The sequence below is a fragment of the Bombina bombina genome, chromosome 7 (assembly GCF_027579735.1).
Source record: "Bombina bombina isolate aBomBom1 chromosome 7, aBomBom1.pri, whole genome shotgun sequence".
Lineage (NCBI taxonomy): Eukaryota > Metazoa > Chordata > Amphibia > Anura > Bombinatoridae > Bombina > Bombina bombina.
The window spans coordinates 500,666,511-500,810,689 of NC_069505.1; the positions used below are offsets into that span (position 1 = coordinate 500,666,511).

At 38.5% G+C, this 144,179-nt stretch overlaps 1 protein-coding gene across 3 annotated transcripts; it reads left to right on the plus strand.

Moving 5' to 3' along the window:
• Window positions 1-19,314: 19,314 nt before the first annotated feature.
• Window positions 19,315-100,155, plus strand: LOC128666880 (cytochrome P450 2G1). Of its 3 annotated transcripts, none has more exons than XM_053721684.1 (10): window positions 19,315-19,514; window positions 29,748-29,971; window positions 45,831-45,993; window positions 75,365-75,514; window positions 81,881-82,041; window positions 87,077-87,253; window positions 88,083-88,224; window positions 91,269-91,456; window positions 95,935-96,076; window positions 96,189-100,155. In XM_053721684.1, exons 2-10 carry the CDS (start codon window positions 29,795-29,797, stop codon window positions 96,368-96,370), a joined length of 1,482 nt encoding a protein of 493 aa, XP_053577659.1. In that variant the 5' UTR covers window positions 19,315-19,514; window positions 29,748-29,794; the 3' UTR covers window positions 96,371-100,155. The 3 variants fall into 3 exon arrangements, with proteins under 3 accessions (XP_053577659.1, XP_053577661.1, XP_053577660.1); XM_053721685.1 differs by lacking the exon at window positions 19,315-19,514 and adding an exon at window positions 20,644-20,668; XM_053721686.1 differs by lacking the exon at window positions 29,748-29,971 and having other exon boundaries at window positions 19,316-19,514.
• Window positions 100,156-144,179: the final 44,024 nt, after the last annotated feature.

A 144,179-nucleotide genomic window follows, 5' to 3' on the forward strand; every position in this document is an offset into this window, starting at 1 on the left:
ATGGAACACTGTGTTAACAGATTGCTCAATTAGATTAATGAATATGCTCATTGTATATAAGAAAGATCAGTTAGAGCACATACGCAGTGAAATCACCATACTACAAGAAGACATGAACCAGTTTTTGACACACAAGGATTATAACAATTTCGATGATATCCTAAAAGGGACTGTAACTTCTGTTAAAGAGGACATTGATGCTTTAAAGTATAAGAAATTTGATAGAGACTTGTTAGATTATAAAAACAATATGGTGTACCTCTGGTCTAATTTTAAAAGAAAACCCAGGAGATACAATAAGAAAAATCAAAAATCACGTACTAAACAAGTCTCTTTTTCAGATACGGATGCCTCTTCAACAGAGGAGGAGAGCGCTAAATCTACCATACTCCAGGAGACCCGAGAGGAGGTACAAGACAGGTATGACAGCCATAATAGTCATAATTTGGGTATTGAAAATATGACGATCAATGAGGTTCCACAATCACACACTGTAGGTAACGCAAGTAATCATAGTCAAGAATCTAACCGTACCATCACACCCACATTTGAGATAGTACTTGATGATAGGGAGGCAATAGTTAATGAACAGGGCTCTGATAATGCGAATCAAGCAGGTATTGTACAGGTTTTTCCCAAGGAACAAAGAACAAAAGGCATAGGTTTAGGAAGAGGAAAAGAAGGGGCAAGAGGTTCACTTCAAACAGAAAAGAGATATGGCCTGAGAGTGAATCGGCAGAAAAACAGATACAAAGTCACACAGTAATTAATGTCTCTTCACATGATCTGACACATGGACAAGAGCAATTACTACAACTGGGACTAGGTTTTGTACCAGCTGAAGACTTTAATGTTTTTGACACTATTATTGATGTCAATAAGTTTGTACGTAAATTGACATTAAAAAAGTTTTTCACACAGCAAAATATGTCTCAGCCTGTTGTCTCAGATAGTAATTGTGATCCATGCACCTTAGAAGTTACACCTATTGATCTAACATTTGACGAAGTACGTGACTATATGTCTCTTTTGGAATTAGAAGTTGAATCCAATAAGACAAACTTAGGGGTCAAAAGCACACATGTAGGCTTTAGACCACCGTCTATTTTTTACCCCACAAGAAGTAGGGGTAATGTATTGGAATTTTTCCATAAACAAGTAGAGATGGACTTGCAGAGTCTACATGACAGTTGGAGTACTACTATCAAGGTCCAAAACTTATCTCTATCACAGAAAGTTGCCCTTAAATCCCTGCAAGAGAATTATAATATCATAATCAAGCAGGCGGATAAGGGGGGTAATGTAGTGGTACTCAATAGAGGGGACTACATTGAAGAAGCTAATCGTCAACTTAATGATACCCAGGTTTATGCAAAGTTGGGAAAAAATCCAACACTTGACTACCAGAGACTTGTGTATGATCTATTGGATGATGGGAGAGAAGCTGGATTTTTTGATAGTGATACTTTTGACTTTCTTTATGTCAAGGATCCCATCATTCCTATCTTTCACCATCTTCCAAAGATCCACAAGTCTCTGGAGTCTATCAAGGGAAGGCCCATTGTTTCGGGCATTGGTTCCCTTTTGGAGAGATTATCAGCTTGGATCGACAGTATCCTCCAACCATTAGTATTACTTGTCCCCAGCTTCTTAAGAGACACTAAGCATCTTCTGAATCTTTTGGATAATGAGACCTGGTCCTCGAATCAAGTTTGGCTTACTGTGGATGTTGTTGGTCTGTATTCGGCCATACCGCATGATTTAGGCCTACGGGCCGTTAAATTTTTCTTGGACCGATATAGTAATTATTCAACGGATTTCAGAAATTATGTTATTGATATAATAGAGTTCTTGCTCAACCATAATTATTTTCTTTTTGAAAATGAGTTTTTCCTCCAGAAACGTGGAACAGCTATGGGGGCAAAATTTGCCCCCTCCTATGCCAACCTATACATGGGTTGGTGGGAGCTGTTCCACGTTTATGGACAGGAAAACTCTTTTCAACATTGTATCAAATTCTATAGACGTTATATCGATGATTTGCTCTTTATATGGGGGGGGGTACAGTGCAAGAGGCTGATGAATTTGTTGCAAACCTCAACAATAATAGATATGGATTAAATTTCACATATACCTGTGACTCCATTAAGGTTCCATATTTGGACTTAACACTTATAGGTGATGTTTGCAATGGAGTCGTCATCTCTGAGCTGTACTCTAAGCCAATCAAGTCCAACTCTCTGTTGCATGCAAAGAGTTTGCATCCTAGGTGCACAGGCTTTGGTATGATAAAAGGCGAATACATAAGATTAAAACGCAACTGTTCTAGCGAACAGACCTTCGCATCAGAGGGTGTTGCATTAAGACAAAAATTCATTGAACGAGGATATGAAGTCTCTGTAATAGAGAAAGCAGCAGCTCAAGTGGAAGCTATGGACAGGTCATCTCTCCTAAAGGATAAACCTAGGTATAGGTCAGAAAAAATTATTGCACAAGATGATAAAATTATTTTTAGCACAAGATACAGTAGACAATATGATGCCATCATTAAAATTGTAAAGAAGAATTTACCCATATTAATGGGTGATGCATCTTTGAACCCTATTGTCAAAAAAGGTTTTCGTTTCGTCTCAAGACGAAATCAAACCTTAGGCAACCACTTGTCTCCCAGTATGATTCGTGGTCATGCTAAAAAAGACAGTTGGTTAACCACTAAAGGTCACTTCAAGTGCGGCAAATCAAGCTGCAAAGCATGTGGCCAAGCGATAGTTACAAAGCAATTTCAATCGTGCGTTACTCAACGGATATATAATGTGGATCATTTCTCCAATTGTAGAAATAAGTATGTTGTCTACATGATCAAGTGCACATATTGTAACCTACAGTATGTAGGTATGACCACCAGGGAAGTCCGAGAAAGGATTAGGGAACATCTCAATGATATCTCCAATGTCAATCCATGTTCAGCATTGGCAGAGCATTTCATTGTCGCACATGATTGTAAGGTGGACTCATTCAGATGGCTGGTGATTGAGTTAATTAGCCGTCCTGTAAGAGGGGGCAATGTGGATGAGATCCTTTCCAAAAGAGAAGCCTTTTGGATTTTCACCCTGAGAACAAGGGTACCTTTGGGTTTTAATATTGATTCAGACATAATTAATGTCTGGAAATAGATAACTCATTCAATATTAATTGATTTAGAAACAACATACAGTTAGGCTTGATGAAACATATGGGCAATCTCTTATTTACATCCCTTGGGGTTATTAGAAATTAGGTTTATTCTACAGCACAATGGTAATAACAGCAAGAGGGAATATTCACTACAAACTCAGGTTTATTTATGTGACTTCTCTCTGATAAATTACTAACTTAGATAATTTCATCCCCCCTCCTTTCTGGGCTCTATGTGAAGCTCTTATATGTTTCATCAAGTTTTATTAGATTGTCCCATATTATTTGTAGAATAGACACATTTTTTCTCATATGATTTCATTATTAGGTGGGCAAATTTGTGTTCGGCTATTCTCAGTGATAGAGCAAATATTTTTGTTATAATTTTATGGGTGGATGTTTTGCCAGTGTTGTAGCTTCGACCTATACCATATGTTAACCTGTCAGGCTTAAATATTATACCAATATCTGGTATGGATGGAAGCTGCGATAAAAATGGCATATATATAATTCATCAGTAATTGATAAGGGCCTCCCCCAGACTTCTATTTGCACTCTCACTCAGTGAAGTTGAATATAAATAAACATAAAATGTAAAACCTTATATGGGGAAAAAGATGTGTGACACTCATATGCATGGGGGCATTCTTTCATATTTTGAACAATGTGTGTTTTTATTATTTCTTTTTATTATTTCTTTTTATTAAGTCTTTTGAGTGAAGGGTTAAAACATTTACAGGGGCGGTCACTATGATCTCCTCAATCAATTACTCATTATGTAAATTGTCCAATCAGCTTTCCACTGAGGGTATTTATATGTCCAGCATTGTATAATTCACAGGTCACGGATGAAGGCATGAGCCGAAACGCGTCTGGCCATTCCCTGCTACATGTAGCTTGTTTTTATGTACTGTAATCTCTCCTAAGTGATACCAGCAATAAATGTGCTTTGTTTCGCAAACTACTTCTATGCCTGAGACCCGCTTTTTTTGTTACTGAAATCATTGGGAGGGAGACATATTTTTCTAGGGACCTCTTGTCCAACCATAACTTGTATTCCTTTAGCAACACTTTTGCCATGGATATTAAAACATCTGATATGTCCAGTGTGCTTAATGATTTCACAAATGTATTTTCTATGCTTGGCCTGCCACCCTCTAGGTTGGCGACAATTTGTAAAGAATAAAAGTGCTGTGCCATTTTAACTATACAGTTCCATTTGTCTATGTTGTCATTGAGATATACATATATGCATGTATAACACAATTACACACCAACCAGTATTTCCATAAAGAATAATGAAAGGAGAATGTTAGAGGTGATAACTAGTGACCGGGAGTCAATCCTGAGTCATTAAGCAGTAATACAGTCAGAACGCATGTGGATATCTCCACCGGTACTACCAATGTTTACCAGCTATACAAGCCATGCACAGTCCATCTAGGTGAACCATCTGAGTATGCATGTATAACCCCAGGTGAGTGTACTGTGTAAAAGTCTCAATCAAATGCCTTGTTAGCCAGGCATTTGATTGAGACTTTTCACTCTCTGCTACTCCTTATGGTTCACCTTGAAATCCCTTTGTTAGCTGCTCTCAGCCAATCTCACGCTCTGCTATCTTTTGTGTATATCCAATAAACAAAGGTGTCCACAGCATAAGCTTCCAAATCTTTTCTTTTTTTAGGGAAGGATTCAAAGGTACAAAAATAACAGTAACGTTTCAAGTTATACCCCCTTAGTCATACAATTTAATACTATTCACAAACTCTCTGTTTTGTAGCCACACAGGTTACTTAATTAGAATACACCTGTAGGTGTTTAATCAATTATAATACATGTTCAGGCCAGGTAACCACTCACCTACCCCATTTACTGGTAAATCCTGAGTACTACAAGTTCAATGTATCAAAATAGAAAATATACAAAAAAAACAGTTTAAAAATATTAAGAAAAATACCTTGTACACTGTACTGAATTGAATAAACTACATAAATACTGATACATCGTAATCTTTATTCATTTCAAAAGACCTCATTGAGTTAAGTGCAGATATCCAAAACAATTCTTTTCTTTTTAATAATAATTCCCTATTGCCCCCTCTTCTAGGCAGTTTAATGTGGTCAATGATCTGCCATCTTAATTGGCTGATAGAGTGCCCTGCTTCCAGGAAATGAGATGAAACAGGCGCATCTTTATTATTGCACCTAATTTTTGATTTATGTTCAGTGATACGATCACGTATCCTTCTTGTGGTCTCTCCTAAATAAATCCTGGAACACGGGCACTTTATCAGATAAAAAAGGGGGGGTTCCCAGGCGCCAACCAACTGAGGCAGGTATTAAATATACTGAGAAGATGAATCTTGAAACATTCAAGGAATAAATATGAATCAATGTATTACATTCAAAACATATAAAACATTGAAAACAATATAAACCAATATTTCATGGATCCATGATGGTTTTCACAATGGAATAAAACATCAAAACATATAAAAATATTAAAATATTAAAACAATGTGGACGTTGTATATAAACAATAGCTGTGATGAGTCCTCTGCGTGAGATGCAATAAAAGTGTAGGTAGAGACTATACCAAAAAAAAAAATATATAAAAAATATATATATATATATGACCTTATTTACTGATTGCTGGATTATATTGGTGTTGTTGAATACCGGATTCTAAAGGTTTATGGTCCGGTAGTGTTCCTAAATAGTGAATAGTGTGTGTGCGTGAATGTAAAAATATATAAAAAATCTGTCGTGCTTCCAATCAAAAAAAGGAAGAGGTGATGTGATTGTGTTAGACCATCATAACTAAATGATGATAAACATATAAAAAATGAAAAGAATGAAAAAATTGTCAATCCAAAAAACCCAAAATATGTGTCAAATGTGGCTTGAAAATCACTTGAAAAATAAAAAAAACAGAAAAAGCACAATGCAATCCAAGTGTGAGTGTCTGTGTCCAAACAAATAAGAAAAACAGGCTAAACAAACACAGTTTACGTTATTACATTGAATCGGTTGATATATGTACGTTATTACATTGAAAGATATATCGATTCACTCGCAGCTTGACAAACATAATATCATTTCAATATAACGGAACGATCCAACACCCTTGCCCCACTCAACTACAGAGATTATTCCTCTATTTTATACTTAGAAGAAAGACACCATCCAGGGCATATAAAATCAGCAATTAAGATTTATGCCGAAACTACCCGATATTTATTTACGTTGTAAACCTTACCCCTACTCCAATGAATATATGGGATACTGACAACACCCCCAAATTGGCCAATGAGCTTAGTTTAGACCAATGTGTTTAGCCCAACCAAGGCGCTCTAACCCGTGACGTCACGACCAATCAGAGTTAACCTGATACGGAACACAAGGGAGTAAAAAATATCACCCCCCGAAAACATTTTTTATTCTTAAGAGTCATAAAGATTCTAAATATTTACTATTTAGAAATGAAACTTTTAAAAACATTTACAAAACATTTACAAATCGTCTTTGATCGCTAATATTAAGCGCTTAACGAAACTCTCACCAGAAGTGACGTCACAAAAAAACCGGAGAGATGATCCATAAACTCAGATTTGATAACCTTAGGAATATCGTGTTTTAGAAAAATATATGTAAACATAATTCGATGTAAGTGGTTTTATTAAGAACTACTAAATGAGCAAAATAAGATATTTTTAACAAATGGTCATACCGGAAGATTACAAACCGGAAGTGATACACAATTTAATTAAAGGTCAAAACACCCTATATAAGGCACTTATCCATAAACCAAAAACCAGTCTTGAGAAAGGCCTAGTACAGGCCGAAACGTATAGACACTGGTAAGCCTTATTCTAGCTGTTTTCTATTGTTATACAATCTGCACCATATACCTTTTCTGTTCTTTTAGGAAGGGATCGTATTTGTATTCAAGTCCTCCTTGTTAGACACACTTCTTCACAATTCCTGTGATATTCACTACAATCAAAACTATCTTGGTGATACTCACATCTATCAAGCATTATATACTTTTAACAAGGACATGGCGGCCAACACTGTTTTTTGTTGATCACATCACACATTTTGGTTTGGACAATTCCACACTGTGTTTGTTTAGCCTGTTTTTCTTATTTGTTTGGACACAGACACTCACACTTGGATTGCATTGTACTTTTTCTGTTTTTTTAATTTTTCAAGTGATTTTCAAGCGACATTTGACACATATTTTGGTTTTTTTTGGATTGACAATTTTTTCATTCTTTTCATTTTTTTTAATGTTTATCATCATTTAGTTATGATGGTCTAACACAATCACATCACCTCTTCCTTTTTTTGATTGGAAGCACGACGGATTTTTTATATATTTTTACATTCACGCACACACTATTCACTATTTAGGAACACTACCGGACCATAAACCTTTAGAATCCGGTATTCAACAACACCTATATAATCCAGCAATCAGTAAATAAGGTCATATATATATTTTTTATATATATTTTTTTTGGTATAGTCTCTACCTACACTTTTATTGCATCTCACGCAGAGAACTCATCACAGCTATTGTTTATATACAACGTCCACATTGTTTTAATATTGTAATATTTTTATATGTTTTGATGTTTTATTCCATTGTGAAAACCATCATGGATCCATGAAATATTGGTTTATATTGTTTTCAATGTTTTATATGTTTTGAAAGTAATAAATTGATTCATATTTATTCCTTGAATGTTTCAAGATTCATCTTCTCAGTATATTTAATACCTGCCTCCGTTGGTTGGCGCCTGGGAACCCCCCTTTTTTTTCAATTGTACATTTGGGTGCATGCTAGGCACACCTTTCCTAGGCTATAGGTACATAGTAGGCGCATATATCATTAGTTAATTACGTATTCACTTTATCAGATAAATCACATAACTTGAGATACAAGTAAAGAAATCTCTAATATTATACAATTTACCAGTTCTCGGGTGTGCAAATTTATCTCCTTTAATTAAAGAATTACAATTAGAGCATCCCAAACAGGGGTAGCAACCGAAATGTTTCTTGGTTATGTAGCCTGTTTCCATTTTGGACTGGCTACCTATATCAGCTTTTGTAAGAATATCTTTAATATTATAATTTCTTTTATATGCCATCATAGGAGGGTCTTTAAAGCAGGGTAAGTCTTTGTTTCAGTCTCTAAGTATGTGCCAATGTTTCTGTATAATTTTACTCAGTTTCTTACTATGGCTACCATACTTAGAGACAAACACAAAACGATCATCTTTTTCTTGAATTTTTGTCAGAGAAAGCAGCTCAGATCTTTTAATTTGATTTACCTTAGTAAATGATTGATTTATTAATTCCCCAGGGTATCCTCTGTCTAGAATTTTTTACCCATATCATGCAGTCTGTCTGTAGTACTACCCTCCATATTAACAATCCTTTTTACCCTAATTAACTGACTCCTGGGTAAGGATTTCAAAAGATTAGGAGGGTGAAAATAGCTGAAGTGTAAAAGATTATTTTTGTCAGTAGATTTAATATGTATATCACATTCTAAACAGTTATTGGCAGTATTCTTAACTACATTAGTGTCTAGAAAGACTACAGAAACATCATGCCAGTTTAAATTAAACTTTATACCATTTACTGCCTGATTTAGATCTGTCACAAACTGCAACAGGGTATCCAGGTTACCCCCCACCCCCATATGCTAAACACATAATCTATGAAGCACCACCATGTGGCTCCATATTGTAAGAACAATTCATGTTCATAGACAAACTTCTCTTCAAAGTTTCCCATAAATATGTTGGTGTATGAGGGGGCAACATTCGATCCCATGGCAGTACCCTGGGTTTGGAGATACCAAGTATCTCCAAACAAGAAATAGTTACAAACTAAGACCAATCTCAATAGCTCTTCTAAGAATAATATCTGTTCAATACTGTAGATATTTGTGTTTAACGGGACTTTTTTAACACACCCAATTCCACTCTCATGTTTGATATGTTTGATAGAGGTGTAGAGACTTTGAACATCTAATGTGTAGAGTATGTACTTATCTGTGCCCAGCTCAAGATTGTTCAGTTTTTTGATAAAGTCTCCAGTATCTTTAATATAGGAAGATACACTTTCCACATGAGGTTGGAGAATCTTATCAAGAAATGTTGCTATATTTGATAATATAGAGTCTGTACTTGCTATTATAGGATGCCCTGGGGGGTATTGGTATTTTTATGGATTTTGGGTAATGTATAGAATACAGGGGTAATGGGGTAATCAATCGTTAAATATTCTCTTAGTTCGGAATCAATCCCAATTTAACTGCATTAGTTAATACATTTTTTATTTATTTTTGTATATTGTGCTTAGGATCACAATTTAAGATTGAATAAACCTGTGAATCTCCTAATTGTCTCATACATTCTTTCATGTAATTCCCCTTACTTTGTACAACCGTAGCCCCGCCCTTATCGGCAGCTTTCAAGATTACTGGTTTTTCTTTTAACGTGTTTAATGCTTTAAATTCATCTTTACTCAAATTCTGTGCTACAATGGGCTTACACTTAAGTTGTGTTTTAAGTACCCCAAAATCCTTTTGGAATGAATAAAGATTATGATATATCAGTATTTATGTAGTTTATTCAATTCAGTACAGTGTACAAAGGTATTTTTCTTAATGTTTTTAAACTGTTTTTTTTTTATATTTTCTATTTTGATACATTGAACTTATAGTACTCAGGATTTACCAGTAGATGGGGTAGGTGAGTGGTTACCTAGCCTGAACATGTATTTTAATTGATTAAACACCTACAGGTGTATGCTAATTAAGTAACCTGAGTGACTACAAAACAGAGAGTTTGTGAATAGTATTACATTGTATGAATAAGGGTGAATAACCTGAAACGTTACTGCTATTTTTGTACCTTTGAATCCTTCTCTAAATAAAGAAAATATTTGGAAGCTTGTGCTGTGGACACCTTTGTTTATTGGTTGTACTTTGGAGCTAGCAGTGAGCTCCTGTCTGCGTTTGCATTTGCATTGCTTGAAGATATTGCTGGTTCCCTACATTGGATTGATCCTCTGTGTATAGGCACTACCGTGCCGTTCCGAATCAGGGCAACTACTGATGACGTCACTCACCCGGCAAGCAGCAATAGTCTCCCTGTTAGTTGGTGGAAACTCGAATCAAGCCTGTGCAAAAAGCAATCTCCATCGCCTAATCAAATAAAAAATCCAAAACAAAGTAGACAGGCTCAAAATCTAAGAGGTTTAATGTGTAAAATGACAACATAAAAACAATTCAAAAAAGGCACTTAAGCACTAAAAATGTGCTAAGACTGCAGGTGGGTTGTCTGTCTTATGCATCTTAATCATAGACCTTGTTAGCCCTTGATCAAAAATCACTTTAAATTTACTGTCTTGTCATTTGATTGGTTCCTGCAGTCATTCTAGTATGTATGGAGAGAATGGTGTGTACTCAGTGGACACACCACGCCCTTAGGGGGTGCTTCCTCAGGTCCAATATAATAGGTGATATGGTAGTGCTTGTAATGTCTCGACAGAAAAAAACAGGCCTAAATCTAGAAATATGATATATATAAAAGAATATATATATATATATATATATATATATATATATATATATATATATATATATATATATATATATATAAAAAGAATATATATATATATATATATATATATATATATATATATATATATATATTGCTAGAATATAAACATAGATTGGAAAAAAATATTAAAACCAATTCAAAACCAAATAATGGTAATGTGAAAGTCTATGAGTCCAGGGTAATGACAGTTCCCAGATGTTTGAGGCTGCACTCTGTCAAAGGATGGCTATCCTGTAGTATGGAATCTAAAAAAGAATAAAAAACAGAGGCGCACCATGGCCTAATATCGCCAGTACAGGTAAAATGAGCAGAAATATGAGAATGTGAATACTCACAAACATAAAGCACCCCACTGGTGCTAGTAGAGCAGACTGACACTTCTCAGTGGTTCAGCACACTGTATCCAAAGCGCAGAGACAGTCAGGAATCCTCTGACACTCCAATGTATATGTGCCTATGGATAAAGGAAAAAGCAACATGACATGGCCCAATATCATCAAGACAAGGGGAAAATAATACCAATTGCTTGCACTTACAAGATGGTGGGCACCTGCAGGGGCAATCTCAGCAAACTGGAGCCAAAACGTCGCCCAGTAGACTTAAAACAGCAATCCTCAACAGGAACCAGGATCAACGATATAATTTATCACAGGAGGTCAAACTTGTCAGCCAATACTAATAGAGCAATGGCAAGCAATAGCCTTATCTAAGTAAACATACTATTTACAAGTTGTATACAATAAAGATACAATAAAGATACAAATCTAACTCTCTAGTAATGGTAACTTATCAGTGAAAATAATGATCGTACTGTAATCATGAAATGTTCATGATCAAAGTTATTTTGGTCAACATTTGTAAAATTTTTAACAATTTTAACCTTTTAACCAGGTTATGCTTATCATGTTGGGGTTACGATATGATTATATTAATGATATTCCCTACAATGCACATTATATGCACATTATATATATAATTTAGAAAACGGAGAGCACTCTCACTTCAAGCCAGCTTGCCAGGGTGCAAACAGGAAACAAATAACAATAAACGATGGCTTGCACTCACTGGTCTTTTGCAAAAAATGTGCCTTTAATGTGACGTTTCGGGGACCATATCCCCTTCCTCAGACAATGAAACACAGTGAATCACAAACATTTATAGAACACATATCCAATGAACACAAACCCCACCCCTAATTAGAACAAAAAAGTGGTAGCCCTAGCAACAACAGTAAACACAAACATGTCATCAGATCCTCATGTCATGAAAGAGCAAAATAAGTGAACAAAAGTATCATCAAATCCTCATAATAGAATAGAGGAAAAAGTGTACATATAAATGTTGCAGCAACATAGAATTGACATTTAAAAAGTGATAAGCATAAAAGTGACATTAGAAAGTGATAATTAAAAACAGGCCAAATAACGCATTCGCACATAGACAATGACAGTGTAACTCATTGTCTATGTGCGAATGCGTTCTTTGGCTGTATCCCCTTCCTGTGTTTCATCGTCACAATAAAGGCACATTTTTTGCAAAAAGACCAGTGAGTGTAAGCCATTGTTTATATATATATATATATATATATATATATATATATATATATATATATATATATATATATATATATATATATATATAGAGAGAGAGAGAGAGAGAGAGAGAGAGAGAGAGAAAGAGAGAGAGAGAGAGAGAGAGAGAGAGAGAGAGAAAATAACTAATTGTGTAGTTCATTAACAAATCTAGACATGCCAGAAGGCTTGTTTTTCCCACAGACAACCTCTGAATTACGTTGTTTTCAATGCAGCAAATGATTCTTGGTAGGATATGCAAATAAATTAAGTACACTATGACACACCTTTTTACTTCAAGTCTGCTTTTATGCAGACTCCCTTTACTCCAAAGCATCGCTGTTCACACAGCTTTTAAGCTTAGCTAGGGTTAGTGCAGTGATTTAGAACCATCCCAGGACAGACTGTTTCGTGGTGTTTGCCAGTCATCAGCTGGGAGAAGGTTTGAATCACTGCTGGGAAAAGTTGATTTCTGGGCAAAATACAACAACATTTAAAATCAGTGGGAGGCAAAAAGTGAGTTTAAAATCCTTCACTACGCACAAAATATAGAGAAAATAACTCATTGTGTAGTTCATTAACAAATCTAGACAGGCCAGGAGGGAAAAACAAGCCTTCCGGCCTGTCTAGATTTGTTAATGAACTACCCAAGTTATTTTCTCCCTATTTTTGTGCGTAGTGGAGGATTTTAAACTTACTTTTTGCCTCCCCCTAATTTTTTATGTTTTATATATATCTATATTTATATATATATTCTTGCTGATAATAGGTATATAAAAATATTCATGGAAATACACCCTATCTATAAATAATATGTTATATATTGTAGTATACAAAAGATGAACAGTTATAACTGCAGTAAAAATACTGTATTATCTTATACTAACTCTTAGTTGGTTAATAAACCTAAAAATAGAGAAAGAAAAGAAAGGAAATACAACAAGAATAGAAAATATTTTGTCCAACTTGAACACTAAATGTATAATAATATGTACTATTTAGTCTTAATGGACAAGGGCATGGACAAAACAACGTATTATGTCCAAGGTGCCATTCAGCGTAAATATATGAGATTTCTTACTGACTATATACATGTGGTGCAAATAGTGCTCAAACAATATGCCCCCCCCCCTATTGTTTGAGCACTATTTGTACCACATGTATATAGTCAGTATATATAACATTAGTTTGTAAGTTTACTGCCCCTTTAAGTGTCTTTTTTTAATTGTTTTAATGCTGTCATTTTACACATTAAACCTCTTGGATTTTGAGCCTGTCTACTTCATTTTGGATTATATATATATATATATATATATATATACATGTGTACATATATTTTCTGTGTTCTATATACTTCTCTATACATAATAAAATATTTTAAAGTATATGAAACCCTTTCAATTATCAATCCTTAAATTAATGAGTAAGATACTTCTTAAGTGCTGAAGTGTACTGCTTCCATTGACAAAAAACAGTTACAACATGTGACATCACATGATGGACCTTGCAACACATGATCATCGAATTACCCAATTGGATGCAAGGACTGGATATTTAAGAAGGGCTGAGGGTACAGCTGATTATCCTTAAAAAAGTTGGAGAACATCTGGCGAAACGGTCGTTGGATATTTCATTAAGGACTGAAAGACTGATTCACTGAAAGTAATACAGGGCAAGATTACAGCCTAGTAACCCCCTTGATAGCCTGCTAAGTATAGATAGTAAGATTGGGACAATCTTGTTAGCAGTGTATATTGTCTTTATGTCCTATATATTTTAATAATCCTTTTGAAACATACATCTTAAAGCAGTTTTCCTGTAATTACTGGAGCAGCCTATGGGCTTTAAAACCTATCTGTCTAGCAACTTAGTGCTGAGTTATAACCTCTGTAAAGTGTGAGTAAGGCTGCATGTATAAGTTTGTTTTCCTGACAGTACTCAGTATTGTGTGTGTCTTTTCCTTTTGAGATACATCGCTGGAGGAATTACCCCCATTGGCCTTAAAGGGACAGACAACTCTTTTATGAGAATAATCCACATATCCTTTTTGGAAAATCACAATATATATTCACTTATATTGTTTCACACAGTTGTTGTTTATACCCAGCATCGCATAATACTAGCATACGTACATATGCTCAGATGATTCATACAGGGATGGAACAGACTATCCAGGACCATAAATACAGTACCTTTAACAATTTGAATAAGGAAGAAAGGACTGCCTTAAAACAGCTGAGGATACAAGGGTGGTACTTTGGTCCTATTAAATTATAGGGACTATAGGAATTAAATCCTGGGCCAACTCAATGATACAAAGACTTACTCTAGATTACCTGATGATCCTACTACAAAATTTAGGACCTAAATGATACTTTTCTGCATAAACAATTCGACTTGGGGATATTCAATAAGAGTACTCTGGATTTTCTGATGGTTGATCTTCCATAAATCCCTATTCTCTATACCCTGCCGAAAATTTATAAGAGCCTGTCCAATCCACCTGGCAGGTCGACTGTATCTGCTGTTGGCTCGCTATTACAGACAATAGCTACATTTGTGGACTTCTTTTTGCAGCCTATATTAAGACAGATGGACAGTTACTTGAGAGACTCTACTATGCTGCTGGAACAAATTTCTAGGTTCAAATGTGGAGAAAATGACCTGCTGGTGACCCTTGATGACACCAGCTTGTACACTGTGATACTGCATAATGAGGGAATTTTGGCAACACGTCAACATCTTCTACATTATCCTTATGTGGAGTTTTGTCTTCAAAGGAATTACTTTAAATTTGAAAAACAGTTTTTTTCTTCAATTATAGGGGACTGCGATGGGGTCGAATGTGGCCCCTTCATACCTGTATATGGCCTATTTTGAAACCCATGGTATGGATCTGTTCAAAGGCCATCAAATTAAATTCTGCAAACGGTATATCAATATTTTGCTACTAATCTGGAGTAGCACTAAACAGGAACTTGACCAGTGGTATAAACATTTGAATGATTGTAGTTCGGCTTTGAAATTTAAAATACAGTCCTCTATGAGTCGGATAGAGTTTTTGGATGTATGTTTGTATAAAGAAGCTGATACTTTACATTCCACTCTATTCAGGAAGGAGACTGATAGAAATGATCTTTTGGAATACACCTCTTGCCATCCTCCAGCACTAAAAAGTGCTTTACCCAAATCCCAGCTACAAAGGGTGATTCAAATCAACTCAGAAGAGGGCAATAAAGCCAAACAACTATTGGAAATGGAGAACAGATTTATTCAAAGGGGATATCCGTCTAAGCTACTAAGGAACCAGAGAGATACCTTGTTACATGGTCCGACAGATGTGTCTAGGGATCCCCCGGATGAGCGAATGACTTTCGTGACCACTTACACTGGGGACAATAAGCTAATCAATAGACATCTACATGAGAATTGGCACATCTTGTCTACTGATAATACCCTTCTATTTCAATGCATGGCCCCCACAAGGATTGGATTCAGACAATCAAGGTCCTTTAGGTACATTTTGGTAAAAATGGAAACTTTGCATAAAGCTACAATAGAAGCACTTGCCTGAAGATTGAAAAGAAAGGTGTTTTTCGTTGTATTGGTTGTACCACATGCAATGGGCTTATTACTGGGCAATACTTCACACATCCTCACAGGCGACAGAAATATTTCCACAAATACAGGATGAAGTGTACAACTACCCATATTGTATATCTGTTGCATTGCATCTGTGGCCTATTTTATGTGGGTAAGACTATGGATGATCTTTGTACCTGTATGGCCAATCATCGCTCAGCAATAAGAACAGACCTCAATAGGGGTATCTCTGACTAGCCAGTGGCTTGTCACTTCATTGAAATGAAACACAGTGAAGGATCTAAAATACACCATTATAGATCATGTACCACCACTCCCCAGCACATATGTGGATGCTGGACATATGTGCTAGATATCCTTACCCCCAAGGGATTGAATACTCATTTAGATTGGCAGTGTTGCCTTTAACAACTTAATGAGTACCAACTTTCCATTGGATAAGATATACATCAAACCTTTATGTACTAGTTTGTATTGACATGGTGCAAGTTCGACTTTATATTCTGTTTCTAGAGTATTAAATGATTGAATTTGGTCAATAATATTTGAGTAGTTTCTTGGATATGCACATTACATAGTGGGTTTGGATCGTTTGATATAATCTATATTTTTATTTGTATACCAGCTATTGTGCATATCTTTAGGATAGACCTTCTATATTAGTCCCCATCCAGCAGTATATCCTTATTAACATTATAGGCTACCAGTTAGACTGTTGTGCCGCCCCTTATTGTTGTGTATATGGCTTTTTCAAATGGGGATTCTGATCCGTTTGATGTTATTGACTGCTCTGGAATATAATAACTATGTAGGTCTCTCCCTCTTTTGGGTGCATTGCTCTATTTTAGTGGCCGGATGTTACATTTGGATATGACAGCCGCTTGCATGTTAAATTATGCATGTTTACACAAAATAGCACATTGTTATATGTTATATTTATAATTTTTGGTATGCTTCATTCACAGGACCAAAATCCCGCGTTGCCTGAGATGGTGATGTCATCAGGGGGGTGGTGCCCTACTTGGGAGAGCATGTGTTATGGCGGTAGTGTGTATAAAGGGTGTTTGATATGTAGGGGTAAGTTTTGTTTTTTGCTGTATGTCTGAGGAAGGGGTTAAACTCCCCGAAAACGTTAACATCTAATGAATAAATAGATGAAAAGTAAAAAAAAAAAAAAACATCTAATGAATAAATAGATGAAAAGTCCTGGTGAGTGCACTCTTCTTTATTGTTGTTCAAATTGTCTGTTGCACACCAGGTAAATTTAACATTGTATTCTGGAGTGCTTTTCTGTTCTGACATATATATATATATATATATATATATATATATATATATATATATACAGGGGTGAAACTACAGGGGGTGCAGGGTCGCAATTGCGACTGGGGGCCCAGCTTAATTTTTTTTATTTTTTTTATCAATAAAAAATGCTGACCTGCCACTGCCTGCAATGATATCATGTGATTGTGACATGATGCTTCACTAGTGTCTCTGACTACAGGGGTTAGTGTTTCTGTTTTACCCATTGGCATTTATGTGTGTGTGTGTATGTATGTATGTGACTGTGTGTGTATTTATGCATGTAAGTGTGTGTGTGTTTGTGTATATGTATGTGACTGTGTGTGCATGTTTGTGGAACCAGCAAATTACAGACCTTGTTACTACAGCATGGGGGGGTGGGGGTAAACAGTGTCAGTCTATACAGTACCACTATATACAGTACGGGGGGGGGCTGGACAATGTCACAGACTACTGTGGTCACTTTATAAAGTACTGGGGAGGGGAGGGTCAGGCCAGCCATCTCACCGGCAGATTACAGACTGGCCCCAATTTATCAAAGTCTGGCGGACCTGATCCGACAGTGCGGATCAGGTCCGCCAGACCTCGATGAATACGGAGAGCAATACGCCAATTGGCTGCCAGCAGGGGGTGTCAATCAACCTGATCGTACTCGCGGACAGGTTATGGAACAGCGGTCTTTAGACCGCTGCTCATAACTTGTGTTTCTGGCAAGTCTGAAGACTCGCCAGAAATATGGGCCCACAAGCTCCGTACAGAGCTTGATTAATAGGCCCCACTGTTTCACTGACTGACTATATACAGTACTGGTGGGTTAAACAGTGTCACTATATACGGTAATAGGGGGTCATACCATCTCACAGACTGTGGGCACAGGGTACCTTCTTTTTGCAGACGTAATCTGATTCACATTTTTTTCTGTGTTAAATGTAAAATTTTTTTTTTTATCAAATTCACTTTTTTTTTGGGGGGGGGGGGGGGCCCTTCTTAGATTCTTGCACCTGGGCCCTGTGGTTTCTAGTTACGCCTTTGTATATATATATATATATATATATATATATATATATATATATATATATATATACATACAGGTAGCCCTCAGTTTATGCCGGGGTTAGGTTCCAGAAGGAATGGTTGTAAATCGAAACCGTTGTAAATTGAAACCCAGTTTATAATGTAAGTCAAGGGGAAGTGAGGGAGATTCCAGGCCCCTCTCAAAATTGTCATAAGTAACACCTAATACATTATTTTTAAAGCTTTGAAATGAAGACTTTAAATGCTAGACAGCATTATAAACATAATAAAATAATCACAAAATATATAATTAAACTAAGTTAAATGAACAAAAACTTTTGCTAAACAGCATTATAAACCTAATAAAATAATCACACAACACAGACTTCACTTGCATTTTTCTGTAAACAGTTCTTTCTATGCATTCCAATCTGGACTGAGTTATAGACAGGAAGATCTTGTTCCTTTGAAATCTGCTCGATAGCTCAGGTGTGGTTAAACTGATTATTTACAGCTTGCTTGGCTTTGCCGCAACACAAGCGGACAGCCATACCTACTGGCTATTTTAATAAATGCACTGCTTCTCAATGCTTTTCAATAGCGGTCACATGACTGGAAAAAAAGGTTGTTATTCTGAAACAGTGTAAATCAAACCGTTGTAAAACGAGGGCCACCTGTATATATATATAAAACAGATCACATACAAATCAATATAAAAATATAAATCAAAGAAGAAAGAGTCCATTCACAAATCCCATATTCATGGCTTTATGTAGAATAGGCTAAAGTCCTGACACAATGAAGGTCTCTACTACTTATATTAGCTTTTCTATGACAAGCAACTTTGTTTTGTTTTTTTTAAATAAAGCTAATATAATCCTGCTGCACTCAATAAATAAAATCAAAGTTCACTGCTCCAAGCTCTTCCCCCCCCCTCACCCCTCCCATTTCTGTAGCTCATATTGTTCTGAGAGATTTACTTCCTTTTTAGGGAGCAGCATTATTTTATTACTTTTTGGTGTGCATTAAAAAAACTTCATATAAGCTAATACTTTTTTAGCTTACAGTCATTACCATATAGTCTTACTCTGTATGCCCTCTTCTGAGGTTCAGCTGGAAGTTACTGCTGATTGGACCCTGGGTTTCCGTGTGGACACTTTGGCAGTTTGAATGTGAGACAAAAGGGATTGTTTTCTGGAAAAAAGGTAATGATTTATTATATTTACACTTGATAATATACAAATTCACAGGCATTTACTCTGTGAGTAATATAAAACAGGAAATTCCAATTATAATAAACATAGAAATATTTTATTTTTATTTCTAGCATTAAAATCACGCAATGTTATTGTCGTCAGGCTGATATTTGGAAAGTTTTGCAGAATTAAACAGATGATGCAAGGTCTTTAACTAGTTATATGTCGAGAGAAGTGAGTTTTTCATACAAATAAACCTGGATCCTTCTAAAACTAACATTGTTATGTAAAGACCTTGAGGTTGCCACCCAGCCGGTATTTTACCGGCACAGCTGGTAATCAGCAATTAAGAAGCCGGTGCCGGCATTGGTAAAATACAGGCAATGCAATTAGCCATTTTTTTATATTATAAGAGTGTATGTAGTCTGTAACTTTGTCATGTTGTTTGAGCTCCTACTCACAACGCATAAAACACAAATTCTGGATCCCCAAGAGCTTGGCTACAAGCAATCTATTTATTGTGCACGATACGTTTAAAGGGACACTGAACCCAGATTTTTTCTATTGTGATTCAGATAGAGAATGCAATTTTAAGCAACTTTATAATTTACTCCTATTATCAAATGATTTTCATTCTCTTGGTATCTTTATTTGAAATGCAAGAATTTAAGTTTAGATGCCCAGCCATTTTTGGTGAACACACTGTATTGTTGTTGCTGATTGGTGGGTAAATTTCCATGGTACTGAACCAAAAAAAAATTGCTTTGTTGCCTTCTTTTTCAAATAAGGAAAGCAAGAGAACAAAGAAAAATTGATAATAGGAGTAAATTAGAAAGTTGTTTAAAATTGCATGCTCTATCTGAATCATGAAAGAAAAAAATTTGGGTTCAGTGTCCCTTTAAACAAGCCCTGCAGCAGCTCTTCTATGCTGCCCTCCTCTCCATCCCCTCTCTAAGAACGCCAACACTGTAGTAGTTATCGTGAATTACACTTGCATTCTGTGACAACTCTTCTCTCATTGGCTATCCCTGCTGTCAAATCTGATTGGCTGATGAAAGGCTCTTGTTTATTGGATGCACTGTTTAGCCTCCGGTTGCATTAGTCAAACATTGTGAGTCATTTACTCTTAGTTGCTGATCTGACTGGAGCCTGGAATTGGTGATGTATGTCAGAAATTAAAATACAATAGTTTAAAAAAAGACTAATGCATATATAAAAGTTGCCATTAATATGTATTTACTAGTTTGCAGTATTTAAAAAAAAAGTTTAGTTTTTGCAGCCCTGATATCATGTTCTCTAGTCTGTAATTTATACTCCTCACCCAGCTAGCTATACAGCAGCGGACATCACATTACAGAAGAATGTGTAGAGATATAAACAATAAAGGAGTATCAGCTGGTCCCCTGCCCCCTTAGCTGCTAGCACCGCAGCCATTATTAGAACTTGCTGCAGCTTTCCCTAAGTAATAAATTTGGAGCTGCAGAGACAGGGCAGCTGACATTTACACACACAGCTCTGAGAACTTAACCCTATAATGTTTATTAATCTGTGTGCACAGCTTATAGGGTTAAGTTCCTAGAGAAGTGAGGGTGTAAAGTGTAGTGTGAAGGTGAATATTCTGGTGCTAGAGAAGCAAATGTGCCAGATTTTAAAATAAAAGTTGTTTGCCCTTTATTTGCCTGTACACACAGATCACCTAACTCAGCAATAAGCAAACACCCATATTCGTTTGGGTATTTTTCAGGGTGGCACTGAAGTAGCCTGATGTGCTACTTTATTTTTATTTATTTATTTTCACAATTTACAAGTTAAAGAAACAGAGTAAGGATGGGGCATGCAACATTGAGTCAATCTGCCTCTTTCGTGGCCCCGCCCTTTTGTGGCCCCGCCCTCACCCATGGCCGGTATTTTTTTGAGGAAAAGGTCTTACCTCCTGATCCTTCTGGATTTATGTCTAATTTAAACCTAAACACCCATACAAGTTGTTGTTATACCAAAACACATCAGAATCCTGCTGGATCATTTTACATAAGCACACCTGATCTATTCATGCAACTACAACTAACACTGCCAGTCAGATACTTACCAGATCTAATAGAAAAACACCTTGAACTATGTATAATTCAGACACCCACAAATTCAAGTCTTTTTCCAAAAAAAAATGTTTTTGTACTGAATATCACTGGATCCAGCAGTGTCTACAAATGTGTTTATGTGGAGAACACTTGGATCCATGTGTGTGTAGAAATTAAACAAGAATCCAGCACGATCTGACTGTAGGTTTGGATCCAGCAGGCAAATGTATGAGAGGAGGCAGCAAATATATCTGAGGCTTCCCTATAATATTTTTAGAGGGCAGTATATTTTTGTTTTCGTTAGCTTAGACTGGGGCCTTTTTGGAGATGCTTACTGTAGTGTGGTGAGGACGGAAATGTCTGAGGCTAGTTTTCAGAGGGCTGCATCAGAGATGAAGTTCTCAGCTAATAAGGCAATTAAAGGGACAGTAAATGTAAAATTAATCATTCATGATTCTGATAGAGTGTAGAGTTTTAAACAACTTTCCAATTTACTTTTATTATCAAAATTGCTTTGTTCTCTTGGCATCCTTTTGTTGCAGAGTAAACCTAGGAAGACTGATATATAACACTACAATAAACAATATTGCAAACACGAACACCAAGGAAGAATGGTATAAAGGATACCAGACTTCCCAAAGTATGCACTTACAGCACTCTGGGTCTAAACTAAGGGTTGGGATTCCTCAACAGGATATTAAAATGTAACTTTTATTGGTATTAGAATTAAAAAACCAAAATTGTTTGGTTAATACATACACAATTAAAATTTGCTCCAGTGCCCAAATCAGTGTAATAAGTTCCACGTTAGATCACAATTTATGATAATTCGGCCTGAATAAATTCACCAGTAATAGTGATCTAAATAATTCAGTAAATCAACTAGGTAATGGTTACCACTATAGTATTAATCTAGATAATAGAGCTAATGTAGAGGTTCTGATCCAGGTAGTGTAATCTCAGCTTAATAGACTTATGCTATCATCATTCAGTATAATGGGTGATATCAAAGTAATGAGTATTGTATATTAATAATAACTATCAACGAATAGGGGTAATAGTGAATTAAATATTCACAAAAAAGGGTTTGATCAGTTATAACCTGGGCTATAGTTTTAGCCTGTATACTTGTATAAATAGCAATGTGTGCGTGCTTGGTGCTACTATAGTTTTCTATGTTTCATTAGGCACATATTCCTAGAAATTGGAATACGGTTATTGTCACGATAAACATAGTTCTGTGTCGCCCAGACCTCAGATCTAGCCACTTATGTTCAATTAGAGTTATTAAATAATTTGACCCTGATTAGTCTATACAGCAATTGCTGCAAAAATACTATGGCTCATATTAATCGGTCTTCCTAAATTTTGGGCATATACTTCATAGAAAACTTAATCTGCAATTATTCTGGCGCCTCCCAGATTCTATTGATTGACAAATGTCCCAAGGTTCATTCACAGTACCATAGGTTATTCTGGGCCAATGTGCAGCAAAATTGCCAATGTGTGGGAGTTCAAATTATGTGCCCTGTGGCACAGCCAATGTTATGATTCACAAGTATTACAATTCTCAGTCATTGGTCTGTAAAATTATTTTGGTACATGTTCATTCATATACTGGGTTTATAGCTCTAGTTAAATTTGGCACAACCCACTTTCAATAAATGCTTTCTATGATTCCGTTTGTGTTCGATATCAGCGGTACAACATCTAGTAATATCGAAAGCTCTGAAAGCTATGTTTGAAGTTAAAGCTAGGTCTGGCACAACCCAGATTATATGATTAAAGTTAATTGTCCATTAGTTTCTAATACGAATCACCATTGTAACACACATTCATTCCCAGAATTCGATTTGACAATAAAAGTAAATCTAATCTGGCACAACCCAGGTTATATAAGTAATGAATATCTTACAGTTTATGGTTAATTCGCAACTGTGTTGCAAGTTAATATATAAGTTTCAGTTCGAGCGCCGTGTGGCACAGCAAACGCTGTGACTATCAGGCAGTATCAATCACACTCATAAGTCTGTGAGGTCTTACAATGCACGCTCATTCATACAACGGTTTGGTAGTTTAAGTTAAAACTGGCACAACCCAGTTACTATAACAGTATCTACGGCGTAGCGTATAATTATTGAAAGACTTAGTTAGCAAGTCTCAGGGGAGAGTGTTGAACTCGTTCACGCTCTATTTTTCTATGTATTTTAAACAAGCCCAGTACCGCTAAATCATGTGGAGTGTAGGGTTACCGCAACTATAAAGCTAATCATAGATATTTGACCTATCTGGGTCAGGGTACCGAATAGGGACTTTTACATGGTGCTTATAGTTAAAATACCTTTCTTACTTTATACATAATAACAAGTTATACTCATACAGCCTGGGTTGTGCCAGACTTTATTTCATTAGTTGCTAACTAAGTCTTTCAATAATTATACGCTACGCCGTAGATACTGTTATAGTAACTGGGTTGTGCCAGTTTAACTTAAACTACCAAACCGTTGTATGAATGAGCGTGCATTGTAAGACCTCACAGACTTATGAGTGTGATTGATACTGCCTGATAGTCACAGCGTTTGCTGTGCCACACGGCGCTCAAACTGAAACTTATATATTAACTTGCAACACAGTTGCGAATTAACCATAAACTGTAAGATATTCATTACTTATATAACCTGGGTTGTGCCAGATTAGATTTACTTTTATTGTCAAATCGAATTTTGGGAATGAATGTGTGTTACAATGGTGATTCGTATTAGAAACTAATGGACAATTAACTTTAATCATATAATCTGGGTTGTGCCAGACCTAGCTTTAACTTCAAACATAGCTTTCAGAGCTTTCGATATTACTAGATGTTGTACCGCTGATATCGAACACAAACGGAATCATAGAAAGCATTTATTGAAAGTGGGTTGTGCCAAATTTAACTAGAGCTATAAACCCAGTATATGAATGAACATGTACCAAAATAATTTTACAGACCAATGACTGAGAATTGTAATACTTGTGAATCATAACATTGGCTGTGCCACAGGGCACATAATTTGAACTCCCACACATTGGCAATTTTGCTGCACATTGGCCCAGAATAACCTATGGTACTGTGAATGAACCTTGGGACATTTTTCAATCAATAGAATCTGGGAGGCGCCAGAATAATTGCAGATTAAGTTTTCTATGAAGTATATGCCCAAAATTTAGGAAGACCGATTAATATGAGCCATAGTATTTTTGCAGCAATTGCTGTATGGACTAATCAGGGTCAAATTATTTAATAACTCTAATTGAACAAAAGTGGATAGATCTGAGGTCTGGGCGACACAGAACTATGTTTATCGTGACAATAACCGTATTCCAATTTCTAGGAATATGTGCCTAATGAAACATAGAAAACTATAGTAGCACCAAGCACGCACACATTGCTATTTATACAAGTATACAGGCTAAAACTATAGCCCAGGTTATAACTGATCAAACCCTTTTTTGTGAATATTTAATTCACTATTACCCCTATTCGTTGATAGTTATTATTAATATACAATACTCATTACTTTGATATCACCCATTATACTGAATGATGATAGCATAAGTCTATTAAGCTGAGATTACACTACCTGGATCAGAACCTCTACATTAGCTCTATTATCTAGATTAATACTATAGTGGTAACCATTACCTAGTTGATTTACTAAATTATTTAGATCACTATTACTGGTGAATTTATTCAGGCCGAATTATCATAAATTGTGATCTAACGTGGAACTTATTACACTGATTTGGGCACTGGAGCAAATTTTAATTGTGTATGTATTAACCAAACAATTTTGGTTTTTTAATTCTAATACCAATAAAAGTTATATTTTAATATCCTGTTGAGGAATCCCAACCCTTAGTTTAGACCCAGAGTGCTGTAAGTGCATACTTTGGGAAGTCTGGTATCCTTTATACCATTCTTCCTTGGCGTTCATATTTATATCTGTGCACAAGCACCATTTCCTCTAATACATAGTAGAATTAACTAAACTCTTACCTCCGGATTGGATTTATTATTAGAGGAAAAGTCCAAGTAGTGACACTGTTCATCCTTGTTTGTTTAATTTAATATTGCAAACACAACTGCCATAGATTGCTAAAGACACAATCACGCTCCTAAGCTCACCTAGGATTACTCTTTAACAAAGGATACAAAGAGAAGTAAGCAAAATTGATAAAATAGCTAAACTGGAAAGTTGTTTAAAATGTTATACTCTATCCAGTCAATATAAATGTAATTATTTATACAATCTCACGCATAACAAATCTAATATAGACAAAACTAAAGAACTTGACACATTCCTAGAAAATAGTTCCTTGCCATCCATAACTGAACAAGATAGGGATGCCCTGAATAGTCCGATCACCCACGAGGAAGTAAAATTAGCCATAAAAACTCTTAAAAGTTCTAAGGCACCAGGGCCAGATGGATACTCGGGAATTTTCTATAAATTGCTGCAACCTATTCTAATACCACAACTAACGAATGTATTCAACTCTATTCTACAAAATAAAGTAATACCCCCTGAGATGTTAACAGCCAGAATCACAGTAATCCCGAAGCCAGGCAAAAATAAGCAGCACTGCCAAAACTACAGGCCTATATCACTGATAAACCAAGACATAAAGCTATTCACCAAAATATTGGCAAATCGACTGAACCCTCTACTTACCAAGGTTATACACTTAGATCAAGTGGGGTTTGTCTCCGGTAGAGAGGCTCCAGACAACACCCGTAAAGTGATAGACTTGATTAATCTCGCCACAGTCAGAGGGACGCCTTCTCTGTTTCTAGCCCTGGATGCAGAGAAGGCGTTCGACAGAGTTAATTGGCAATATATGTTTGCGGTCCTCAAGAAAACAGGTATTAGGGGTGAATTTCTTGACGCGATCACCAATCTTTACTCATCCCCTACGGCATTCATTAGGCTATCTGGCTACCAGTCCCAAGCAATACAGATTAAGAACGGCACCCGCCAAGGCTGTCCACTATCCCCCCTATTATTTGCCCTCTGTATTGAGCCTTTGGCAATTAAAATAAGAGATGATCAGAATATAGCAGGTATTAACGATGGAGTAACAGACCACAAATTATCCCTATTCGCGGATGATATCATCCTGTCACTGACTAAACCACTGTTATCTCTTCCCCCCCTATATCATATAATGCAACAATTTAGTAACCTTTCAGGCTACAAAATAAATGAAGACAAGTGCGAGGCCTTAAGCATCAAACTTCCACAGCATACAAAAAAACTACTGGAACTCAATTTTGCATTTAAATGGGCCAAGAAGACTATTAAGTACTTAGGGATAAATCTTCCAACTAACATACATAGTCTCTATCAATCTAATTATACACCCATGTTCAAGCATATTAGAGATTTAATCAGTAAATGGATTAAACTTAAAATCTCTCTGTACGGCAGAATTATTACCACTAAAATGACACTATTACCCAAAATATTATACTTGTTTAGAGCCCTCCCCATCTCTGTCCCACTCTCAGAATTACACAAACTACAAAGAGATTTACTAAAATTCATTTGGCAAGGGAAAAAAGCCAGGATCAACAGAAAAGTAATGTGTACAACTAGAAACGAAGGAGGGGTAGGAGTGCCTAATTTAATCTCATACTACCATGCCGCAAGAATGTCACAGACCATACAATGGTTTAAAGATAATAGTAAGAAGAGTTGGACCCACATTGAGTCGAACATTCTAGAGACAAACTTCCTTTCCCGAGCGCTCTGGGCCCCACATCTCTCAAAGCACAAACATAACAGTAAATTTATTGCGATTGAACACACTATCCACATTTGGAAATACCTAAATTCGAAATACACTCTTATCAGAGATAGATCCACACTAACCCCTCTAGTAACGCTTGACACCTCAATAGACATAGAGGTTCAGCAGAAATGGTCCAATAAAGGGCTTTATAGAATAGCAGACGTGATTACAGCAGATAAAGTATTATCTTTTGAACAATATCATAACCTAGATGTTAGTGACAAGAACATATGGTATCATTACTTGCAACTGAGGTCGAGGGCGATTGAGATACTAGGTATAGCGAAACCCCCCCCAAACACAAAACTAGAAACACTATGCCTTACAGCCATTCAGATATCGGGAGTGATATCAACCTTATACTCAATCTTTAATTCCACAGAAAACAAAGAAAAAACACAAACCATCAGTAGATGGGAACGAGACATAGGTAAAGTCTGGCCACTTGAAACATGGTATACAAACCTTAAAAATGGTGCTTCCTTTACGCAGAACGCTCAACTTAGAGAAAATTTCATAAAAATTGCATTCAGATGGTACCTCCATCCCACAAGGACACACGAAACAGGGGGCTCACTATCACAGCTTTGTTATAGAGGGTGCGGGGAAAGAGGCACATATATCCACATGTGGTGGGAATGTGAGCAAATTAAGAAAACCTGGGACTACACTTCACGACTATTAAGTGCAATCTTCCAAAAACAAATAACATTAACGATAGAGCAAGCTCTGCTTCATTTCCCAATCCCAGGAATTCCAAAGACCTACCTTAAACTAGTCATGATGGTATGCACGGTAGTTAAAATCAGCATAGCCCAATTCTGGAAATCCACTCCACCTGACGTAACCTTTATCTATAACAAATTAGAGTATCATTACAATATGGCAAGTGCAGCAGCTGAAACCCTTAACGATACTGAAAGATTCCTCACAAGATGGGAACCTTTTGTAATGTACCATGAGTCAAAAAGAAAAACCACCCAGAATAATACTCATGCTCCAGACCCTACAATTTAAAACAAGAGCCGGGGCCCTCAATGAGGACAAACGTAAGGATGGTATAGAGCACATAAATACCCTGTTTTCACTGATCTGTAAACTATGGATAGATTTTATCTCTGCTGAGGTTATATACTGTAAAATATGAACATTACGAAGAAAAACGATTGACACATGTATTTTATTTTATTTTATTTTATTTTATATTATTTGATTTTATTTGTTTTGTTATATGTAAAACTTCAATAAAAACAATTCAACATAAATGTAATTATTTAATGTTCCTTTAAGGTAAAGGGAATTGTTTTTGCTATTTCGAGGGAACAGTAACTTTTTAACCCCTAGACGCTGTTAGGACATTCCATGTCATCCTAAAACCGCAGGGCTTAAACACATTTAGGAAGGCTTGGGACATCCTAACTTTTGCTTTGTTCTGCTCCCTTCTGTGTACAAATGTTTGTTGATCCAACTGGAGGACAGTCCCCCAGGAGCCAACCAGTGACATCTTTTAAGCACATGATCGCAATGACGATCATGATTGGAGGTCAGTAACATCAGCCGGGTATTGCACTTACTATGGCTAGATTAGGGCCCCAATTTATCAAAGGTCTTGCGGACCTGATCCGACACTGCGGATCAGGTCCGCAAGACCTCGGTAAATGCGGAGAGCAATACGTTCTCCGCATTTAACATTGCACCAGCAGCTCACAAGAGCTGCTGGTGCAACGCCGCCCCCTGCTGACTCGCGGCCAATCGGCCACCAGCAGGGAGGTGTCAATCAACCCGATCGTATTCGATTGGGTTGATTTCCGGCGATTGCTGTCCGCCTGCTCAGAGCAGACGGACAGGGTTATGGAGCAGCGGTCTTTGTGACCGCTGCTTCATAAGTTGTGTTTCTGGTGAGTTTGAAGACTCGCCAGAAACACAGCCCTTCAAGCTCCGTACGGAGCTTGATAAATGGGCCTGTATGAGTGAAGCAATATTTATCACTCCCGCTAGCATATAGGTATCGATATATAAAGATATATATAGGAAAAATTATTTATTAATATATTTAACATATTCCCCTATGTGTAGAACATTTGAATGTATAATTTTTACAGTAAATACACAGTTAAACACTTTATTAAATATGAATATTGCATAATTAGGATTTTACATGTTTTCAGCTACTTGACTGTAAAGGTCTACAGAGCACTTATATATATGTCTGTATATGTGTAAATATGTATTTATATATCTCTATGTCTATATATATATATATAAATCTTTACATACATATATAAATACCTAAATAAGTGTACACACACACCCACACACTTTTTATTTGTTAAAGTTTATCATTTCACAGAGGCAAAAGAAAACATCTTTTGGGTGTCTCTCATGGATACTATTGGGGTAGGAACGTTGCTCCTTCTGGTCATAACCAGCATTTTCTTGTACCTGACTTGGAACCAAATGTACAGGAAACATAACCTTCCTCCAGGTCCAACGCCTCTCCCGCTGATCGGAAACTTGCTGCATATAAAGCTGGGTGACATGCCAGAATCACTAATGAAGGTTGGTCATTACAAGGGAATCAGCTTTATTGAATAGAAGAGCTGTTATAAATTATGTGACAACCAGGGACAATATGACCTAAAGACTCAGGCTTATTTTATAAATCAGGGTTGTCCAAAGTTTATCCTCAAGGGCTGAAGACAGACAATATTTGTAGAATTAATCTGTGCCTAGAGAGTTAAACTATGGTCTGTTTTTGCAGGACCTAATTAAAAAGGGTGTGATAAAGGTTAAGCAACACGAAGGTGCAAAGCAACTTAATCGCTTTGTTTAATGGAGTTAAAGGGACAGTTTACTCAAAAACTTTCTCCCCTTTAATTTCTTCCCAATTATCCCCTTTACATGCTGTAGTGTATTTAATTGTTTACAGGTATTTCCTTTACCCTTATATTGGCATTTGAAATAGTTGATATAGACTGTGGTATTCCCACCTATCCTAAAAGTTTCTGGCCTTAGGTCCAAGAAGGATAAGCTGTGAAAACACAGCCAGCAGAAGAAATTACACTCCAGGTGGGGTATAGAAGAGATAAGGTAATAAAATGTTAATTTTCCATTGTTTTCTCCAAGTATTGGTCTTTGGTTTACAGATATATATAAGATAAAGAAGCATGTATAGGTACACAATGTGATAAAGTAATGAGATCTGATTATACCTACAAGCTCAACCCATTTTATTAGGTTGTGGCTTCAAAACACTAAGGCCTAGATTTAGAGTTCGGCGGTAAAAGGGCTGTTAACGCTCCGCGGGTTTTTTTCTGGCCGCACCATAAATTTAACTCTGGTATCGAGAGTTCAAACAAATGCTGCGTTAGGCTCCAAAAAAGGAGCGTAGAGCATTTATACCGCAAATGCAACTCTCGATACCAGAGTTGCTTACGGACGCGGCCGGCATCAAAAACGTGCTCGTGCACGATTCTCCCATAGGAAACAATGGGGCTGTTTGAGCTGAAAAAAAACCTAACACCTGCAAAAAAGCAGCGTTCAGCTCCTAACGCAGCCCCATTGTTTCCTATGGGGAAACACCTCCTAAGTCTGCACCTAACACCCTAACATGTACCCCGAGTCTAAACACCCCTAACCTTACACTTATTAACTCCTAATCTGCCGCCCCCGCTATCGCTGACCCCTGCATTACACTTTTAACCCCTAATCTGCCGCTCCGTAAACCGCCGCCACCTACGTTATCCCTATGTACCCCTAATCTGCTGCCCTAACATCGCCGACCCCTATGTTATATTTATTAACCCCTAATCTGCCCCCCACATCGTCGCCGACACCTGCCTACACTTATTAACCCCTAATCTGCCGAGCGGACCGCACCGCTACTATAATAAAGTTATTAACCCCTAATCCGCCTCACTAACCCTATCATAAATAGTATTAACCCCTAATCTGCCCTCCCTAACATCGCCGACACCTACCTTCAATTATTAACCCCTAATCTGCCGACCGGAGCTCACCGCTATTCTAATAAATGGATTAACCCCTAAAGCTAAGTCTAACCCTAACACTAACACCCCCCTAAGTTAAATATAATTTTTATCTAACAAAATAAATTAACTCTTATTAAATAAATGATTCCTATTTAAAGCTAAATACTTACCTGTAAAATAAATCCTAATATAGCTACAATATAAATTATAATTATATTATAGCTATTTTAGGATTAATATTTATTTTACAGGCAACTTTGTAATTATTTTAACCAGGTACAATAGCTATTAAATAGTTAAGAACTATTTAATAGTTACCTAGTTAAAATAATAACAAATTTACCTGTAAAATAAATCATAACCTAAGATATAATTAAACCTAACACTACCCTATCAATAAAATAATTAAATAAACTACCTACAATTACCTACAATTAACCTAACACTACACTATCAATAAATTAATTAAACACAATTGCTACAAATAAATAAAATTAAATAAACTATCTAAAGTACAAAAAATAAAAAAGAACTAAGTTACAGAAAATAATAAAATATTTACAAACATAATAAAAATATTACAACAATTTTAAACTAATTACACCTACTCTAAGCCCCCTAATAAAATAACAAAGCCCCCCAAAATAAAAAATTCCCTACCCTATTCTAAAATACAAATATTACAAGCTCTTTTACCTTACCAGCCCTGAACAGGGCCCTTTGCGGGGCATGCCCCAAGAATTTCAGCTCTTTTGCCTGTAAAAAAAAACATACAATACCCCCCCCCAACATTACAACCCACCACCCACATACCCCTAATCTAACCCAAACCCCCCTTAAATAAACCTAACACTACCCCCCTGATGATCTTCCTACCTTGTCTTCACCATGCCAGGTTCACCGATCCGTCCTGGCTCCAAGATCTTCATCCAACCCAAGCGTGGGCTAGACATCCACTGAAGAAGTCCAGAAGAGGGTCCAAAGTCTTCCTCCTATCCGGCAAGAAGAGGACATCCGGACCGGCAAACATCTTCTCCAAGCGGCATCTTCTATCTTCTTCCATCCGATGACGACCGGCTCCATCTTGAAGACCTCCAGCGCGGATCCATCCTCTTCTTCCGACGACTAGACGACGAATGACGGTTCCTTTAAGGGACGTCATCCAAGATGGCGTCCCTCGAATTCCGATTGGCTGATAGGATTCTATCAGCCAATCGGAATTAAGGTAGGAATTTTCTGATTGGCTGATGGAATCAGCCAATCAGAATATAGTTCAATCCGATTGGCTGATCCAATCAGCCAATCAGATTGAGCTCGCATTCTATTGGCTGATCGGAACAGCCAATAGAATGCGAGCTCAATCTGATTGGCTGATTGGATCAGCCAATCGGATTGAACTATATTCTGATTGGCTGATTCCATCAGCCAATCAGAAAATTCCTACCTTAATTCCGATTGGCTGATAGAATCCTATCAGCCAATCGGAATTCGAGGGACGCCATCTTGGATGACGTCCCTTAAAGGAACCGTCATTCGTCGTCTAGTCGTCGGAAGAAGAGGATGGATCCGCGCTGGAGGTCTTCAAGATGGAGCCGGTCGTCATCGGATGGAAGAAGATAGAAGATGCCGCTTGGAGAAGATGTTTGCCGGTCCGGATGTCCTCTTCTTGCCGGATAGGAGGAAGACTTTGGACCCTCTTCTGGACTTCTTCAGTGGATGTCTAGCCCACGCTTGGGTTGGATGAAGATCTTGGAGCCAGGACGGATCGGTGAACCTGGCATGGTGAAGACAAGGTAGGAAGATCATCAGGGGGGTAGTGTTAGGTTTATTTAAGGGGGGTTTGGGTTAGATTAGGGGTATGTGGGTGGTGGGTTGTAATGTTGGGGGGGGGTATTGTATGTTTTTTTTTACAGGCAAAAGAGCTGAAATTCTTGGGGCATGCCCCGCAAAGGGCCCTGTTCAGGGCTGGTAAGGTAAAAGAGCTTGTAATATTTGTATTTTAGAATAGGGTAGGGAATTTTTTATTTTGGGGGGCTTTGTTATTTTATTAGGGGGCTTAGAGTAGGTGTAATTAGTTTAAAATTGTTGTAATATTTTTATTATGTTTGTAAATATTTTATTATTTTCTGTAACTTAGTTCTTTTTTATTTTTTGTACTTTAGATAGTTTATTTAATTTTATTTATTTGTAGCAATTGTGTTTAATTAATTTATTGATAGTGTAGTGTTAGGTTAATTGTAGGTAATTGTAGGTAGTTTATTTAATTATTTTATTGATAGGGTAGTGTTAGGTTTAATTATATCTTAGGTTATGATTTATTTTACAGGTAAATTTGTTATTATTTTAACTAGGTAACTATTAAATAGTTCTTAACTATTTAATAGCTATTGTACCTGGTTAAAATAATTACAAAGTTGCCTGTAAAATAAATATTAATCCTAAAATAGCTATAATATAATTATAATTTATATTGTAGCTATATTAGGATTTATTTTACAGGTAAGTATTTAGCTTTAAATAGGAATCATTTATTTAATAAGAGTTAATTTATTTCGTTAGATAAAAATTATATTTAACTTAGGGGGGTGTTAGTGTTAGGGTTAGACTTAGCTTTAGGGGTTAATCCATTTATTAGAATAGCGGTGAGCTCCGGTCGGCAGATTAGGGGTTAATAAGTGTAGGTAGGTGTCGGCGACGTTGTGGGGGGCAGATTAGGGGTTAATAAATATAACATAGGGGTCGGCGATGTTAGGGGTAGCAGATTAGGGGTACATAGGGATAACGTAGGTGGCGGCGATTTGCGGTCGGAAGATTAGGGGTTAATTATTTTAAGTAGCTTGCGGCGACGTTGTGGGGGGCAAGTTAGGGGTTAATAGATATAATACAGGGGTCGGCGGTGTTAGGGGCAGCAGATTAGGGGTACATAAGTATAACGTAGGTGGCGGTCGGCAGATTAGGGGTTAAAAATTTTAATCGAGTGGCGGCGATGTGGGGGGAGCTCGGTTTAGGGGTACATAGGTAGTTTATGGGTGTTAGTGTACTTTAGGGTACAGTAGTTAAGAGCTTTATAAACCGGCGTTAGCCAGAAAGCTCTTAACTCCTGCTATTTTCAGGCGGCTGGAATCTTGTCGTTAGAGCTCTAACGCTCACTGCAGAAACGACTCTAAATACCGGCGTTAGGAAGATCCCATTGAAAAGATAGGCTACGCAAATGGCGTAGGGGGATCTGCGGTATGGAAAAGTCGCGGCTGTAAAGTGAGCGTTAGACCCTTTAATCACTGACTCCAAATACCAGCGGGCGCCCAAAACCAGCGTTAGGAGCCTCTAACGCTGGTTTTGACGGCTACCGCCGAACTCTAAATCTAGGCCTGAATCATCTATTTAATATACACAAATAAACCTTAAAAAGCAAATTCTCATATATTGTATACTCTGCAGCTTTTAAAAATTAGTAATTGGAAACACATTAAGGAAAAAAACTATTTTATAGTATACTGTCCCTTTTAAAGGATCAGCCCCTTTATGAGTAGACATAATGATAGGGACTTGTTCATGGGTTGAATAGTGAGTCCAGTGTTGGACCAATGATACCTAATGTGTTATGTTCAGTGGGTTAAATGGTCCTTTCTAGATAGGGAAAATTGGACAAAGGAACAGTAAGATATCTAACTGGATAATCGGTTCCACATAGAGTCACTGTGACATAATGACATTGAAATCTGTGATGAGTTAAATGAACAGTCACATGTAGAAACAAAGTAACATTGTACTGTATACTGTTTTCCCTTTTAATTTGCGCTTCATTATACTTTTCACTTTCTGCAATGTGTTACTTACAACTGCTCCTTTATGCCTAATAACTGTTTTTTGTATGTTGAAAACATTGCCTATACTAAAAATATTACTACTACAATATTATATTTAGAAAAGCTATGTAAACAGAAATTGTTCATATGCGACCCCCATTCCAATCCATCTGTTTCCTGTGTAACAAAAAATCCAACAAAAATCAAATTCAAGGTGTGTGTTTTTGGTTTCCTTTTCTATGCCATTCAAATCCATTATAAGTGATGATGTCGGAAATAGTTAAACTACTAGAATTACATATGGAATAAAACCATAAAATCTACCATATTTATATTGGTTATAACAAGTGAAATAGTATTATAACTATATCAAGGTAGTGTTTTGAGATATATATGTTTTTTAATAGCTTAAAGGGATACTAAACCCACATTTTTTCTTTTAGGATTCTGATATAGCATCAATTTTAAGCAACTTTCTAATTTATTCCTATTATCAAATTTTCTTCGTTCTCTTGAAATCTTATTTAAAAAAGCAGATATTAAAGTTTAGGTGCTGGCCAATTTTAGGTTCGGCACCTGGGTAGTTCTTGGTGATTGGTGTCTAAATGTAGACATCAATCAGCAAGCGCTATCCAGGGTTCTGAACCAAAAATGGGCCGGCGCTTAAACTTTAATTTCTGCTTTTTCAAATAAAGATACCAAGACAATGAAGGCAAATTGATAATAGGAGTAAATTAGAAAGTTGTTTAAAAATTGCTGCTCTATCCGAATCATAAAAGAACAAAATTAGGTTTAGTATCCCTTTAAAGGTATAATTTGAGGTATATATTTTTTTATTGTTTATCTTTTTAATAAACCAAAAAAATGACTGGTTTTTACAATATGTGAGCTGTGTGTTCAAAAACTTTATTTAAAAAAAAAAAGAAGCTGTAGAAATTGTAGGCCTAGACTGGGTTACTTTGTACATAGGACAGGGTCATCTGAATTCCTGTTGTGTAAAAATGAATATGCTTTTGTAATGCTTCAGTTGTATTCATCTGTGTCAAATTCTGCACATAGGGGTGCCAGCTGTCCTACACATAAACACTGGACAATCTGTTGGTGACTTGCACAATGGCTGATGGGGTCACACATTGCCCCCTCCCCCAAATAAAAATAAAAAATAAAAAAAAAATTAAGCTTTTCCTCAGCTTCCACCTTTAAACGCTTGAATGTATACTTTTCACAACTAAGCAGTCATGTTATACCTTGGCTGCCAGTAAAACACAGAAACATATTTGGCCTTCTTGACTGCCTCTCATTTCTGTCTGCTCCATACTTGGACATATAACAGTCCTGTATTTTTTTGAAGATTTTACTTGAGAGTTGGATATAAAATACTGGATTGTCCAATTGAATACTGGAAACCTGGCAACCCTATATGCACATGTACAAAATGGTGCAAAACTCCAAAAGCCAAGTATTCTGTTACAGAGGCTAAAATAAGGGTGTACTATTCCTTCTGAATTGGTTACATTTATATATTAAAGTGATTGAAAAGTTTAATGAATGGGGACTTTAATTAATTAAACTTTTTAAAGACGCTTCTTTTTTTAAATACCATTTTGTTATGGTAAACTTATTGCCAATCCTCTGCCCACATCTCCTTCTGTATTGGGTATATTGATGACGAATCCTTCTTCCTCCAATTGTTGCATGCCCCCCTTTGGTGTCCAGCTCGTGGGGCATGCAATGATTGGAGGAGACAGATTTGTCAACGATATGCTAAACACAGAAGGAGATCGGCGATATGTTTACCGTAACGAAATGATAAGTATTTAAAAAAAAGAAGATTCTTTGTAAAGTTTAATGACTTAAAGTGCCCCTATTTTTAAGATTATTTTTAGATACTGGGCTTTAAATCATTAAATTATTCAATCACTTCAAGGTAGAACCTATGTTTCACCAAATCGAAGAAATGCAACCTGAGACAAAACGGGAAAGCCCATGATTAGACCACAGCGTAGTTCATATTTTAAGAAAATATTAAAATCTGACCATGGGGGGGGGCGGAGCTAGCTAGAGAACAGAACAGATGTGTCTGCACAGAGCTCCTGGAGCCCACAGTAATTATATGCAAACAAAACTATCTTTTTTCTCCAACTTGCTCCTTTTCTTGCCTCTAAACCATACAGCAAGAGATCGACTACCCGGCTGCTCCTTACTGGGACCCTTTTCCCCTTATCTGGGAACATAGCAGCACTCGCCTCAACCCTCAGCAGAGCAAGATCCCCAGCGACAGCCCCAAGAAACCGGGCCCATACTGTCACAACAGCAGAGGACATCCGGCACCTGCACTGTACACCCGGCTGCTTACCTAACCTAGATCACAGCTGCAGGTCCGGGGGCAAGAAGAAGCGGTCCGGCGGCGAAAAGGTGCAAATGGCGCCATTACCAGTGATGTCACCAGGCCGCGACCTAGAAGAAGTAACTGTCGGATCTCCGGTTACCTTGTCGGCGGCCTGGCACCTTAACTGCAGCTGCGGGGGACACAACAGAGCCTCTGGCAGTGGTGGCCACGTCCACGCAACAGACAGGGATTGAAGACACCAGCTGCAGCGGCCGCAGATCGGAGTGCTGCGCAGTGCTCCCACTACCGCGTGGTCGCCACTGAACTTGTTCCCCCCTAGAGCACCAGGAGAGTGCTAAGCCCCTGTTAGTGGGTGACTAACCCTCAAGACTCCTGCACGCCAGAGGCCCACTACTTGACAGGCCTTATTAAAGAACTATTGGCTAGTGGTTTAAATAGGCTGCAGGTGCCCCCAAATAAAAACAATAACCGCCTGCAACTCTACCTCAGCTCACCTGGAAAAATAAACCTGAAGCAGCCTGCTGATGCTGAGACAGCCCCTGGCTTATTGGCCCTGAACTGACCACCCATACCTGGCTCTGGAGGCCCTAGGGACTGCACTGATCTGGGGTCCCAGGCTTTTTCATTCACTAATTTTATTCAGCGCATTGTTTGTACCCTCAGCAGCTTGTGGGCTCAGAGATTTACTGCTGCATCCCACACCACTCTGATCTTCCTGACCTGTCACAATTTAAGAGCCAAGATCCCTATCTACTCTCCAGACAGACACAGCTCTATAGTGTCTCTCCTCCTCCCGTCCCGCTCTGCTCCCCAGAGCGGGTCATAACCTACATCCCTTTCCCAGCTGTGCCCAGTGGTGGCGAGACACGCCCTGCCAAGGTTCACTGCTCCCCGGAGCCATCTGACCCCTCTCCTGCTGCCTGCTTATCCTGCAGTCAACCGCTGAAGCAGCTTTGTAAAAGGAACTTTTCCTAATTATCTGACAAACGCAGCGTAGCCATGATGTGCTAAGCCCTGTGGCGCCCCTCCCTGCCGGTGCAAGCCAGCTGTACCTGCCAGGTGTCCCTCCCGAGACCCTTTTCCTGCAAACACCTCTCAACGCACCACCCATTATCTGCTACAGTCCCTGGTATACAATGTCACAACAAACCAAGAAGAAGTCAAAGGGACTGCACCCTTCAAAGCACACAGTCCGGGACCATTTTCAACCTATCAGAGACCCACTGCTGGACATCTCGGATGATGATAGATCTATCTCACCTCCACTATCAGAGGGAAGGACCAGTGTGAGGAGCTCACCACCCTCCCGCATGCAGGCCGAAACGATCACCATGGATTCTATGAAACTGTTACTGGATCAGCAGACTCAGTCATTCACGAAAAGATTTGACAAACTGGAGAGGTCCTTTGATGATCTCAGAAAGGACACTGTCATAGTTAATGAGCGAACGGACATTATAGAACGCAAGCAGGAAGATCTGCTGGTGGACCACACGAACTGGGTCAGCTATACACAAAATTTGGCGGATCAGGTGTCCTCCTTGGAAGCGAAACTAGCAGACCTAGAAGACCGTTCCAGACGGAACAACATTAGAATCCGGGGAATCCCGGAGTCTGTGGGCCCTCAGGAACTAGAAAAATTTGCCCAAGCATTATTTAGATCTATTATAGGACCATCAGGGGAACAAGATGCGAGAATCGACAGAATTCACAGGGCTGCTAGGCCGCAAAACCTCCCTATGGATAAGCCCAGAGACACCATAGCCAGGTTACATTATTTTTCTTTCAAAGAGACTCTTGAAAGTCACCTTGAGACAACCCCAGCTCCCGGAACAATTTAAAGATATCTCATTATATCCTGATCTGTCCTCATTCACATTACAACAAAGAAGAAGTTTCAGCGAAACCACTAGAGCTCTGAGGGCCCACCAAATTTGATACAGATGGGGATTTCCTACTAAGTTGATCATCACCAAAGACGGTGCCCAGCACACTGCTCTTACTCCACGGCAGGCGCAGGACCTGCTGAGAGTCTGGAACTTGCCAGCTGTAAATGGGAATGAAGACCCTCCCCGCCCGCAGAGAGTAGGGCCTATGCTGAGAGTGGGGGCCCAAGCCTGGAACCCAGACAGACAGGATCCACCTCGACAAGATCCTGGACGATGATCTAAAACTTCCTACACCATCCGCAGTGATCTAATGATTACCTACCCACCCCTTTGAGGGTGGTGTGTAGACTGTCTATTACTGTCCAACTTTCCAAGAGGACTGTGACACTTCCCGGCACCATAGCGGTGCTGAAGATCTGGTAATGTACAATTGACTGGCCCTCTTGCATATTACTCCTTGTTCCATGTTCCTTTTTTCCCTTTCCCCTACCACAAGTTGCTTGAATACTGTTAATTCTGTTCCCACACCTCCGGAAGACTGATATATGGCCCGCCTCTAGTGGACCAACTCTCTATGAGGACTGTGATTGCTCCCGAGATCTGGAGGTAGCCAGGGAACTGGTAACGTACAACTGAAAGACCATCTAGTTCATGTTAAATGCTAAATGTCTATATGAGTTTAATTTGCACTGTTAGTTTTGTATAATGCTCCACTCATGATTCCAGGTTAATGTTTTACATAGTGGTGCTTCTGATGATTATGTTTTCTCCTTCCATCTCTCCTCATCTCTACCATCTTTCCCTCTGCTCTCCCCTTCTCCCTGCACCCCGCTCCTCCCATTACCTTTCCCGGCTCTAATGCCTTCCCCGTTACCCTATTACCTCCTTTCTCCCCCATTCCTCCCTCCTCACCTGGAATGTTGACACCCCCCTGCCACCCGCCTACTCCCCCCTCCCTTCCCCTCTGCTCTTCCCCATCTCCCTAATCCTGCTGCCTCTCTCCCCTCGTCACTCTGCTCCTTTCTGTTCCCTTCTTTTTTTCCCTTCCTCCTCCTCCCTTTCCCTCTGCCTCTCTCTCCTAATTCTTTACCAGTGTTGTTTGCTCCGCCCACTAACATTCCCCCTGGACTTAAGGGAGGACTTCCCTGGTGGGGGGTGCCGAGGAAGAGATCTGTCATATGGGCAATGTCAAGTGTTGAGAACATATTGTTATTCTGGTGTATTTCTGATTTACCACATCATGCATTTCCCTCCAGGTATTGCTGCCTTTCCCTCCCTTCCTTCCATTCAGCTTTCCAGTTTGCCTCTCCCCTCCTCCCCCCTCTCTCTTATTTCCATCCTTATCTTCTCAACATCCTACCTCTTCCCCACCTACCTTTCCGTCCCCTGATCTCCCCCCTTCCTTTTTCCTTCTAGGTACTCTTACTCTATGCCCACCTCGGGCCCACCCCTTACCTATTACTTCCCGGTGTTATTACGGTTATATATTACTATTGCAGATGTCTATATAAATGCATGTACCTACCTACTCTTTAAGACCTACATGAGCTGCCTGACTCCTGTCACGGGCCCTCAGAAACCTTTAGACTTTCCATCGCTTCCAACTACCTAAGGTCCGAAGGTATAGCATAGGTGCATTGCTCCCTTCTCATTTGCCTAGACCCTTTGCCCCCTTCCCTCCTCTCCTCCTTCTCCACTGCCTTTTCCCACCATCCTTTTCCCCATTCAACCCTTAAGGTTACCTGGCCACAGCTCCCTATGTAAGATGATTAGTGATTATATAACACGTGCCGGTGGTGGAGGGGAGCCTCCGAGCTATCTTCCCCTTCACTACCTCCTTCCCCCCCCCCCCTCGGGTTAGGGATTATTTATTCTATCCTCTGCACTCCCTATTTACCAGAGTGTAGTAGCCTCTGCCCAGCCCGGAGAACTAGTGAAACCTAGTGTTTTTTTTTTTTTCCTCTCTCCTCCACAATGAGAGTGGGCACGCTAAACGTTAGAGGCCTGAATTCCCCCATGAAGAGAAGTTTACTTCTTAAATTTTTGAAAACCCAACGCCTCGACGTTGTGTACATACAGGAGACTCATTGGACGGAGTTTCGGGCCGCCATATTCCACCCCAGAGATTTCCTGGTTCGCTTGTCCTCAACGTTCCATAAAAAGGCCAGGGGAGTTACTGTCCTAATTGGTAGACATGTCTCCTACGAGCCCATTTACCTTGAGTCGGACCCTTCCGGCCGATATATAATATGTGTCTGTCGGTTGGATAACAATCTGGTCATGCTGGTTGCTCTGTATTCCCCTAATGTCAACCAGACCTGCTTCCTCGGTAACCTGCTGGGTAAGGTCAGCCGACTTAAGCAGGGCCATGTTATTATAGGTGGTGACTGTAACCTGGTGTGGGACCCGCGCAGGGATAGAAAGTCACAAAGAAAGGGTCCTCCACATCGAGGAGAGGAACATTACTCTCATCTCTTTAGAAATGTTGTTTCACAACACTCATACCATGACGTCTGGAGGGCCCTGCAACCTGATGTCGATGACTACACCTGTTACTCGTCTTCCTCCCGGTCTTTCTCTCGGCTCGATTACTTTTTTTGTCACTCGTGGACACTGCAGACGGTAGCGGCGGCTAGGATCGTACCTTGTGTATGGTCAGACCACGATGCAGTAGTTGTAGATATCTCTTTCTCCCCCTCGGGGGAGGGTGGACACTCTTGGCGCCTACCAGAATACCTCCTTGCGGACCCTCAGGTCCCACTCTGGATACGGGAAATAGAGGGGTTTCTTAGTATAAATGACACGGGATCTACATCTGCACTGACTCTGTGGGCGATGCTTAAGGCCTACCTCCGCGGGCTCTTTATGCAAAAGTCCTCAGAGATTAGAAGACGCAAAGGGGCCAGCTTAGCCCAACTATATCACGATTACTCTCTCCAGGACTCAGCTTAGAAGGGCTAGAACAGATTCCCTGGTCAGGAAAGTCCAGACTCTCAAAAAGCAGATCGAGGCTTGTGAACTGGAGAGGGTTCAGAGGGGACTCTATCTTCTGAAACAGAGATACTACCACAAAGGGGACAGGGCGGACCGGCTCCTGGCCCACAAACTCCAACAGAGAACCTTATTGAACAAGATAGCTTATGTCACCAGAGACAACAGGAAATTTTATTCCCCTAGTGATATAGGAGATGTTTTTGCAGACTACTACAGTGGTTTATATCAGATATCTACTGACCCCTGTTCCCACTATGCACCAGCACACGCTATCCCCGAGTTCCTCGACAAGCTCCAATTGCCACAGGTTCCGGAAGATCTGAGGGACCTTCTCACTGCCCCTATCACAGTGGAGGAGATTGAGAAGACGATTAAGAGCCTTAAGGCACATAAATCCCCAGGGCCGGACAGCTTCGATGCCATGTTCTATAAAAAATTTGTGGCCCAATTATGTCCTCTTCTTATTCATGTGTTTGGTGAGGCCATGGATGCTGGTAGCTTCCCCCAGGGCTTCTTAGAGGCATCAATCATAACTATACCCAAACCTGGGAAGAATCCTGAGTTCTGTGAGAGCTACCGCCCAATATCTCTCATTAATGGAGATGTAAAATTATACGCAAAAATTCTAGCCTCGAGGCTAAATAAAATCCTTCCGGTTTTGATCCATCAGGATCAGGTGGGATTTACCCCGGGACGCCAGGGCTCAGACAACACCAGGCGTCTGTTGAATATCTTTTTCGAGACAGCCGCACTTAGAATCCCACTGGTTACCCTGTCGTTAGATGCTGAGAAAGCATTTGACAGGGCCGGTGGGAATACATGATTGAGGTCCTGCGCTCTTTCGGATTCCCTCCCGCTTTTATCACGGCGGTAATGGCCCTATACTCGGGCGCATCCGCTAGAATGAGAGGATTCGGGTTTGTATCCAGAGCTTTTGAGATCAAGAATGGGACGAGACAGGGGTGTCCCCTGTCACCACTCCTTTTTGCCCTAATGATGGAACCGCTAGCGACAAGACTCCGGGCGACCCCCTCTATCCAACCCTTAGTGTTGCATGATATTCCGCAAGTCCTAGCGCTATTTGCAGATGACTTGATGATATTTCTAGCGGACCTGGAAGAGTCGCTTCCTGAACTGTTCAGGATCTTGACCGAGTTTGCTAACCTAACATACTACAAACTCAACTATACTAAGACTGAAGCCTACGTTATTGGCCTACCCGAAACCACTTTGGAGACTCTGAGGGGAACTTATCCATTTAAATGGTCAACTGAAGGACTGAAACACCTGGGGGTGATGCTCTCCCATGATCCTAAGCGAATAGTGACCGCAAATTACGGGTCTCTGCTCAAGGAGTTCCAACAAACGGTCTCTAGCTGGAAGGTCCCGGTGGTCTCTTGGACGGGTAGGGTCGCGGCTGTGAAGATGCTTCTACTCCCGAAGCTGATCTATTTCTTTAGGTGCCTCCCGGTTCCTGTTCCGGCATATCTCCTCAACCACTTTCAATCTATCTTTACGAAATACGTATGGAAGGGGCGCCACGTGCGGCTACCCCTGACCCAACTACAAAAACCAAAAAGATGCGGAGGCATGTTGATGCCAAACATCACATTATACTATAAGGCTGCTATGCTCTCGCATATTGCTGCTTGGGGGGTGAAGGACTGCTCCGCAGGGTGGTACCAAATAGAACAGGGCTCGCTGCCCGCTGGAGTGGACTTGGCCAATCTTATATGGATCCCGCAGAGGTGCTGAGCGGAATACATTGCCGCACAATCAAGACCTGCCTGAAACTTTGGAGAGAGCTACGGCCTCTTGACTCGGTAGCCCCGCAACCCTCCCCTATACACTCTATCAAGGCTTTACTACATTGCCTTCCTGAATCTCACCCCAGGAAATGGGAAGCCTTAGAGATCAGACTACTCTCAGACCTATATAGAGGAGACGCCCTGGCTATCCCGCCCCAAACTTATCAGACGGACAATTTCCCTAGAGAGTTACAATTCGAATACCTTCACCTGGTCTCGCTCCTTCTATCCTGGTGGTTCCAGAAAGCTACCATGAGAGTTCTCACCAAATGGGAGAGGAGATGGTTGACGGGTAGAACTCTACGAGGTTCCCTATCGTTCCACTCCAGAACTCTTCTTAACTCCCCTCACTTCATAAAAACTCAGTCCACAGAGGACTGGGAGAGAGACTTAGGGGCAGTGGCATCAGATGGTAAATGGCAGCGTGCTCTCCAGGATGTTAGCGCAGCGGTGCGTTGTTCCAACCTGTTTGAATTATATCTCAAAATCCTACTTAGGTGGCATTGGGTCCCGACCAGGTTGCATAGAATATATCCCTCCCGGTCGGCGGACTGTTGGAGAGGCTGCGCCCAGCGGGTACCCACCTCCACATCTGGTGGGAATGCCCCAAATTGAGCCACTTTTGGACCCAGGTGGCGAGGCTACTCCAGAGGTTGGGTCTCACCGACGATCTCACAGGAGATATGGCGCTCTTTCATCTTGGACTGCAGGGCCTCCCAAAATCATCCCGTCTACTAGGTGTTTTTATCCTCTTGGCGGCAAAACTCGTTATAGCTAGACAGTGGATGAAACAAGCCCCTGTTACGCTTACCCCAGTCCTTGACTCCTTGGATTACATCCAAAACATGGAAGAATATGCACTAAGGGTTGAAGGCCGCTATGATTTCTATTGTTCTATATGGTTGACATGGGAGGAGTTTAAGAGAACTGGCGATGCCGGCATTTCGACGGGCGACCGGATAGATGTGCAGCTCTAGAGGCTGGGACTCTGGCCCAATTTTTTTTTCTCTCTCTATTCCCTTCCCCATTCCCTCTCTCCCTTTCCTACCCTTCCCCTGTCCCCCACCACCTGGCAACAGTTCTCTGGGTTACTCCCATTCCCCATAACCATGGGTTGCCCTCCAGTTGATTCCCGCATCAAAATTTAACAATCCTCACACTGTTTGTCTTAGACGATAGCAATTACCTAACACTTGGTTTCTGCCTTATATGACCCATATTGAGAATCCTTGATCCCGAGAGTTATGTCTTCTGATGAGTACCAGTTTACAGGTCCCATAAGTGGATCTTTTTCACACTGTTGACGCTTGCATGTTCTGTTATTTAATTATAAGAAAAGAGGCATCACTAAGGTCAATACCATGCTCCCATTATTGTTCAGTGTATTTATGTTTGAAAGAAGGAATTACTGTCATGTAATACTGTTTGAGATATTGTCCTTTATGCCGTGCTTGTACTCTGACTTGTTTCATTGCCTCAATAAAAAAAAATATTTAAAAAAAAAAAAAAATCTGACCATGGCATCAAATACTTGGATTAATGTAGTAACATCATGTTTCGTACTCTGTTTATGTTACAGCTGAGGGACCAGTATGGCCCAGTCTATACGTTGTTCTTTGGCATGCGACCTGTGGTTTTCATTTGTGGCTATCAGGCGGTGAAGGAAGCTCTTGTAGATTATGCAGAGATATTTGGCGCTCGAGGAAGAGTTGCTTCAATAGATAAATTTACTCAGGGATATGGTGAGTAAGCAAGAAAATAAAAACAGAACAGTAAACACATGTTGAAGGTTAAAATATTTGTTCAATATTTCCACTGCCGCAGCCTGACCGTCAATGTCTAGAGAGGGTTTTCCTTTGCCTCTATTGACAGATCCCTTAAGCGAATCACTTGCCGGCAATTGTAATACATTTCCGATCGCACTCGGCTGTGTATCACAGGAGCGTGCACATAAAAGGGATCCGCTCAACAATACTGTCAGTAAAGCTGGACTTATATTTTATTATATTGTATATAAACCTACATTCTAATAGTTGTCTAGTCTATTTTCCAGTTTATAGTATCCATATCCATGTTAAAATTGGTGCCACACAAAAATCAGTATTATAAGCCATACATCATAAATTACTTTACAATTACTTTAACGTTATTTGTAGGGATGGGCGAATGTGTAAATTTCCGAATTTGAATGTTAGAACGAATGTTATTACCGAATTTCGAATTATAAATCCGAATGTTGATAAGAAGAAATATTCTTAAAAATTCTATAATCGAATGCTATTTACAGTTTTCGAATGTCACTTTCGAATTTTAATGTTTATAATTATATCGAATGTCCACATTCGAAATTTTGAATTTAACATTCTATTTAACAAATACTATTCCGAAGTTCAATAGTTCATGTGGTAGGGAGGGAATCTAGTAAATTGATACATAATAGATACAAATATATCATTTTGAATGTTTCTATATAGAATATTGCATAATTTGAATATTACATTTAAAGAAAGCATTACAAATACTATTACAAACATATCAATTTGAATTTTTCAAATTCGAATATTGCATAATTTGAATATTACATTTAAAGAAAGCATTACAAATACTAGTACAAATATAAATTCAAATTTTTCGAAACAAATATTTTTGAGTGCAATCGTAAAATTCAAAACCGAACATTCGAAAATCGAATGTTAGAATGTTATGTAAACATTCGAAATTCGATTTGAACAAACTAATGTGTTAAAATTAGTTTCATTTTTCGAATGTTGCGAAACATTCGCCCATCCCTAGTTATTTGCTGCTTATCCTGGAGAAACGGTGCACACTTCTGTCTTTTATGTGCACAGTGTTCCCGGCGAGAGGCGCATTTGCGCTGTGCCAGTGACGTCACTAATTATGGGCTAGATTACAAGTGGAGCACTAATTTAAAGTGCACCCTTAAAGGTAAACAGGTATTTGCCTGTTTATGCGCGCATGTTAAATAACCAGTCATTACAAGTGGCTGGTTAATGCTACCATGAGCTCGCGGTAGCATCTTGGTGCTTAAATTCATTAACCAGAGGTCAGTTCTCTGGTTTATGAAATAAAAGTCCCACAAATTCCTCCAAATAAAAGTGAACTGTTCCTTTTTTTAAATTAAAAAGCATCTTTAATTTTTATTTTTTTAAAATAACTACATAAAGCAGTTATAAGGGGTTAAAATGAAGGGATATGGGGTGTTAGAAAAAAAAAGGCCTTTACATTGCGGTCTATGGGGACTGTTAAAACTCTTAATATATATGTATATGCTTACATACATATATTTATGTATGTGTTAATATCTGTATATATACATATAAACCCATAAATATATACTGTATATGCTTACATACATATATTTATGTATGTGTTAATATCTGTCTATATAAATATAAACACATAAATATATATGTATATGCTTATATATATATATTTATGTATGTGTTATTATCTGTCTATATACATATAAACACATAAATATATATGTATATGCTTATATATATATATATATATATATATATATATATATATTTATGTATGTGTTAATATCTGTCTATATACATATAAACACATAAATATATATGTATATGCTTACATACATATATTTATGTATGTGTTAATATCTGTCTATATACATATAAACACATAAATATATACTGTATATGCTTACATACATATATTTATGTATGTGTTAATATCTGTCTATATAAATATAAACACATAAATATATATGTATATGCTTATATATATATATATTTATGTATGTGTTATTATCTGTCTATATACATATAAACACATAAATATATATGTATATGCTTATATATATATATATATATATATTTATGTATGTGTTAATATCTGTATATATACATATAAACACATAAATATATACTGTATATGCTTACATACATATATTTATGTATGTGTTAATATCTGTCTATATAAATATAAACACATAAATATATATGTATATGCTTATATATATATATATTTATGTATGTGTTATTATCTGTCTATATACATATAAACACATAAATATATATGTATATGCTTATATATATATATTTATGTATGTGTTATTATCTGTCTATATACATATAAACACATAAATATATATGTATATGCTTATATATATATATATATATATATATTTATGTATGTGTTAATATCTGTCTATATAAATATAAACACATAAATATATATGTATATGCTTATATATATATATTTATGTATGTGTTATTATCTGTCTATATACATATAAACACATAAATATATATGTATATGCTTATATATATATATTTATGTATGTGTTAATATCTGTCTATATACATATAAACACATAAATATATATGTATATGCTTATATATATATATATATATATATTTATTTACGTATGTGTTAATATCTGTCTATATACATATAAACACATAAATATATATGTATATGCTTATATATATATATTTATGTATGTGTTATTATCTGTCTATATACATATAAACACATAAATATATATGTATATGCTTATATATATATATATATTTATGTATGTGTTAATATCTGTCTATATACATATAAACACATAAATATATATGTATATGCTTACATACATACATTTATGTATGTGTTAATATATGTATATATACATATAAACACATAAATATATATGTATATGCTTACATACATATATTTATGTATGTGTTAATATCTGTCTATATACATATAAACACATAAATATATATGTATATGCTTACATACATATATTTATGTATGTGTTAATATCTGTCTATATACATATAAACACATAAATATATATGTATATGCTTACATACATATATTTATGTATGTGTTAATATATGTATATATACATATAAACACATTAATATATATGTATATGCTTACATACATATATTTATGTATGTGTTAATATCTGTCTATATACATATAAACACATAAATATATATGTATATGCTTACATGCATATATTTATGTATGTGTTAATATCTGTCTATATACATCTAAACACATAAATATATATGTATATGCTTATATATATATTTATGTATGTGTTAATATCTGTCTATATACATATAAACACATAAATATATATGTATATGCTTATATACATATATTTATGTATGTGTTAATATCTGTCTATATACATATAAACACATAAATATATATGTATATGCTTACATACATATATTTATGTATGTGTTAATATCTGTCTATATACATATAAACACATAAATATATATGTATATGCTTACATACATATATTTATGTATGTGTTAATATCTGTCTATATACATATAAACACATAAATATATATGTATATGCTTATATATATACAGGTAGCCCTCAGTTTACGCCGGGGTTAGGTTCCAGAAGAAATGGTTGTAAATTGAAACCGTTGTAAATTGAAACCCAGTTTATAATGTAAGTCAAAGGGAAGTGAGGGAGATAGGTTCCAGGCCCCTCTTAAAATTGTCATAAGTTACACCTAATATATTATTTTAAAAGCTTTGAAATTAAGACTTTAAATGCTAGACAGCATTATAAACCTAATAAAATAATCACACAACACAGAATATATAATTAAACTAAGTTAAATGAACAAAAACATTTGCTAAACAGCATTATAAACCTAATAAAATAATCACACAACACAGACTTCACTTGCATTTTTCTGAAAACAGTTTTTTCTATGCATTCCAATCTGGACTGAGTTATAGACAGGAAGATCTTGTTCCTTTGAAATCTGCTCGATAGCTCAGGTCTGGTTAAACTGATTAATTTCAGCTTGCTTGGCTTTGCTGCAACACAAGCGGACAGCTCCACCTACTGGCTATTTTAATAAATGCACTGCTTCTCAATGCTTTTCAATAGCAGTCACATGACTGGAAAAAAAGGTTGTTATTCTGAAACGGTGTAAATTGAACCGTTGTAAAACGAGGGCCACCTGTATATATATTTATGTATGTGTTAATATATGTATATATACATATAAACACATAAATATATATGTATATGCTTACATACATATATTTATGTATTTGTTAATATCTGTCTATATACATATAAACACATAAATATATATGTATATGCTTACATACATATATTTATGTATGTGTTAATATCTGTCTATATACATCTAAACACATAAATATATATGTATATGCTTACATACATATATTTATGTATGTGTTAATATCTGTCTATATACATATAAACACATAAATATATATGTATATGCATGTGTTAATATCTGTATATATACATATAAACAAATAAATATATATGTATATGCTTACATACATATATTTATGTATGTGTTAATATCTGTCTATATACATATAAACACATAAATATATATGTATATGCTTACATACATATATTTATGTATGTGTTAATATCTGTCTATATACATATAAACACATAAATATATATGTATATGCTTACATACATATATTTATGTATGTGTTAATATCTGTATATATACATATAAACACATAAATATATATGTATATGCATGTGTTAATATCTGTCTATATACATATAAACACATAAATATATATGTATATGCTTACATACATATATTTATGTATGTGTTAATATCTGTCTATATACATATAAACACATAAATATATATGTATATGCTTACATACATATATTTATGTATGTGTTAATATCTGTCTATATACATATAAACACATAAATATATATGGATATGCTTACATGCATATATTTATGTATGTGTTAATATCTGTCTATATACATATAAACACATACATATATATGTATATATTTTAAGTTTGCTGCCCAACGCTGCTCAACCTACCACCTAAGCTGCGCTAGGTTCTTTGCCGCGTCTTACGGCATCAGAGCAAGGCTCCCATTGGAGCCTATAGAAGCTCGCTCTCATTAGAGGAAAGCTCCCAAGCAATCGCGTTTGCATTGTGCTCAACTTGTAATACCAACGCACATTTCCATGCACTGGGTTTACTGAGTGGAGCACAAATATCACGCTCCACTTGTAACTTGGTCCTATATTTCTAGAACCACTGGGGTATTTCTAAATGTTAAATTCTATAAAAATGAATACAACAAATTTTCCTGAAGTTTCTATCTTCATCACCATAAAAAGTACTTATTTCTACAAATTTAGCTCAAGGGTTTTACAAACTGTCAAAAGGACAATAATATTCAAAATTAAACTTTCATGTCTCAGAAAAAGCTTCCATTTTACGCAGCCTTTAAATTTACTTCTGTTATTTAAATTTCTTTTTTCTCTTGGTATCCTTTGTTTAAAAGCATACCTAGGTTGGCTCAAGAGAAGCAATGCAATCCTGGGAACTGCACATTGGTGTCTGCATATATATGTCTCTTGTCAATGGCTCACATAATGTGTTCAGCTAGCTCCCAGTAATGCTCCTTCAACACAGGATACCAAGTGAATGAAGCACATTTATATATTTATATAATATATTTACATTTAATAATAGAAGTAAATTAGAAAAATGTCTAAAATGTCATGCACTATCTGACACATTAAAGAAATATTTTCGGTTTCACATCCCTTTAAAAGCATTTAACATGTCATGCTCGACCAAACTTAAAGGGACAGTAAAGTCCAAATTAAACTTTCATGTTTCATTTAAAAAAAAAAACTTTCTAATTTACTTTTATCATCAAATTTGATTTGTTCTCTTGGTATTCTTAGTTGAAAGCTAAACCTAGGTAGGCTCATATGCTAATTGATAAGCCCTTGAAGACCGCCTCTTATCTGAATGCATTTGACAGGGTTTTCACAGCTAGAGGGCGTTAGTTCATGTGTGCCATATAGATAACATTGTGCTCACGCCTCTGGAGGTATTTATGAGTCGGCACTGATTGGCTAAAATGCAAGTCTGTCAGAATAGCTGAGATAAGGGAGCAGTCTGCAGAGGCTTAGATACAAGGTCATTACAGAGGTAACAAGTATATTAATATAACCATGTTGGTTATGCAGAAATGGAGAATGGGTAATAAATGGACTATCTTTTTTAAACAATACATTTTTTGGTGTTTACTGTCCCTTCAAACTATGGCTAAAAAAAATCCCAATAACAAAGAAACTCAGTCTCTGCTCCTATTTTGTAAAATTATAGTGTGCTGCTCATATCAGTTTATGACTCTGTGATGTCCTGGCTTGTAAGCTTTTTAATGGGACATTAACCTGCTGGACACGACTTGAATAGAATGGGTACTAGATTCACCATCGTTTTTCCTCCTGCAGCTATTTTTAGAGTTGTTCTCATATTTTATACCTTTACAGGTAATGCTTAGTGAAGCTCTGCACGTTCATACAGGGTGCCGTCATCTTGGAGCTTATATATTCTTGCACCTGTGACAGTAGTAGTGAACATTCACAGTGATATTGCTGGCTTTTTTTACAGTTGCATTGTGCACTTACGGTTGAAGGGGCAATCTAATCAAAATTAAACTTTCATGATTCAGATAAGGCATGCATTTTTTTTTATATTATTTATTTATAATCCAAGACACTGTACAAGGCAAAAATATGAAAGAAATGTTGAGGCATGCCATATTTCACAAGCTTTACAAATATTAATTTATACAATGCTGTATTAGTTTTGATTGTCATACATCAATATAGTTGCATTGTACACTGTTCAACAAATTAATACAACACAGCCATTTATCTCTGACAGTGTTTTGGGAGTTTTTACACCACCATTTCCTAATATGCCAAAAACAAAACGAAAAGAAGGAAGAGAAAAAAAAAGGGAAAAAAATAATCCCGACTACCCTCCTCCACCCTTCCCAACAGCCTACCAGTTCCCTAATAGGACTATCTCTGAGTTTTGGAATGGGAAGATCAAGTGATTTATTTCTGTAGAGGGAAATATTTTTAGAAATACTGCCCAGTTATTAAAATTTTTTCTAATATCATGTTCATTATCTATATTTGTATCTCTTTGTTCTAATATACATTGCTTCTTCATACAGTTCTTAACTTCGGAGATGCTTGGAACTGCTCGACTTTTCCATTTTTTACAAATTAAGTATCTGGTGGCAAGAATAGAAGAGATTAATACTTTTTCTCTAATCTGATTACCAGGTTCGTTCTTTAGACAAAATATTATCTGATGGAGTGATAAGGCAACAGAAGCTATCTTTAATAATTCTTTAGCCAGAATTCTAATTTGATCCAGAAATTTCTTATTTTTGGGCAGTGCCATAGCATGTGTACCAAATCAGCTGCCGGGTATGAACATTTGGGACATTTATTAAATCCTAGATTGCAACACCTGAGACCTCTCTCGGGGGTAAAGTATGCTCTATGAAGGAGTTTGACATGCGCTTCTTGCCAGGTAGCAGAGAGTGTGACCTGTGCTATTTTGTTATTTGATAGTTGAAGAGTTTTTGATTCAATACTGCTCTGGGTAATTAGTGAATTCCAGTCTGATGCCAGTTTTGTTAGGATTGGAGCACCTTTGCTGGTACCCAAAAGATAATAGCATGGAGCAATAGACATATTGCCATTTCTAGTTAATACGAGCCAGTTCTCCAGTTTACCCAGTCCCCAGCTCCAATCCGCTTCTTTAATTATTTCCAAAGCAAAATGTCTTATTTGTAAATAGGCGAAGAAGTCTTTATTAGATAGACTAAATTCCATTTTCAATTCCTGAAATATTTTAATACATCTCCTGTCCCTACTATTTGGCATACCCTGTTTAGCCCGGCATTGTGCCACCCTCTAAAGACTGCAGAGTTTAAACCTGCTTGGAATTTCGGGTTTCCTATTAAAGGTAAATAGTGAGAAACTATGTTATTTATTGAAAGAAGATTAGTTATTTTATACCACGCCTTGAGTGGATTAAAAATTGTTTTAAATCTCTTGATTTCCGCCGGTATTTCCTTTGGCACAGAATGGATCAGTGCTGATGGGAGATATGGGCTACAGGCATTGATTTCAAGCTCATTATTTAAGACATAGTTATTGGATGAAATCCAGTCAGTTACTATACGAGCAAGAAAACTAAGATTGTATAGTCATATCTGGTAGTGCAAGTCCTCCATATTCCTTCGGTACTGAAAGTTTGGTAAGAGAGCTCTTTGATCTTTTCTCCTGCCAAAGAAATTGTGTATGTGAACTGTTAATTGAACGAATATCTTTTTCTAATAAAATTATCGGGGTGTTTTGAAGAAGGTAGAGCAGCTTCGGAAGAAGAGCCATTTTGAATAATGCTATTCGACCAGAGATTGATAGAGGTAGGTTTTGCCATAACTTAAGTTTTTCTTTAACATGTTTCAATATTGGGGGAATATTGAGGTTATATAGATCCGCAAAATTAACCGGGATGCAAATCCCTAAATATTTAAAGGAATCTGTGACCTCTAGAAAAGGAGTGCTTAAGATAGAGTTGCTATTTTTCCTAAGCCAAAATATTTCAGATTTCATCATATTCACTTTATATCCGGAGAAAGAACCAAAGTGATCCATTATCTGGAACAGTTTAGGGATATTTAATTGGTGTTGGCCAGATACAGAAGTAAATCGTCCGCATATAGCCCGATTTTTATCTCATGATTGCGGATTTTTATGCCATGAAGGCATTGCCTTATCTTGATTGCCAAAGGTTCAATGGCAAGGTCGAAGAGAAGCGGCGAGAGAGGGCATCCCTGACGCGTCCCTCTGCCCAATAAAATAGAGGGGGAGACATTGTTGTTCACTATCAATCTTGTGGAGGGTTGGCTATATAAGTTCCCTACGAATTCAGAGAACTTGCCTCTGATGCCAAATTGTATTAGTGAGGTATTTATATGTTCATAGAGAATTGAATCGAAAGCCTTTTCGGCATCGATGGATAGAATGGCGAGATCAGGGAAAACCTCTCCCCCTCCGTCTGAGCCTGACAAGTTCCCAAAATATTCCGTCACAGCCAGGACTTCTCTAATTTTTGCCGCAGAGTTGCGTTTGTTTAGAAACCCTGCTTGATCAGTATGAATGATTTCTGCAAGTGCACCCTGAAGTCCAGATGCTAAGATCACAGTTAAAATGTTGTAATCTGAGTTCAGGAGGGCTATTGATCTATATGATTCCTTGCAGGTGGGATCTCCTCCTTTAAGTATTAAAGTCGTAAAGGAAGAAGAGAAGGAGGGTGGAACCGGTTTGCCATTTATATAGAAATAGTTAAAAAGAGTGCTCAAATTAGAGGCAATTTCCATAGATAGGATCTTATAGAACTCACTGGGAAGTCCATCAGGGCCAGCTGCTTTATTAGAAGGTAGTTTAGAGATCGTTTTCTCAATCTCCTCCTTGGTAATAGGAGAGTTGAGACTATCAGACGCGTCTGGTGTTAGTGTAGGATAAATAATTTTATTCCAGAAATCAGTAGATTTCTCTGTGTCATATATTTTAGGAGCATAAAGCTCTTGAAAATATTCAAAAAATGTGTCCGAAATATCATCAGATTTCAGCAGTTGCTTCCCTTTATACTGGAGGTTTTCTATCACTGATTGCTTTTTCTCACTCTTGACTAATTTAGCCAACATTCTGCCGGATTTATTCCCATATCTATACATTTTAGCATGGATTTTCAGCTATTTTTTGTGATTCTTGAAGCAATACAAAGGTATCCTTTTCATTTTTGGCACGGACATATTTTGCCCAATTTAAAGGGGTTTTATCCAGCAGATATTGATTATAGGAGTTGATCAGAAATTTGCATGCTTCCTTCTCTCTTGACCTCATCGTCTTAAGTAATAAAGCACTATATGCAATCATTTCCCCTCTCAGCACTGCTTTCGCAGCTTCCCAGAATATTTCAGGGCGATCTGAGTATTCGCCATTGAAATGTACATATTCCTCAAATTTATTTTTAAGCCATCTTTTAAATTTTAAGTCTGACGCCATATAATAGGGAAAAAAAGATTGCAATGAGGTAGATTGTGAGTGCGTAAGCTGAAACTCAAGAAAAATAGGCCCGTGATGTGATAGTAAAATCGGCATTATTCCAGATTTTACCCGCGTTGTAGATAGACGTTCATCGATCAAAAATATATCGATCCTTGAAAGCGTTTTATGGGCTTTGGAGAGGCAGGTAAAGTTCTGTACAACAGGATTCTGGGCTCTCCATATGTCTCGTAGTGCTAAGTTTTGCGTGATTTTTTTGAACATCTTAGATTCCAAATTGTCTTTTTTTTGTTTCGGCTGTTTGGTGTTCCATCTTAACCTGTCTATTGGGCATTGTGGTGCCATATTAAAATCTCCGCCAAGAATCAGGTGCCCCGCACTATATAAAAGAAGTTTAGACTGAAGAGTGTTCCAAAACTCTGGGTCAAACACGTTACGGCCATATGTATTGCAGAATGTATAAATCTTTTGGGCAATTTTAACCTTCAGCAGGACATATCTCCCCCCCGGATCAGCCTCAAAGTGAATGATTTCCGGATTGATCTTTTTCCCTATTAATATGGCTACCCCCTCTTTCTCCTCACACTAGGCGCAAAATAGACTTCTTTTACCCAGGATGCTTTCAGTTTTAAAGATTCCTCTGCACTTAAGTTGGTATCCTGAATGAAGCCAATATCTGTTTGGGCTTTCCGTAGCTGGGCAAGAATTGCCTTTCTTTTAATGGGAGTTGAAATGCCCCCTACATTCCAGGAGACTATCTTGCATTTATCTACCCTTGTGGCCATTTATGTAGAGGAGGGGAAGGGGAAGAGGAAGGAGAAGAGTGAGAAGAAAAAACAAACAAAAAAAACCCCCACATACACAGAAAATTAAACCCTCGCCCCGTGCCTCGCAGCTGCCGAGAATCACGGGGCTTCCCTAGGTACAGGACCTGCATTTTATTTCTAAAATTATTTGCATAGTTCAGATATTCTATTACTGAGCTGGTAAATCAAGTGTATTAAATACATTTTCAGCCATTTGGGCTTCTTCAAACCAGTGTGTTACCTCCTTCACTGTGACTTTAAGCTTGGAAGGATAAATTATAGTGGCTCGATAGCCGTGTTGTATAAACTTAGAACAGATAGGGGCAAGCTCCCTTCTTTTTAACGTTGTATCAGCCGAGAAGTCTTGGAAAATGAAAATTGTGGCCCCTCCTAATTGGCTGATGTTTGTGATAATGTTGGAATAGAGTGATCTTATCTTGGAAATGTAATAGCCTTGCTATTACGGGTCTAGGCCTGCTTCTGCCTTTGTTATCTGTGCGAGGTGGACCAAGCCTATGCTCTCTTTCAACTAGAATATGTTGGTAAGTAGATGAAAGCTTAAGGATTTTGGGTAATGTTTCTGATATAAAGGAAGAAAGGTTTTCATATTGTTTTTCTTCTGGAAGGCCTATGATTCTGATATTATTTCTCCTGGAGCGGTTTTCTAAGTCTTCTAATCTGGTTTGGATTTTTTGAATATTAATATTTGAAGCTTCCAGTTTAGAACTTTGTGATACTGTTATGTCTTCCAGGTCCGACACCCTTTGTTCCACTTCTTTAATCCATTAGAAAACTGCCGAACTTCCTGGGTTAATAAGAGAATATCTTGCTTGATTTCAGTTCTAAGGACATCGAATTTAGGGGAGAGGGCATCCGAAATACTGGCGACCAGACTTTGAATGTTGGTTGCTTCTTGCATTGTTGATGTGTTTAATGAAATTGGTTAAATGTCAGTTGCAGCCTCTGGAGTACTCTTGGGTTTCCTATCCCTGTGTCTAGCTGCCATGGCTGGAGAGGGAGTCTTGGATAGGTTGTGTAGGAATGTATCCATGTGCCAAGAAGTGAATTATGACGCTGTGACGTGTGAGGAAAATCGATTAGGGATACGGGTGTATATACGTGGTAAGTGAAGGAAGTGAATCAGACCCCCTGAAGGGTGGGGATGTGACAGGTGAGGACCGTGAATGGGTTGCTGGAAAAGTGGTGGAAGAGAGGAGAAAAAAAAAAGGGAAGTGATTTTATTAATTATGTGCAAGGTCCAGCCAAGGAAGCAGAGAGCAGGGAGTATTCTTCAGTTAAGTCTATGTAAGTGGTAAAACACTGTGGTGCATGAATAGACCTGCGAGTGAAGACTTAAAGCTCACCTATGGGTCCTTCTGAGGTGAAATTAATAAATTGGAAGGTTAAATTTTGAGAAAATCTAGAGATATTATGTTTACAATTCTAGTTTTAAGTTTACTGTACTACAATCGGGTTGGTTGGCGTATTGCTCACCGTATTCAGCGAGGTCTGGCGGATCTGATCCGCACTGTCGGATAAGGTCCGCGAGACCTTGATAAATAGAGGCCTATGTCTCAGTGTAGATGTGTATTTAGATAAATTTCAGAGATATTTTATTTACCTTAACAAGTAATGCAAGAGATCTATTTAATAAATAGATCGCTAAGTTGTGTAGAGCACGGCTCTGAAAACTACACAGGCTATGATTTAATTGCCTGTTCCTTCAGATAGAACATAACATAATGTGTTCTGCTAAAAGACTATTTCTAAGGTGCGTTCTTGCATATATGATTTGTTTTCAAGGTGAAAGGAGACAGAGTCTCTGGCAGTGGTGCAACAATTGCCGCCAATATAAATTTAAGACATAGAAAAAAAAAAAAAAAAAAAGCAACGTTATAATTCGATAAAGCCCTAGGAAAAAATGAGTTAGATTATAGCAATGTCATTGAAAAGCATAGATATTTTCACATATGGCAAATCTTAATTATTTAACAGCTGACCAGGATATAATACATTTCAGTGTCCTCTATTAAATATAAAGAGGACTTCTTTGATTTAGTCTGTATAGGTGGTGAGGCACTGAGATACATGAATAGACCTGCAGTTGAAAGCTTCAAGTTCACCTATAATATCCTTTATAAGAAAAATTAACGAATTGGGTTTTAAGAGAATCTGAAAAGTATTTAAATTACAATTCTAGGTTAGGTTTGCTGTAGTTTTCCTTTCTTTCTTTCCCTTCTTTCTCTTCCCTCTTCTCCCTCCCCTTCCTTCCTTTGTTATCTATTTTTTTTCCCTTTTTTTCTTTCCTTTTTCCCCCCTCTTTTATATTTATATTTATTAAGAGCTATATCTCAGTGAGTATATGTATTGGGGTATGTTTCAGAAATATTTTGTTTGTCTTGGCAGGGAATGAAGAAAATCTGTTAAAGAATAAGATTTCCCTTCAACATAACACACTGTGATATGCTTGAATGCTGTTTCTAAGGTGTATTCTTACATATATAATTTATTCCCAAAATAGTGGAAGGGAGATTCTCTAACAGTGCTAGAGCAGTTACCACCACTACAGATGTTGGCTCTTAAATAGCAGGAAAAGGGACAGTGTTTAAAATTCAACAAAGCCAAAGGGAGATGAATTATAGTGCATCTAACTCATTGAAAAACACAGGTATTTTCAGGTGCAACAGATTTTAGATATTTAACAACTGACAGGATATATTACACTTTAAAGTTTTCTAATAAAGAAAAGCAAAGAAAAGAAATTCCCAAGCGCTTGCAGTAAGAATAGACAGGCAATTAAGTTCATATTGAGAATGTATCTTTTAGATGCTATTTGAAAAAAGTTTCAGCTGGCATCTATATGTTATTTTGTATTTAAGTACTTAAAGGAGAGAGTTAGAGCAGGTTAAAGGATACAATGTCTTAAATCAACTTGTGTAAAAGTAGAACTTTTTCTCTTTTCCCCCTGCTCCTTCCCTTCTCCCTCTGTTATGCCCTTGGAAGAGGGGGTAACTATAGACTCACAGTACACTGGAGGAAGTCCAAACTGCTCCGTTTTGACCACAGGCCCCAAGGTTGCAGATGCTTGTAGGATGGTGGGATTGTTAGCCCTGTGCCGCAGCCGTCAGAGGGTCATTATCCGGCTATGCTCAGGGACAGAGACACAGCATTTCCCTCCTCTCCTACATCTCGGGACAGCCCGAGAGAGGACCAAACAGGCACCGGGGTACAGCTATTGCTGTTTTACACAGGCTGGGAGAAATTACCGCTGTGGAGAATATATCCAATGGACAGTGCGGTATAGTCCTCCAGATCCAGCCCCTGGGTAAAGGAAGGTCCCCCAAAGGAAGCCGCCGCCCCCACTCGCTCCTCGCACCACCTTCCCTGGACTTCCCCTTTGGGGGGGGGGGCGCCCGGCAGACTTTCAGGACAGTGGACAGGAGGATCTAGGCGCCTGTCGCAAGACTCTAAGGATGTGTGAGGGTAGCCTCTGCCTCCCACGCAGCACCGGTGGGGGAGGGAGAAGAGCCGTAAGCCGCCAGTGAAGTTCCCTCTGCACCGCAGTTGGTATCTTAGCAAGGCTTCAGGCTGTACCGGGAGACTTCGCAAGGTGCTTGTCCCTCCTCTCACGCAGCATCGGTGGGAGAGGAGGGGATTACAGGTAAGGTGTAGAGAAACTTCTGAGTAGTTGCCGAGTGTTTGTAATTGGTTTAGATAGAGATGCAGGTCTTTACAGGCTGACAATATTGTCAGCGCAGTGGGATGGGTGTCCACTGCGGGGTTCCAGGAGCGATAGAACAGGCTGCCCAGGTAGCTGCCCTGAATTCAGGTCATGGCACAGGAAAAAACTCCGCCAGCAGCTAAGGGACTGGAGAGTAGCCACACAGCAAGATTGCGGTTAGCTTCTCCTCCGGAAACCAGGGCTTTGCACGTTCATACTGGGTGCGGCCATCTTGGAGCTTAGATATTTTTGCACCTGTGACAGTAGTAGTGAACATTCACAGTGATATTGCTGGCTTTTTTACAGTCGCATTGTGCACTTACGGTTGAAGAGGCAATCTAATCAAAATTAAACTTTCATGATTCAGATAAGGCATGCAACTTTCCAATTTACTTTTATTATAAAATTTGCTTTGTTCTCTTGGTATTCTGTGTTTAAAGCTAAACCTAGGTAAGCTCATATGACAATTTCTAAGCCATTGAAGGATGCCTATTATCCCATTTAGTTTTTACACAGCTAGATATCGCTAGTTCACGTGTGCCATATAGATAAACATTGTGCTCACTCCCGTGGAGTTATTTGTGAGTTGACACTAATTGGCTAAAATGGAAGTCTGTTACAATATCTGAGATAAGGGGACAGTCTGCAGAGGCTTAGATACAAGGTAATCACAGAGGTAAAAAGTGCATTAATATAACCGTGTTGCTTATGCAAAACTGGGGAATGGGTAATGAAGGGATTATCTATCTTTTTAAACAATAACAATTCTGGAGTAGACTGTCCCTTTAATAAACAATACAAATTGATAGATTTATATTTGTGCAATTTTATACACAATTTAAACATTTCATAACATACTGTATATAAGCAGATCATATAAATAATTTAGAGCGATGCAGCTACTGCAAAAAATATAAAGTGCCCGCTATGTATCATAACAATGCACAACACAGCTGTCAAAAAGCCACTGGTCTTGAATGTGCAACACTTGACAAAGGGTGCAAGAATACCAAGATGGCTGCACTCAGTATTAAGATATGGAGCTTGGCTAATTAGCAACAGTAAATGGGTTAAAAGAAAGAGAATTGCTTTAAAGATATCTGTAAGCATAAAAGGAAAACAGTAGAAAATAAACATAGAAATGTAGCTTTTGAGGGCAGATAAGAGCCATAGGCCTAGCAAGTCTGCCCAATATTTTGAGTTTGTAGGATAGCCAGGCATTCCCCCACAGTATTCGTCATTACTACGCTTATAGACGTTTATTCCATGGGGCCGATTTATTATACAGCGAATCCTGTCCGCCCGACATTGATAAATACGCTGTCTGCATTTATCATTGCACAAGTATTTCTTGTGAAATGCTTGTGCAATGCCGTCCCCTGCACATTCGTATCTGATCGAGATAATTGCAGTCCGCCACCGCAGAGGTGGCCGAAAAGTTAAGGAGCAGTGGTCTTACGACCGCTGCTTCTTAACTTCTAATTTTGGCGAGCCAAATGGCTCGCGTGGAATGAGCAACATACGCTGCTTAATGAATCAGCACCCATGAAACAATCACCCTTTCTGTAAAGTGCTTCTTCAAATTACTCCTGAATCTACTACCGTTCAGGGGGTCGATCCGATAAAAATTGTCGGCCGCAAAAGTCGGCGACGCCAATATTTGCGCGGGTTTGGTATCCTATATACGGCGTAACCTAGAAGTTACGCGCGTATATTTCTGCCGTCGCCCGTAGTTTTTTGGGCCATAGGCAGGTATACCAAACCAGCGCAGTTTGGTATCCAATATACAGCGTAAGGACTTACGTGGCGAAAATGGAGAAATCTTACTCCATTTTAACCTCACCACAAAAAGCAGCCGTAAGAAGCCTTGCGCTGACTATTGGAGCCCCGTAACTCCCTAAACTGGCTGCTAAAATAAACCTAACACCTAACGCATGCGCAATGTCTATCTCCCTGTCAACCGCGATCTGCTAAAATAAACCTAACACCTAATGCATGCGCAATGTCTATCTCCCTGTCAACCGCGATCCCCCGCCGCAATCCATAATAAAGTATTTAACCCCTAAACCGTCGCCATCTACATAAACTAACCCCCTACTGTGAGCCCCTAAAACCGCCACCATCTAACTGATCTATCCCCTAATGTGAACCCCTTACACCGCCGCCATCTATATTAAAATTATTAACCCCTAATTTAATCTACCTACCCCGCCGCCAGCTATATTATCTATATTAACCCTAAGTATATTATAGTTAATATAGTTATTACATTATATATATTAACTATATTAACCCTAATTATATTAGGGTTAATATAGTTACTATAGTATTTATATAAACTATATTAACTCTATCTAACCCTAACACCCCTAACTAAATTCTTATTAAATAAATCTAATTCATATTATAAACTAAAATATTCCTATTTAAATCTAAATACTTACCTATAAAATAAACCCTAAGATAGCTACAATATAATTAATAATTACATTATAGCTATGTTAGGGTTTATATTTATTTTACAGGTAAATTGTTAATTATTTTAACTAGGTATAATAGCTATTAAATAGTAATTAACTATTTAATAGCTACCTAGTTAAAATAATTACCCAATTACCTGTAAAATAAATCCTAACCTAAGTTACAAATACACCTACACTATCAATAAATTAAATAAACTACAAATATCTATCTAAAAATACAATTAAATAATCTAAACTAAATTACAAAAAAAAACCCACTAAATTACAAAAAATAAAAAAAAGATTACAAGATTTTTAAGCTAATTACACCTATTCTAAGCCCCCTAATAAAATAATAAAGCCCCCCAAAATAAAAAAATTCCCTACCCTATTCTAAATTAAAATAAGTTCAAAGCTCTTTTACCTTACCAGCCCTTAAAAGGGCCTTTTGTGGGGGCATGCCCCAAAGAAAACTGCTCTTTTGCCTGCAAAAAAAAGCACAATACCACCCCCCAACATTACAACCAACCACCCACATACCCCTAATCTAACCCAAACCCCCCTTAAATAAACCTAACACTACCCCCCTGAAGATCTCCCTACCTTGTATTCACCCAGCTGGGCCGAACCGATCCAGGCGATGTGTTCCAGCAAGCGGCAGTGAAGTCTTCATCCATCCGGGCGAAGTCTTGAAGCACGCGGCAGAGAGTCGTCTTCCATCGGCGACGTCTTCAAGCAAATCGGCATCTTCAATCTTCTTACTTCGCGCCTCCGCCGCGGAGCATCCTTCCGGCACGACGACTTCCCGACGAATGAGGTTCCTTTAAATGACGTCATCCAAGATGGCGTCCGCCGAATTCCGATTGGCTGATAGGATTCTATCAGCCAATCGGAATTAAGGTAGAAAAATCTGATTGGCTGATTGAATCAGCCAATCAGATTCAAGTTCAATCCGATTGGCTGATTGGTTCAGCCAATTGGATTGAACTTGAATCTGATTGGCTGATTCAATCAGCCAATCAGATTTTTCTACCTTAATTCCGATTGGCTGATAGAATCCTATCAGCCAATCGGAATTCGGCGGACGCCATCTTGGATGACGTCATTTAAAGGAACCTCATTCGTCGGGAAGTCGTCGTGCCGGAAGGATGCTCCGCGGCGGAGGAGCGAAGTAAGAAGATTGAAGATGCCGATTTGCTTGAAGACGTCGCCGATGGAAGAAGACTCTCTGCCGCTTGCTTCAAGACATCGCCCGGATGGATGAAGACTTCACTGCCGCTTGCTGGAACACATCGCCTGGATCGGTTCGGCCCGGCTGGGTGAATACAAGGTAGGGAGATCTTCAGGGGGGTAGTGTTAGGTTTATTTAAGGGGGGTTTGGGTTAGATTAGGGGTATGTGGGTGGTGGGTTGTAATGTTGGGGGGTGGTATTGTGCTTTTTTTTGCAGGCAAAAGAGCAGTTTACTTTGGGGCATGCCCCCACAAAAGGCCCTTTTAAGGGCTGGTAAGGTAAAAGAGCTTTGAACTTATTTTAATTTAGAATAGGGTAGGGATTTTTTTTATTTTGGGGGGCTTTATTATTTTATTAGGGGGCTTAGAATAGGTGTAATTAGCTTAAAAATCTTGTAATCTTTTTTTTATTTTTTGTAATTTAGTGTTTGTTTGTTTTTGTAATTTAGTTTAGTTTATTTAATTGTATTTTTAGATAGATATTTGTAGTTTATTTAATTTATTGATAGTGTAGGTGTATTTGTAACTTAGGTTAGGATTTATTTTACAGGTAATTGGGTAATTATTTTAACTAGGTAGCTATTAAATAGTTAATAACTATTTAATAGCTATTATACCTAGTTAAAATAATTAACAATTTACCTGTAAAATAAATATAAACCCTAACATAGCTATAATGTAATTATTAATTATATTGTAGCTATCTTAGGGTTTATTTTATAGGTAAGTATTTAGATTTAAATAGGAATATTTTAATTAATAATATTAATATTAGATTTATTTTAATAAGAGTTTAGTTAGGATGTTAGAGTTAGATAGGGTTATTATACTTAATATATATATAATATAATAACGATATTAACTATATGAACCCTAATATAATTAGGGTTAATATAGTTAATATATATAATATAATAACTATATTAACTATATTAACCCTAATATAATTAGGGTTAATATAGTTAATATAGCTGGCGGCGGTGTAGGGGGATTAGATTAGGGGTTAATACATTTATTATAGGTGGCCGCGGTGTAGGGGGATGTAGATTGTAGGCAAAAGAGCAGTTTACTTTGTGACAAAGCCCCGCCAAAAGCCCTTTTAAGGGCTGGCAAAAGAGCTGTTACTTTGGGGCATGCCCCGCAAAAAGCCCTTTTAAGGGCTGGCAAAAGAGCTGTTACTTTGGGGCAATGCCACGCAAAAAGCCCTTTTCAGGGCTATTTGTAGGGTTAGACTTAGGTTTAGTGGTAGGGATAGTTTAGTATTTTAGGGGTTGAATAATTTAATATAGATGGCGGCGGGGTAGGGGGATTAGATTAGGGGTTAATAATTTTAAAATGGATAGCGGCGGGGTAGGGGCTCACTTTAGGGGGTAGGTAAGGTAGATGGCGGCAGTGTTAGGGGCTCACTTTAGGGGGTTATAGATTTAATATAGCTGGCGCTGGTTTAGGGGTTAATAACTTTATTAGGTAGCGGCGGTTAAGGGGTTAATACATATTTTATTGTTAGGCTAGTGAGGGGGGATAGCGGATAGAGGGTTAGACGTGTCGGGCTATGTTAGGGAGGCGTGTTAGACTTGTCGGGCTATGTTAGGGAGGCGTGTTAGACAGTGCGGGTGATTTAGACTTTAGTCAGGTTTTGTAGGCACCGGCAGTTTCTAACGTGCCGCAAGTCACTGGCGACGCCAGAAATTTGTACTTGCGCAGATTTCTGGACATCGCTGGTTTGTCAGACTTACGGCACGTTAGCATCTGACGGCGCCGTATATGGGATAGCTCGAGTTGCGAGCTGAAACTGCGGGCGACGCGGGTTCCCTCGCTTGCGCCGCAAACTACGATCTATATCGGATCGCGCCCCAGGTTGAGATCATGACCCCTTGTTCTTGATTTTTTTTTTTAAGTAAATTACTCACAGCCTAAGCTTTGCTAAGCCCTTTAATATACTTGGAAGTTAATATCATATCACCTATTTCCCTTCTCTCCTCTAAGTTTTACAAATTTAAGTCATTAAGCCTCTCCTGTCCTGATAAGTTTTATTTTTTTGACCCTATAACATTTTGGTAGCCCTCCTTGGCACAGATTACAGTTTGTTGATATTCTTCTTGAGATATGCGCTGGAATTCCGCAGCGTAATTGTGGAGAGCTTGATTCGCCTTATTTATCAAAGCCTACAGACTGGCAAAAGTAGAATTTTGTGACATAACATACGATCCGCCGGTCTCAGTCCGACACAGATCGATGGTTACGTCACGACAGATGTTCCGAATGCAAATTCGGCACTATCTGACTACTTTTGCTACTTATCAAATAACTACCAGGTACGCTCGCCACTATTTTGGCCCAGCGTACCTGGTTTTCAATCCGCTGCCCTGGAGGTGGCGGATGCCATAGGAATCAATGGGAGTCTGAAAGCAGCGAAAGCTTAGCTTCGCTGCTGCCCGATATCCCATTGATTCCTATGGTATAATAAAAGTTACGTTTACACCTAACACCCTAACATGTACCCCGAGTCTAAACACCCCTAATCTGCCGCCCCAACACCGCCGCCACCTACATAAAAGTATTAACCACTATCCCACCACTCACGGAGCCCACCGCAACTAAATAAAGTTATTAACCCCTAAACCCCTGACCTCCCACATCAGTACCACTTACTAAAAATATTAACCCCTAAACCGCCAGCCCCCTACATCGCCATAAACTAAATGAACCTATTAACCCCTAAACCTAACAACTCGCTAACTTTATATTAAATATTAACTCATCCCTATCTTATAATAAATTCAAACTTATCTTTAGATTTAAATTAAACTATATTAAACTATTAATCTACCCTAACTTTTATAATAAGATTACATTAAACTATATTAAACTATTAATTAATCTACCCTAACTTTTATAATAAAATTACATTAAACTATATTAAACTATTAATTAATCTACCCTAACTTTTATAATAAAATTACATTAAACTATATTAAACTATTAAAGGGACACTTTACCCCCCAAAAATCTTTCATGATTAAGGTAGAGAATACAATTTTAAACAACATTCCAATTTACTTCGATTATATAATTTGCTTTATTCTTTAGATATCCTTTAATGAAGAAATAGCAATGCACATGTTGAGCCAATCACAGAAGGCATCTATGCGCAGCTACCAATCAACAGCTACTAAGCATATCTAGATATGCTTTCCAGCAGAGAATATCAAAAGAATGAAGCAAATTAGATAATAGAAGTAAATTAGAAAGGTGTTTATAATTCTATGCTCTTTCTAAATCATGGAAGAAAAAAATTGGGTTTCATGTCCCTTTAATCTACCCTAACTTTTATAATAAAATTACATTAAACTATATTAAACTATTAATTAATCTACCCTATTATAATAAAATTACATTAAACTATTAATTAACCTACCCTATTATAATAAAAAATACATTAAACTATATTAAATTAATGATTAATTCAACCTATCTTTTAAACTAAAATTACATTAAACTATATTAAAATAAAACTTAATCTAACCTAACTTTTATACTAAAATTACATAAAACTACAAATTAAATTAAATATATTATATATTTAAACTGCATACAAAGAGAGAAGCGCTCTACCAGGAACGAACAACAGCTCAGTGGCTTGTTCTATGGCGATTTACCACCCGGAAGCAGCCTCTTTTAGACCAGTGTGCTTTTCACAGAAGAAAACTTTCCTGAAGTATATCAGTCTGATCCTGCCAATTAAGGTCAGTCCAGCCCCGAAATACCAGGCAATTCTCCTCTGAACAAGGAACATGACAACCCCAGACGATCGTTTCGGCCTCCTATGGGCCTCGTCAGTGAGGTGCAGCCACATTCCTCTAAGCACACTGGGCAAGGAGTCCACGTCTGGTTTCCCCCATCACCCATAGGGAGACTTCCCCAGGGTCATAATAATTTGCATACAAAGAGAGAAGCGCTCTACCAGGAACGAACAACAGCTCAGTGGCTTGTTCTATGGCGATTTACCACCCGGAAGCAGCCTCTTTTAGACCAGTGTGCTTTTCACAGAAGAAAACTTTCCTGAAGTATATCAGTCTGATCCTACCAATTAAGGTCAGTCCAGCCCCGAAATACCAGGCAATTCTCCTCTGAACAAGGAACATGACAACCCCAGACGATCGTTTCGGCCTCCTATGGGCCTCGTCAGTGAGGTGCAGCCACATTCCTCTAAGCACACTGGGCAAGGAGTCCACGTCTGGTTTCCCCCATCACCCATAGGGAGACTTCCCCAGGGTCATAATAATTTGCATACAAAGAGAGAAGCGCTCTACCAGGAACGAACAACAGCTCAGTGGCTTGTTCTATGGCGATTTACCACCCGGAAGCAGCCTCTTTTAGACCAGTGTGCTTTTCACAGAAGAAAACTTTCCTGAAGTATATCAGTCTGATCCTGCCAATTAAGGTCAGTCCAGCCCCGAAATACCAGGCAATTCTCCTCTGAACAAGGAACATGACAACCCCAGACGATCGTTTCGGCCTCCTATGGGCCTCGTCAGTGAGGTGCAGCCACATTCCTCTAAGCACACTGGGCAAGGAGTCCACGTCTGGTTTCCCCCATCACCCATAGGGAGACTTCCCCAGGGTCATAATAATTTGCATACAAAGAGAGAAGCGCTCTACCAGGAACGAACAACAGCTCAGTGGCTTGTTCTATGGCGATTTACCACCCGGAAGCAGCCTCTTTTAGACCAGTGTGCTTTTCACAGAAGAAAACTTTCCTGAAGTATATCTGCCGACCGCAAAGCGCCGCCACCTACATTATAGCTATGTACCCCTAATCTGCTGCCCCTAACACCGCCGACCCCTATATTTATTAACCCCTAATCTGCCCCCCTCAACGTCGCCTCCACCTGCCTACACTTATTAACCCCTAATCTGCCGAGCGGACCGCACCGCTATTATTATAAAGTTATTAACCCCTAATCCGCCTCACTAACCCTATAATAAATAGTATTAACCCCTAATCAGCCCTCCCTAACATCGCCGACACCTAACTTCAATTATTAACCCCTAATCTGCCGACTGGAGCTCACCGCTATTCTAATAAATGTATTAACCCCTAAAGCTAAGTCTAACCCTAACACTAACACCCCCCTAAATTAAATATAATTTTAATCTAACGAAATTAATTAACTCTTATTAAATAAATTATTCCTATTTAAAGCTAAATACTTATCTGTAAAATAAATCCTAATATAGCTACAATATAAATTATAATTATATTATAGCTATTTTAGGATTAATATTTATTTTACAGGTAACTTTGTATTTATTTTAACCAGGTACAATAGCTATTAAATAGTTAAGAACTATTTAATAGCTAAAATAGTTAAAATAATTACAAAATTACCTGTAAAATAAATCCTAACCTAAGTTACAATTAAACCTAACACTACACTATCAATACATTAATTAAATACAATACCTACAAATAACTACAATGAAATAAACTAACTAAAGTACAAAAAATAAAAAAGAACTAAGTTACAACAAATAAAAAAATATTTACAAACATAAGAAAAATATTACAACAATTTTAAACTAATTACACCTACTCTAAGCCCCCTAATAAAATAACAAAGCCCCCCAAAATAAACAGGGCCCTTTGCGGGGCATGCCCCAAGAAGTTCAGCTCTTTTGCCTGTAAAAAAAACATACAATACCCCCCCCCCCAACATTACAACCCACCACCCACATACCCCTAATCTAACCCAAACCCCCCTTAAATAAACCTAACACTAAGCCCCTGAAGATCTTCCTACCTTGTCTTCACCTCACCGGGTATCACACCGATCCGTCCTGGCTCCGATATCTTCATCCAAGCCCAAGAGGGGGCTAGACATCCATCATCCGACGGCTGAAGAAGTCCAGAAGAGGGTCCAAAGTCTTCATCCTATCCGGGAAGAAGAGTAGATCCGGACCGGCAACTATCTTCTTCCAAGCGGCATCTTCTATCTTCATCCGTTGAAGACCGGCTCCATCTTGAAGACCTCCACCGCGGACCCATCTTCTTCCGACGACGACTTTCCGACGAATGACGGTTCCTTTAAGGGACGTCATCCAAGATGGCGTCCCTCGAATTCCGATTGGCTGATAGGATTCTATCAGCCAATCGGAATTAAGGTAGGAATATTCTGATTGGCTGATGAAATCAGCCAATCAGAATCAAGTTCAATCCGATTGGCTGATTGGATCAGCCAATCGGATTGAACTTGATTCTGATTGGCTGATTCCATCAGCCAATCAGAATATTCCTACCTTAATTCCGATTGGCTGATAGAATCCTATCAGCCAATCGGAATTCGAGGGACGCCATCTTGGATGACGTCATTTAAAGGAACCGTCATTCGTCGTTCAGTCGTCGGCCAGGATGGATGTTCCGCGTCGGAGGTCTTCAGGATGCTGCCGCTCCGCTCCGGATGGATGACTATAGAAGATCCCGCTTGGATGAAGACTTCAATCGGATGGAAGACCTCTTCTGCCCCGCTTGGATGAAGACTTCTACCGGATGGAGGACCTCTTCTTGCTCCGCTTGGATGAAGAATTTGGCTCGGCTGGGTGAAGACGACTCAAGGTAGGGAGATCTTCAGGGGCTTAGTGTTAGGTTTATTTAAGGGGGGTTTGGGTTAGATTAGGGGTATGTGGGTGGTGGGTTGTAATGTTGGGGGGGGGTATTGTATGTTTTTTTTTACAGGCAAAAGAGCTGAACTTCTTGGGGCATGCCCCGCAAAGGGCCCTGTTCAGGGCTGGTAAGGTAAAAGAGCTTTGAACTTTAGTAATTTAGAATAGGGTAGGGCATTTTTTTATTTTGGGGGGCTTTGTTATTTTATTAGGGGGCTTAGAGTAGGTGTAATTAGTTTAAAATTGTTGTAATATATTTCTAATGTTAGTTCTTTTTTTTTTTTGTACTTTAGTTAGTTTATTTAATTGTATTTATTTGTAGGAATTGTATTTAATTTATTTATTGATAGTGTAGTGTTAGGTTTAATTGTAACTTAGGTTAGGATTTATTTTACAGGTAAATTTGTAATTATTTTAACTATTTTAGCTATTAAATAGTTCTTAACTATTTAATAGCTATTGTACCTGGTTAAAATAAATACAAAGTTACCTGTAAAATAAATATTAATCCTAAAATAGCTATAATATAAATATAATTTATATTGTAGCTATATTAGGATTTATTTTACAGGTAAGTATTTAGCTTTAAATAGGAATAATTTATTTAATAAGAGTTAATGAATTTCGTTAGATTAAAATTATATTTAACTTAGGGGGGTGTTAGTGTTAGGGTTAGACTTAGCTTTAGGGGTTAATACATTTATTAGAATAGCGGTGAGCTCCAGTCGGCAGATTAGGGGTTAATAATTGAAGTTAGGTGTCGGCGATGTTAGGGAGGGCAGATTAGGGGTTAATACTATTTATGATAGGGTTAGTGAGGCGGATTAGGGGTTAATAACTTTATAATAATAGCGGTGCGGTCCGGTCGGCAGATTAGGGGTTAATAAGTGTAGGCAGGTGGAGGCGACGTTGTGGGGGGCAGATTTAGGGGTTAATAAATATAATATAGGGGTCGGCGATGTTAGGGCAGCAGATTAGGGGTACATAGGGATAATGTAAGTAGCGGCGGTTTACGGAGCGGCAGATTAGGGGTTAATAATAATATGCAGGGGTCAGCGATAGCGGGGGCGGCAGATTAGGGGTTAATAAGTGTAAGGTTAGGGGTGTTTAGACTCGGGGTACATGTTGGGGTGTTAGGTGCAGACGTAGGAAGTGTTTCCCCATAGCAAACAATGGGGCTGCGTTAGGAGCTGAACGCGGCTTTTTTGCAGGTGTTAGTTTTTTTTTCAGCTCAAACAGCCTCAAACTGTTTCCTATGGGGGAATCGTGCACGAGCACGTTTTTGAGGCTGGCCGCTTGCGTAAGCAACTCTGGTATCGAGAGTTGAAGTTGCGTTAAATATGCTCTACGCTCCTTTTTTGGAGCCTAACGCTGACATTATATGGACTCTCAATACCAGAGTTATTTTTATGGTGCGGCCAGAAAAAAGCCGGCGTTAGCTACGCGGGTCGTTACCGACAAAACTCTAAATCTAGCCGTAAGTTACAAAAAATAACAAACACTAAGTTACACAAAAAAATAAACACTAAGTTACAAAAAATAAAAAAGAAATTATCAAAGCTTTAAACTAATTACACCTAATCTAAGAGCCGATGAAAATAAAAAAGCCCCCCCAAAATAAAAAAAACCCTAGCCTACAATAAACTACAAATAGCCCTTAAAAGGGTCTTTTGCAGGGCATTGCCCCAAAGTAATCAGCTCTTTTACCTGTAAAAAAAAATACAAACAACCCCCAACAGTAAAACCCACCACCCACACAACCAACCCCCCAAATAAAATACTATCTAAAAAAAACTAAGCTCCCCATTGCCCTGAAAAGGGCATTTGGATGGGCATTGCCCTTAAAGGGGCATTTAGCTCTTTTGCAGCCCAAAAACCCTAATCTAAAAATAAAACCCACCCAATAAACCCTTAAAAAAATCCTAACACTAACCCCTTAGTTTTGAAGATCCGACATCCATCTGACATCCATCCTCCAAGAAGCCGGCCGAAGTCTTCATCCAAGCCCGCAGAAGTCTTCACCCAGACGGCATCTTCTATCTTCATCCATCCGGCGCGGAGCGGGTCCATCTTCAAGACATCCGACGCGGAGAGCATCCTCTTCTTCTGACGGACTAACGACGAATGAAGGTTCCTTTAAATGACGTCATCCAAAATGGCGTCCCTTAGATTCTGATTGGCTGATAGAATTCTATCAGCCAATCGGAATTAAGGTTGAAAAAATCCTATTGGCTGTTGCAATCAGCCAATAGGATTGAGCTCACATTCTATTGGCTATTCCAATCAGCCAATAGAATGCAAGCTCAATCCTATTGGCTGATTGGATCAGCCAATAGGATTGAAGTTCAATCCTATTGGCTGATTGCAACAGCCAATAGGATTTTTTCAACCTTAATTCCGATTGGCTGATAGAATTCTATCAGCCAATCGGACTCTAAGGAACGCCATCTTGGGTGACGTCATTTAAAGGAACCTTCATTCGTCGTTAGTCCGTCGGAAGAAGAGGATGCTCCGCGTCGGATTGAAGATGGACCCGCTCCGCGCCGGATGGATGAAGATAGAAGATGCCGTCTGGGTGAAGACTTCTGCGGGCTTGGATGAAGACTTCTCCCGGCTTCTTGGAGGATGGATGTCGGATCTTCAAAACTGTAAGTCGATCTTCAGGGGTTAGTGTTAGGATTTTTTAAGGGTTTATTGGGTGGGTTTTATTTTTAGATTAGGGTTTTTGGGCTGCAAAAGAGCTAAATGCCCTTTTAAGGGCAATGCCCATCCAAATGCCCTTTTCAGGGCAATGGGGAGCTTAGTTTTTTTTTTTAGAAAGTATTTTATTTGGGGGGTTGGTTGTGTGGGTGGTGGGTTTTAATGTTGGGGGGGTTGTTTGTATTTTTTTTTTACAGGTAAAAGAGCTGATTACTTTGGGGCAATGCCCCGCAAAAGGCCCTTTTAAGGGCTATTTGTAGTTTATTGTACGCTAGGGTTTTTTTTATTTTGGGGGTTCTTTTTTATTTTTATAGGGCCCTTAGATTAGGTGTAATTAGTTTAAAGCTTTGATAATTTCTTTTTTATTTTTTGTAACTTAGTGTTTATTTTTTTGTGTAACTTAGTGTTTGTTATTTTTTGTAACTTAGTTTTTTGTAACTTTGTAATTTTGTAGTGTAGATTTAAATTATTTGAGTAGGGTTAGGTGTTTAAATATATAATATATTTAATTTAATTTGTAGTTTTTTGTAATTTTAGTATAAAAGTTAGGTTAGATTAATTTTTATTTTAATATAGTTTAATGCAATTTTAGTTTAAAAGATAGGTTGGATTAATCATTAATTTAATATAGTTTAATGTATTTTTTATTATAATAGGGTAGGTTAATTAATAGTTTAATGTAATTTTATTATAATAGTTAGGGTAGATTAATTAATAGTTTAATATAGTTTAATGTAATTTTAAAGGTAAGTTTAAATTTATTATAAGATTGGGATGAGTTAATATTTAATATAAAGTTAGCGAGTTGTTAGGTTTAGGGCTTAATAGGTTAATTTAGTTTATGGCGATGTGGGGGGCTGGCGGTTTAGGGGTTAATACATTTATTTAGTTGCGGTGGGCTCCGGGAGCGGCAGGATAGGGGTTAATAACGTTATGTAGGGGGCGGCAGATTAGGGGTTAATAAGTATAATGTAGGTGGCGGTGGGCTCCGGGAGCCGAGGAGTAGGGGTTAATAAGTTTATTAGAGTGGCGGTGGGCTCCGGGAGCAGTGGTTTAGGGGTTAATACGTTTATTTAGTTGTGGCGGGGTCTGGGAGCGACGGTATAGGGGTTAAACAGTTTAGTATAGTGTGGGTGTTTAGTGACAGTATACAAATAAAGCTGGGAAAAAGCCGAAGAGCAGTGAGGTAGATTACTGTTAGTTAACAACAGTCCGCTGTTCATCGCCCCATATGCTGCGCGGCTTTTTGACGGCTTTTTTGTTAAATATGGAGAACGTATTCGGGTCCACGGCAGCGATGTTAGGCGATGTCAGGCGAGCGTATTGGTGCCGGCGAATGCTTGATAAATAGGCCCCATGGCCTCCAGAACTGCACACAATACTCAAGATGAGACCTAACTAATGTTTTGTAAAGTGCCATAAGAACCTTACTATTTCTGCTGCAAATACCTCTACCAATACATCCAAGCATTTTACTGGCCTTAGTAGAATAATCATGCTATTGTAGCTGTGTCCAGGTGTTTCCCTTTAAATAAAGTTTGCCTACCGTTTTATATAATAATAAAATCATTCTGTATCAATATATTTCAGGAATTGGTTTTGCAAATGGAGAATGCTGGAAGCAAATGCGACAGTTCTCATTTAAGACCCTAAGGGACTTTGGACTTGGGAAGAAAAGCACAGAGTTGAAGATTCAGGAGGAGGCACAGAATCTGGTGAATGAAATTAAAAAAACAAATGGTCAGTTCAATACATTTACAAAAACAGTATATAGGTTACTAAAACATTCAATGAAATAAGTATTGTATTTAATTTGCATGTCTCTGGCATAGTGAACCTAGGACCTTTCTGTAGTTCAATATATTCTATATACAATTGCTATTGTATATGTCAGAGTGTTCATATCAATTTAAATAAAGTGGATGAGTAAGAAAGAGGTTCATAATGTTTAACATATAAATATAAAACATGCATTGTTGAATCTCTCTATCTATCACCTATCTATCTATGTATCTATCTTTAGATACATAGGACGTAGTGCAGCCAAAGGGCTAGCTAAAGGGGTTAAAGGGGAAAATAAAGGAAAGGATAGTGACCTACAGATAGTGGATCTAAAAGTCAGCTTTGGCAACCTTGAGAATGGTTGGAGTCACAAGCATCACATAGTATGGTCCACAATGACTATAGAGGTACGTCTTAACCAGCACTTGATCGTTGGGTCGGATAGAGTGGGCATCTCTGTAAAGGGTGCAAATCTCAATTGTAGAATATTAGAGATTAATAATGCATCAGATACAACAAAGTCTGGTGCATGATAAGTTCTTTGAGCATTTGCAGGAGGATAGAAGAAAAATAAATTTTCAGTATTTAAAAATCGATGAAAGGACAATGGGTGACCTCCAGAGTGCCTCTTTGATTCCCCCTTGGTATAAATTGTGCACAGTTTAATATAATTGGTTTAGCTGCTTGGTATATGCTAGCGGCAATTAGGGTTAGATTACAAGTAGAGTACTAAATTATTGCACGCCCGCAAACGGGCAAATTTGCCAGCTTGCAGGCGCTCGATAATTAACCAGCCATTACAAATCACTCCCACAAGCTCGCGGTAGCATTTAGAGCTCAGAAAATTAACCAGGGATCAGATCTCTGGTTAATGTTCTAAAAGTTCTCCAAAAGCCTTCAAAATAGAAGGCATTATAGTTTTTTATAAAAAAAATAAAACTCCACTAGGCAGTTTTTGGGGACTAATGTTGGTGGGAGTGGGGTGTTAGAAAAAAAAAACGAAACTGAAAAGTGCCTTTACATTGTGGTCTATGGGAGCTGTGGAAGCATACTTTCGTGAGCGCAATGCTCCTTGTAATATCAGCGCACATAGCGTGTGCTGGTATTACTCAGTGGAGCACTAATATTGCTTGCATGCAAGCGATATTTAGTGCTCCACTCATAATCTAGCACTTACTGTACGTATAAATGTCACAATTTGACCTTTTGTGAGGAGACATGCATCAGTCAGGGCCACTATTTCTGCAGCTTAGGGCACTGTAATTAGCTGCTACAGGGTTGGCCTTAAGTACCTTAAATGGAGTGACCACTGCATATCCTGAGTGTCTTCTCCAGTATGTGTAGAAGCTTGCTACTTTATTGCCATGGTAACCGGTGCAGATTTAAATCAGCTATAACACTGCAACACACTGTGACAATAGTGTGTTGATGCCTGTTGATGCCTTGTAAAAGAACACTGTAGTTGATTACAATTGTTGAAATGAGTCCAAATCCAAACTTCAATATAATAACTTTTCTCATCCACTGTTCAAATTATAAATTATAGGGATGTGACAATTGACCAAACCAAATACTGTTAGGCACAACTTGGTTTAACACCCACCACCGGCTTCTTCCGCCACCACCTTCTGTGACATCAGCTTAAATCTGCATATTAACAACTACAGGGAGATAGAGACACCAAACTGGTGTCGTTCCCAAAGACACCCAATACTATAAAAGTTATATATGTCAATTAATGAAAAGTTCAGCAAGAGGCATTGTGCCATATTAAAAACACTTTTTTTTGCACAGCTTAAAAACACAAAAGGTACACACTACCCTAACACTTGGTAATTGCTATCGGATGCAATTCCTGTCCTTCCGGGATTTCATCAGACAACCTGTTAATGGAGAAAATGCCACTCTTATTATCAGACCAAAACATTACTGAATACAGGTGCACCTATATGAAAAACAAAATTATGCTAGACAAACACTAAAATTGGTGTTGCTAGTTTAGTTATGAAATGTCCAATTCCCTATTAGTATAAAAATACAACAATATAATAAAATCAAATATATGTTAAAAGTCACATGGAAGTGGGTTCTTATCAACCCTTCAATCCCCTATTGTGGAGATATAATACAATCCACCAATCTACAGCCAACAATCTGGAAATAGGTCGGCGGGCAGCTCTTCTGGATCCAAAAGTGTATAATAAAAAAAAAGTTGATACAATAAAGTTAAAAGTATATTATTTATTGTATCAAACAATTGTACAGCATAGCTGTACAATTGTTTGATACAATAAATAATATACTTTTAAAATACTTTTAACTTTTTTGTATTAACTTTTTTTTATTATAAACTTATGGATACAATAGTGTATAATATATTATATAATATATAAGTATATTATAAATAATATACTTTTAAATTTTTTGGATCAACTTTTTTTTTATTATACACTTTTTGGATCCATTTTTTAACGTGTGGACGAAAAGGATATCCTTCACCTGGTTCCTGAACACGGGAGGTGAGCTAGCCAGACTGCTCTTGAATATTTGGCTTGCTTATACAGCACTTGAAAGTGCTTTAACGAACCTGAGTGCAACCAATACTGATATATTTGTACCATACATCATATGTTTTGAACATACTACGCTATGTGTGCTTCTGTTTGCTTTATCTAAGGTGAAGGTGACACCGCAATCGGCTCATTATACGGAAGGCGAATAAGCAAGACTACTCAATAAATATCTGGCCCGCGAGTATAGCACTTGAAAGTGCTTCATTAAATGAGAGTGTAATTTGTTATACTTACTTGCTCTTTTGTGTTATGTGAACATATTACGCTATGGGTGCCTTCTTCTAATTTGTTTTCAAAACATTACTGATTTGTTGGAGTATTTCTCCCCCAAAACTACTATAAATGGCCTCTGCAATAAAAAAAAAAAAAAAAACTTGAGCCATGAAAAGTCCTTTACTATCCATTAAATCAGCCATGGAGTTACACTCTACTGATAGGCCCCAAACCAATATGCTGCATCTGTAAAAAAGATGTAAATCCTAACTAGGCAGGTTTTAACCTGCCGGAACAAAACATCATTGAAATGGACCAACAATCTCTCCCACACTCTCAGAAAGGTCAACCTTCCCATAGACATTATCCTTTTTACCAGAAGATGCCTTGGAGGCAGCTTCAGTTTCTCCCCAGTCTTGCCTCCTGACACATCCAAGGCTGCAATCTTTATTTTTTAATAAACTACACTAGACAGTATTTTGGGGGAATTTGGGGCAAATTTATAAAATTAAGCAGAGATCTAGCAGTAGCAATAAAGAGCCACTTTTAATGGCTGGTTAATTATCGTGCTCCTGCAAATGGGCAAAGTTAGCGCTCCACTTGTAAACTAGCCGATAGATATATATTGTAGCAAAATACCATCAGATATATATATATATATATATATATAAATAAATAGAACATATCCTGTTATGTAAAGAACATTCGAATATGAAATATTTCTATTTTCATGTTGGTTTAGCACAAATGAAAATATGTGATCGTGTTTGTGTGAGAGTTGGGTGTTCGTTTTTTTTATAGGAGAATACATGAACTTGCATAAAATATTTTAACTTTGCATTTTTGTGCTAGTCATGTTACCGTTAGAGCAAAAACTGTTTACTTTCATCTAGTAATACGAGTGCAACCTGACAAGAGTGAAAATTAACTTCTAGAGCAATTAACGCTCAAGTAGGAGTGTTAATTTGCACTTAACTCATAATCTAGCTCATAATGTTTTCACTTCCAATTTTAAAATGTTTTGGAATTGGCACCACTATTAGTCATTGTTATTAATAATGAAAGCATCCTCAGGTTCATTTTAAATGCAATGGAATTGGAAACAGTAATGTTATGACCACAAATTCTAATTATTAACATCTCCTTGATTTATATATGTGTAACAATAACCAACTAACAGGGAGCACAATATTTTGTCTCAACATCATCTTGAATGCATTTTTTGTACTTTATAAGGGATTTATCAAGCTGTGGATGCATCTTTGGAGCTCTTGAGTTGGGGACTTTTGCTCTTGTAAGATTGGTTGTGCGAGAGCATCTTGATAGGTTGCATGAGCAGCCGCTCATGCACTGATAAATTCACTCAGGGCAATGCTGCCCTATAGCTGTGATCACAGGATGACATAATCCCTAACTCAGAACCTTATCTGCCAACACAATAATAAATAAAGCCCATGGTGGTCATTATGATTATAATAGACAAGGACCCTCATAAAGTATCATTGTATCCTTCTTTAGTGGTAGCAGTAAAAACGATGTTAAATATATGTCTTAAGCAGATGGGAATGCTGCACACCTAAATTAACGTTCTTTCCCCAAAAAAACAGTTAAAAGGCAAATAAAACAAAAGACTGTAGGTGGTGCAAAAATGGATGCTGATTCCCAGTAAATGTAAGGTTTGTATACACCTAATATATATATATTCATTAGATGAACCTGTATTGCTATTGCAAATGCATAAAAAGTGTGAGTTTGTTATGACACAATAATATGTGGTGGGTACAATGCTATAATAATACACAGAACTTAGATAAAAGTATAAAATATGTTAAATATTTATTAAATTTAATACAAAGTGCGAATATGACGCATAAAATAACTAATACCACTTTATGACACCGGTGTCGTACTATGTACTGGCCAGACTACTAAATTTTTTTTTATATATATATTAAAAAAACTTAAAAACAATCAGTTCTGACTGTTCTGTGACCGATTAAAAACTGAATATGTAGCCTTTCTGAAATTTAGATACACATGTACTAATAATACATGTACTAATAATTAAACATTGAATATGTAGCCTTTCTGAAATTTAGATACACATGTACTAATAATAGGTGAACTCCACTAATGGGTGTATCAAATTCTGATATCATATATCAGATGCGGCAGTCTTCAGATGATTGGATTGCTAATGAAAATGTATCCTAATGTTCATCAAATGTTATTTTGTAATGAAGTTGTTAAATACATTTGGCATATATATCCATTAGAGCTGAATTCAGCTGTAATTTCTGTTTAGAAAAGATAATCTTCGACCAATTGGCCCAAATGATCTACCTGAGTTGTTGTTCCGTGTTGGATACTCACAGTGCACTGCAGAGGTATGTTGGGGTTGTCTCTGATTCCTTAAAACATATCCCGCTATGATGTGCCGACATTGGGCTCTGATAAACTGTTGTCTGTGACTCCTTGAAATCTTGAAAAAGGCTTCCCATCCGAAACTCGTAGAACCTGACAGAAAGATTGACCGATTATTGGATTACAAGGAGAGCAGAGTGAAACACTGCTCGTGGATACCGGATGCTGAAAGAAAATAGCACTCCATTGCAGAACCGGAGACTGAATGTAAGAGCGCTCCAAGGAGAAAATGGAGAAAGCACTTTACTAAGACCTCCATTTGGTCGTTATTACAGATAACAGAAGTGGAGGAGTCACAGACAACAGTTTATCAGAGGCCAATATCGGCACATCATAGCGGGATGTGTTTTAAGGAATCGGAGACAACCCCGACATACCTCCACAGTGCACTGTGAGTATCCAATACGGAACAATAACTCCGGTAGATCATTTGGGCCAATTGGTCGAACATTATCTTTGCTAAACAGAAATTACAGCTGAATTCAGCTCTAATGGATATATATATATGCCAAATGTATTTAACAACTTCATTACAAAATAACATTTGATGAACATTAGGATACATTTTCATTAGCAATCCAATCATCTGAAGACTGCCGCATCCGATATATGATATCAGAATTTGATACACCCATTAGTGGAGTTCACATATTATCAGTACATGTGTATCTATATTTCAGAAAGGCTACATATTCAATTTTTAATCGGTCACAGAACTGATTGTTTTTACGTTTTTTTATATATATAATCATTTTTTGGTAGTCTGGCCAGTACATAGTACGACACCGGTGTCATAAATTGGTATTAGTTATTTTATGCGTCATATTTGCACTTTGTATTAAATTGAATAAATATTTAACATATTTTATACTTTGATCTAAGTTCTGTGTATTATTATAGCATTGTACCCACCACATATTATTGTCATAACAAACTCACACTTTTTATGCATTTGCAATAGCAATACAGGTTCATCTAATGAATATATATTAGGTGTATACAAACCTTACATTTACTGGGAATCAGCATCCATCCTTCTTTAGTGGCCTTACTTGTTTAGGAGAAAAGCAATCAATACACATTCTTAACAAGTTTCAATGTCTTTCTTTTTCAGGTTTACCAATAGATCCATCTAAAATGATTATGGATGCTGTATCCAACGTATTTTTTTTTATTATATTTGGAAACCAATCTGAGGATGAGGATGAGAGATTTACAGAGATAGTCAATTTTACAGGAGAGGTCATAAGCCTTATGAGCACAACTTGGGCACAGGTAATAATGCAAATAAAGAACTCATTTATATGTAGATTTAAATGGATTTGGAAGTTAATATTAAACTTTCATTAATCAAACAAAGAGAAAAATTTTAAAAAAAACATAGTAACATAGTAACATAGTAGATGAGGTTGAAAAAAGACCAAAGTCCATCGAGTTCAACCTATGCAAATCTAATATACTTACAAAAAGCTCCAGTTGAGCTTAAATTAATCCCACTAAAAGGTGACCCATTTAATACAAGCAATCATATCCATGAATTTTGTTTCTAGACAGAAATATATCCAAATAATTTTTAAATTTATCTAGGGTATTGGCATTCACTACATGCTTTGGTAATGAGTTCCACAATTTTTTTGCTCTTACAGTGAAAAAACACGTTTCCATTGCAGGAGATTAAGTCTCCTTTCCTCCTTAAATTGTGACCTCTTGTCACAAACAATTTTCTTGAAATAAACAGAGCTTCTGCCATCTCTGTATATGGGACTTGAATATATTTATATAACGTAATCATGTCACCTCTCAAGTTACTTTTTTTTCTAGAGAAAACAGACTCAGTTTGGCTAGCCTCTCCTCATAGCTTAAATTCTCCATTCCCCTTATTAACTTTGTGGCCCTTCTATGAACATTTTCTAGTACTGCAATATCTTTTTTTGCTATTGGTCCCCGGAACTGCACTCCATACTCAAGGTAAGGTCTTACCAGGGATTTATATAGTGACAGAATGTTTGCTTTCCTCCCTTGAATCAATGCCTTTTTTAATACATGCTAGTATCTTATTAGCATTTGAAGCCAATACCCTACATTGTGCACCTATCTTTAGCTTGTTATCTATTACTACTCCCAAATCCCTTTCCTCCTCTGTTTGGCTAAGTCTTGTCCCATTTAAATAATACATTGCCTGCTTATTTTAACTTCCAAAATATAGAACCTTGCATTTTCCCGTATTAAATCTCATTTTCCATTTACCTGCCCATGCTTGTAATTTTTGCAGATCCCTCTGACCTAATGACCTTAATTAATTTAGTATCATCTGCAAAAATAGAGATGTCGCTATTTAAACCTTGCTCCAAGTCATTAATAAAAATAATAAAAAGAGCAGGGCCCAGTACTGATCCCTGGGGGACTCCACTGATTACCTTTGTCCAATCTGAGTATGACCCATTCACTACTACTCGTTGCTCCCTATCTTTTATCCAGCTATTTATCCATGAGCTAACATTTTCAGCTGTTCCTAGTCCCTTAATTTTGTGCATTAATCTCTCATGTGGCACTGTATCAAACGCCTTTGTAAAATCTAAGTATATCACATCAACTGATTCCTCTTTATCTATTTTTTTACTTAGTTTCACATAGAATCTAATTAGATTAGTTTGACATGATCTATTTCTCATAAAGCCATGCTGATTTGAACTCATAATCTTGTTTTCACGAATGTGCTCATCAATATAATCCCGTATAATCCCTTCAAATATCTTCCCCACTATTGATGTCAGACTAACTGGGCTATAGCTTCCAGGATCATCCCTGCTTCCCTTTTTTGAAGAGTGGCACCACATCAGCTTTACGCCAATCCTGGGGTACTATGCCTGAGGATAATCAGTCTTGAAAAATTAAGAGTAGAGGTTTGTCTATAACAGTGCTAAATTCCTGTAACACCCTTGGGTGTATTTCATCTGGGCCTTGAGTTTTATTTACATTAATATTATCCATTTTTTCCTGATATCCTCTATACATAACCCAGTTAATGGTATGGGCTGGCATGTTCTAGTTTGTTCCAAAGTATCCTCAATTGGTACCTCTCTTGTGTATACTGAAGAAAGGAACTGGTTTAGCACCTCAGCCTTCTCCCTGTCTCTTAATCATGCTACCCTTCCCGCATTTTAATGTACCTATATTGTCCGTCTTAGATTTTTTGCTATTTATGTACTTAAAGAACCTTTTAGGGTTAGACTTAGGGGCATATTTATCAAGCTCCATATGGAGCTTGATGCCCCGTGTTTCCAACTGCTAAATAACCTGTCTGCCTGCTCTGAGGCGGCGGACAGAAATCGTCAGAAATCAACACGATCGAATACGATCGGGTTGCTTGACATCTCCTGCTAGCAGCCGCAAATCTGTAGGGGGCGGTATTGCTGGTGCAATGATAAATGCAGAGAGTATATGCTGTCGGCATTTATTGATGTGCAGTCGACTTGATCCACTTTATCGGATCATGTCCGCTCGCAGCATCATAAATAGGCCCCTTAGAATCCTTTGCAATTAATCTTTCATTTTCAATTTTGGATAATTTGATTGCTTTTTTGCATGCTTTGTTACATTCCTTATAAATATGGTATGTTGAGTCTGTACTATTTTCTTTGAATAATTTAGATGCCCTACATTTTTTCTAATTTCTCTTAACACATTTTTATTTAGCCACATTGGCTTGGATTTTTTATTTTTATAAACATATGGTATTTGTTGATATGTATATTTATTTAACAACATTTTAAATGTTATCCATTTATCCTCTGTATTTTTTATTAGAGAATACTTTGTCCCAATTAATGTTATTTAATGATTTCCTTAAATCGTTAAATTTTGCTTCCTTAAAATTAAAAGTCGTAGCTAAACCTTTAAGACACTGCTTATGAAAAGAGATTTCAAATGTGACCATGTTATGATCACTGTTACCCAAATGTTCTTTGATATTATATCTGTATTATTTGATAGCTCTAAATCCAATATAGTTTTACTCCTAGTTGACTCCTCTATTAATTGTGACAAGAATTTATCCCTCAGAACATTTAAAAATCTATCCCCCTTAGCTGAATTACTAGTTTCATTGGTCCAGTTTATATCAGGGTAATTAAAATCTCCCATAATTACAGCACTGTTATTAGCAGCCTTACCTATTTGGATTAGTAGTTGAGTTTCCTTCAGGTCACTAATGTTGGGAGGTTTGTAGCATGTTCCTAGTAATATTTTTTTAGGATTTTTTCCCCCACTCTACATTGTCACCTGTATCATCATAAATATCTTCCCGTATAGTAGGTTTAAGGTTAGGTTTAATATACATGCAGATTCATCCACCCCTTTTATTATTCCTGTCCCTCCTAAATAAAGTATACCCCTCTAAGTTAACTGCCCAGTCATGTGAATCATCCCACCAAGTTTTAGTTCTACTCATAACATCATAGTCCTCTTCTGCAACTAAGAGCTCCAGCTCCCCCATTTTACTCGTCAAGCTTCTTGCATTTGCTGTCATACATTTAATTTTCAAGTGCTTTCTGCGGCTGCTTGGTGCACTTTCCTCCATACTTTCTAATGTGACATTTCTTAGGTCATCCCTTCCTTGAGATATTAAGGGAGTGACATATTCACAGACTGATCTCTCTGTTCTATTGTGTTCTAACTGACCCTCCCCCCTTTGCCTAGTTTAAAAGATTCTCTAAACGTGCTACCATCCTTTCCTCCAACACACCAGCACCCATGTCATTCAGGTGCAATCCATCCTTACTGTACAAATTGTACCCAAGTGAAAAGTCAGCCCAGTGCTCTAAAAAGTCAAACCCCTCATTTTTACACCATGTTTTCAACCATGAATTAACAGACCTTAGCTCCTTCTGCCTTACTGAGTTAGCACACGGCACTGGTAATATATCTGTGTGCTAACTCAGTAAGGCAGAAGGATCCTGTTATAGCCTTTACCACAACGATCCCTTCCGCATTCAAAGACCTGTAGTTATGTGTTTTATGAAACAAAGAAGTTTCACAAAACACATCAAAAATATGTTACAAAGTACACTTACACCCATAAACTACAATATTAACCCCTAAACCACCCCCGCATCACAACTAATAAATAAAGCTATTAACCCCTAAACCACCATCCCCCCACATTGCAACTAATAAATAAACCTATTAATACCTAAACTGCCACACCCGCATCACAACTACCTAAATAAAAGTATTAACCTCTAAACCGCCATCCCTCTACATCACAACTACCTAAATGAAACTATTAACCCCTAAACCTAACTTTACCAAAATTTAAATACACCTAAATTAAAGTTAAAATATAGTAACTACCTTAAAATAAATACAAACTTACCAGTGAAACAAAATTAAAACCTTAGCTTAAAATAAAAAAATACCTAACATAACTTGTTCTAAAAATATAAATAATAAAAACAAAAACCTACATTACCAAAAAAAAAACTAAAAACCTAACACTACTAAAAATAATAAAACCTAACATTAGCCAAAAAAAACAACTACCATGCCAAAAAAAAACTAGAATTACAACAAATATAAACAGCTACCATTACAAAAAATAACAAACAAAATGATCCCTAATCTAAAAATAAACTACCAATAGCCCTTAAAAGGACCTACTGAGGGGCTTTGCCCCAAAGCTAACAGCTCTTTTACCAAAAAAACAACAATTACCCCCTAACATTAAAAAACCCCATCCCCCCAAAATAAAAAACGTAACTTAAAAAAAAACCTAATCTACCCATTGCCCCAAAAAGGGCATTTGGGTGGGCATTGCCCTTAAAAGGGCATTCAGATCTTTTTCTGCCCATAAAAAAACCCCTAATCTTAAAAAAACACCCCCCAAAAAAAACTAACACTAACCCCAAAATTGGTACTCACCAATGATGAAGGGTGGTGCTCCATCTTCATCCTGAATGGGGATCCATCTTCATCCATCTGCGGAGCATCTTCTACAATCTTCATCCAGGCCACGATTCATCTTCTAGCTTTGACATTGCCATCGGTGGTCCTGTTCATCCGCGTGACACGGAGCTCCTCTTCATACGGTCTCCAGCCACACACTGAAGATTGAATGCAAGGTACCCCTTTTATATGGGGGTACCCTAGCATTCCTATTGGCTGATAAATTCAAATCAGCCAATAGGATGCAAGCATCTATTATCCTATTGGCTGATTTGAATCAGCATTTATGATTTATTTTATATGAGAAACATTGCATAAATAAAAATACATTTTATTAAAATAACCAATAATCTGTGTGTTGTTGCAGATAGAAGACACATTTCCAGAGCTGATGAAATACATCCCAGGGCCACACAAAAAGATCATAGATGTATCAGAAGAACTGGTTAAATGTATACAAAAGAGAGTGGAGATCAATCAAGCATCATTAGATCCTACTTGCCCCAGGGATTATATTGATTGTTTCCTTATCAAGATGGAGCAGGTAATCAAATCTAAGGAGTATGGGGAGATGGTATATGAAGCAATAGGAGGAGTTCTAGGAAGAGTTTATATGAATCCATAGGAGTTATTGGGAGGGTTATGTAGAGAAATTGGAGAAGTTATAGGGAGAGTTATATGATGCAATAGGAAGAGTTATAGGGAGGGTTATATGGAGCAATAGGATGAGTTATAGGGAGGGTTATATGGAGCAATAGGATGAGTTATAGGGGGAGGGTTATAGGAGGAGTTAATGGGAGGGTTATATGGAGCAGTAGGAGCAGTTATAAGGAGAGGTTATATGGAGTAATAGTCAGTTATATGGAACAATAGGAGGAATTATAGAGATGGTTTTATGACTTAATATGAGAAGTTATAGGGAGGTTCATATGGAGCAGTAGGAGGAGTTATGGGAAGGGTTATAAGGTGCAGCCATATGGATGGATACATTTAAATATTATTATTAGAATGGAGAAAATGTTTAAGGAAATAATTGTATATAAACAAAAAATCTCCACATTGAAGATTATGTAAAAGTGAAAAATTGGTATTTATTAAAGGGACACCAAAGTCAAAATGGAACTTTCATGATTCAGAACTTTCCAATTTTTCTCCATTATCAAATTGTTATAGTCACATTACCTGAGACGCCATCTCCTACTGAGCATGTGCAAGAGTTTACAGTATATTTGTATATGAGTCTGTGATTGGATGAACTCTTAAATAAATAACTTGGGCACTAGCAGAAGGCAGCATCCTGTTACAGGTATAATCCAATAACTTCTGTATTATTGTTTGTATATGAATTAGGATATTCTTTGTGTTCTGTACAGGAAAAACGCAATCCTAACACAGAGTTCACCATGAAAAATCTCTTGATATCGGTTCACAATCTACTTCTTGGTGCTACAGGTAGCGTTGGTATCACACTGAGGCACGCGCTCTTAATATTAGGGTCGTATCCTGAGATGCAAGGTAGGTTAATGTTTATAAGAGCCCTAAAACTTGTCAGCTATAAATAGAATCTTATAACAGACATATGTTATGATAACTTTTGATTCCTTTTAAAGTGAATGTAAATGTTGATGCTAAAAATTCAATTAAAAACAGGGGCACTTTAATTCATTAAAATTTACATTTCACTCGTTGTGAAGAAATACTTACCTTTTAAACTTGACAGCAGCTCCAGCTTCCTCCGGTCGTTGCAAGTCATTTCTGATGTCAGAAATGATGGATAGGTCATCCTCCAATCACAGCTTCCCCCCCGGGGGAATCAGTGTCTGATTCAACGCCGTGATTGGAGGAAGCCGGATTCCTCATTTTAGACACAGGAAGAGGCTTTGCGACGGGCGGAGGAAGCTGGAGCTGCTGCGAAGATTAAAAGTAAGTATTTTTTCACATCAAGAGTGAAATGTAAATTTTGATGACTTAAAGTGCCCCTGTTTTTAATCAAATTTTTAAAAACCGGGCACTTTAGCCTCAAAATTTACATTCACTTTAAGTTAAACAGATTTAACTTAAAGGGACATGAACCCCAAAAATTTTATTTCATGACTCGGATAGAACCTATAATGTTAAACAACGTTCCATTTTAGTTCTATTATTCATTTTGCTTCATTCTCTTGGTATTCATTATTGAAGGAGCAGCCATGCACTACTGGAAGTAACTGAGCACATTGGTGTTACATAGGCTTTGGCCTACTTTTTCTATATATCCTACTCCATTTTCTAAGATATGCCTGGCTCATAGCTTTGTCTATAAAGAACCCATGTGACATGAAAAGTAGCAAAAAGAGAAATTAAATCTCTCCTATGTTCTTTGTTTTCTGTTATCTGTTTTTTTGTCCTGTCTCAGCTAGTGATGTAGTGTGGTGTGAGTAAAAATGACCAATTGCATATATTTCTCTTATCAAGAAATATTTCTAGTCTGAGGGGTTAATTTATTAATGTGCAAGCGGACATGGGGGCCCATCTATCAAGCTCCGAATGGAGTTTGACGCCCGTGTTTCTGGGGCGCTGCTCCATAACCCTGTCCGTCTGCTCTGAGCAGGCGGACAGACATCGCCGGAATTCAACCCGATCAAGTACGATTGGGTTGATTGACACCCCTTGTGAGCTGCTGGTGCAATGCTGAATAGAGAGAGCGTATTGCTCTCTGCATTCAGCGATATCTGTCAGACCTGATCCGCACTGTCGGATCAGGTCCGACAGACATTTGTTAAATATGCCCCATGATACGATGTAGCGTATCATGTCCGCCGCACATCGATAAATGCCGACAGCATACGCTGTTGGCATTTATCATTGCACCAGTAGTTCTTGTGAACTGCTGGTGCAATGCCACCCCCTGCAGATTGGGTGTCAATCAACCCGATCGTATTCGATCGGGTTGATTTCTGTCTGTGGCCTCAGAGCCGTCAGACAAGTTATGGAGCAGCAGTCTTTAGACCGCTGCATCATAACTTCTGTTTCAAGCGAGCCTGAAGGCTCGCCGGAAACACGGGGCATCAAGCTCTGTACGGAGCTTGATAAATTGACCCCATAATCTTGAAAGAAAAATGCAAGAAAAATAATAATTTGAACTTGTTTTGCTGCTGCCCTTTTATACACGACAGAGAACCCGTTGCAAGCCTCTTCATATGTCAAAAATGACAATTCCGGCTTCCTCCAATCACGGCGTTGCCTCAGGCAATGATTCCCCTGGAGGGGAAGTCGTGATTGGAGGATGCCGTATTCGTCATTGCTGATGTATAAAGTGACGAGCGGCAAGAGGGGGAAATCGCTGGAGCGGCTTTCAAGATTAAAAGGTAATTATTTTAACAAAACGAGTGAATGTAGTTTGATGAATGAAAGTGCCCCTGTTTTTAATAGGGTTTTTAAAAGTGCTTTGCCGAGATTGGAATAATTATTTGTAATCCCTTTGCGTAAAAGGTTGTATTGACTTCCAGAGCTGTAGGAGTGCAGGTCTTGATAGAGTGGTTAAGGAATGCCAAAAAATTAAATATTAATTGATATTTAAAAAATATCATTGCAGTAGTGGTCTTTATGCCTGAAAAGACTAAAATATCTAGTATTGAATGCTCTTTGGTTTTGTGAGATTACCTAAGAAGTCTTGTCAATACTGCAAGGCCTCTCAAAAAAAGGCAAATTTTAATTTGGGAGTAGTAATGGGTGAATGTTTCTAAAAATTCGAAATTTATAAAGAATTTTGATACATTCGTTCCTTTGTTCGAATCGAATTTCGAATGTTTATATAACATTCTAACATTCTATTTTCGAATTTTTGTTTTCGAATTTTTCAAAAAAAATTGAAAATATTCATTCGAATAATAGAATGATTAGCTATGTATTCATTCAATTTTGAAATGTAATATTTGAATGTGACAGTATTTCTAGCCTACAACTGTGTTTAATAAATGTAATATTCGAATTTGAATGCTACATTCAAATTCGAAATAGTATTTCTAGTTTACAACTGTGTTTAATATATGTGATATTCGATTCAAATGTAATATTCAATTCGAATGTGACATTCGAATTCGAAATAGTATTTCTAGTTTAATACTGTGTTTTATAAATGTAATATTCGAATTTGAATGTGACATTCGAATGTGACATTCAATATTTGAATGTGACATTCGAATTCGAATGTGACATTCGAAAACTGTATATAACATTCGAAAATCTAATTTTTAAGAATATTCGTTCTTATCAACATTCTATTATGTAAATCAAATTTCTACAATAACATTTGTTCTAACATTCGATTTCGAATATAAACACATTCGGCCATCCCTACTTGGGAGTTGTTTATCTTGCTATGCATGGTTGTAAATGTGAAAGAGAGACACATGCAATTATTCATTATAATTATTTTATCATTTATATTAATATTAATCATTAATGCTAAAAACAAAATAAGATTTTGTGTCATTTCTCTCCATGTCAGCAAATTTTTGATTATAGGGCCATTAGTCATCATATTGCAAAATGTTGACCTAAAATATTCTACATGACAGGAAAACTTCATGAGGAAATTGACCAGGTGATCGGAAGAAACAGACTTCCACTGCTGTCTGACCGGAGCCAAATGCCTTATACAGAAGCCGTGATCAATGAAGTCCAGAGATTTGTTGATCTTGTTCCACTAAATGTCACACATTCAGTGACAAAAGACATCCAGTTTCAAGGATATACTATCCCCAAGGTAAAATTTATGCCAAACATATACCTGGGTTTCCATATATTTATTAAAATCTAATATTTTTTATGTTTTAATAAGGAGTAGTTACATAGTGTGACCTAGTTAAATTATTTATCACTTAATTCCATATAATCCAATATTTTACATAAAAAATATCCTTCTATCTGACTCTACACATTACTTAGACATTTTTTTTTTTAGAGCTGTTCCAAAAATCGCAAGGGGTAAATTAAACCAATAGTCATAAAGGCAGTGGACAGTTATATAGTCAGCAAGTCCACATACCTGGAAGAGATTTAAATAGAAACCTTTAAGCCTACATATAAATGGCAAGACTGGCCAGAAATGTCCCTACACAATATAGTTTTATAGCCAGTATTAGCACATTTATATGCAGGTATAGAGACACCACTCACAACTAAAAAAATATGAAGCTAATTAGCTCAGATAGATAGACAGATATTTTCAAATACTATCAAATCCAGTGCTTTTACTGTCATATTTCACCAGTAAACATACATAATCTTGGTATTGGACCCTTTGGTTAAGTCTTTAAAAGGTTTAGACACAAATATAAGGTGAACAAAAACTGTTTGCCGAGATAGATACAGTTGGCCATATTGGACACATCACCTGGAGACTAGTTACTTGCACACCAAACTTTAATGCAGGAGAAGTACTATATATATATACACATACACTTATATAGATCTGTAGCTATAGTTTATAATTAGTATATACTACATATATATATATATATATATATATATATATATATATATATATATATATATATATATATAAAGTAATGAAGAGTGCACTCACCAGGACTTTTCAAAGTTTTATTCCAATTATGTGAACGTTTTCGGGGGATTAGCCCCTTCCTCAGACATACAAAATACAATCATATTGTATTTTGTATGTCTGAGGAAGGGGCTAATCCCCCGAAAACGTTCACATAATTGGAATAAAACTTTGAAAAGTCCTGGTGAGTGCACTCTTCATTACTTTCTATTTACCTATCTGCTGCACCCTGGGCATGTGATTTGGATTTCTGGAGTGCTTGTCTACTTTGAACTTTATATATATATATATATATATATATATATATATATATATATATATATATATATATACAGTATATATATATATATATATATATATATATATACACACACTTATATAGATCTGTAGCTATAGTTTATAATTAGTATATATATATATATATATATACACACACACTTATATAGATATGTAGCTTATAATTAGTATATACTATACATATACAGTATATATATATATATATATATATATATATATATACATAACAAAAAAAGTACATTTTCTCCTGTGGTATTTTAAGTAGTCTTAACGCATCTTCGGCTATAGCGCAGTTGTCCTAATAAACGTTCAGGTTAGTGCTCCCATAAGAGATGTCTATGGGGAAAGTTTGCAAGGTCACAATATCCGAACCTCCAGATGATTGCGCGGCTGAGTCTTTCACTTGCTAACTAACATTTTACTTTCAACTTGTAAAACCAACAGTGTTAGCGCTCGACAGTGCTAACATTTTTGCGCTCCATCTGTAATCCAGCCCAGAGTTGGCAATAATATTTCGAAGAGGCTGGTATTTTACATGCAATCACTAATACAAAGGGCAGTTATATTGTCTGTTATATTACATGCAGAATGTAGTTATATAGTTTCCTAAATATAAGTGCAGATTTTTACTTAGCCAGAAATTAGATAATGTATACACCAACACTTAAAATATTAGATCCATATGTGCTAGGCGTTGGAGATGCTGACGGTAATTATTGAGGTTATTACATAGTAACATAGTAGATGAGGTTGAAAAAAGACCGAAATCAATCAAGTTTAACCAATATTGTAGGACAAAGTCCCCCCACAGTGTTCGTCACAGACAATTTGGCCTGCCGGGTGGCGTCTTGAAGTTACTGGGTATCATTGTGACTTAGTGGAGGCAATGTAATACTGTGCCATTTTAAAAAAAAATCTAGTATTTATAAATGTAACTGAAGATATCTAAAGCACAAATTCATTGCACAAATTAACATAAATTGATTTAATAATAATTTGAGCAAAAAACTTAATATGAGCTAATTTAGCTTAAACCTTAAAGGGACAGTTTACTCAAAAATTTTCTCCCCTTTAATTTGTTCCCAATGATCCACTTTTTCTGCTGGAGTGTATTAAATTGTTTACAAGTAGCTCCTTTACCCTTATATTGGCATTTGAAATTGTTGATTTAGCATGTTGTATCCCCACCTATTCTGAAAGTTTGTGGCCGCGCGTACCAGCTATAGATAAGCTTTGTAAACACAGCCAGCAGAAGAAATTACAATCCCAGTAGGATATAGCAGAGATAAGGTAATAAAATGTTGATTTTTCCATTGTTCTCTCAAAGTACTGGTGATTGTTTTAAGGACAGATATAAGATAAAGAAGCAGGTATATGTGCACAATGTGATACAGTAATGAGATCTAATTATACCTACAAGCTCAACCCATTTTATTAGGTTGTGGCTTCAAAACACAAAATCAGAGCTTTAATATACAAAAATAAGCCTTAAAAAGCAAATCTCATACATTTTATACTCTGCAGCTGGTAAAAAAAGTACATTAAGGGAAAAACTATTTTACAGTATACTGTCTCTTTAATAATGGCTTACATTTTAGCTGGGTGGTCAATAAAATCAGCCAGGGTGTGTGCCCATAAATAAATCCTGGGGAGAACACAGCCTCAAAACGTGTCACTGCACTTACAAAAATATCTTTGTTAGACAATGTAATAGCTCAGTACGGTCAGTAGAATGATCAGTTGTATAGGTAGAGGTATTAGCAACTGGAATAATAAGGTTCTTTACAGATCACTAGTAAGATCTCATCCTGAGTATAGTATGCAGTTCAGGCAAAGAGGCGGATTAATCATGTGTCGGGTGGATATGATCCGCTGCAGCGGATCATGTCTGCCCGACATCGATAAATGGTGACAGCATACGCTGTCGGCATTTATCATTGCACAAGCATTTTGTGTGAAATGTTTGTGCAATGCCGTCCCTGCACATTCGCTAACCGGAGGTGTCACTCATCCTGATTGGATTGCTGTCCGCCACCTCAGAGGTGGCAGACGAGTTAAAGAGCAGCGGTCTTAAGACCGCTACTTCCTAACCAGGGGTCAAGTCCTACAAAAAAAAGTGTGGGAACTCCCCTCCCCGCATGCAATTAATATTGTTTTATATACACACACACACACTGTATTTATATGTATATAATATGTACACTTTGGTCAATGAAACCAAGTTAAAACCAATGAAGGGTTGAATGGTTGCCTTTGGGCCTGAGACTCCTCCTCTGTCACAGAGTCTCACCCACTTAAGGTGCAATAGTCCTCTTTCTGCTGAGGGGAACTAAATTACCCCAAACAAGTCACACAGAAATGTAAGCACCATGTGTTCCACACATTGCAGGGTGATCACACAGCAGGACCACTGACAGGCTCGCAATTAGTGTTATGTAGGAAGTGCTACTGCACATTACTAGAAGATCTCACTATCCCTCTAATCAGACTGTGCTCCAGCTACTCCTACCAGCAGCAGCAGTGTTTACTGAACCAGTTCTGTTCTCTGTCCAGGGGGAACTTAGTTCCCCTTGCAAAAATAGTGCAGGAACTCCGTTCCCATGCGTTCCCGCTCAACTTGACCCCTGTTCTTAACTTATGTTTCAGCGGAACCTGAAACTATGGGGGCACATTGCAACATCCGCTGCTTGATAAATATACCCCCATATCTCTAAAAGGATATAAACAAATTGTAATATGTTCAAAAGAGGACCACTAAATGTTTCAAGGTCTAACAAAATAAAACTTACATAGAAAGACTCAATGACCTTCATTTGTATAGCTTAGAGGAGAAGGTGAGAGAGGGGATACGATGCAAACCTTAAAGTATAATAGGGGACTTAACAATACTGAAGCTGAAAGTATTTTTATTTATTTTTTCCAAAAAGACCAACAGCAGATCAAGGGGTCATGACCTCTCCTGCTGAATGTAGCAGGTACAAGAGTAATTAGCGGACGGTCGTCTTTATAGACAGGGTGGTTAATTCATGAAATAAACATCCATTAAAGGTGGTTAAGAAAGACAAACTGTAGGGGACTTCAAGAATGCCTGGGATAATCATACTAATTATTTAAGCCTATACTTTATAGGGAACACATGCAGAGTTGTTGGGCCTATGGTTCTTATCTGTTATGAAAATGTATGTTTATGTTTCTATCTGTGTTTGGTCTAATATATTTTGCTTATGAACTAGAGGAATTTTTCAGAAATTTAAAGCTAATATTTGTTTCTTGAAACAAAAAAAATGCCCAAAACATTATTTTCTTTAATGTTCAAACTACAAAAGAATCAAGTGTTTTCTGATAAGTAGCTAAAGTTCAATTTTAAATTCCTTTTTAAGGGCACTGATGTCTACCCATTGCTCTGTACTGTTCACCGTGATCCCAACCAATTCTCTACACCGTACAAATTCAACCCCAACCACTTCCTAGATGAGAATGGTCAATTCAAGAAGAATGAAGCTATGATGGCTTTTTCTGCAGGTAATGACCTTCATCAGGATATCTATCTACTGTAGAGAACTGATGGCTTTTTATTTTATTCACTATGGTCATCATAAAGCTTCTAGCAAATAACTTTATTGTATTTCTACAGGGAAGCGGAGATGTCCCGGGGAGGGCCTCACAATCATAGAACTGTTTCTATTCCTCACCATCATCCTGCAAAGCTTCACCTTAACCTCAGAGAGAAAGATTACTGATGACGATATTGCCTCTAAATTAACTGGATTTCTACATCACCTCATGGATGTTAAATTCTCCTTTACTGCTCGATAATATTTTTTTCAACTTACAAAATGTATTTGAAAAGTTTGCCTATGAATGTTATTTTACTTTGTTGATGTCTATGTTCATCACTAATGTATGTAACTATTGTGGTAAGGTCACTGGAAGAACAGTCTCAATGGCGTGGTAACTGTATTTTCAAACAGTTTTATTCAGAGAAAAACAAACACCTAGATTACGAGTTTTGCGTTAACAGGGGTGCGGTGCTAACGAGCAGTTTTCCCTCACCTCTCACCTACAGACAACGCTGGTATTACGGGTTTTTACACACCCGGCGTTAGCCGCAGAAAAGTGAGCGGAGAGCAAAATTTTGCTCCACATCTCACCTCAATACCAGCGCTGCTTACGGTAGCGGTGAGCTGGCAAAACGTGCTCATGCACGATTTCCCCATAGGAATCAATGGGGGAGAGCCGGCTGAAAAAAACCTAACACCTGCAAAAAAGCAGCGTTCAGCTCTTAACACATCCCCATTAATTCCTATGGGGAAACATTTTTATGTCTACACCTAACACCCTAACATGAACCCCGAGTCTAAACACCCCTAATATTACACTTATTAACCCCTAATTCAATTAGATCTTAAAAATTGGGCAAAGTTACCGCTGTCACTGCGGCAAAAATTAATTTGATAAAAATGATTATATTACCCAAATTGCTGTACATAATGCAAAATATCCCAATCCCCCTAACAAAACTAGATCTTAAATGCTTGGATAGTTCTATCAGGCTGTTTGTATGGGGGACGGGTAAGAAACGAATTACCTTACAGAAATTTTCGCATCCCAGACAATGTGGAGGTTTAGCACTTCCCAGCTTTTCGACCTATAATAAAATATGTTTGGCAAAGGTTGCCATGGATTGGCTTACTGGAGGGTCGCATGTTGCTTCTATCGAAATAGAGCAAAAATTGGTCACTCCGTTCAACCTGGTGGCTCTATTACACTGTCCTATTAAGGATATACCGCACAAGATTAAAATTAAATCTACAATATTCCACATTATTAAAGCATGGCAGTTTATTAGGTCCTCTATGAAGGACAGCCCACTAATTTCAGAATCTGTACCTATTGTAGGGAATCCGTGTTTTATTCCGGGTATCAGGAACAATTTATTTAGTAGATGGACTACGTCGGGTCTGCAGTACCTATTACAATTTAGGGATCCAGAAACTACTGGGGTATATACTTTCGCAGCCTTAAGAACTCGCTACCAGCTTAAAAATACAGATTTTTATGCCTATTTACAGGTGCGGCACTGGTACACTGAGACCATCAAAGACCCTGCTAGAGAACATTTACACCCAGGTATTAAAATGGGCCTTGCCCTGTTTAAGGCAGGCAAACACGCCATCAGCTATTGGTATAGGATGGTGCTTCTCGAGATCGGGGAAGCGAATTTATTAGATATTTACTCAAAATGGAGTAGAGATATTCAAACTCTAGATCCCGATAAAATAAAACACAGTACAATTCTGGTGGAACATGCTACCTTATCTGCGTCTTGGCGAGAGTCACACTTCAAAGTCATAAATCGTATTAATATAACCCCGGCTAGCCTAAATAGATGGTTTGGGAATTCACTGCATTTGTGCCCTCGCTGTAGCTCTTTAGATGCCGACCTGGTCCATATGATTTGGAGATGTGCAAAGATTCAACAATTTTGGCGAAGAATCCAATTCTGGCTGAATAGGGTACTCTCTATCCAGATAGTATTGGAACTGCAACATATAATTTTCCTAATAGATCGGAGTGATCTTGTGGAATATGTCCCCAATATCGATTATATAAACACAGTAATTTTGGGAGGGAGATATCTCATTCTGAAAAACTGGAAATCTACAAGGGCACCAACAATTAATAACCTAACCTTATTGCACTCCCAATACATATTAGAACAACTTGACAGCCTTAACACTGGAACAGATTTGAATGTAAGTGGTTAGAATTTATCAGAAGATATAGAAATAATATAGAAAGATAGTTGAAAACGCTAATTTATTTTTTTATTTTTTTTCTCTCTTCTTCTCTTTTTCTTTCCCGACTGACCGCCCCCCCCCACCCACATCCCAACAGGACTGTCCAATAGGACGTGTTTGGATATGGTTAGAACCTAACAGTCGATGTCACATCTGGTTTAATAAACTTTGATGCAGAAAGTGCTTGGTAGTAATTTTATGTTAATTAATGAAATATTATATTGAAAGGCTATTTGTGTGGCTTAGCTTCCTTAAAATCAGAGGTTTGCTTTCTTTGTTATATATAAAAATGTCTGCAACACTCTGTGATGTAACAGAATGAGGAGGCTCATGTGTCACTGTAGATCAATTGTTAGGACTACTATTATTTTGATGTATGGATCTCTACTGTGTGAACTCTGTTGACATTTGGTGATTGTTATGTAAACCTCAAATAAATAATAAATAATCATAAAAAAAAAAAAAAAAGGAATCAATGGGGGAGAGCCGGCTGAAAAAAACCTAACACCTGCAAAAAAGCAGCGTTCAGCTCTTAACACAGCCCCATTAATTCCTATGGGGAAAAAAAATTATGTCTACACCTAACACCCTAACATGAACCCCGAGTCTAAACACCCCTAATCTTACACTTATTAACCTCTAATCTGCCGCCCCCGACATCCCTGACACCTGCATAATATTATTAACCCCTAATCTGCCACTCCGGATACCGCCGCCACCTACATTATACTTCTGAACCCCTAATCTGCTGCCCCCAACATCGCCGACACCTACATTATATTTATTAACCCCTAATCTGCCGCCCCCAATGTCGCTGCCACCCACCTACACTTATTAACACCTAATCTGCTGCCCCCAACGTCGCCACCACTATAATAAAGTTCTTAACCCCTAAACCTAAGTCTAACCCTAACACCCCCTAACTTAAATATAATTTAAATAAATCTAAATAAAATAACTACAATTAACTAAGTTATTCCTATTTAAAACTAAATAATTACCTATAAAATAAACCCTAACATAGCAACAATATAACTAATAGTTACATTGTAGCTATCTCAGGGTTATTTTTATTTTACAGGCAACTTTGTATTTATTTTAACTAGGTACAATAGTTATTAAATCGTTATTAACTATTGAATAGCTACCTAGTTAAAATAAAGTCAAATTTACCTGTAAAATAAATTCTAACCTAAGTTACAATTACACCTAACACTACACTATAATTTAATTAATTACCTAAACTAAATACAATTAAATACAATTATCTAAAGTACGAAAAAAATCAAACACTAAATTACAGAAAATAATAAAATAATTACAAGTTTTTTAAACTAATTACACCTAATCTAATCCCTCTAATAAAATAAAAAGCCCCCCAAAATAATAAAAAGCCCTACCCTATACTAAATTACAAATAGCCCTTAAAAGGGCCTTTTGCGGGGCATTGCCCCAAAGTAATCAGCTCTTTTACCTGTAAAAAATATATTTCATAGTAAAATTCCTTAAACTGAGTAGGGAGATAACATGATTGTGCCTGCACACCAGATGGACACTCCCTTGCAAGTCCTGGGACTAGCATCCTGATTGGATGCTTAAATCCCCTTTATGATGAAATGTCAGGAGATTTTGAGGTAAAATATTTTTTCTTTTTTACATAGAGATGTTCCAGGCAACTTTTTACAGCTAAGCTTCACCATTTTTAAGTGCTTCAACATTTGTGTATCATGTATGTCCCTTTAAGCGTTGTTCACTGTGTTTAAAGGCACAAAAAATAAAAAAAGTTAAAATGCTTAAGAACTTAAGAACAGATCTTCTTTAACGTTTCTCACCTGTAACCTCTTTTTACATTGGAACACCTATTATCATGATATAGTCCAAAACAAAACTTGTTAGATAGTATGTCATGCGCAGTAGAGACTGTGCGAGGACAAACACACCTGGCCTTCAACAGACTGACCTGGCATCTGGGGGCCAGGGCCAACCAGGCAGGACAAGGGCGGGACTGGGCGTGGCAAGGACGGGCCAGACATGACGTGGGCGGGGCCGGGTGTGACATGGGCGGGGGAAGGTGGGCCGCGCAGACGGGAGAGAGAGAGTTCAAAAGAGGGGGGATAGAGAGATAGCAAAAGAGGGGGGATAGAGCGAGAGCAAAAGAGGGGGGATGGAGAGAGAGCAAAAGAGGGGGGATAGAGAGGGAGCAAAAGAGGGGGATAGAGAGAGCAAAAGAAAGGAGAGAGAGAGAGCAAAATAGGGGAGATAGAGAGAGCAAAAGAGAGGGGGGAGAAAGGGGAGAGAGAACAAAAGAGAGGGGAGAGAGAGCAAAAGAGAAGGGGACAGCACAAAAGAGGGGAGATAGAGAGTGCAAAAGAGAGCGGGGAAAGAGAGGGGGAGAGAGAGTAAAAGAGAGGGGAGTGAGAGAGAGAGAGCAAAATAGAGGGGGAGAGAGAGAGCAAAGAGAGGGGGAGAGAGAGAGCAAAAGAGAGGGAGGAGAGCACAAAAGAGAGGAGAGAGAGAGCACAAAAGAGAGGGGGGAAAATAGAGGGGAGATAGAGCAAAAGAGAGTGGGAGAGAGTGACCAAAAGAGAGTGGGAGAGAGAGAGCATAAGAGAGGGGGAGAGAGAGCAAAAGAGGGGGGAGAGAGAGCAAAAGAGAGGGGGGAAAGAGAGCAAAAGAAATGGGGGAAAGAGAGCAAAAGAGGGGGGAGAGAGCAAAAGAGGGGGATAGAGAGAGCAAAAGAGAGGGGGGAGAGAGAGCAAAAGAGAGGGGGAAAAGAGAGCAAAAGAAAGGAGAGAGAAAGCAAAAGAGAGGGGGGGGGAGAGAGCAAAAGAGAGGGGGAGAGAGAGCAAAAGAGAGGGGGGAGAGAGCAAGCAAAATAGGGAGGATAGAGAGAGCAAAAGAGGGGGGATAGAGAGCACAAAAGAGAGGGAGAGAGACAGCAAAAGAGAGGGGGGAGAGAGCAAAAGAAAGGGGGGAGAGAGAGAGAGCAAAAGAAAGGCGGGAGAGAGAGCAAAAGCGAGGGAGCAAAAGAGAGGGGGGAGAGAGACAGCAAAAGAGAGGGACGAGAAATAGCAAAAGATAGGGGGAGAGAGCAAAAGAAAGGTGGGGAGAGAGCAAAAGAGGGGGGATAAAGAGAGCAAAAGAGAGGGGGAGAGAGAGAGCAAAAGAGAGGGGGGAGAGTGAGAGAGAGCAAAAGAGAGGGGAGAGAAAGCAAAAGAGAGGGGAGAGAGAGCAAAAGAGAGGGGACAGAGAGAGCAAAATAGAGGGGGGGAAATAGAGAGCAAAAGAGAGGGGGCAGAGAGAGCAAAAGAGATTGGCGATAGAGAGAGAGCAAGTTGTGAAACCGCTGTGCTGTAAAAAATGGCCCGTGTACACGGGCTTTAGGACTAGTACAGTATAAAGTATTTTTTTTTCTACAGAAGTGAGAATAAGAAAATGTAATTTTTGTGATGAAGAGCAAATTCCATGCACTATGTATTCTGCATGTCCCCTCAAAAAAAATGTGAGCAATATGTGCAAAGAAATTGGGCTTTGCAATTTTTGACCAAGTGACTAAAATGTTAGAGCACATTTGAAGAGAAACAATATTAGCTATGTGCCTACCTTACAGTAAGCAAAGCACAGAAAAGTTACTCACTCATACACAAACACACAAACTCACTCATAAATACACACACATTAACACAAACGCACACACTCACACATACATACACACACAAAACAACACACTCATTCATACATATACAGATACTCTTATTCATACATACACCCAGTCCGTCCTATATATACACACACAACACACATTACTTTCACAGTAACAAAACACACACACTCATACATACACATTCTCATGAACGCACACACTCACACATACATACACACACAACACACTCATTCATACATATACACATACTCTTATTCATACATACACCCAGTCCCTCATATATACACACAAAACACACATTACTTACATAGTAACAAAACACACACATTCTCACGAAAATACACACTCACACATACATACACACACAACACACTTATTGACACATATACACATAGGGGTAGATTTAACAAAGGTGTAGCGAATCATGTCCGCTCGACCTCCCTAAATGCCGATAGCATACGTTGTCAGCATTTAACATTGCACAATAATTTTTGGTGAGACATTTTATTACTGCATTCTTGGCTCCGGGAGGCATATAGCTATAGTGTGGTCTTGCCACTGATGATGAGACTCGCAGTAAGTAACCCCTTAGTTTAAAAACAGTTAAGTGTTTAAAGCCAAAAAAGCTACTGCAAATCATCTATACCAGGCACCAGGGCCAGCCCAAGACATTTGTACCTACAAAGCCCTCACCAATGCTGCCCTACTCATCAACAAATATACTCCAGCCTGCCCCCTAAAATACAACAATACCTGCTCCTTGCATCCTCTACCATCACCTCCTCCCATGCTAGACTACAGGATTTCTCTCATGTGGCACCAACCCTCTGGAACACACTTCCTCAAGCCAGGGCCACCATCAGGGGGTGAATAGGGTGACTCCCTACATTTTGGCAGCCACCAGAGGGCGCTACAGCAGAGTGCTATTGAGCATGGAACATTTCATTACAAGGAGAAAAGCATTAGCATTTGAGAGGATTTCTGAGTATGCACTAAACCACTATGCACAGTGTGAGACTTGGTACTTCAGTTAGAACAGTGTGTGCCTGAGTCAGGCGGCAGATCACTTTCATTTGCAGAGTAGGTTGGACTTACTTAGTAAATGTTTTTTATTTATTTGTGCAATTTCAGATTGTAACTTCAGTGTGGTAGTTGAGTGGTGGGGCCAGGGGTCCATAAAAACACATTTTTTTAGCAATATGCAGCAGTGTATTTATGATTATTTGACAATGCTGTAGAAATTCTATATTTAAAACCATGTAGAAATGTTTCCTCCTCAATACGCAAATGGTAGGTACCCTTTTGGCAGATATGATTTTTTGTTTGTTTATATATATATATATATATATATATATATATATATATATATATATATAGCAAAGTCATAGATAGGATTGCACAATCATACTTCCAATACTGCCAAGGTGCACTGCTGACATCAAATCCAACGTATTTCCAAAAAGCAGGCACTCACTGGACTTTACTTTAAAACATATATATTTATTTTCAAATCCTCAAAAGACAAACGTTTCGGCACTACATTGTGCCTTTGTCAATGTCATAGCAAAACAAACATACAAACAGAGTGCAGCTCCACACCCCAAAATCAATACCCCTTAAATAATACCTTAATTGCCTGAAAAAACCCCGCCAAACATCTCAACACGCCATTCCAAATCAACATGGTCCTGACGTCACGCTGACACACTAGTCGTGCCTAGCGTGATGACGCATAGCACGGCGTTGCTCATCTGCGTTTGTATCGGGTGATAAAAGAACTTCCTGATAAGCTGTACGCATGCTCTTCACTTTACGCTATAGGCTGGCAAAGCCGTTGCCCTTGGTGATAGTGGTATACAAACCACATATAGAGCATAGCAGCAAGCTATCAGGATATTACATAAGTATGGCCAAAGGGGAATTAAACTGCTAATAGCACCAAAGACTCAGAGTGTTCACTCTTAATGCGCTATTGCTTAAAGTGCATAAAAAGCGCACACTTCGCAAATAGCAACTATCAGCTGGCTCAGTCTCCCTGTTACATTAAACCATCTCATCTAGGCTTAAAAACCATATAAAGTTATTGGTACCACACTGCAATCTCATAATAATAAACAAAGCAGTGTTTGGTAAGTGCATAGTTGAATTGCACAGTACTTGAGCTTATGCCACCAAAAAAATCTAAAGGCATAAATCACTTGATCTTAAACCAACACATAAACCACCCCCTATATGCTTCAAGCCAGAAAAGAGTATGGTAGATAAAAATAACAGCAGACCCCTAGAACAATCTTCAATTCCTCAGCAGTGGATCATTTCTAATAAAAGGGGCTAAAGTCCAATGTGGTGTTAAGTCCCTTCGGGGCCAAAGTTCCCATTTTATAGATCCATCTGCTTTCACGTTGGAGTAGCTTTTTTCCCCTATCTGGCGATGATTGGCCATCCTATCACGGAAGGAAGTGATCGTTTTACCTATGTACACAAGAGAACACGGACAAATGAGCATGTAAATCACAAAGGTACTGGTGCAACTTAGGCGATAATTTATTTTAAACCGCTGATTCATATGAGGATGTTGAAATGAATCTCCTTTGCACATACTATTACATGTAGTGCAACTTCCACAGGAAAGCACCCCTTCTTTGCCGACTTAAGCCATGTCTCCTTTTTGTAGTGTTCCACAGGGTCAGATTTGACGAGAATATCCCTCAAGTTCCTTGCCCTTCGGTAGACCACCCTTGGAGGTGCCAACTTCTGGAATGGTAAGGTGGGGTCCGTGCCAACCACCGGCCAGTGACGGCGTGCAGCATTCGATATCCGTTCACAACCAGGTGTGAATGTGGTGATTAGAGCCCACAGACCGCAATTCATTGCTACATGCCAGTAGCTTTCACCCTAAACATCAGAAAAAGGGTATTCTCACCTCCCAGCTCACCAGGGCACTGAGGAATAACAGCGAGACACCCCTACAGAAGATACAAGTGCAAGAGATGGGCGAAAAATTGAATAAGAGGGGCTACCCTATGAAGGATATTAGTGACATTCAAGAGCAACTATTGAGGCCAGACACAGGATATGTTACTAAATCACGCTCTAAGGATACAAAGGAACAACTTAATCTAATCACCACATTCCCACCTGGTTGTGAACGGATATCGAATGCTGCACGCTGTCACTGGCCGGTGGTTGGCACGGACCCCACCTTACCATTCCAGAAGTTGGCACCTCCAAGGGTGGTCTACCAAAGGGCAAGGAACTTGAGGGATATTCTCGTCAAATCTGACCCTGTGGAACACTACAAAAAGGAGACATGGCTTAAGTCGGCAAAGAAGGGGTGCTTTCCCTGTGGAAGTTGCACTACATGTAATAGTATGTGCAAAGGAGATTCATTTCAACATCCTCATACGAATCAGCGGTTTAAAATAAATTATCGCTTAAGTTGCACCAGTACCTTTGTGATTTACATGCTCATTTGTCCGTGTTCTCTTGTGTACATAGGTAAAACGATCACTTCCTTCCGTGATAGGATGGTAAATAATCGCCATGCCATTCGGGAGGCTCTAAAGAGTGGTGAGTCGGATCAACCGGTGGCACGCCATTGTGCACACTTTAAACATCCTGTGTCTAGCATTAGATCTATGCTCATTGATCACATCCCCCCCAATCCTAGGGGTGGAGTTAGGGGAAAAAAGCTACTCCAACGTGAAAGCAGATGGATCTATAAATTGGGAACTTTGGCCCCGAAGGGACTTAACACCACATTGGACTTTAGCCCCTTTTATTAGAAATGATCCACTGCTGAGGAATTGAAGATTGTTCTATGGGTCTGCTGTTATTTTTATCTACCATACTCTTTTCTGGCTTGAAGCATATAGGGGGTAGTTTATGTGTTGGTTTAAGATCAAGTGATTTATGTCTTTAGATTTTTTTGGTGGCATAAGCTCAAGTACTGTGCAATTCAACTATGCACTTACCAAACACTGCTTTGTTTATTATTATGAGATTGCAGTGTGGTACCAATAACTTTATATGGTTTTTAAGCCTAGATGAGGTGGTTTAATGTAACAGGGAGACTGAGCCAACTGATAGTTGCTATTTGCGAAGTGTGCGCTTTTTATGCACTTTAAGCAATAGCGCATTAAGAGTGAACACTCTGAGTCTTTGGTGCTATTAGCAGTTTAATTCCCCTTTGGCCATACTTATGTAATATCCTGATAGCTTGCTGCTATGCTCTATATGTGGTTTGTATACCACTATCACCAAGGGCAACGGCTTTGCCAGCCTATAGCATAAAGTGAAGAGCATGCGCACAGCTTATTAGGAAGTTCTTTTATCACCCGATACAAACGCCGATGAGACGCCTCTGACGTTGCTATGGCAACGCCGTGCTATGCGTCATCACGCTAGGCATGACTAGCGTGTCAGTGTGACGTCAGGACCACATTGATTTGGAATGGCGTGTTGAGATGTTTGGCGGGGTTTTATCAGGCAATTAAGGTAGTATTTAAGGGGTATTGTTTTTAACATGTAAATATTGATTTTGGGGTGTGGAGCTGCACTCTGTTTGTATGTTTGTTTTGCTATGACATTGACAAAGGCACAATGTAGTGCCGAAACGTTTGTCTTTTAAGGATTTGATAATAAATATATATGTTTTAAAGTAAAGTCCAGTGAGTGCCTACTTTTCGGAAATACGTTATATATATATATATTTATTTATTTATTTATTTATATATATTAATTACATTCCAGTTTACTGCCCCTTTATGCAAGGACTTTCCAGATGCCAGGAGGCATTTTATCTAAGATTTTTACATCTGCATAAAATGGTTTACTCTCAGGCTAAGATTGCTCAGTGTTTGAAATCAGACAGGTTAACTTAACACTGTTCAGTTTACACTACAGCTGACTTACTTTTGAAATACATATAAACAAGCATTAAATTTAACCAGATTTAATGGTATAAGTCCTAGTGCCACAGCTTATGGTTCCACCAAGACCATATAGTAAAACATTTTCAAAATCCATAAGTACAGCTGTCAGATGGGAACATTTGCATACCAGATTTGAAGTGGTGCTCTTGGTTGGGTAAAATGGGGGAAGAAAAAAGACCCAAACATATGTCAACCTTTCAGAAGTACTTTTCTTAATCTACCCATTCTGACAGATCAATAACGTACAATTTTGAATTCACAGAAGTATTTTTGTTTGCACATTTACAAATATGGTTCTTTAAAAAGTGATCTCTTAATTTCTGCTATTATTGTATCATGCATGTCACACACTGTTGATTTAGGGGATGGCAATGTGCAGAAATGTTAACTCCAGTAAGTGTCTCTGTGTGTGTCTGTGTTTATGTCTTTGTGCTTCTGTTGGTGTCTCTATGAATGTGTATGTATTTTTTTCTGTGAATCTCTCTGTGAGGGTTTTCTGTAGATGTCTCTGTGACGGTGTGTGTGTATGTATGTATGTCTTTGTGTGTTTTCTGTGGGTGTCTCTCTCTCTGTGTGTATGTCTTTGTGTGTTTTATGTGGGTGTCTGTGAGTGTGTATGGCTTTGTGTGTTTTCTGAGGCTGTCTCTGTAGGTTTGTGTTTGAGTTTGTGTGTGTGTTCATTGTCCATTGTCAATAATTTAAAGGTTAAGTGGTGGATTTTGTGGTGGATTGGTGACTTCCAGAAAGGTCTCATTAGTCTCAAAGTCTGTAGAAAGATGTGAATAATCAGTAGTAAAGTCAAAATGTCTTAAAAAGGAACTTGTACCTATTATTTTTGTAGGTTATACTTATTATTAGAGATGTGCATTCGGGCTTCAGATGAATGCAAATTGGTCCAAATTTTGCTGATTTATCAAGTCTTCTGATACATGAGCAGCCGAATACATTATTGGATGAAATGGCCGATGAACGAATGTTTGCTTGATAAAATTGATTTGTTTATTCATTTGTGCTGTTTGGCGCCAACAAAAGGTGCAGAAAAGGGGAATATTGGCTATTCTGCTCCATTGTTTTTAATGATGTACAGGGGTTCTGACCATTCATATGTCCATCACCCCCTGTACAATCCTGCCACAATATTACTAATAACTGATGTTAGGGACATACAGCTTGGCTCTACACAATAGATTTAATTCATACACACTTGTCTACTTAAGCCTTTACCTAGCATAGGGAGGTGGCAAACTAGTAGAGGCTCAGATATTTTTAATCAATGTGACTAGAGCTATTGGAACATGCAGTTGTGTCATTTCTGTGCCTCTGTGAGCTAGTCATTGATTTATCAAATGTCTTTCTGACATGTTCCTCTCATGTCCGACAGACATCTCTGAATGCCGACAGCATATGCTTTTGGCATTTATCATTGAACAAGAGGTTCTGGTGAACTGCTTGTGCAATGCAGTCCCCTGCAGATTCGCAGCCAATCGGCCGCTAGCAGGGGGTGTCAATCAACCCGATCGTATGAGATTGGGAGGATTAATGTCTGCAGCGTCAGAGGCAGCAGACCAGTTAAGGAGCAGCGGTCTTAACACCGCTGCTTCATAACTGCTGTTTCCAGCGAGCCTCACACGGAAACAGGGGCATCAGGGGCCATTTGACCCTTGATAAATCGGCCCCATTGACTCAAATTCAAGCAGAGAGTTGTAGTTTCTGATAACTTTGAAAGATCGGTTCTTTTAATTGTTCGAATCCTATAGTGTAAGATTTTTATTAATATTAGATGTCATTATTTGCTGTTCCCATTGGAAATAATGGTAATGAATCTGAATCCAATATTTGTCGGAAACAAATAACCACATTGACCAAATTCGGTCGTACCAAATGTTTGGAAAAATATGAAACAAATCTTTGAAAAAAAACATTTTTTTCCCCATACACATGTGTACTTATTGTATATTGTGCCCTTTTTTTACTGATTGCCAAAACTATCAATTTTAACCCAATAATGTAATGGAAAATTGTCTAATCAAGATATCAGAATTTGAGTTACGTATTTCTGTTAGTAAAGTAGTAATTAGTAATGTATTCTTAAAATCTGTCTTAAATACTGGATTAGGATTCCATCATTATGTTTCAGTATTATTATGACTTGAAAAAGAGGAAAATCCACGCTTGGATATGATGAATACAAAATTGTATCTTTATTTGTCAAACTTTAAAATCTTGACATAGCCGCAAAAGAAATAAAGGTGAAAAGAGAACGCAGCATATACAGCTGACGCATTTTGGGAAACTCCTGTACTCATAGCCTCTGTCTTATTATGGCCTAAAAATCTTCCTTAGGGATTGTAAAACCTCTCCCAACAGATTCAACGTTATATACCTAGATTTCTGCAATTCCCTTTCTCTTCATGACAATTGCACAGAAAGTTTTAAAAGTAAAGGTATTCTCCTTTTCCCATATTTTAATGGTATTGAAACAGGTCCTGAAATTATTCTATATGGCATATCATGAACAGCTCAATAAAAGTGATTAGGGATGGAAAAATGATTCAGCATATCAGTTAAAAATAGCAAACATTAGCCTGGATTACATTCTTCTAATTGTCATTATTATTATTATCAGTTATTTGTAGAGCGCTAACTGTAACGTAACATAAGGTAAATTGGTAGTTACCATGGTTGTTTGCTGGAAGCAACTCTGCAGGAGACGTCTCGCAGGCCCAGAGCAGAAAAGTTGTTATTAGACAGGCCAGGGTTCAGTACCAGGTAAGAAGACTGGAACCAAAAATTACAGCAAAAAGGCAAAACAAGAGAACAATCAAGGGTACAGTTCCATAGGTCGGAAGCCAGGTTATCAGTCCACAGTTCAATGTACAGGCAAGGGTGAAGTAAGACTTGTCTGTCTGCTCTGAGGCCGCAGACATCAATCCGCCCGAACCTATGCGATCGGGCTGATTGACACCCCCTGCTAGCGAATCTGCAGGGGGCGGCATTGCACAAGCAGTTCACAAGAACTGCTTGTGTAATGATAAATGCCGACAGCATATGATGTCAACATTTATAGATGTGCGGTGGACATGATACGCTACATCGTATCATGTCCCCTCGCACATTAATAAATAGGCCCCTTAGACTTAATCAACTTCTGGACTCTCAAAGTAGCCTTACAGGTAATCTTAGCACAGCCCATATTAGACATGTGCATTTGTTTCACAAAAAATGCTAATCCATTAAGGAAACAGGGATATTTATTTTGTTTCCAATAAACAAATATCAGAATGAATACACCCCAAGATTTAAAGAAAGGGTATAAATACTGATGAAATGTGTCAGTATTAATTAGTTTCCTTTAAATGGTTAAAATATTTATCTGTGGCACGCTGCAGAGCAGTGCTAACCCACTCCTCTTCTTCAAAGCGCCCCTGCCATGCTAATAGGAAGCTTAGTGTGGTGGCTCTAAGGGCGGTAATTCCAAAAAAGTCGACCGAACAAAAAATTTTGCCCATGCATACCTTTAGTTCATACTACAAAACATAATACTTTTGTGGACATGACTATGGGTTACTGCTGGGTTGTCTCATTTTAGTCCATTCCGATCCATTGGTTAATTTGGTTTTCCCTTTAATTTAAATGCATTTTATATATATATATATTTTTTAAATAATCTTTATTGAGGTTCTCATAGAAGCACACAAACAATTATCATCAGCAAGTTATAAAACATAACACAACAACATTTTGCAGTGTGTATCCAAAATAAACATACAAGGACTGTCAGGTTAGGTAAGGTCCGGAATCAGACCCAAATGCTAGAGTGAACTCAAATAACACTCTAGCACACTGAGCATAACCCAGGACGTGACCCCACGACAACCTCTATAAAACAAGGTACTCACACAGAGGGACAGGTGGTTCTTGAGGTTCAGGATAGGAGTACTAGGACACTTGATAGAAGGAGGTGTGGGATCAGGAATAGGCGAAGTCAGTTCAGCAGAGTTTGGCAACTTGTAATCAGGCAGTTCAGGGTTAAACAATAGCGTAGTCATTGAAGCAGAGTTTCGCAACTTGTAATCAGGCAGTTCAGGGTTAAACAATAGCGTAGTCAGTGAAGCAGAGTTTGGCAACTTGTAATCAGGCAGTTCAGGGTTAAACAATAGCGTAGTCAGTGAAGCAGAGTTTGGCAACTTGTAATCAGGCAGTTCAGGGTTAAACAATACTGTAGTCAGTGAAGCAGAGTTTGGCAACTTGTAATCAGGCAGTTCAGGGTTAAACAATACTGTAGTCAGTGAAGCAGAGTTTGGCAACTTGTAATCAGGCAGTTCAGGGTTAAACAATACTGTAGTCAGTGAAGCAGAGTTTGGCAACTTGTAATCAGGCAGTTCAGGGTTAAACAATAGCGTAGTCATTGAAGCAGAGTTTCGCAACTTGTAATCAGGCAGTTCAGGGTTAAACAATAGCGTAGTCAGTGAAGCAGAGTTTGGCAACTTGTAATCAGGCAGTTCAGGGTTAAACAATACCGTAGTCAGTGAAGCAGAGTTTGGCAACTTGTAATCAGGCAGTTCAGGGTTAAACAATAGCGTAGTCAGTGAAGAAGAGTTTGGCAACTTGTAATCAGGCAGTTCAGGGTTAAACAATAGCGTAATCAGTGAAGCAGAGTTTGGCAACTTGTAATCAGGCAGTTCAGGTTTTAAACAATAGCGTAGTCAGTGAAGCAGAGTTTGGCAACTTGTAATCAGGCAGTTCAGGGTTAAACAACAGCGTAGTCAGTGAAGCAGAGTTTGGCAACTTGTAATCAGGCAGTTCAGGGTTAAACAATAGCGTAGTCATTGAAGCAGAGTTTGGCAACTTGTAATCAGGCAGTGCAGGGTTAAACAATAGCATAGTCAGTGAAGCAGAGTTTGGCAACTTGTAATCAGGCAGTTCAGGGTTAAACAATAGCGTAGTCAGTGAAGCAGAGTTTGGCAACCTGTAATCAGGCAGTTCAGGGTTAAACAATAGCGTAGTCATTGAAGCAGAGTTTGGCAACTTGTAATCAGGCAGTGCAGGGTTAAACAATAGCATAGTCAGTAAAGCAGAGTTTGGCAACTTGTAATCAGGCAGTTCAGGGTTAAACAACAGCGTAGTCAGTGAAGAAGAGTTTGGCAACTTGTAATCAGGCAGTTCAGGGTTAAACAACAGCGTAGTCAGTGAAGAAGAGTTTGGCAACTTGTAATCAGGCAGTTCAGGGTTAAACAATAGCGTAGTCAGTGAAGCAGAGTTTGGCAACTTGTTATCAGGCAGTTCAGGTTTTAAACAATAGCGTAGTCATTGAAGCAGAGTTTGGCAACTTGTAATCAGGCAGTGCAGGGTTAAACAATAGCATAGTCAGTGAAGCAGAGTTTGGCAACTTGTAATCAGGCAGTTCAGGGTTAAACAATAGCGTAGTCAGTGAAGCAGAGTTTGGCAACCTGTAATCAGGCAGTTCAGGGTTAAACAATAGCGTAGTCATTGAAGCAGAGTTTGGCAACTTGTAATCAGGCAGTGCAGGGTTAAACAATAGCATAGTCAGTAAAGCAGAGTTTGGCAACTTGTAATCAGGCAGTTCAGGGTTAAACAACAGCGTAGTCAGTGAAGAAGAGTTTGGCAACTTGTAATCAGGCAGTTCAGGGTTAAACAACAGCGTAGTCAGTGAAGAAGAGTTTGGCAACATGTTATCAGGCAGTTCAGGTTTTAAACAATAGCGTAGTCATTGAAGCAGAGTTTGGCAACTTGTAATCAGGCAGTTCAGGGTTAAACAACAGCGTAGTCAGTGAAGAAGAGTTTGGCAACTTGTAATCAGGCAGTTCAGGGTTAAACAACAGCGTAGTCAGTGAAGAAGAGTTTGGCAACTTGTAATCAGGCAGTTCAGGGTTAAACAACAGCGTAGTCAGTGAAGCAGAGTTTGGCAACTTGTAATCAGGCAGTTCAGGGTTAAACAACAGCGTAGTCAGTGAAGCAGAGTTTGGCAACTTGTAATCAGGCAGTTCAGGGTTTAAACAACAGCGTAGTCAGTGAAGCAGAGTTTGGAAACTTGTAATCAGGCAGTTCAGGGTTAAACAATAGCGTAGTCAGTGAAGCAGAGTTTGGCAACTTGTAATCAGGCAGTTCAGGGTTTAAACAATAGCGTAGTCAGTGAAGCAGAGTTTGGCAACTTGTAATCAGGCAGTTCAGGGTTAAACAACAGCGTAGTCAGTGAAGCAGAGTTTGGCAACTTGTAATCAGACAGTTCAGGGTTTAAACAATACCGTAGTCAGTGAAGCAGAGTTTGGCAACTTGTAATCAGGCAGTTCAGGGTTAAACAATAGCGTAGTCAGTGAAGCAGAGTTTGGCAACTTGTAATCAGGCAGTTCAGGTTTTAAACAATAGCGTAGTCAGTGAAGCAGAGTTTGGCAACTTGTAATCAGGCAGTTCAGGGTTAAACAACAGCGTAGTCAGTGAAGCAGAGTTTGGCAACTTGTTATCAGGCAGTTCAGGTTTTAAACAATAGTGTAGTCAGTGAAGAAGAGTTTGGCAACTTGTAATCAGGCAGTTCAGGGTTAAACAATAGTGTAGTCAGTGAAGCAGAGTTTGGCAACTTGTAATCAGACAGTTCAGGTTTTAAACAATAGCGTAGTCAGTGAAGCAGAGTTTGGCAACTTGTAATCAGGCAGTTCAGGGTTAAACAACAGCGTAGTCAGTGAAGCAGAGTTTGGCAACTTGTAATCAGGCAGTGCAGGGTTAAACAATAGCATAGTCAGTAAAGCAGAGTTTGGCAACTTGTAATCAGGCAGTTCAGGGTTAAACAACAGCGTAGTCAGTGAAGAAGAGTTTGGCAACTTGTAATCAGGCAGTTCAGGGTTAAACAACAGCGTAGTCAGTGAAGCAGAGTTTGGCAACTTGTTATCAGGCAGTTCAGGTTTTAAACAATAGTGTAGTCAGTGAAGAAGAGTTTGGCAACTTGTAATCAGGCAGTTCAGGGTTAAACAACAGCGTAGTCAGTGAAGCAGAGTTTGGCAACTTGTAATCAGGCAGTTCAGGGTTAAACAATAGCGTAGTCAGTGAAGCAGAGTTTGGCAACTTGTAATCAGGCAGTTCAGGGTTAAACAACAGCGTAGTCAGTGAAGCAGAGTTTGGCAACTTGTAATCAGGCAGTTCAGGGTTAAACAATAGTGTAGTCAGTGAAGAAGAGTTTGGCAACTTGTAATCAGGCAGTTCAGGGTTAAACAACAGCGTAATCAGTGAAGCAGAGTTTGGCAACTTGTAATCAGGCAGTTCAGGGTTAAACAGTAGCGTAGTCAGTGAAGCAGAGTTTGGAAACTTGTAATCAGGCAGTTCAGGGTTAAACAATAGCGTAGTCAGTGAAGCAGAGTTTGGAAACTTGTAATCAGGCAGTTCAGGGTTAAACAATAGCGTAGTCAGTGAAGCAGAGTTTGGCAACCTGTAATCAGGCAGTTCAGGGTTAAACAATAGCGTAGTCAGTGAAGCAGAGTTTGGCAACTTGTAATCAGGCAGTTCAGGGTTAAACAATAGCGTAGTCAGTGAAGCAGAGTTTGGCAACCTGTAATCAGGCAGTTCAGGGTTAAACAATAGCGTAGTCAGTGAAGCAGAGTTTGGCAACTTGTAATCAGGCAGTTCAGGGTTAAACAACAGCGTAGTCAGTGAAGCAGAGTTTGGCAACTTGTAATCAGGCAGTTCAGGGTTAAACAATAGCGTAGTCAGTGAAGCAGAGTTTGGCAACTTGTAATCAGGCAGTTCAGGGTTTAAACAATAGCGTAGTCAGTGAAGCAGAGTTTGGCAACTTGTAATCAGACAGTTCAGGGTTTAAACAATACCGTAGTCAGTGAAGCAGAGTTTGGCAACTTGTAATCAGGCAGTTCAGGGTTAAACAATAGCGTAGTCAGTGAAGCAGAGTTTGGCAACTTGTAATCAGGCAGTTCAGGTTTTAAACAATAGCGTAGTCAGTGAAGCAGAGTTTGGCAACTTGTAATCAGGCAGTTCAGGGTTAAACAACAGCGTAGTCAGTGAAGCAGAGTTTGGCAACTTGTTATCAGGCAGTTCAGGTTTTAAACAATAGTGTAGTCAGTGAAGAAGAGTTTGGCAACTTGTAATCAGGCAGTTCAGGTTTTAAACAATAGCGTAGTCAGTGAAGCAGAGTTTGGCAACTTGTAATCAGACAGTTCAGGTTTTAAACAATAGCGTAGTCAGTGAAGCAGAGTTTGGCAACTTGTAATCAGGCAGTTCAGGGTTAAACAACAGCGTAGTCAGTGAAGCAGAGTTTGGCAACTTGTAATCAGGCAGTGCAGGGTTAAACAATAGCATAGTCAGTAAAGCAGAGTTTGGCAACTTGTAATCAGGCAGTTCAGGGTTAAACAACAGCGTAGTCAGTGAAGAAGAGTTTGGCAACCTGTAATCAGGCAGTTCAGGGTTAAACAACAGCGTAGTCAGTGAAGCAGAGTTTGGCAACTTGTAATCAGGCAGTTCAGGGTTAAACAATAGCGTAGTCAGTGAAGAAGAGTTTGGCAACTTGTAATCAGGCAGTTCAGGGTTAAACAACAGCGTAGTCAGTGAAGCAGAGTTTGGCAACTTGTAATCAGGCAGTTCAGGGTTAAACAATAGCATAGTCAGTGAAGCAGAGTTTGGCAACTTGTAATCAGGCAGTTCAGGGTTAAACAACAGCGTAATCAGTGAAGCAGAGTTTGGCAACTTGTAATCAGGCAGTTCAGGGTTAAACAATAGCGTAGTCAGTGAAGCAGAGTTTGGAAACTTGTAATCAGGCAGTTCAGGGTTAAACAATAGCGTAGTCAGTGAAGCAGAGTTTGGAAACTTGTAATCAGGCAGTTCAGGGTTAAACAATAGCGTAGTCAGTGAAGCAGAGTTTGGCAACCTGTAATCAGGCAGTTCAGGGTTAAACAATAGCGTAGTCAGTGAAGCAGAGTTTGGCAACTTGTAATCAGGCAGTTCAGGGTTAAACAATAGCGTAGTCAGTGAAGCAGAGTTTGGCAACTTGTTATCAGGCAGTTCAGGTTTTAAACAATAGTGTAGTCAGTGAAGAAGAGTTTGGCAACTTGTAATCAGGCAGTTCAGGGTTAAACAATAGCGTAGTCAGTGAAGCAGAGTTTGGCAACTTGTTATCAGGCAGTTCAGGTTTTAAACAATAGTGTAGTCAGTGAAGAAGAGTTTGGCAACTTGTAATCAGGCAGTTCAGGTTTTAAACAATAGCGTAGTCAGTGAAGCAGAGTTTGGCAACTTGTAATCAGACAGTTCAGGTTTTAAACAATAGCGTAGTCAGTGAAGCAGAGTTTGGCAACTTGTAATCAGGCAGTTCAGGGTTAAACAACAGCGTAGTCAGTGAAGCAGAGTTTGGCAACTTGTAATCAGGCAGTGCAGGGTTAAACAACAGCGTAGTCAGTGAAGCAGAGTTTGGCAACTTGTAATCAGGCAGTTCAGGTTTTAAACAATAGTGTAGTCAGTGAAGAAGAGTTTGGCAACTTGTAATCAGGCAGTTCAGGGTTAAACAACAGCGTAGTCAGTGAAGCAGAGTTTGGCAACTTGTAATCAGGCAGTTCAGGGTTAAACAATAGCGTAGTCAGTGAAGCAGAGTTTGGCAACTTGTAATCAGGCAGTTCAGGGTTAAACAACAGCGTAGTCAGTGAAGAAGAGTTTGGCAACTTGTAATCAGGCAGTTCAGGGTTAAACAACAGCGTAATCAGTGAAGCAGAGTTTGGCAACTTGTAATCAGGCAGTTCAGGGTTAAACAATAGCGTAGTCAGTGAAGCAGAGTTTGGAAACTTGTAATCAGGCAGTTCAGGGTTAAACAATAGCGTAGTCAGTGAAGCAGAGTTTGGCAACTTGTAATCAGGCAGTTCAGGGTTAAACAATAGCGTAGTCAGTGAAGCAGAGTTTGGCAACTTGTAATCAGGCAGTTCAGGGTTAAACAATAGCGTAGTCAGTGAAGCAGAGTTTGGCAACTTGTAATCAGACAGTTCAGGGTTAAACAATAGCATAGTCAGTGAAGCAGAGTTTGGAAACTTGTAATCAGGCAGTTCAGGGTTAAACAATAGCGTAGTCAGTGAAGCAGAGTTTGGCAACCTGTAATCAGGCAGTTCAGGGTTAAACAATAGTGTAGTCAGTGAAGAAGAGTTTGGCAACTTGTAATCAGGCAGTTCAGGTTTTAAACAATAGTGTAGTCAGTGAAGAAGAGTTTGGCAACTTGTAATCAGGCAGTTCAGGGTTAAACAATAGCGTAGTCAGTGAAGCAGAGTTTGGCAACTTGTTATCAGGCAGTTCAGGTTTTAAACAATAGTGTAGTCAGTGAAGAAGAGTTTGGCAACTTGTAATCAGGCAGTTCAGGTTTTAAACAATAGCGTAGTCAGTGAAGCAGAGTTTGGCAACTTGTAATCAGACAGTTCAGGTTTTAAACAATAGCGTAGTCAGTGAAGCAGAGTTTGGCAACTTGTAATCAGGCAGTTCAGGGTTAAACAACAGCGTAGTCAGTGAAGCAGAGTTTGGCAACTTGTAATCAGGCAGTGCAGGGTTAAACAACAGCGTAGTCAGTGAAGCAGAGTTTGGCAACTTGTAATCAGGCAGTTCAGGTTTTAAACAATAGTGTAGTCAGTGAAGAAGAGTTTGGCAACTTGTAATCAGGCAGTTCAGGGTTAAACAACAGCGTAGTCAGTGAAGCAGAGTTTGGCAACTTGTAATCAGGCAGTTCAGGGTTAAACAATAGCGTAGTCAGTGAAGCAGAGTTTGGCAACTTGTAATCAGGCAGTTCAGGGTTAAACAACAGCGTAGTCAGTGAAGAAGAGTTTGGCAACTTGTAATCAGGCAGTTCAGGGTTAAACAACAGCGTAATCAGTGAAGCAGAGTTTGGCAACTTGTAATCAGGCAGTTCAGGGTTTAAACAATAGCGTAGTCAGTGAAGCAGAGTTTGGAAACTTGTAATCAGGCAGTTCAGGGTTAAACAATAGCGTAGTCAGTGAAGCAGAGTTTGGCAACTTGTAATCAGGCAGTTCAGGGTTAAACAATAGCGTAGTCAGTGAAGCAGAGTTTGGCAACTTGTAATCAGGCAGTTCAGGGTTAAACAATAGCGTAGTCAGTGAAGCAGAGTTTGGCAACTTGTAATCAGGCAGTTCAGGGTTTAAACAACAGCGTAGTCAGTGAAGCAGAGTTTGGAAACTTGTAATCAGGCAGTTCAGGGTTAAACAATAGCGTAGTCAGTGAAGCAGAGTTTGGCAACTTGTAATCAGGCAGTTCAGGGTTTAAACAATAGCCGTAGTCAGTGAAGCAGAGTTTGGAAACTTGTAATCAGGCAGTTCAGGTTTTAAACAATAGCGTAGTCAGTGAAGCAGAGTTTGGCAACTTGTAATCAGGCAGTTCAGGGTTAAACAACAGCGTAGTCAGTGAAGCAGAGTTTGGCAACTTGTAATCAGACAGTTCAGGGTTTAAACAATACCGTAGTCAGTGAAGCAGAGTTTGGCAACTTGTAATCAGGCAGTTCAGGGTTAAACAATAGCGTAGTCAGTGAAGCAGAGTTTGGCAACTTGTAATCAGGCAGTTCAGGTTTTAAACAATAGCGTAGTCAGTGAAGCAGAGTTTGGCAACTTGTAATCAGGCAGTTCAGGGTTAAACAACAGCGTAGTCAGTGAAGCAGAGTTTGGCAACTTGTTATCAGGCAGTTCAGGTTTTAAACAATAGTGTAGTCAGTGAAGAAGAGTTTGGCAACTTGTAATCAGGCAGTTCAGGGTTAAACAATAGTGTAGTCAGTGAAGCAGAGTTTGGCAACTTGTAATCAGACAGTTCAGGTTTTAAACAATAGCGTAGTCAGTGAAGCAGAGTTTGGCAACTTGTAATCAGGCAGTTCAGGGTTAAACAACAGCGTAGTCAGTGAAGCAGAGTTTGGCAACTTGTAATCAGACAGTTCAGGGTTTAAACAATACCGTAGTCAGTGAAGCAGAGTTTGGCAACTTGTAATCAGGCAGTTCAGGGTTAAACAATAGCGTAGTCAGTGAAGCAGAGTTTGGCAACTTGTAATCAGGCAGTTCAGGTTTTAAACAATAGCGTAGTCAGTGAAGCAGAGTTTGGCAACTTGTAATCAGGCAGTTCAGGGTTAAACAACAGCGTAGTCAGTGAAGCAGAGTTTGGCAACTTGTTATCAGGCAGTTCAGGTTTTAAACAATAGTGTAGTCAGTGAAGAAGAGTTTGGCAACTTGTAATCAGGCAGTTCAGGGTTAAACAATAGTGTAGTCAGTGAAGCAGAGTTTGGCAACTTGTAATCAGACAGTTCAGGTTTTAAACAATAGCGTAGTCAGTGAAGCAGAGTTTGGCAACTTGTAATCAGGCAGTTCAGGGTTAAACAACAGCGTAGTCAGTGAAGCAGAGTTTGGCAACTTGTAATCAGGCAGTGCAGGGTTAAACAATAGCATAGTCAGTAAAGCAGAGTTTGGCAACTTGTAATCAGGCAGTTCAGGGTTAAACAACAGCGTAGTCAGTGAAGAAGAGTTTGGCAACTTGTAATCAGGCAGTTCAGGGTTAAACAACAGCGTAGTCAGTGAAGCAGAGTTTGGCAACTTGTTATCAGGCAGTTCAGGTTTTAAACAATAGTGTAGTCAGTGAAGAAGAGTTTGGCAACTTGTAATCAGGCAGTTCAGGGTTAAACAACAGCGTAGTCAGTGAAGCAGAGTTTGGCAACTTGTAATCAGGCAGTTCAGGGTTAAACAATAGCGTAGTCAGTGAAGCAGAGTTTGGCAACTTGTAATCAGGCAGTTCAGGGTTAAACAACAGCGTAGTCAGTGAAGCAGAGTTTGGCAACTTGTAATCAGGCAGTTCAGGGTTAAACAATAGTGTAGTCAGTGAAGAAGAGTTTGGCAACTTGTAATCAGGCAGTTCAGGGTTAAACAACAGCGTAATCAGTGAAGCAGAGTTTGGCAACTTGTAATCAGGCAGTTCAGGGTTAAACAATAGCGTAGTCAGTGAAGCAGAGTTTGGAAACTTGTAATCAGGCAGTTCAGGGTTAAACAATAGCGTAGTCAGTGAAGCAGAGTTTGGAAACTTGTGATCAGGCAGTTCAGGGTTAAACAATAGCGTAGTCAGTGAAGCAGAGTTTGGCAACCTGTAATCAGGCAGTTCAGGGTTAAACAATAGCGTAGTCAGTGAAGCAGAGTTTGGCAACTTGTAATCAGGCAGTTCAGGGTTAAACAATAGCGTAGTCAGTGAAGCAGAGTTTGGCAACCTGTAATCAGGCAGTTCAGGGTTAAACAATAGCGTAGTCAGTGAAGCAGAGTTTGGCAACTTGTAATCAGGCAGTTCAGGGTTAAACAACAGCGTAGTCAGTGAAGCAGAGTTTGGCAACTTGTAATCAGGCAGTTCAGGGTTAAACAATAGCGTAGTCAGTGAAGCAGAGTTTGGCAACTTGTAATCAGGCAGTTCAGGGTTAAACAATAGCGTAGTCAGTGAAGCAGAGTTTGGCAACTTGTAATCAGACAGTTCAGGGTTTAAACAATACCGTAGTCAGTGAAGCAGAGTTTGGCAACTTGTAATCAGGCAGTTCAGGGTTAAACAATAGCGTAGTCAGTGAAGCAGAGTTTGGCAACTTGTAATCAGGCAGTTCAGGTTTTAAACAATAGCGTAGTCAGTGAAGCAGAGTTTGGCAACTTGTAATCAGGCAGTTCAGGGTTAAACAACAGCGTAGTCAGTGAAGCAGAGTTTGGCAACTTGTTATCAGGCAGTTCAGGTTTTAAACAATAGTGTAGTCAGTGAAGAAGAGTTTGGCAACTTGTAATCAGGCAGTTCAGGTTTTAAACAATAGCGTAGTCAGTGAAGCAGAGTTTGGCAACTTGTAATCAGACAGTTCAGGTTTTAAACAATAGCGTAGTCAGTGAAGCAGAGTTTGGCAACTTGTAATCAGGCAGTTCAGGGTTTAAACAACAGCGTAGTCAGTGAAGCAGAGTTTGGAAACTTGTAATCAGGCAGTTCAGGGTTAAACAATAGCGTAGTCAGTGAAGCAGAGTTTGGCAACTTGTAATCAGGCAGTTCAGGGTTTAAACAATACCGTAGTCAGTGAAGCAGAGTTTGGAAACTTGTAATCAGGCAGTTCAGGTTTTAAACAATAGCGTAGTCAGTGAAGCAGAGTTTGGCAACTTGTAATCAGGCAGTTCAGGGTTAAACAACAGCGTAGTCAGTGAAGCAGAGTTTGGCAACTTGTAATCAGACAGTTCAGGGTTTAAACAATACCGTAGTCAGTGAAGCAGAGTTTGGCAACTTGTAATCAGGCAGTTCAGGGTTAAACAATAGCGTAGTCAGTGAAGCAGAGTTTGGCAACTTGTAATCAGGCAGTTCAGGTTTTAAACAATAGCGTAGTCAGTGAAGCAGAGTTTGGCAACTTGTAATCAGGCAGTTCAGGGTTAAACAACAGCGTAGTCAGTGAAGCAGAGTTTGGCAACTTGTTATCAGGCAGTTCAGGTTTTAAACAATAGTGTAGTCAGTGAAGAAGAGTTTGGCAACTTGTAATCAGGCAGTTCAGGGTTAAACAATAGTGTAGTCAGTGAAGCAGAGTTTGGCAACTTGTAATCAGACAGTTCAGGTTTTAAACAATAGCGTAGTCAGTGAAGCAGAGTTTGGCAACTTGTAATCAGGCAGTTCAGGGTTAAACAACAGCGTAGTCAGTGAAGCAGAGTTTGGCAACTTGTAATCAGACAGTTCAGGGTTTAAACAATACCGTAGTCAGTGAAGCAGAGTTTGGCAACTTGTAATCAGGCAGTTCAGGGTTAAACAATAGCGTAGTCAGTGAAGCAGAGTTTGGCAACTTGTAATCAGGCAGTTCAGGTTTTAAACAATAGCGTAGTCAGTGAAGCAGAGTTTGGCAACTTGTAATCAGGCAGTTCAGGGTTAAACAACAGCGTAGTCAGTGAAGCAGAGTTTGGCAACTTGTAATCAGGCAGTTCAGGTTTTAAACAATAGTGTAGTCAGTGAAGAAGAGTTTGGCAACTTGTAATCAGGCAGTTCAGGGTTAAACAATAGCGTAGTCAGTGAAGCAGAGTTTGGCAACTTGTAATCAGACAGTTCAGGTTTTAAACAATAGCGTAGTCAGTGAAGCAGAGTTTGGCAACTTGTAATCAGGCAGTTCAGGGTTAAACAACAGCGTAGTCAGTGAAGCAGAGTTTGGCAACTTGTAATCAGGCAGTGCAGGGTTAAACAATAGCATAGTCAGTAAAGCAGAGTTTGGCAACTTGTAATCAGGCAGTTCAGGGTTAAACAACAGCGTAGTCAGTGAAGAAGAGTTTGGCAACTTGTAATCAGGCAGTTCAGGGTTAAACAACAGCGTAGTCAGTGAAGCAGAGTTTGGCAACTTGTTATCAGGCAGTTCAGGTTTTAAACAATAGTGTAGTCAGTGAAGAAGAGTTTGGCAACTTGTAATCAGGCAGTTCAGGGTTAAACAACAGCGTAGTCAGTGAAGCAGAGTTTGGCAACTTGTAATCAGGCAGTTCAGGGTTAAACAATAGCGTAGTCAGTGAAGCAGAGTTTGGCAACTTGTAATCAGGCAGTTCAGGGTTAAACAACAGCGTAGTCAGTGAAGCAGAGTTTGGCAACTTGTAATCAGGCAGTTCAGGGTTAAACAATAGTGTAGTCAGTGAAGAAGAGTTTGGCAACTTGTAATCAGGCAGTTCAGGGTTAAACAACAGCGTAATCAGTGAAGCAGAGTTTGGCAACTTGTAATCAGGCAGTTCAGGGTTAAACAATAGCGTAGTCAGTGAAGCAGAGTTTGGAAACTTGTAATCAGGCAGTTCAGGGTTAAACAATAGCGTAGTCAGTGAAGCAGAGTTTGGAAACTTGTGATCAGGCAGTTCAGGGTTAAACAATAGCGTAGTCAGTGAAGCAGAGTTTGGCAACCTGTAATCAGGCAGTTCAGGGTTAAACAATAGCGTAGTCAGTGAAGCAGAGTTTGGCAACTTGTAATCAGGCAGTTCAGGGTTAAACAATAGCGTAGTCAGTGAAGCAGAGTTTGGCAACCTGTAATCAGGCAGTTCAGGGTTAAACAATAGCGTAGTCAGTGAAGCAGAGTTTGGCAACTTGTAATCAGGCAGTTCAGGGTTAAACAACAGCGTAGTCAGTGAAGCAGAGTTTGGCAACTTGTAATCAGGCAGTTCAGGGTTAAACAATAGCGTAGTCAGTGAAGCAGAGTTTGGCAACTTGTAATCAGGCAGTTCAGGGTTTAAACAATAGCGTAGTCAGTGAAGCAGAGTTTGGCAACTTGTAATCAGACAGTTCAGGGTTTTAAACAATACCGTAGTCAGTGAAGCAGAGTTTGGCAACTTGTAATCAGGCAGTTCAGGGTTAAACAATAGCGTAGTCAGTGAAGCAGAGTTTGGCAACTTGTAATCAGGCAGTTCAGGTTTTAAACAATAGCGTAGTCAGTGAAGCAGAGTTTGGCAACTTGTAATCAGGCAGTTCAGGGTTAAACAACAGCGTAGTCAGTGAAGCAGAGTTTGGCAACTTGTTATCAGGCAGTTCAGGTTTTAAACAATAGTGTAGTCAGTGAAGAAGAGTTTGGCAACTTGTAATCAGGCAGTTCAGGGTTTAAACAATAGCGTAGTCAGTGAAGCAGAGTTTGGCAACTTGTAATCAGACAGTTCAGGTTTTAAACAATAGCGTAGTCAGTGAAGCAGAGTTTGGCAACTTGTAATCAGGCAGTTCAGGGTTAAACAACAGCGTAGTCAGTGAAGCAGAGTTTGGCAACTTGTAATCAGGCAGTGCAGGGTTAAACAATAGCATAGTCAGTAAAGCAGAGTTTGGCAACTTGTAATCAGGCAGTTCAGGGTTAAACAACAGCGTAGTCAGTGAAGAAGAGTTTGGCAACTTGTAATCAGGCAGTTCAGGGTTAAACAACAGCGTAGTCAGTGAAGCAGAGTTTGGCAACTTGTAATCAGGCAGTTCAGGGTTAAACAATAGCGTAGTCAGTGAAGAAGAGTTTGGCAACTTGTAATCAGGCAGTTCAGGGTTAAACAACAGCGTAGTCAGTGAAGCAGAGTTTGGCAACTTGTAATCAGGCAGTTCAGGGTTAAACAATAGCGTAGTCAGTGAAGCAGAGTTTGGCAACTTGTAATCAGGCAGTTCAGGGTTAAACAACAGCGTAATCAGTGAAGCAGAGTTTGGCAACTTGTAATCAGGCAGTTCAGGGTTAAACAATAGCGTAGTCAGTGAAGCAGAGTTTGGAAACTTGTAATCAGGCAGTTCAGGGTTAAACAATAGCGTAGTCAGTGAAGCAGAGTTTGGAAACTTGTAATCAGGCAGTTCAGGGTTAAACAATAGCGTAGTCAGTGAAGCAGAGTTTGGCAACCTGTAATCAGGCAGTTCAGGGTTAAACAATAGCGTAGTCAGTGAAGCAGAGTTTGGCAACTTGTAATCAGGCAGTTCAGGGTTAAACAATAGCGTAGTCAGTGAAGCAGAGTTTGGCAACTTGTTATCAGGCAGTTCAGGTTTTAAACAATAGTGTAGTCAGTGAAGAAGAGTTTGGCAACTTGTAATCAGGCAGTTCAGGGTTAAACAATAGCGTAGTCAGTGAAGCAGAGTTTGGCAACTTGTTATCAGGCAGTTCAGGTTTTAAACAATAGTGTAGTCAGTGAAGAAGAGTTTGGCAACTTGTAATCAGGCAGTTCAGGTTTTAAACAATAGCGTAGTCAGTGAAGCAGAGTTTGGCAACTTGTAATCAGACAGTTCAGGGTTTAAACAATAGCGTAGTCAGTGAAGCAGAGTTTGGCAACTTGTAATCAGGCAGTTCAGGGTTAAACAACAGCGTAGTCAGTGAAGCAGAGTTTGGCAACTTGTAATCAGGCAGTTCAGGGTTAAACAACAGCGTAGTCAGTGAAGCAGAGTTTGGCAACTTGTAATCAGGCAGTTCAGGTTTTAAACAATAGTGTAGTCAGTGAAGAAGAGTTTGGCAACTTGTAATCAGGCAGTTCAGGGTTAAACAACAGCGTAGTCAGTGAAGCAGAGTTTGGCAACTTGTAATCAGGCAGTTCAGGGGTTAAACAATAGCGTAGTCAGTGAAGCAGAGTTTGGCAACTTGTAATCAGGCAGTTCAGGGTAAACAACAGCGTAGTCAGTGAAGAAGAGTTTGGCAACTTGTAATCAGGCAGTTCAGGGTTAAACAACAGCGTAATCAGTGAAGCAGAGTTGGCAACTTGTAATCAGGCAGTTCAGGTTAAACTATAGCGTAGTCAGTGAAGCAGAGTTTGGAAACTTGTAATCAGGCAGTTCAGGGTTAAAACAATAGCGTTAGTCAGTGAAGCAGAGTTTGGAAACTTGTAATCAGGCAGTTCATGGTTAAACAATAGCGTAGTCAGTGAAGCAGAGTTTGGCAACTTGTAATCAGGCAGTTCAGGGTTAAACAATAGCGTAGTCAGTGAAGCAGAGTTTGGCAACTTGTAATCAGGCAGTTCAGGGTTAAACAATAGCGTAGTCAGTGAAGCAGAGTTTGGCAACTTGTAATCAGACAGTTCAGGGTTAAACAATAGCATAGTCAGTGAAGCAGAGTTTGGAAACTTGTAATCAGGCAGTTCAGGGTTAAACAATAGCGTAGTCAGTGAAGCAGAGTTTGGCAACCTGTAATCAGGCAGTTCAGGGTTAAACAATAGTGTAGTCAGTGAAGAAGAGTTTGGCAACTTGTAATCAGGCAGTTCAGGTTTTAAACAATAGTGTAGTCAGTGAAGAAGAGTTTGGCAACTTGTAATCAGGCAGTTCAGGGTTAAACAATAGCGTAGTCAGTGAAGCAGAGTTTGGCAACTTGTTATCAGGCAGTTCAGGTTTTAAACAATAGTGTAGTCAGTGAAGAAGAGTTTGGCAACTTGTAATCAGGCAGTTCAGGTTTTAAACAATAGCGTAGTCAGTGAAGCAGAGTTTGGCAACTTGTAATCAGACAGTTCAGGTTTTAAACAATAGCGTAGTCAGTGAAGCAGAGTTTGGCAACTTGTAATCAGGCAGTTCAGGGTTAAACAACAGCGTAGTCAGTGAAGCAGAGTTTGGCAACTTGTAATCAGGCAGTTCAGGGTTAAACAACAGCGTAGTCAGTGAAGCAGAGTTTGGCAACTTGTAATCAGGCAGTTCAGGTTTTAAACAATAGTGTAGTCAGTGAAGAAGAGTTTGGCAACTTGTAATCAGGCAGTTCAGGGTTAAACAACAGCGTAGTCAGTGAAGCAGAGTTTGGCAACTTGTAATCAGGCAGTTCAGGGTTAAACAATAGCGTAGTCAGTGAAGCAGAGTTTGGCAACTTGTAATCAGGCAGTTCAGGGTTAAACAACAGCGTAGTCAGTGAAGAAGAGTTTGGCAACTTGTAATCAGGCAGTTCAGGGTTAAACAACAGCGTAATCAGTGAAGCAGAGTTTGGCAACTTGTAATCAGGCAGTTCAGGGTTAAACAATAGCGTAGTCAGTGAAGCAGAGTTTGGAAACTTGTAATCAGGCAGTTCAGGGTTAAACAATAGCGTAGTCAGTGAAGCAGAGTTTGGCAACTTGTAATCAGGCAGTTCAGGGTTAAACAATAGCGTAGTCAGTGAAGCAGAGTTTGGCAACTTGTAATCAGGCAGTTCAGGGTTAAACAATAGCGTAGTCAGTGAAGCAGAGTTTGGCAACTTGTAATCAGACAGTTCAGGGTTAAACAATAGCATAGTCAGTGAAGCAGAGTTTGGAAACTTGTAATCAGGCAGTTCAGGGTTAAACAATAGCGTAGTCAGTGAAGCAGAGTTTGGCAACCTGTAATCAGGCAGTTCAGGGTTAAACAATAGCGTAGTCAGTGAAGCAGAGTTTGGCAACTTGTAATCAGGCAGTTCAGGGTTAAACAATAGCGTAGTCAGTGAAGCAGAGTTTGGCAACTTGTAATCAGGCAGTTCAGGGTTAAACAATACTGTAGTCAGTGAAGCAGAGTTTGGCAACTTGTAATCAGGCAGTTCAGGGTTAAACAATAGCGTAGTCAGTGAAGAAGAGTTTGGCAACTTGTAATCAGGCAGTTCAGGGTTAAACAATAGCGTAGTCAGTGAAGAAGAGTTTGGCAACTTGTAATCTGGCAGTTCAGGGTTAAACAACAGCGTAATCAGTGAAGCAGAGTTTGGCAACTTGTAATCAGGCAGTTCAGGGTTAAACAATAGCGTAGTCAGTGAAGAAGAGTTTGGCAACTTGTAATCAGGCAGTTCAGGGTTAAACAATAGCGTAGTCAGTGAAGAAGAGTTTGGCAACTTGTAATCAGGCAGTTCAGGGTTAAACAACAGCGTAATCAGTGAAGCAGAGTTTGGCAACTTGTAATCAGGCAGTTCAGGGTTAAACAACAGCGTAGTCAGTGAAGCAGAGTTTGGCAACTTGTAATCAGACAGTTCAGGGTTAAACCATACCGTAGTCAGTGAAGCAGAGTTTGGCAACCTGTAATCAGGCAGTTCAGGGTTAAACAATAGCGTAGTCAGTGAAGCAGAGTTTGGCAACTTGTAATCAGGCAGTTCAGGGTTAAACAATAGCGTAGTCAGTGAAGCAGAGTTTGGAAACTTGTTATCAGGCAGTTCAGGGTTTAAACAATAGCGTAGTCAGTGAAGCAGAGTTTGGAAACCTGTAATCAGGCAGTTCAGGGTTAAACAACAGCGTAGTCAGTGAAGCAGAGTTTGGCAACTTGTAATCAGGCAGTTCAGGGTTAAACAATAGCGTAGTCAGTGAAGCAGAGTTTGGCAACTTGTAATCAGGCAGTTCAGGGTTAAACAATAGCGTAGTCAGTGAAGCAGAGTTTGGCAACTTGTAATCAGGCAGTTCAGGGTTAAACAATAGCGTAGTCAGTGAAGCACAGTTTGGCAACTTGTAATCAGGCAGTTCAGGGTTAAACAATAGCGTAGTCAGTGAAGCACAGTTTGGCAACTTGTAATCAGGCAGTTCAGGGTTAAACAATAGCGTAGTCAGTGAAGCACAGTTTGGCAACTTGTAATCAGGCAGTTCAGGGTTAAACAATAGCGTAGACAGTGTAGCACAGTTTGGCAACTTGTAATCAGGCAGTTCAGGGTTAAAGTCCAGTAACGAGAATTTGAGTACTCACAGAAGCCACAAAAGAAAAAACAAACGGGCACCAGGAGATCGGGCTGCCGGAATATGAAGCCCGTCTGACGTCAGCAGAGGAGGACGGCTCAGAATGTGTGCAGCGTTGCTAAGCAACGTAACGCACAGGACAGAGCAGCCAGAAGAACCGGAAGAAGAGGAGCGGAGGAGAGCGTGCGTGACAAGGATTGAGCCTGTTCCTACGGAACCAAGAGCATTTAGTGCGGTAATATATCAAATGTCCTAATAAATGTTAACAGTCTAATCTAGTGCTGTACACACACGTCTAAATATTCAAAAGATGAACCTCATGTTTTCTCCTTTTTCTTAGAAATATTTCCCTTAATGAGCATTTAAGACCTCTCTGGCCTAATTATTTGTATAGGAGTTGCATAGGGCAATGTGATAACAAGGTAGACAACAAATATAAACTGAACACAAACAACCTGTTAATTTGGGGATAAAGAAACATCACAAAGATATTACAGTTACTGAATAACTTATAAGGTTGTTAACAAAATGAGTATATAAAGTGATGTCGTACTGAGGCCCAGAAAAACACAATAGACAAGCAGCAATTTGTGACTTACAATTTAGAGATTAAAAAATATTAGGTTAGAGAGAACCTAAGCCACCTGGTTTGGGGCATTTGGGATGAAAGTACTATTGTTATGGTTGTGGTATAGGAGAGATAAACCGCTTAGGTAGTCCTCCACAACGAGGAGGCACATTATATGGGGGGGGTTGGGAAGGTGATTATTCAAATGTGGTAGGTAGACTAGATGGTTTATTATATCATGATTCAAAAGTAAAGCGAGCTACAACATTACACCCATACACATATGGGTTACTAGAGGGAAAATATAAGAGGGTTGGTTAGATACTGGACTATTGTCCTGTCTGACATGGTGGAACCTTAAATTCTAAACCATTTGCTAAAACATGGTTTATGTAGCTCAGTTGAAATATTATATGTAAGGAAACCATAAATGAGAATAGCAGAGTGGGTCCAGCCCACTCAAGTGAGATGACAAATGTTTCACAGCAAAACTACGCGTCACCTTACAACAGTGGCCACATCATCAGGTCATTAGGTTTGACCATTATGTGACACAGTAAAAATGAAAAATAACAATACCAACTAGCTGCAGGGACCAACAAAAAACATATGTAGAGTAATTAGAAGCACCACCAGTTACATCTCCCCCAAACCTCTTAAATTATCAACCATGGAAAAGTAGCAGTTAGTACGGAGGAGATTCACTGCCGTGCCACGAGAGTAATATTCATACACAAGTGTTGAGAAAGTTCCTATCAGATATTGGGTATGTAGATTGTGAATCAGGAATAGCATTAAAGGGCTGAAATAAACCTAGTTAGCATTAGTAGGTAACTGGGTAAGCTAACTATTCTAGTAAATAAGTCTTACGTGTGATGGGCTGATAAAGGTTTTAGGTTGATATATATTAACAGGATAGTGTACGAATATTCTGGGAATCAATATTATTCCAACAATTTACACTACTACCAAGTGGTAATAAAGAGTATGAATATGTGGTTCCTAAATATATTAAATACCACAGCCATATATTTGTCTTATGCTAGGCAACTTTACCGCGTGGGCACGGGCCCCATACCCCACAGCAAGGTGAAATATAATATTAAGCATATATGGCACACATAGCTTACAATGCTCCTTGTTGTTCCGCTAAAATATAGGGCTTGTAAAAGAGAAAGGAGACCTGTTGCATGCACATTTGGTAGCTAGTCAATATCAAGTACCTGTTAGCAAGAGTAACAATTATTGAATTTATAGCTCTCAAGATAAACTGAAATAACACAAAACCTATTTTATGCTAGGCTATAGGGCTTTAGCTGTAAAAATTTCCTTTAGAGGACGCACTTATTTAACTAATCTCCGTCATAGGAAACTTATATATTAATAGACAGGTTTTGTTAAAGAGCATGTTGTTCATTAAAATACTTATAAGCTAAGTCACATAAATCACAGAATCCATACTTCTGTTCAGAAAAAAGACAAGGTAAATGCATAACACTTTGTAAAGGTAAAACTAGGGTGGCAACTACTTGACTACTATAAAGTACAGCTACATAACTGTTCAGAGAGGATTTAGCTGGGTTAAAGGGGTTGCCACCAGAGTATATTGTGTCAGACAAGCGTTGAGTCCAAGATCTGGCTATAAAATATAATAGATACCATTTATAAACGTCCAACCCAGACATAAAAATTAACCCAATATTTTCCTTAAATGAGTAGTCCCACTGATGGTCAATAACTTATAATGAAAGGTGTGTCTAGATCCGGAATCCAGCAAGGGACTGAGAGGGTTTTTGGGCAACACAGTCTTCACCAACTTACTCCAGCTTTCAGCCTATCTGATCGATGGCATATTCAATAGGCGAAGTGGAGCTGCAACCTCAGAAAGGGTCTTAAAAATTATCCAATACCCCTTTTAGTGACCGAAAGTGCATACAACCTTTTTTCACACTGCCACGGTATCCTCATCACATGAGAGATTAAGCTTTCCCAGGTCTTACGGGTGCTGGTTTGTTTTAAGGTAGGAACTAATTGGGGCACCTCTATGCCATTTTCTGTATACCACAAAAATGAAGCATTGCTTTCAGCAGCTTTTATAGTCAGATGTTCCTCGTCCCCTAATGCTGAATGTACCGTGTTGACACAGTGCGGTTCCCTTTTTCTCCTAGTAGACTGTAGTCCATAGTGAACGGTATCATCCTTACCATAGGCATACCGTGGGCTTTCCTTTACATGTAACACCGGGTCACATGGAGTATCGCCCTCATAGAAGACTGCTACGTGGTTGGTAGCAACTGTCACCACAGATAGCTTTGGTTGGACAAGGCTTTTCAGTCTCCTTTTTTTAGTGAACGGTCCCAAAAGGCAATAGCTGGGCAAGTTCCTCTTTCCACGTAGCCTGAAACATGGTAGTTCCCTTCAGATGAGATATCTATGTATCTACAGATTTTCCATTTCTTCTTTAAGCTATATATTATAGCCTGTCTTGTAGGCAAGGGATGGGATGAGTAGTATATGTCAAGTGCAAAGGAATATCTTATACAATATCCGTGTTGAGTATGCTGGTTAGTAATGGTGTTACATAGCCGTATGCTGCGATCTATTTCAATGTAAAAACTCAGTTCGGCATGGATCTTGGGGCTGGACATTCACTCACCAGCATATACAAGTCCCGACTAGATAACATCTATGATTTTCAGTCGCTGATAAAGCATTTTTTAACATTTATAATGCAGAGATCCCATAATGTGCGACCATCTCAGTTGCAGGTTGGCTCCACACCCCCATTTTATATTTTTTTAAACTGATGATAGTATTAGAAGATGAAAATTATCCTGAATCATTTGTTTGATTATAGTCAGAGTCATCTCCTAGATCAGGACTGGCCAACTGCAGTCCTAAAGAGTCAAAACAGTGTTTTTTTTCCCTGCAAAGAAACACACAGCACAAGTTCTGATGCTTTTTTTACCGCAGAGAGAATGGTAAAATCAGGATTGTTGGTGGTCACTCCTGTTCTAGATACTGTGAGACAAAAAGTTGAATTGGGAACAGCCAGTGTTTCGGTATCTGACTCTGAATGAAATTTGGAAATGAGTCATGAAAATAAAGAAAGGCTTGAAGATATAACATGGTGCATATGTGGCAACTAAATAACCAGCTATAACAAGTGGTTGGTTATTTCTGCAGCAAGCTCGTGGTAGCAATTAGCGCTTATTAAATTTACTAGAGATCAGATCACTGGTTAATTTTATAAATGTGCCCCAAATGCCCCCAAAATACAGTGTAGTGTATTTTATTAACCCCTTAATGACCAGACCATTTTTCAATGTTCTTACCCTTAAGGACAAGGGCTATTTTTACATTTCTGCAGTGTTTGTGTTTAGCTGTAATTTTCCTCTAACTCATTTACTGTACCAGGGGGCGGGGGGGCAATTGCCCCCTGGGCCTCTTTGATGCAGTGTGAAATGGGCCGCAGGCCAGCCTGGCTGAAAAAATAATAAGTGAAAGTGACAGTGTGTTTGCTTTGCGCTATGCGCTAGACAACAGTGCTGAGTGAGTGTCTGACTAATAAAATTTATTAATTCCAATCCTGTCTGAGTCTCCTTAGTTTTGAAATAATTAATTGTGACACTGTGATCATTTTTAAATAATGTCTGGCATCATGATCGATGTGTATACACTACAGAGATGATAATCATGATAATATGCGATGATGCGACCGCCCGGCCGGGCCGGCTGTGGCTGATCAGGGCAGGGGCAGTCACTGTCTGTCAGATTGATCAGATCAGCATAATCATCAGTGCCGCCACTGTGTCGGCCCGGGGGCGGGCCTCCCGCTCTCTCAAGTCCTCAGCGATTCCTGTCCTGACTCCTCCTCACTTCCGGCGTCTTCTCCCAGCAGCTGCGTACTACAGTCCAGCCACGTGACGCGGGAAGATCGCAGTGAGTACTCGTGACTGAGCTGACTAAGTCAGGGAGAGTGCTTAGAGAAGCAGCGTGCGTGCGGGCGGGATCTGGTGCTGCCTGGCTTGCTATTTATTTAAGGCTGGTGCCGTGGTTGGTGGACTGGAGGTTGGTGTCTGACTACTCTGTGGTGAGTGTGACTGTGAGCAGAGCATCACAATTTAATCAAGTAAATGTAACCACAGTGGGATAACTGGGATTTAAGACACTTTTTCTGCCACAGATAGATAAGATTGTCATTGTTTGCTTTGTTTGAGTTTCTCTTCCAATCACCCTGCCTTTTTAAATTTGCCCAATGCCCAGCCCTATTACAGTACAAGACATATTATTTTTTTTCTCCCTGTCCTGATTAGACTTCTAAGTTCTAAATTCTGAACCTAGAACCTGACCTTGGAAATTTGGGAAATAATTTATAACTACAGTCAGACTGTGGACATAGAACAAAAGTGCATTATGGGAAGATCAAGATCTGCTTACCAGAACTGTAAGAATCTGAGAGTCAGTTTGGACTGGTTTTGGTTGCAGAGCAGAGAAGGGTTAACTCCAGGCAGATCTTGCATTGCCTGCAACTGAGTACAGTTATGTAAAAAAAACTGCTATTAGCAAACATGATGACATGATCATCACAATTCTCACAATAATTCACCAGGCAGAGTAGTCTAATCCAGTGGAATGGATTACTTTATATTAATACATTATAGCATAATGGCTGCTGGATGGTTCATCAGGCTCTATCATTAGCAATGGCTGAAAATCTATCAATTGCTGAAAATCAATCAAGGCTAATTACTGCCTATTTTTTTTTATGCCGGCTGCAGCAATGCCATGGGCTTGATTTATTTCTTGCAATCTTGCTGCTGACCCTAGAAACCTCACCTCACCTGATCTTGATTAGTGATTAATACTACCACCAATACCCCTTGTTTTAAAAAAATAAATAAATGTCTGTTAACTGTTAAGCAATGTAGGTGAAAGTAATCCTAAGTATAATGATATACATATGATTCTACACATTGATTGCTACATCTAGGGTTGCCACCTCAGCCATGTTTTCCTGGACACTTATGAGTTACACATGCTGCAGGGTGTGCAGGGAGGAACATGTTGTGTTTCTGGACAGCACTATTCATGTTCCTCCCTGCACACCCTGCAGCATGTGTAACTTATAAGTGTTCTGTATTTTAAGGGACAGGTGGCAACCCTATCTGCACCTAACACTCTAACATGTACCTCGAGTCTAAACACCCCTAACCTTACACTTATTAACCCCTTTTCTGCCGCCCCCGCTATCGCTGACCCCTGCATATTATTATTAACCCCTAATCTGCCGCTCCGTAAACCGCCGCTACTTACATTATCCCTATGTACCCCTAATCTGCTGCCCCTAACACCGCCGACCCCTATATTATATTTATTAACCCCTAATCTGCCCCCCACAACGTCGCCCCCACCTGCCTACACTTATTAACCCCTAATCTGCCGAGCGGACCGCACAGCTATTATAATAAAGTTATCAACCCCTAATCCGCCTCACTAACCCTTTAATAAATAGTATTAACCCCTAATCTGCCCTCCCTAACATCGCTGACACCTAACTTCAAACATTAACCCCTAATCTGCCGACTGGAGCTCACCGCTATTCTAATAAATGTATTAACCCCTAAAGCTACGTCTAACCCTAACACTAACACCCCCCTAAGTTAAATATAATTTAAATCTAACGAAATTAATTAACTCTTATTAAATAAATTATTCCTATTTAAAGCTAAATACTTACCTGTAAAATAAACTCTAATATAGCTACAATATAAATAATAATTATATTGTAGCTATTTTAGGATTTATATTTATTTTACAGGTAACTTTGTATTTATTTTAACCAGGTACAATAGCTATTAAATAGTTAAGAACTATTTAATAGCTAAAATAGTTAAAATAATTACAAAATTACCTGTAAAATAAATCCTAACCTAAGTTACAATTAAACCTAACACTACACTAGCAATAAATAAATTAAATAAAATACCTACAATTACCTACAATTAAACCTAACACTACACTATCAATAAATGAATTAAATACAATACCTACAAATAACTACAATTAAATAAACTAACTAAAGTACAAAAAATAAAAAAGAACTAAGTTACAAAAAATAAAAAAATATTTACAAACATTAGAAAAATATTACAACAATTTTAAACTAATTACACCTACTCTAAGCCCCCTAATAAAATAACAAAGACCCCCAAAATAAAAAAATGCCCTACCCTATTCTAAATTAAAAAAGTTCAAAGCTCTTTTACCTTACCAGCCCTGAACAGGGCCCTTTGCGGGGCATGCCCCAAGAAATTCAGCTCTTTTGCCTGTAAAAAAACACATACAATACCCCCCCCCAACATTACAACCCACCACCCACATACCCCTAATCCAACACAAACCCCCCTTAAATAAACCTAACACCAAGCCCCTGAAGATCTTCCTACCTTATCTTCACCTCACCGGGTATCAGCGATCGGTCCTGGCTCCAAAATCTTCATCCAACCCAATCGGGGGCTGGCGATCCATAATCCTGCGGCTGAAGAGGTCCAGAAGAGGCTCCAAAGTCTTCATCCTATCCGGGAAGAAGAGGCGATCCAGACCGGCAACCATCTTGATCCAAGCGGCATCTTCTATCTTCATCCGATGAGGAACGGCTCCATCGTGAAGACCTCCAGCGCGGACCAATCTTCTTCCGACGACGTCCAACTGAAGAATGACGGTTCCTTTAAGGGACGTCATCCAAGATGGCGTCCCTCGAATTCCAATTGGCTGATAGGATTCTATCAGCCAATCGGAATTAAGGTAGGAAAATTCTGATTGGCTGATGGAATTAGGGGTTAATAAGTGTAGGTAGTTGGCGCTTCGATGTTGTGGGGGGCAGATTAGCGGTTAATAAATATAATATAGGGGTCGGCGGTGTTAGGGGCAGCAGATTAGGGGTACATAGCTATAATGTAGCTGGCGGCGGCGTGCGGACGGCAGATTAGGGGTTAATAAGTGTAGGTAGCTGGCGGCGACGTTGTGGGGGGCAGATTAGGGGTTAATAAATATAGGGGTCGGCGGTGTTAGGGGCAGCAGATTAGGGGTACATAAGTATAACGTAGGTGGCGGTCGGCAGATTAGGGGTTAAAAAATTTAATCGAGTAGTGGCGATGTGGGGGGACCTCGGTTTAGGGGTACATAGGTAGTTTATGGGTGTTAGTGTACTTTAGAGCACAGTAGTTAAGAGCTTTATAAACCGGCGTTAGCACAGAAAGCTATTAACTACTGACTTTTTTCTGCGGCTGGAGTTTTGTCGTTTCACGCTCACTTCAGCCACGACTCTAAATACCAGAGTTAGAAAGATCCCATTGAAAAGATAGGATACGCAATTGATGTAAGGGGATCTGGGGTATGGAAAAGTCGCGGCTGAAAAGTGAGCGTGACTCCAAATACCAGAGGGCGGTAAAAACCAGCGTTAGGAGCCTCTAACGCTGGTTTTGACGGCTACCGCCCAACTCTAAATCTAGGCCTAAGCTAGCTACAATATAACTAATAGTTAAATTGTATCTAGCTTAGGGTTTATTTTTATTTTACAGGCAAGTTTGTATTTATTTTAACTAGATAGAATAGTTACTAAATAGTTATTAACTATTTAATAACGACCTAGCTAAAATAAATACACATTTACCTGTAAAATAAAACCTAACCTAAGTTACAATAATACCTAACACTACACTACAATTAAATAAATTCCCTACATTGAATACAATTAAATAAATCAAATAAAATTAGCTAAATTACCACTCAAAAAAACACTAAATTACAGAAAATAAAAAAACAAATTACAAGATATTTAAAGTAATTACACCTAATCTAAGAGACCTATCAAAATAAAAAACGCCCCCCCCCCAAAATACAAAAAAACCCTAGCCTAAACTGAACTACCAATAGCCCTTAAAAGGGCCTTTTGCGGGGCATTGCCCCAAATAAATCAGCTCTTTTACCTGTAAATAAAAAAATACAAACATCCACCCCAACAGTAAAACCCACCACCCACACAACCAACCCCCCAAATAAAAGCCTTACTAAAAAAACTAAGCTCCCCATTGCCCTGAAAAGGGCATTTGGATGGGCATTGCCCTTAAAAGGACATTTAGCTCTATTGCTGCCGAAAGCCCTAACCGAAAAAATAAACCCACCCAATACACCCTTAAAAAATCCTAGCACTAACCCCCGAAGATTTACTTACCGGGAGAAGTCTTCACCCAAGCGGCAAGATGTCCTCAACAAAGCCGGCAGAAGTGGTCCTCCAGACGGGCAGAAGTCTTCATCCAGACAGCATCTTCTATCTTCATCCATCCGGCGCGGAGCAGCTCCATCTTCAAGACATCTGGCGCAGAGCATCATCTTCCAACGACGTCTTCTTGCAGAATGAATATCTCTTTAAGTGACGTCATCCAAGATGGCGTCCCTTAGATTCCGATTGGCTGATAGAATTCTATCAGCCAATCGGAATTAAGTTTGAAAAAATCCTTCTGTTTCAATCAGCCAATAGGATTGAGCTCGCATTCGATTGGCTGATTGGAACAGCCAATAGAATTCCAGCTCAATCCTATTGGCTGATTGCATCAGCCAATAGGTTTTTTTCTACCTTAATTCCGATTGGCTGATAGAATTCTATCAGTCAATCGGAATCTAAGGGACGCCATCTTGGATGACTTCACTTAAAGGTACATTCATTCCGAAGAAGCCGTTGTTGGAAGAGGATGTTCCACGCCGGATGTCTTGAAGATGGAGCCGCTCCGCATCGGAAGGACGAAGATAGAAGATGCCGTCTGGATGAAGACTTCTGCCTGTCTGGAGGACCACTTCTGCCCGTCTGGAGGACGACTTCTGCCAGCTTCGTTGAGGACATCTTGACGCTTGGATGAAGACTCCCGGTAAGTGAATCTTCAGGGGTTAGTGTTTTGCTTTTTTAAGGGTGTATTGGGTGGGTTTATTTTTTAGGTTAGGGCTTTGGGCAGCAATAGAGCTAAATGCCCTTTTAAGGGCAATTTCCATCCAAATGCCCTTTTCAGGGCAATGGGGAGCTTAGGTTTTTTTAGTTAGGCTTTTATTTGGGGGGTTGGTTGTGTGGCTGGTGGGTTTTACTGTTGGGAGGGGTGTTTGTATTTTTTATTTACAGGTAAAAGAGCTGATTTATTTGGGGAAATGCCACACAAAAGGCCCTTTTAAGGGCAATTGGTAGTTTAGTTTAGGCTAGGGTTTTTTTTTATTTTGGGTGGGCTTTTTTTTTTATTTTGATAGGGCTCTTAGATTAGGTGTAATTACTTTAAATATCTTGTAATTTGTTTTTTATTTTCTGTAATTTAGTGTTTGATTTTTTTTGGTAATTTAGCTAATTTAATTTAATTTATTTAATTGTATTTAATGTACGGAATTTATTTAATTGTAGTGTAGTGTTAGGTGTTATTGTAACTTAGGTTAGGTTTTATTTTACAGGTAAATTTGTATTTATTTTAGCTAGGTAGTTAGTAAATAGTTAATACCTATTTAGTAACTATTCTACCTAGTTAAAATAAATACAAACTTGCCTGTAAAATAAAAATAAACCCTAAGCTAGATACAATGTACCTATTAGTTATATTGTAGCTAGCTTAGGGTTTATTTTATAGGTAAGTATTTAGTTTTAAATAGGAATAATTTAGGTTATGATAGTAATTTGTATTTATATTTATTTAAATTATATTTAAGTTAGGGACTGTTAGGGTTAGACTTAGATTTAGGGGTTAATAAATATAATATAGTGGCGGCAACGTTGGGGGCGGCAGATTAAGGGTTAATAAATGTAGGTAGGTTGCGGTGACATTAGGAGAGGGAGATTAGGGGTTAATAAATATAATGTACTGTAGGTGTCGGCGATGTTGGGGGCAGCAGATTAGGGGTTAATAAGTATAATGTAGGTGGCGGCGATATCCGGAGCGGCAGATTAGGGGTTAATAAGTATAATGTAGGTGTCGGAGATGTTGGGGGCAGCAGATTAGGGGTTAATAAGTATAAGACTTTACTCTGCTTTATTGCAGGTGTTAGACTTTTTCTCAGCCGGCTCTCCCCATTGATGTCTATGGGGAAATCGTGCACGAGCACGTATAACCAGATCACCGCTCACTTAAGCAGCGCTGGTATTGGAGTGCAGTGTGGAGCACAATTTTGCTCTACACTCACTTCTTGCCTGTTAACGCCGGGTTTGTAAAAACCTGTAATACCAGCGCTGTAGGTAAGTGAGCGGTGAGGAACAACTGCACGTTAGCACCGCACAGCTCATAACGCAAGACTCGTAATCTATCCGTTTGTTTTAAACTCCCTTTCCTAATAATCCTATAATGTTCACCCCAACGTTTCATAATCTTACGGGTTGTGCACCCCAAATAATGGGCCCCACATTCGCATGTTAATAGATAAATAACAAAGTTTGAGCTACAATCTAATCTTTCCTTGAGTTGGTACGAATACCCCGTAATATTTGATGTTACACTTGTAGCTCCATTTGTGATAAATTTGCATCTCTTAATTTTACATCTGAAAGAACCTTTTATTATATTATTTGTTTGTAATACAGGTGTCTTTCCCGCTATTCTCTTATTCATTACTACTTTGCTAGGAGCTAATCAGCTTTTAATAGTGGGAGCTCTCCTGAATGTAATATTAGGTTTATCTTCTAATATCTGTTTAAGGATAGGATCTCTTCTTAACAGGTGCCATTGCTTATTCATAATTTTTTTGATTCTTTTAAAATTGGAGTTATAGTTTGTTATAAAGGCTGTTTTATTTTTCTTCTCCTCTTTTGGCTGTATAAGAGGGGCCTGTTGGTGTAGAATAGTGGTCCTGTCTAGTGCTCTAGCTCGCCCATAACTATCTTCTATAAGAACATGCGGGTATCCCTTTTCCCTGAATCTATTTTTAAGACTCAAAGATTGTTCATCGTATTTCTCCAAAGTGGTACAATTGTGTCTAATGCACCGAAATTGGCTAAAGGGTACATTCCTTTTCCAACTATCCAAATGATTACTTCCATAATCCAAAAAATTGTTACTATTAACCATTTTGAAGTATGTATATGTTTCCACATTTCGAGTGAAATCCCAAGTTAAAACGACATCAAGGAATTCAATACATTACTTTTGAACATTATGTTTGAATGTTAACCAGAAATCATTTTCAGTAAGTCTTATTGCAAAATCAGTGTCTGATTCATATGTCCCCTTCTATATAATTAGCAGGTCATCAATGTACCTACCATAGAAGATCAGGTTCTCCCTCTAGCTCGGATGGTATATATAGAGGTCTTCAAAGTTACCCATCACTAGATTGGCGAAACTGGGGGCGAACCTGGTCCCCATGGCGGTACCTTCGATTTGTAAATAATATTTATCTAGATATTTAAAATAATTGTGTTGGAGAATGAATTAAAATGTTGATAATAAAAATTATTTTTGTGTTCCCGACATATATATATCCTCTTCTAAATACTTAGATATAGACTCTAATCCAATTTTGTGTGATATGTTAGAATATAGGGTGTTCACATCACATGACATCCATAGATAATTATTTTCCCTTTTAATATTAGATAGTTTATATAATAAATCTGTAGTATCCCTAATATATGATGGAAGTAATTTCACATATCTTTGAAGATAAAAGTCAATATAACAGGATAATCTATCAGTCAAACAATACCTGCTATTATAGGTCTACCCAGGGGAGAGGTTGTGTTCTTATGGATTTTAGGGAGGTGGTAATAAAATGGTGTGTCAGGGTTTAATGGTGTCAGATATTGTTTTTCTTTTTTTAGTGTTAAAATGCCTTCTTCACGGCCATATTCTAACAGAACCAACAGCTTTTTGGCATATATATCTGTGGGGTCATTTTTAAGTTGTAAATAATATTCCTCGCCTTTCAATAATCTATTAGCCTCCATTACATAGTCCTGATAGTTTTGAATGACTATGCCGCCGCCCTTATCAGCATGGCGGATGATGATAGTTTGGTTCTGAGATAATTTATTAAGTGCTAATTGCTCATTAGGCCAGAGATTAGATTTACCAAGTATATGTTTAGGTATCAATGCTAAGTCTTCTAGTACTAAATTTTGGAAGAGGTCTATGAAAGAGCCCTCTTGCCCTCTTCCCTAGGGGGCATAAATGTAGACTGTGGACCAAATTCTGTGTGAATGTAACCTTCATATAAGCCATCCACTGGAGTTTCTACCTCATTATATATTATCAGATCATTATTTTTTTCTCTCATAGGGCATGTGAGAATGGGTCTACCTGTTAACCCTTTCCTTTTCAATTCTTTCGTTGCAAAATATTTTTGAAGGGAAAGTTTCCGTGTAAACTTGTTGATGTTAACAAATATATCAAAATCTTGTGTGTATTGGAGGGAAACTCTTATTTCATCATCATTTAGTGTGTAATTAGATAGATTGAAGATGCCCTTTTTTAATCTCTCCAATTTATCCTTTTTTTGTGGTGTCCCCCCCCCCCCTCTCCTGCCCCTTGGTCATATGGTCCTTTGACCCCTTGATTGTTTTTCTGATTTTGATAGCGAGTGTCTTTTCTCCATAAAGGAGCCAGGTTCAACTGGGGTTTGTCTAAAAAACCTTGTTGATTGTTTGATTCTAGTGAGGTGGATGCTCTATCTGTATAACCTTGTTGGTTGTATGATCTTTCAGAATGTGCAAAAGAGTTCGGACCTCTAACATGAGGTTCTGGAGTTATTGGTGGTCTCTCACTTCTGTTCTCTTTCCTGAGGATATAGTACTTCAAATCTATTGTGTGTGTTTACAGGTTGTATATTTTGTTGGTGATTGAATGGAGGTCTATGAGTTGTATGATTAGGTCTATTATTTGTTGAATATTGATTATTAAAATATGTACTCAATCTATTCGGAGTGTATTTAGACTGGTGGTGATTAGACCTATTAAAGGAGGTTCCTTTATTAACTGTTTTACACTCTTGGTTGGGTGGTTTGTTATACACAGTGTGTCTATTAAATGTATAAACCTCCCCATTACTGTAGTCATCATCATCATACCTTAGTTTCTTTTTCAGTTTTCTAGCAATTACATTCTGATAATCATCTGTTGCTTTCAAAGTTTGCTCATTTAATCTAACATAGTCAGGATGATTTGTCAATAATTCTAAATCTTTTTGAACTTTTTCGATTTCAACCCCTATTTCATCCACTAGATTTTGCTTATGTTCGATCAGGAGGTCTATGAGTTTAAAAGATCAGTCATCTAATAATTCAAACCATTTTCTAGACAATTCAGAATCGTTTTGAAAGAACAATTTTTAAAAATTCGTAAGCCCCTAGGAATTTGTTAATACTTTTATATTTTTTCAATGAATCCAAGTCCCACCAGTGACAGTGTTCATTCTTGGTTAAATCCTCCAAAGCATTAAAAAGTTGTTTAATGTCTTTACACCCTCTATATGGGGGACAGAACTATTAGTGGTATCGGTGTTATTGACTAATGCTAGTCTTTTGTTATTTCCTTCTGACATAGATAGCATTATAACAATATAAATCAAGGGCAGTAGAATAAATATCTATTATTAAGATCACATAAAACAGATGCTGGGTATTAGGTCAAAATATGCTGTCACCAAGTGCAAGTAAGTCCTGTATTAGCGCTCAAAATAGCCAAACATTAACTTGTAGTTCCAAAGCCTGCAGTGGAAGTATCGCAACATAAACATTCATCATAATGCAGGAACAAAGTACCTTAGGGGCTCCGGTCGCCAACCGCAACTGCTCAATGAACTTCCCTGGTCTTGATCAGTTCCTTAGTGTGCATGAGAATCTCCTCCCCTTGGCTTCTTCGTCACTACCCGGAGTGACCAATAGAACAGCTCCTAGACACAGCAACCACAAAGGCGCTCCCCGCAAACCGCCTGCAGACCTCTGTAAGTCTGCAAAATCAACAGCAGCCACAAGAAAAAAAGGCGAGTTGGGGCCACAGGTTTAAGAAATTAATACTTAACTTTTATTGCCATACAAAGTGGTAAAAAAACACTCTCAAAAAGCAATGATCTGTATACCTAACTATGGGCCAGATTACAAGTGAAGCTCTAAATATCGTTTTGAGAAAGTGATATTAGTGCTCCACTAAGTAATACCAGTGCACGTTAATGTGTGCTGGTATTACAAGTTGGGCGCAATGCGAACGTGAGCACGTTTACATAGGTTTTTAATGGGAGCCTTGTTCTAATATTATTACCCCCTTAATATTATAATGTAAAGGCACTTTTTAGAGATCTGATCGCTGGTTAATTCTATAAGCTCTAATTGGTACCGAGAGCTCGCGGTAGCAATAACCAACCACTTGTAATGGCTGGTTATTTATCGCGCGCCAACATAACGGGCACAATAAATTAGCACTCCATTTGTAATCTGACCCTATTTTAGAGAACAAACACACAGGTTACAAACAACAAATAGGTGGTCTTCTGAACTCAATATGCAGGAAGAAAAAGAAAAACTATCTCAAGTGGTAACTGGGATAATGATCATTTTCCTTTTTTAGTTAGACAACAATAAACACCACAAAGAAACATACAGTATATAAAGGGCATCAGAAAATGAGGAACGAGGGGGAGTGGTTACAGAAAAGCCAAAAACAAAATCAATAGTATATACAAAAGGTATAAATAATCTGAATAGAGTCATTGTGCAAGATCAACAAATTAAAGTTCTAAGTAATGAATTATCTTTTGCCCCAAAACAAAAAAAATAAACAAATTTAACATCTATGTAGATATACACCAATATATATAAAAAAAAATAACACCAACAATATTTTTTTTTTAAATCCCTATGAAATTAATTTGAATATGAATAATGGGAAAGATGAAAAATACTTTTTACATATGAATTTAAATTAAAAAAACTCACATTTTCTCCAAAACAGATAAAAGGAGGTGCAATTGAGAAAAAAATGGTTTTAGATGATGTTCAGAATATAAAAGAGGACAAGCTGAATAATTATAAGTTTAATATGGATAAGGAAGAGTTTGACCAAACTAAGGAATTTGAAAATCATAAAAATATAATGATTAAAGCAGCTGATAAGGTTATATAAAACAAAGGGCTCCATTTGTTAAAGGGAAACTGGACAAGCTTCTCAATTTGAGAAGTGTCTGCTCAGCTTTGCGGCATATGGGCAGCAGACCCTGTTAGTTTGTTGCCCATATGTATTATTACACACTAAAGTAAAGCCCTCCTCTTCTCTCACTCAACCAATCACGTGAGAGAAGGCCCTGTCAATTACCCTGAACAAGTTTGGGGTGATTTCTCTTGGCCACCATATACAGGGAGTGCAGAATTATTAGGCAAGTTGTATTTTTGAGGATTAATTTTATTATTGAACAACAACCATGTTCTCAATGAACCCAAAAAACTCATTAATATCAAAGCTGAATAGTTTTGGAAGTAGTTTTTAGTTTGTTTCTAGTTATAGCTATTTTAGGGGGATATCTGTGTGTGCAGGTGACTATTACTGTGCATAATTATTAGGCAACTTAACAAAAAACAAATATATAGCCATTTCAATGAT

Bases quoted from the DNA above. Each gene is read 5' to 3' on its own strand.
- LOC128666880 (XM_053721684.1), top strand. From the start codon at position 29,795: ATGGATACTATTGGGGTAGGAACGTTGCTCCTTCTGGTCATAACCAGC. The intron at 75,515-81,880 runs GTCAGTTCAATA...TTTCTTTTTCAG, and splicing joins TGAAATTAAAAAAACAAATG to GTTTACCAATAGATCCATCT. The intron at 87,254-88,082 runs GTAATCAAATCT...TGTTCTGTACAG, and splicing joins TCCTTATCAAGATGGAGCAG to GAAAAACGCAATCCTAACAC.